Here is a 123,531-nt window from a genome sequence, read left to right as displayed (position 1 = left end):
CAGGAGCTGAGATCCCACATGCCTCACAGCCAAAAACCAAAACATAAAACAGAAGCAATACTGTAACAAATTCAATAAAGACTTTAAAAATGGTCCACATCCAAAAAAAAAAAAAAAAAAAAGAAATGGGTGAATGTGCTTATATGAGGCAGGAGTCTTTTGTCTTCCTGATTCATGGAAGTGGGTGGAGATTTCCCAGGATGCAATTCGTGCCTCTATTCTGACAGTCTGTGGTGCAGGGGGAGGGTGATATTATTATTACAATGATATGGTAAAGAGCTGTAAAGTGATATTTGTCCCAATTTTGAAGTTCAGTCAGATTATTCTGGATTCTCATCATTAATGTTTCCTGGGTCTGAGTCCCTACTAACGACTCCATGACCAGCACAGATCACAGGGCGACAGATGATATGTGACAGTCTCCAGAGCAAGTGAACCATACACAGCGTTCGACCTCTGCCAGGCCTTGGGAGAAAAAAAGGACATTCACGTGGGTGCGGAGCAACGCCCCACCAACCTGCCTCAGGGGACTCCGGGTTGGACAGATCGCAATACCCCGCCCCCTTGTCCTGAGTGACAACCTGCGAGAGGAAGCCTGACCCGGCAAAACCACGCTTAGGCGCTGGGATTGAACCTACACTCGCCTGGCACAATGTGGGGAAGAAGAGGGGCTACGGGTGCAGAGCTGCGGGGAGAGGCTCCAGGGTGGAAATTCCTATGAGAAGTAACGGGACAGGACGCCCGGGGTCCTGGCTTTGGGGGCCAACCCCCTTCCCACAGCTGGAGGGGACTGAGGTCCGAGCGGTACCCCAAACCCACAAGTATCCACTGATTCCAACGGTGACCATGAAGAGGCCAGTTCAAAAGATGTCCAGTTCCGACCAGCCCCTCTCTGCGTCTCGGCACCCCAGGGCACCACACTCACCATTTCGAGGTTTCCTGGGTCAGAGTCCCTTCTAACGACTCCAATGACTAGTGCGTATATGTGAGGGTCTCCAGAGCCTAGGAAGCTTACACAGCGTGCTACCTTATGTGTGGTGGGAGAAAGGACTTCTAAGCTGGTCTGAGGGTCGCCCCACCCACCTGCCTGAGAGGCCTCCTGGTTGGACAGATTCCAATACTGAATTAAGGATATGCAGATTACGACCTGCTGAATAAGGTGGCACACCCCGTTATTGACCTTAAAAATAAAATGGTCATTTATTTTACCAGTAAAAATGGGTTTATGGGGAAATAGAAAAGGACTGCAGCTCCTGAGTTGCAAGCAAGCTACAACAGAAGCCATAGTCAAGACCAACAAACAAAGCAGAGGAACATTATTTCACTGAGAAAAAGAAGGAAGTTGGGAAGGGTTATTTTAATGGAAACTCCATTGGAGAAAAACAAGAGTTCAGGGTGATGACAGTTGCTCACTGGGTGAGTAGTTGAAGGGGTCGATTTATTGTAGGAGATATAATGTGCATTCTTTTTCTATGTGGCCTATAATGGGTCATTCTTTTGTGATGCAGATTCTATTGCTGGGGTGTGTAATTAAACTGACAATTCCTCCTGTAACTGAGGTGGAGAAGATCTGGGTTAGAGCTCCCCTGATTAACAGATTGAAGAATAAAAACCACATGATCATCTCAATAGATGTAGGAAAAGATTTTGAAAACATTCAACATCCGTCTATGATAAAAACTTTTCAAAATGGGTGTGCACAGGGAACGTACATCAACATAATACAGACCATACATGACAAACTCACAGCTAATATACTCAATGGTGAAAAGCTGAAAGCATATCCTCTAAGACAAGGAAAAATACAAGGATGCCCACTCTCATCACATTTATTCAAAATAGCATTGGGAGTTGTAGCCACAGCAATCAGACACAAAAAAGAAATAAAAAGAATCCAAACAGAAAAGGAAGAAGTAAAAATGTTGCTGCTTTCAGATGACATGATACTATACATACCAAATCTAAAGATGCCACCTAAACACTACCAGAGCTCAACAATGAATTCAGTAAAGTTGCAGTATAAAAAAATAATACACAGAAATCTGTTGCATTTCTATACAGTAAAAACAAACTATCAGAAAGAGAAATGTAGGAAACAATCCAATTTACCATCCCATGAAAAAGAATAAAATACCTAGGAATAAACCTATGTTGTAGGTAAGAAGACCTGTACTTGGAAAACTGTAATACACTGATGAAAGAAACTGAAGACAACACAAACAGATGTTAAGATATACTGTGTTCATGGACTGGAAGAATTAATACTGTTAAAATGACCATAACACACAAGGCAATCTACAGATTCAATGCAATTCCTTTCAAAATATCAATGACATTTATCACAGAACAGGAACAAATAATACTAAAATTTGTTTGGAAACTCTGAATAGCTGAAACAATCTTGAGAAACAAGAGCAGAGCTGGAGGAATCATGCTTCATGACTTCAGACCAAACTACAAATGTACTGTAATCAAACATTATAGCATTGGCACCAAAACATCCACAAAGATCAATGGAAGAGAATAAGAGTCCAGAAAAAAATCCACCCAATTATGGTCAGTTAATCTACAAAAAGGAACAAGAATATACAATGGAGAAAAGAAACTCCCTTCAATAAGTGGTGCCGGGAAAACTGGACAGCTACATGTAAAACAATGAAATTAGAACATTCTCTAACACCATGTACAAAAATAAACTGGATTAAAGATCTAAATATAGTGCTTCCCTGGTTGCACAGTGGTTAAGAATCTGCCCACCAATGCAGGGGACACGGGATCAAGCCCTGGTCCCGGAAGATCCCACATGCCATGGAGCAACTACACTACTGAGCCTGCGCTCTAGATCCCGCCAGCCACAACTACTGAGCCCGTATGTCACAACTACTGAATCCCGTGTGCCTAGAGCCCATGCTCCACAAAAGAAGCCACTGCAATGAAAAGCCTGTGCACTACAACGAAGAGTAGCCCCCACTTACCGCGACTAGAGAAAGCTGGCACGCAGCAACGAAGACCCAAAAGCAGCCAAGAATAAAATTAATTAATTAATTATAAAAATAAATAAATATAAGACAAGAAACCAGAAATCTTCTAGAGGAAAAGACAGGCAGACTTGCACCTAAATCATAGCAATATTTTTTTGGATATGTCTTTGAAATCAAAGGAAATAAAAGCAAAAATAAACAAATTGAACCAAATTAAACTTAAAAGCTGTGACACAGCAAAGGAAACCATGGACAAAACACAAAGAACACCTACTGAATAGGAGAAAATATTTCCAAATCGTGTGACTGATAAGGCGTTAATAATATCCAAAACACGTAAAAAGTTCACACGACTGGACAATCGATTTAAAACTAGACAAAAGACCTGAATAGACATTTTTCCAAAGAGGGCATTCAGATGGCCAACAGGCACATGAGAAGTTGCTCAATGTCATTAATCATCAGAGAAATGCAAATTAAAACCACAATTAGATGTCACCTCACATCTGTCAGGATGGTTATCACCAAAAAGAAAACAAATAACAAGTGTTGGTGAGGAAGTGGAGAAAGTGAACCCTCCTACACTGTTGGTGGAAATGTAAAGTGTTGCAGGCACTCTGAAAAACAGTATGGAGAGTTCTCAGAAAACTAAGAATAGAACTGCCATATGACCCAGCAATTCCACTCCTGGGTATGTATATCCAGAAAAAACTGGAAACACTAATTCAAAAACATACATGCACCCGAATGTTCACAGCAGCATTATTTACAACTGCCAAGATATGGAAGCAACCTAAGTGTCCATTAACAGGAGAATGGACAAAGAAGATGGGGTATATATATGCAATGAAATACTACTCAGCCATAAAAAAGAATGTATTTTGTGATTTGAAACAACATAGATGGACTTAGAGGGTATTAAGCTAAGTGAAATAAGTCACACAGAGAAAGACAAATACTGTATGATATCACTTGTATGTGGAATCTAAAAAAAAAAAAAAAAAACCAAGAGGATATAACAAAAAAGACAAAGACTCATAGATACAGAAAGCAAACTAGTGCATACTTGTAGGGACAGGGTAAGGGGGAGAGGCAAGACAGGGGTAGGGAATTAAGAGGTACAAACTATTATGTATAAGATAAATAAGCTACAAGCATATATTGTCCAACATAGGGAATATATTCAGTATTTTATGACTATAAAATTGTGAATCACTATGTTGTACACCTGTAACTTACATAATACTATATATCAACTATACTTCAGTAAAATAAACTTCAAGTAAATAAATAAAAATAATGTCAAACACCACCCAGTTCTACAAAAAGTAAGCCATTAGTTGATACAGTTGCTGACTTCCCACACACTATGAAATGAATTCAGGGATGAGATCAGGAATGAGGCACCCTGTGCTCTGGGAAAAGTGGAAAAACAGGACTTTAGATAGTTAGATATTGTCAGTAAAATCTTTATGAACCCCAATTTTGCATTTTCCTATACTTAGAAAAGCGCTAAAATCATCAATGAAGATACCTCTTCCTCATGACTAAAAGTAACCTTCTATTACAAAAATGTGTGCTTGAGTGCACATACCCCTTCTCTAAATCACTGGTATATGGAACTTCAAACTTACTGTTTGGAGCAGTTCCTCAAAGCTACCTGAGAAGCTGTCTCCTGCTACAGTCCTCAGTAAGTCCATAAATAAAACAAAGTCACAGATCTCACATCATGTGTTTTTCTTTCAGTTAACACGTGTAATCTCCAATCTGTCGTGGATCTAAGAAGAGATATTGCTCTTCTGGTTGTTCAGTTTTTTTCCAGTTGTGAGGATAAGAATAATCACTCAGAGCTGTTTACATACTGGAAGAAAAACCATCCATTCGGGATTTTTTTTTCTATTTTTCCTTTCTAAGACTATACCACTTTCAATTATTGATTCTACTGCTAGTGCCCATGGAGTTGGTTTCAGAGTTTTTCTTTTGTGACCAATGTGCCTAAATACATCATACTGGGATTTCTACTTTTGAATTTCTTATCCTCATCTTCTAAAAATTTCCTATGCTGAATACCTGTCCAATACCTAAAAGGTATTTTCCATGGGTTATCTTCCATTTTATCATTGCCCTTTGAAGACAGGATTAACACCCAACCTAAAATAAATATGATCGTATGTTAAGACTGTTGTTGACACATGCATTAAGTTAATAGAAGTAGTATTATTCCACAAAAATACTTTTGAAGGAGAGTAGGGCAAGGTTAAGTGGGTTAAGCTGGCTTGTCAAAAGTTAATGTGTTGCTCCTTTAAGGTGTATAGGAGTAGAGCCTACAGGTTTTAAAGGTTTGACCCTCTTACACACTGGCACAGAAAAAGGAACATGAGTAAACCTTCCTAACTTGTTTATCCATTGTGGGCCAGGAAGGGTGACTAGGTATGTAAATCCAATTAAAAGTCAAATATCAAACTCCCATGTAATTCTTTTTGGCTGCACCATTGTAAATATCATGGTGAATCAGGAAAACATACTCACTAGCACTGTGAACAGCATCAAGTGCTTCCCACACAAATTAGACATTATAAAGGTATAATCTAGAGAACAGTGGAATCAGAAAATACTCCCAATCGTAAAACTCTGAAATACTTTCTCGGTGGAGACATGAAGCCTTCCAGAAAAAAATCAAGACTCTCATGGATCTTCATGTGGGACACCAGGGGAAAATCACTTCTATGAAAATGAAAATCAAAAAGTTGATGGTGGTTTGGGGGATGCTCTTGACTACAAGGGCACTGAATCTGGAAAATAAGCTGGAAGATGGTGTCCTTGAAGCTTCTATGTATCTGTCTGTCTCCCAGTGTGGTGGCTCCAAAATCAGAAGAATGCCTTCTCTGCATCTGCTTTAAAATCACACACAGATGAGCTGTTGGTAAATTCTAACAAGGAACCACAAAGAGGATCGATTCTGGAAAATCTAGGCCCTAACGTTACTCACAGGCAAGGTATCTCCAACTCTAGATTTTTCTTGTCCTATCGCAAGTCTCTCTTCTTAATTCAAATTCTATTCAACAAATACCAGTCAGAAGGAAAGACAAAAAGCAAACAGGAAAATCATAATTTACATAAAAGTGTAGTCTTTGACAACCTTGCCATGCATTAAAATTTATTCCAAGTGTTTAATAGAATGGAAAACTGAAAAAAGCTCCTGTATCCACAAGCCCCCCAAAAGAACATTTCTCAGTATTTATTTATTTATTTATTTATTTATTTTGGCTGCGTTGGGTCTTCGTGGCTGCGCGCGGGCTTTCTCTAGTTGCGGCGAGTGGGGGCTACTCTTCGTTGCAGTGCGCAGCCTTCTTATTTTGGTGGCTTCTCTTGCTGTAGGGCCCAGGCTCTAGGTGTGCAGGCTTCAGTAGTTGTGGCACGTGGGCTCAGTAGTTGTGCTCGTGGGCTCTAGAGCACAGGCTCAGTAGTCATGGTGCACGGGCTTCGTTGCCCCGCGGCATGTGGGATTTTCCTGGACCAGGACTTGAACCCATGTCCCCTGCATTGGCAGATGGATTCTTAACCACTGTGCCACCACGGAAGCCTGTGAAATAAAAATTCTTAAAAACTGGAATGTAACACTGGATTTTTTTCCCCCCCTGAAATTTACCCTTCTTGCCTCTTTGAAAATATTTTATACGGTCTTTCAAGCTCTATTAATTAAGTACATTTTACACTATTGAAAAAAGAAATTTAAATAAGTGAGTAAATCTTTTGAAGGGCACTAACCCAGAGATGGGCAGTGGTCACAGGTTAGCTCGTCCAGAAAAGTTTGAAAAAAAAAACCCTCCACAAAATGATTTCCCATAGGATGTCTCTTCCAAGAAAAAAAAATTGGGAGGAGAAGGGATTTCATACACCTATTTCCAAGTGGTTATTCTCGGCTTTCCCCTCGTGTAAAACATCCACAGACCGCCCCCCTCCCCAGTGCAATCCACGACTCTGCGCAAATAGGATAAACAATTAAAATACTGGGTGTGTTTAAATACACCACGGGAGAAGAATAGTTAATAGATGATGTGAATCGGAGAGGGGAAACTGACTTTGGGAAGGCGGGGAGCGCTCTGGAAATTTCATGAGTTCTTGCCAGCCCTACTAAGAGCTATTCTGCAGGTCGGTTCCATGCCTGGCCACACAGCCTTACACCAAGCCCTTGATCCCTGGAGGACATAAGACCCTCTTCTTCCAGGCAGGACTGGCCTGGGCCATCCTCTTGTCACAGGCAATCCCAGGCCAGGGAAAAGTTCTGTCTAGGCGCAATTGGAGAAAAAAAGGACATCCACGCCTGTGCAGAGCATCGCCCCACCCACCTGCCCCAGCGGCCTCCCGCTTGGACAGATTCCCAATACCCCGCCCCCAAGTACCTGAGTGACAACCTGCGAGAGGAATCCTGACTCAGCAGAATCACTTAGCGCCGCTGGGATTGAATCTGTCCCCGCCTGGCACTTAAGGTTTGAAAGAGAACTTTTCCCTGGCCTGGGATTGCCCGGCATGGAACTGTGCTTCTTGTTAAGAAAGGCAGACACTTAGATGTGAACTCACCGTTTGTAATAAAGAGGCTGGCTCCAGTTTCATCTTTGCGCCTTGACAACGCTGAACTTTCCACCCATCCCTCCCCATCTCCACTCATTAGGTACTTAAGCTAAAGAATCCTAGAGCACTTGGCTTTGGTAGGAGGTCTGAATCACTCAGTCCTAGCTGGGTGCCAGGACGAATCTCAGTCAAACCACAAGCTGTGAGGTGTGTGCATTAACTTCTCAGCTGTACATTTTACACTGGAAGGAAATTTATTTTAGATCAGTGTTCCCTGTGTGCCTAGAAAACCTCGAAATGTCAGCATTCAAGGCAATTGTATTCCTATTTCCACTGATAGAAGAAAAACTGTAAGTTGTACTGAAAATTGGAAAATACCTTAAAAGTCTTCCTGCCTCCCCTCAGGTTTATTGAAGTATAACTAACTAATAAAACTGCATTTAAAGATTAAAACATGATGATCTGATACACTTATACTCTATTGTATAATTGAAATTGATGAAGAGTGGATCTTTTTTTTTAAGGGAACCCTAAAAAATGCATTTTAATGGGGAATGGCAGAAATCACAATAGACTATTATCATCATTGTGGAAGTATTAATCGCACACTTTAAATATATTCATGTTCAATGTCTCTCTGTTTATTCGTTGTTTCTCCCATTCCACAGTGCATAGGTTGTTTTCTGTAGATCTGTGGAAAATGGGCCAGGGGTGGAAGGTCCATACAGGCTAGACAGAGTGAAGAGCCCATGACTGTTCAGCACAGAAGGAAACTGGAAAAGTGTGTTAGTACCTCGCAGTCTGGCTGGACTTAGGGGAATAACAGGGCTGAGGGTACTCCAAAAGTGGATACTGGAGACCAAGGCACTCAGAGTCGAGAAGGGTGTCTGTGAAAATAATCCTAGCGTAATAATCAGTGGGCTTGGATCACTGCCTGTGATCATGATGGTTGGTACTAGTTCTAACCCTTTGGGTTTCTTGGACCTTGATGAATTACTTGTTTTGTCTTTATCTGGCAAAGCTGAATCCTGGTCTTGAGGCTCCATGTCTGCGTCCATGTCTGGGTCCATCTCTGGGTTGGAACTCAGCGGTAGTGAAGGTGTTCTAGGAGGTTCCTGAAAAGGGCAAATGGACGAAATAGGAGGTGTGGTGGTAAAAGTGGCAGTTGCACTGGATGCAGAAGTTGGTGCTTCTAGCGAAGGCAGTTTGGGGGAAGACAAAGTCTCCAGCGCTTGGGCAGTTTCTTTGGAAGATGGAGAAATACTTGGGTCAGTTGAACTGGTGGCAGCGAGAAGTTCAACTGGTGGCTTTTTAGAAGGTGTTACAAATTTGGTAACAGATGGTGTTGGCTCCTGAGGGGATTTTTTTCTCTGCCAATTTCTCAGCTGGATTCTCAACCTTTATAGATTTGAAAAGCTTCCTATTGGAGGAGTTCAAAGATCTGAGGGTAAATGGAGAATATAAGCCAGAGTGTCTGTAGTCACTGCAGCTAGGGGTCTTGGCACCAGGCTGCGGTGGCTTCTTTTTCCCTCCATTCTCTTCATCTATGGAGCTCTCGCTGCTGACTTCACTGATGCATAAAGCTTCAGTCTCCCTCAAGCCTGCCCGCTGGCATAGGAACCGTATTCAAAATCTCTGGGTGCGAGACAAACTTGTACACAAACTTCTGACCCCTCACGTTTTCAATGATATTCTTCATATAATAGTATCTGAGGGGTCGGCTGTGTTTGTCATAATTCATGTTAGGCTTGTTCTTTTGAATCCCTCGGAGACGAGCCACCTCTTCTGCCTGCAAATGCTTGAACTCCCTGTCATTAGAGGTCCAGCAGATCATGTGATCGTTCTGAGGCTCCTTTAGGAGCTGAAGGAGGAACTGCCACAGGGTGATGGCATTGTTAACAGCAATGAAGGAGGCCACTTGCGAGGCTGCCTCAGGGTCTCTGCCTCAAACATGATGCCTCTCTCCACCGGCCACCTCCTCACGCTGGAAACTCGAGGACAGCACCGCGGCCACTGTGACCCCTGTGGCGGAGCTGGAGAAGGTGGCGGCAGCCAAGCCATTCGTTGCAGCAGCCAGGCCTGCCAGTCGCTCCATGCCTGCTAAGAGAGTGGATCTTAAGCATTCCGACCACACAAACAAAAATAAAGATAGTTAGGACTTCCCTGGTGGTCCAGTGGTAAAACTCCGCACTCCCAACGCAGGGGCCCGGCTTCCGTCCCTGGTCAGGGAAATAGATACCACATGCCGCAACTAAGAGTTTGCATGCTGGAACTAAAAGAGCCCGCATGCTGCAAGGAAGATGGAAGATCCCGCATGCTGCAACTAAGACCCAGCACAGCGAAATAAAAAAAACAAAATGATAACTAAGTGAAGTGATGGATATTAATTAACCTGGAAATTCTTATACTCCCAGGAGACTTAATTGCAAAACTCTTACATTGCAAAACACTTCATGCATTGACTTATTTGAACAACTTTATTGAAATGTATGGCACATACTGTGGAAGGCACCCATTAAGTATACATTTTCATGCTTTTAGTATATTTGTAGATACATGCATTTATCACTACAGTCAATTTTTGAAGATTTTCTCACTTCAAAAAGAAACTCTTCTACTCTTTAGCTGTCACCGCTAATCTTCCCATCTTCCTCCTCCAATCCCCGGCCTTAGAAAACCACTAATCTGCTTTCTTTTTCTCCATCCTGGTCTTTCATATGAAAAGAATTCTATAGTATATGGTCTTTTGATTGACTCAGCATGATTTTTTTCAAGGGAAAATTATAAATCAATATTTCCTTCATTTTACATCAGAATAACATTTTATTGATTGGGTAAAACACATTGTTTACCTATTCATCTATTAATGGAACTTTAGATGTTTCTACCTTTTGGCTACTATGAATCACATTACTCTAAAATTCATGTATAAGTTTTGGCCAAATAAGTATTTTCATATTCTTGGGCATATACCGAGGAGTGGGATTGATGGGCCATATGATAACTCTAGGTTTAATATTTGAGGAACTCCCAGAACTTTTTCCAGAGTGGCTTTGCTATTTTGTCTTCATTCCAACCTGTATGAGAGTTCAAATTTCTCCATCTATCCTGGATAAAACTTATTACCTCACTTTTTGATTTTAGCCATCCTAGTTTTTGTGACATGGAATCTCATTGTGGTTTTGATTTGCATCTCCTTGATGACTAATAATGGCCAGAATCTTTTCATATGCCCTTGATCATTTGTATATTTTACTTGGAAAAATGTGACTTCAGATGCTTGTCACATTTAATATTGAGTTAATTGACTTTTTATAACTAACTTATAAGAAGTCTCTAGATATTTTCAATATAAGTTCTGTTTTAAATATATGATTTGCAAAATTTTCTTCCGTTCTAAGGGTTGTATTCACTGTCTTGCCTTAAAAGTTTAATTTTTATAATATACACATACCATAAAATTTACATTTTCATCATTTTAAGTGTATAGTTCAGTAGTACAAAATACATTGACATTGGGAAACCAATCTGCAGAACTATTTTCATCTTTCAAAACCAAACTCTATACCCATGTTGACATAAACAAATAGGATGCCAATTATTTTTCCAGCAAAATATGTGTTTATCCAGGATTAGCAAAGAATTGTAATTTGGGGTCAGCAACCTTGGCATGCAAGTTCCCCTGCAGCAAGGAGAGTATTCTTTTAAAGAAGGGAAAAGGAAGTTGGGAGGTCTATAGTAAGCAAAGAGTTTTGCACAGCAAAGAAACCATAAACAAAACAAAAAGACAATCCACAGAATGGGAGGAAATATTTGCAAATGATGTGACTGAAAAGGAATTAATCTCCAAAAGCTACAAAGAGCTCATGCAGCTCAATATTAAAAAAACAAACAACCCAATCAAAAAATGGGCAGAAGACCTAGATAGACAATTCTCCAAAGAAGACATACAGATGGCCAAGAGACATGTGAAAAAATGCTTAACATTGCTAATTATTAGAGAAATGAAAATCAAAACTACAGTGAGATATCACCTCACACCAGTCAGAATGGCCACCATCAGAAAGTCTACAGACAATAAATGATGGATGACAGATGAATGGATAAAAAGAAGTGGTACATATGTACAATGGAATATTACTCAGCCATTAAAAAGAATGAAATAATGCCATTTGTAGCAACATGGATGGACCTAGATGTCATACTGAGTGAACTAAGTCAGAGAAAGACAAATATCGTATGATATCACTTATATGTGGAATCTAAAAAAAAAAAAAGATACAATAAACTTATTTACAAAACAGAAACAGAATCACAAACTTAGAGAACAAACTTATGGTTACCAGAGGGGCAAGGGGGAGGGATACTTAGGGAGTTTGGGATTTACATGTACACTACTATATTTAGAATAGATAACCAGGGACTTCCCTGGTGGTCCAGTGGCTAAGACTCCACACTCCCAGTGCAAGAAGCCTGGGTTTGATCCCTGGTCAGGGAACTAGATCCCACATGCTGCAACTAAGAGTTCCCACGCCGCACCTAAAAGTTCTGCACACCAGAACTGAAGATCCCGCATGCCACAACTAAGACCGGGCATAGACAAATAAATAAATAAATATTTGAAAAATAAATAAATAAAATGGATTAACAACAAGGACCTACTGTATAGCACAGGGAACTCTGCTCAATATTATGTAACAACCTAAATGGGAAAAGAATTTGAAAAAAAAAATAAATAAAATAAATAATTCACAAGGTGCTTTAAGCTCTCCCTTTTGAGAGTATTCCATCATTAGAGAAAAAAACAAACAAAAAAACAATAAATGATGGAGAGGGTGGGGAGAAAAGGGGTTGTTGGTGGGAATGTAAATTGCTGTAACAGTATGTATGGAGGTTCCTTAAAAAACTAAAAACATAGCTACAATATGGTCCAGCAATCACACTCCTGGGCATATATCCAGAGAAAACCATGGTTTGAAAGGATACATGCACCCCAATGGTCACTGAAGTGCTGTTTACAATAGCCATGACATGGAAGCAACCTAAAAGCCCATCGACTGGTGAATGGATACAGAAGATGTGGTACATATATACAATGGAGAAAACCATTCTACTTTTTGTCTCTAGGAATTTAGCTACTGTAGGTACCTCATACCCATGGAATCATACAGTGTTTGACCTTTTTTGTCAGGCTAATTTCAGCTAGCATAATGTCCTAAGGTTCATCTATGTTGTAGCAAGAGTAAAATTTGCTTTCTTTTTAAAGCTAAATAATACTCTGATGTATGTATGCACCGTGTTTTTTTTGTCTATTCAACTGTTGATGGACACTTGAGTTGCTTCCACCTATGGCTACTATGAATAATGTGAAATGAACATATATATCTGTTTTGACATATCTGTTCGAGTCACTGCTTTCAATTCTACTTCAGAAGTCGGATTGCTAGATCAGATAGTGACTCAGTTTGCAATTTTTTGAGGAATTGCCTTTTTCTTTTCATACCATCAATACAATTTTATATTCCAAGCAATATCACACAAGAATTCCAAAGGATATTTCCACTTTCTTGATAGTTTCCTTTGAAGCACAAAATTATTAATTGTCCAAATTACCTAAAAGAATGAAATTAGAACACTCCCTAGCACCATACATAAAAATAAACTCAGAATGGATTAAAGACCTAAAGGTAAGGCCGGATACTATAAAACTCATAGGCAGAACACTTTTTGACACAAATCCCAGCAAGATCTCTTTTGATCCACCTCCTAGAGTAATGAAAATAAAAACAAAAATAAACAAATGGGATCTAGTTAAACTTAAAAGTTTTGCACAGCAAAGGAAACCATAAACAAACACAAAATATAACCCTCAGAATGGGAGAAAAGATTAGCAAATGAAGCAACCGACAAGGGATTAATCTCCCAAATATACAAACAGCACATACAGCTCAATATCAAAAAAACAAACAACTCAATCAAAAAATGGGAGGAAGATCTAAATAGACATTTCTCCAAAGAAGACATACAGTTGGCCAAAAAGCACATGAAAAGATGCTCAACATCACTAATTATTAGAGAAATGCAAATTAAAACTACGAGGAGGTATCACCTCACATGGGTCAGAATGCCCATCATCAAAAAATCTACAAACAGTAAATGCTGGAGAGGGTGTGGAGAGAAGGGAACACCCCCTACACTGTTGGTGAGAATGTAAATTGATACAGCCACTATGGAGAACAGTATGGAAGTTCCTTAAAAATCTAAAAACAGAACTACCATATGACCCAGCGATTCCACTCCTAGGCATATATCCAGAGAAAACCATAATTTGAAAGGATACATGCACCCCAATGTTCATTGCAGCATTATTTACATTTATAATAGCCAGGACTTGGAAGAAACCTAAATGTCCATCAACAGAGGAATGGATAAAGAAGATATGGTACATAAATACAGTGGAATATTACTCAGCCATACAAAAGAACAAAATGATGCCATTTGCAGCGACATGGATGGACTTGGAGATTGTTGTGCTTAGTGCTGTGGGTCAGACAGAGAAGGTTGGATGTCATGTGATGTTGCTTATATATGGAGTTTAGAAAGGGGGTGCAAATGAACTTGTTTGTAGGGCAGAGGTAGAGTCGAGGGTGTAGAAAGCAAACTTATGGTTACCAGGGGATAAATAGGGAGGGATAAATTGAGAGGTTGGGATTGACGTGTACACACTACTATATGTAGAACGGATAACTGATGGGGGCCTGCTGTGTAGCGCAGGGAACTCTACTCAGTCCTCTGTCATGGCCTATATAGGAGGGGAATCTAAGAAAAGAGCTGGTGTATGTATATGTGTGGCTGATTCACCTTGCTGTGCACCTGAGGCTACTACAGCATTGTGGATCAGCTATAGTCCAATAAAAATTAGTAATTAATTAATTTATTTATAAAATTTCCTACCAGTGTAAAACGTACACCTGAGAAGTTAATGAACACATATCATAGCCTGTGGTTTAACTGAGATTTGTCCTGGCACCCAGCTAGGCTGACTGATTCAAATTTCCTACCAGAGCCAAGTGCTCTGGGATTCTTTAGCTTAAGTACCTAATAAGTGGGAATGGGGCAGGGATTGGTGGAAGGCTCAGCGCTGTCAAGGACGAAAGATGAAAATGGAGTCAACCCCTTTATTATAGATGGTGAATTCACATTTAAGTGTCTGCGTTTCTTAACAAGAAGCACAGTTCCGTGCCTGGCCACACAGACTTACACCAAGCCCTTGACCCCTGGAGGACATAAGACCCTCTTGTTCCAGGCAGGACTGACCTGGGCCATCCTCTTATCTGTACTTGCTGCATCTTGAAACAGAATCAGGAATCCCAGTGCAGGAGGAGCTGCGGAAGACAACTGAGACAATCCCAGGCCAGGAAATGTTGTTTTACCAAGCAAACGTGCCAGGCGGGGACAGGTCCCATCCCACCTCCCACAGGTGGGAGGCATTAGGGGGCGGGGTATTGAGATCTGTCCAACCAGGCGGCCGCTGAGGCAGGTGGGCGGAGCGGTCCCCCACTCAGGCGTGGACTTCCTTACCTTCTACAGCGGAGGGATCGCGCGTCTGTTCCGGGTTCACTAACCTGTTAACTTTCACGTACCTTCTCTTGCCCTGTGTTCTGCACTAGTCCTTGGAGTCGTTAGGAGGGACTCAGACAGACCCAGGAAACCTCGAAATGGTGAGTGTGCTGAGCCGGACTGTGGACGCTGCGAAGGGACTGGTCGCAACCGGCCGAAACCGGCCATCTTTTTTGACCCGGTCACTTCGCGGTCAACTCCGGAGTCTGCGGATACGCGGGGGTCTGGGGCGCTGCTCGGACCTCAGTCCCCTCCGGGTCTCAGTGGCGGGGTTGGCCCGGCAGCTCGGACCCCGGGCGTCCTGTTCGGTCACTTCGCTGCAGGAACTTTGGCCCCGGAGCCTCACCCGGCTGCTCTGCAGCCCCTCTTCTCCCCCCAGATTGTGTGGTGACCTCAGGCACGGCCTTCAGGTGACAACTGGGACTCGTTCTCCAGGGTTCGGTCGTGGGATTAGCTGTGGTCTGAGGGGTCTCAGCCTTTCCTTTCTGCCCCAGGGGGCACCCGTTTTGATAGGGATAGAATAGGATAGTTACACTGGTAGTTGTAGAAGTCCCAGTAGGGGATTGTAAATAGCGAGGGAAACCTAGGGAACTTTGGGAGACCACTGTAACTTATTGATCGCTCAAGAAAGCTATCGAAAATGTTGTGGAACCAATCAGGCCTCCTTAAGTATAAAGCCATAAATAAAAGCATGAGATATGCCCCAGATCATTAAGTGAAAGAAAAAATGAGACCTGCATTCTGCTGGTCGAGTTCAGCAAGGTAATGATCCTTAACACCAAGGACAGGAATTTTAAGAGAAATGTGACATTCCAAAGTAGGAGACCCTCATTATATGGAGACTTGAGATGAAACAACATACTTTAGTGTATGTTACCACCTTTCTCCTGATTTGAATAAGCTCTACGACAGTCCTAGTTTGACCTCATAGGGTCAGACACTCTCCTATGCCATAGGAAGGAGGAGCTAGTGACCTAAGCCTGACATCTACTCGAAGAATGAGGAAGAAGGCAGTCTTTTTCCCCTTCCCCACTTTCCTTTGACTATAAAAATATAGCCCACTTAATCCTCAGGGCAGAGCCCCCCTGCCTGCTTGCGTCTCTTGCAAGCGTCCTATATTAATAAATCTACATCTTGCCTATCTCTTCGCCTCTTGCTGAATTCCTTCTGCACTGTGACACAAAGAACCCGAGCCTCAGTAAGTCCAACACCAGGTGAGTGATTCTAATTAAAAGACCATAGGTTCAAGTCCCAATCTGGGTTTAGGCAGGGTTCGAGTCCCGGCACGTGGGTTCAAGTCCCATCTGACTTACACGGTTTCATTTTTTTCTCTGAGTTTTCCAAATGTTTGGGAAGCAGAATTTCAAAGACCTTAGCCCCCCAGAGGAGCTCTTTGTAGGGCTGGCAATAAATCATTAAATTTCCAGATCGCTTCCCTCATTCCCAAAGTCGGTTTCGCCTCTCCGATTCAAATTACCTATCACCTATTCGTCTCCGCAGTGCATTTCAAACAAATATTTTAATTGTTTATCCTAGTTCCGTAGTGAGGTGGATGGTATTATTTTGGGGGCGGGGGGTGGTCTGTGGATATTTTACAAGAGCAGAAGCCGACAATGACCACTTGGAAGTGGGTTGTATGAAGTCCTTTCTTCTGATTTTTTACTGGAAACAGATATCCTATAGGAAGTCCTTTCGTGGAGGTTTTTTTTGAACTTTTATGGACGATCTACCCTGCCCATCCCTAGGTTAGTCCCCTTCAAAAGATTTACTCGCTTATTTAAGTTTCTTTCTTCAATAGTGTAAAATAGAGCTTCAAAGTCCATATAAAATATTTCCAAAGAGGTAAGAGAGGTGAATTTCAGGGGGAAAAAAATTCCAGTATTACATTCCATTTGTTAAGAATTTTTTGCTTTTATTCAATCCCTGAGGAAGTGTGGTTAAATTTTTGTGGCCTCTCCTTTACTTTTGGTGGATTTCAAATAAAGTTCCAAGATTTAGACTTGCAGAGGAGAAGTATTCAAGCGTGATTAATTATGTAGTAAATGAAATTGCCTTGGAAGTAATTGACTGACATTTTTTTCTGAAAAGGAATAGATATTTGGGGTTTCCTGGTGAACTAGTAGAAGTGGCTTATAATTTTCTTCTCTCATTTCCACATAAACACTGGATTTGAGTGATTTTGCTGAATTGTTCAAACAGGGTTTGTGTATTTAAAGTATCAGTGGTGGTGGAGAGCACCTGTAGTTGGGAGCAGAGCCTGAGGTCAGTGTCTTCAGGCCAAGGCCCCGTTTGAGCCTGCGAGGGGAAGTACTTGAAGGCCCTCCTATACTTGGAATCATATAGTATATAGCTCTGCCAGATTGGCTTCTTTCCGGTAGCAATATACTTTTGAGCTTTGCTTCATGTGTTTTCATAGCTTGATACTTTATTCCTTTTTATTAGTGAACACTGTTTCATCATATGGATATACCACTGATTATTTGACTCTTGCAAGATATCTTGCTTACCTGTTGACTCATGCCAGTTATGAATAAAGCTCCTACAGGTATTTGTGTATGAGTTTTGTGTGAATATAAGAGTTGATCTCATTTGGACAAATAACAAGGAGTGTGATTGCTGGGTCTTAATATACATACTAAGAGTATATTTTGTTTTGAAAGAGAGCTCCTGTCTTCCTTTGTAGGGGTACCAAGTTCCATTCCCCCCAGCAATGAATGAGGATTACCTTCACATCTATTTGGTGTTTTGCATTTTAGTTATTAAATAGGTGTGTAGTGATAGCTCGTTTTATTTGCAATTTCCTACTGACATTTGACATTGAGCATGTTTTCATATTTCCTGTTTCCCTTCTATATATCTTTTTTTGGGAGCTGTTTGTTCAGATCTTTTGCCCATTTTCAATTGGATTATTTATCTTCTTACTGTTGAGTTTTAATAGTTCCTGGATATTTTGAATACCAGTTATTTATCACATAAGTGTTTTGCAAATATTAGTATTTTTTCATATCCTGTGACTCAGCTTTTCATTCCCTTAACACTGCCTTTCTGAGAGGAGACGTTTTTTATTTTAATGAAGTGAAATTATCCTTTTTTTCTTTTACAGACCTTGTGTTTGTTGTTATATTTGAAAATTCATCACCAAACCCAAAGTGACCTAGATTTCCTTCCATGATATTTTGGAGGAGTTTATTACTTTTGCATTTTACATTTAGATCTGTGATGTGTTTTGAGGCTTTTTTTGTAAAACGTGTAAGTCCTATGTTTACATTTGCTTTGTTTGTGTGTGTGTTTGTTTGTGAATATCCATTATTTACAGCACTATTTGTTTAAAAGATTTTCCTTTCATTTGAATTGCCTTTCCTTCTTTGTCCAAGTTCAGTGTGGGTCTACAGGAAAACAGTTGATTATCTTTCAATCTTGAGATATGTCTTCTATTTTTTTAATAAATTTATTTATGTTATTTATTTGGCTGCTTTGGGTTTTCGTTGCTGCGCGTGGGCTTCTCCCTAGTTGTGGCGAGCGGGGGCTACTCTTCGTTGCGGTGCGTGGTCTTCTCATTGCGGTGACTTCTCTTGTTGTGGAGCACGGGCTCTAGATGTGCAGGTTTCAGTAGTTGTGGCATGTTGGCTCAGTAGTTGTGGCTCACAGGCTCTAGAGCGCAGGCTCAGTAGTTGTGGCACACGGGCTTAGCTGCTCCACGAAATGTGGGATCTTCCCAGACCTGGGCTCAAACCCGTGTCCCCTGCATTGGCAGGTACCTTCTTAACCACTGCGCCACCAGGGAAGCCCAGGATATGCCCTCTTAATTCCAAGAGTTATCTGTTGTTGGAGAATCTTTAAGATGTTTCACAGAGATAATTATGTCCTAGAGACCAAATATTTGAATTTACCTACAGGATACATGAATATATTCTTTTTCAGGAAGTAGAAGTTCCCTCTATTACTTGTTTGTGATTAAAAATGGATGCTGTATTTTACCAAATCCTTTGAAATTTTCATTTCCCCCTTTGTTCTTTTCTGATATTTCCTTTTACCCTCTGTCTTCCCTTATAGGCATATTGATTAGATGTTTATCAGTGTTATTAATCTTGTCAAAGAACTAGCTTAAAAGTTTTTTTCTCCTTCAATTACCCACAATTACATTAATTTCCTTTCTGATTTTTATAACTTTATTTTGTGATTATATCGTCTTCTCTTTATTGTTTCTTTTTTTTGTGGTACGCGGGCCTCTCACTGTTGTGGCCTCTCACTGTTGTGGCCTCTCCCATTGTGGAGCACAGGCTCTGGACGTACAGGCTCAGTGGCCACGGCTCACGGGCCCAGCCACTCCACGGCATGTGGGATCTTCCCGGACCGGGGCACGAACCCATGTCCCCTGCATCGGCAGGCGGACTCTCAACCACTGCGCCACCAGGGAAGCCCTCTTTATTGTTTCTTAAGGTAGATGCTTGTGTTGTTGTTTACAGACCTTTGTTTTTTCCCAGTTGATGATGACATAAATTTCTCGGTAGGCACTGCTTTTGCTACATGCCACAATTTAGCTCAAAACAAATCTTAATTTCTCTTGAGACTTCTTCTTTGATCCCATGTATTACTTAGAAATATGTTGTTGAACCTCTGTGTGTTAGGGGTTTTTCCAAATCTCTTGCTTGTATTGATTGCTAGATGAATGCCTTTGAGTTCTAGGAGCATGGTTTGTATGATTTTTCTTCTTTCAGATTTGTTAAGGTATGCTTTATGTCCCAGAAAGTGTTCGGTCTGGTTGAATGTTTCATATGAATTTTAGAAGAATGTGTATTCAGCTCTTGTTGCATGAAGTGTTCTTTAGATTACAATTACATTTAGTTATTTCATAGTATTCCTCAAAGCAAGTCTGTCCTTCCTGATTTTCTGCCTGCTGTTATATACAGCTTATGATAAGGGGGTGTTGATGTATGACTATAATAATGGATTTATGTATTCCTCCCTTCATTCTTCATGTCTTGCCTTATGTATTTTGCCGCTTTGTTGCTATGTATGTACACATGAAGGATTGTTATGGCCTCTTGCAGAATGGACCTTTTTGTCATTATGTAAAGTCCTTTCTACCCCTGAGATTCCCTTGGTCTGAAATCTGCATTCTCTAAAGTTCATATATGAGTGCCAGCATTCTTTTGGTTAGTTTTGGCATGGTGTATTTATCTCCATTGCTTTATTTCTCATCTGCCAGTGCCTTCATATTTAAAATGAGTTTTTGGTAGACTACATATAATTGTAATTTTAAAAATCACATATTATGATATCAGAAAGGGAAAGTAAAAAAAAACAGTATGCACCGAAAAAAATAAAATACTTTGGAACAAACCTGACCAAGGAGGTGAAAGAGATATGTTGAGCACCATAAAACATTGATAAAGGAAATTGAACTGAATCAAAAAATGGAAAGCTGGGCTTCCCTGGTGGCACAATGGTTAAGAATCCGTCTGCCGATATGGGTTCGAGCCCTGGTCTGGGAAGATCCCACATGCCGTGGAGCAACTTAGTCCATGTGCCACAACTACTAAGCCTGCACTCTAGAGCCTGCACGCCTAGAGCCCGTGCTCCACAACAAGAGAAGCAACTGCACTGAGAAGCCTGCACACCACAAGAAAGAGTAGCCCCCACTCGACACAACTAAAGAAAGCTCGCGTGCAGCAGTGAAGACCCAATACAGCCAAAAATAAATAAATAAGTTTATTTTTAAAAAAATGGAAAGCTAACCCATACTCTTGGATTGGAGGAATTATTTTTGTTAAAATGGCCATAGTACCCAAAGTAATCTACAGATTTAATGTGATCCCTATCAAATTACTCATAACATTTTTCACAGAACTAGAACAAATAATCCTAAAAGATATATGGAACTGTAAAAGACCCAGAATTGCCAAAGCAGTTCTGAGGAAAAAAGAAAAAAGCTAAAGGCATAACCCTCCCAGATTTCAGACAATAATACAAAGTTAAAGTTGTCAAAACAGTGTGATACTGCCACAAAACCAGAAATATAGACTCAATGGAACAGAATAGAGAGGCCAGAAATAGACCCACACACCAATGGTCAATTAATCTTTGACAAAAGAGACAAGAATATACAATGGGGAAAAGACGGTCTCTTCAGCAAGTGGTGTTGGGAAAGTTGGACTGCCTCATGTAAATCAATGAAGTTAGAACACACCCTCACACCATATACAAAAATATACTCGAAATGGCTTAAAGACTTAAATGTAAGACATGACATCATAAAATTCATAGAAGAGAACATAGACAAAACATTCTCTGATATAAATTATACCAATGTTTTCTCAGGTTGGTCTCTCAAGACAATAGAAATATAAGTAAAAATAAACAAATGGGTCCCAAACAACGTATAAGCTTTTGTACAGCAAAGGAAACCATAAACAAAATGAAAACACAACCTACGTACTAGGAGAAAATATTTGTCAATGATGCCACCAACAGGGGCTTAATTTCTAAAATATACAAATAGCACATACTATCCAATAACAAAAACCAGACAACCCAATAAAAAATGGGCAGAAGACCTAAATAGACATATCTCCAAAGAAGACATAGATATGGCCAATAGGCACATGAAAAGATGTTCAACATTGCTAACTGTTAGAGAAATGCAAATAAAAACTGCAGTGAGGTGCCCACCTCACATTGGTCAGAATGGCCATCATTAAAAGCCTGCAAATAACAAATGCTAGAGAGGGTGTGGAGAAAACGGAACCCTTTTGTACTGTTGGAAGCAATGTAGATTGGTGCATCTACTTTGGAAAACAGTATGGAGGTTCCCCAAACACTAGAGTTGCCATATCATCCAGAAATCCCAGTCCTGGGTATATATCCAGAGAAAACTCTAATTCGAAATGATACAGGCACCCAAATGTTCATAGCAGCACTATTTACAGCAACCAAGACATGGAAACAACCTACATGTCCATTGGCAGATGAATGGATAAAGATGTAGTATATATATTCAGTGGAATACTATTCAGCCATTAAAGGTGAAATAATGCCATTTGCAGCAACATGGATAGATGTACAGATTATCATACTACATGAAGTAAGTCAGATGGAGAAAGAGAAATACCATATGATATCACTTATATGTGATATCTAAAATATGTCACAAATGAACTTATTTTCAAAACAAAAACAGACAGACATCAAAATGAAAGTTATGGTTACCAAAGGGGAAAGGGGGTGGGGGGGAGATAAATTAGGAGTTTGGAATTAGCAGAAACAAGCTATTATATATAAAATAGATAAACAACAAGGTCCTATTGTATAGCACAAGGTACTGTAAAATCCTGTAGAAAACCTTAATGGAAAAGAATATGAAAAAGAATATATATATATGAATATATATATATATATATATATATATATATATATATATATATATCTGAATCACTTTTCTGTACACCAGAACCTAACACAACTTTGTAAATCATCTATACTTCAATAAAAGTGAATAAGTAAATCTCATATTACTGTAATTTTCTTTCATTTGTATTGAGACCATTGAAATGGTTGATTGAAATGGTGACTAATATGGTTGGATTAATATCTAACACTTTTTACTCTTTCTATTTGTTGCCCTTATTTTTTCATTTGTCTTTTCTCTTTTTTCTACCTTCTCTGGATTTAACTGAGCATTTTGTCTGATTCTTCCTTTTTTCCATTCTTAACCTATACCTTTGTAAAGAACTTTTTTAGTGGTTGCCCTTGAGTTTTCAGTATACATTTAGAACTAACCCACATCAGTCTGCAACGTAAAGCAGTACCTCTTCAGTGGTTGTTCAGGTACCTCATACCACACTACTCCCATTTCCCCTCCTCTGTCCCTATTGATATGGCTGTCATTTATTTCACTTATCCACAAGGTTATCATTATCAATGTCATTCTTGCTAATATGATTTTAGACAAAGTATCATCTATTATAAAAGAAATATAAAAGATGTTTACCTTTATTTATTCCTCTTTTAATTCCCCTACATAATTTACGTTCTTTCTGATGAATTTTAATGTCTTTCAAAGTTGGCATACTAATGACAAGTTCCATCAATTTTTGTCTCAAAATGGCCTTCTATTTTTTAAGGATAATTGTGCTTCCTAACAGAGTTCTAGGACACTTTTTTTTTTTTTAATTTCAAAACTTTAAATGTTTCAATCCACTTAGTTCTTTCATATATACGTATGTATATAATTATTATTATTGTTTTTTTTTCCTGAAAAGAAGTCCAGTTTGATTCTAATCTTTATTTCTCTGTACCTAAAGTATACCTCTGGCTTCTTACAATATATATTCTCTTTGCCTTTGTTTTTCTCTCTACTTTAAATATAATATACTTTGGTCTCCATTTTAGGTGTTTTCATTTTTATTGTTCACTGAGCCTCATGGATCTATTGGTGTTGTCTATCATTAATATTAGGAACATCTCAGTGGTCGTTACTTATTTCTGTCTCTCTTTTCCTTCAATTATTTTCATTATATGTATCTTAAATCTTCTGTTAAAGAAGGTCCTGCCAGAGTTCATGGATACTGTGTTCTATCTTTTTTGATCCTTTTTGTCTTTGTGTTAGACTACAGTGAAACAGGTTTTTTGGGTACTGGCCTTAAGAACAGAATCTTTGGGGCATATTTAAAAAATGTCTTTCTGGGCTTCCCTGGTGGCACAGTGGTTGAGAGTCCGCCTGCGGATGCAGGGGATGCGGGTTTGTGCCCTGGTCTGGGAGGATCCCTCATGCTGCGGAGCGGCTGGGCCCGTGAGCCATGGCTGCTGAGCCTGCGCGTCCGGAGCCTGTGCTCCGCAACAGGAGAGGCCACAACAGTGAGAGGCCCGCATACTGCAAAAAAAAAAAAAAAAAAAAAAAAGTCTTTCTTTTGTCTTTCCCAGTTTTAGGGCACCAGTTTACCCTTTGAAGTCAGTGCTCTCATGGCTCTGGGAGGACTTGTTTATTTCAAGCTTTTTCATTCTCTTCTTGTGAGATGGAGAATCACAACTTCTAATTTCATAAATCCCAGACTAGATTTTCACTTAGCAGTTGCAATACTGGCTGCTTGGAAAACTCCTGTTCCTGAAATAGCAGGATGGAGACTTTATGTTCTTTTGGAGGAAGCCAATGATGAAACCCTTACATAATTTATAATCATGGGAAAATTCACCATCAGTGTTATGGACTTTGGTGAGCTCCCTTGTAAACTGTAGCTCTTAACATGTTCCTTGAGGGCAGTAAGACCCAGAGTATACTGTTATGGTGTGAAGAGAAAGAGTTTTTTGGGCATGTAATTGCACTGTGTGTTCTAGAATTTGGCTGGAAGCGCCTTGAGGCACCTGAGTATAGGGATTTTGTGATCTAACATATTAATGCTTCTTCCCCATGTCCGAGCTCTAAATTTGAAGTAACTTTCTACCTGCATCAAATTATATGTAGAGAGGAAGGAAAAACAGAGTCTATGCTAATCATTATACAACTTAAAAGCAGTGCATCTGCAGAAGAATATTTATATTCAGGCAACTGTGTGTGATTGTGATTTCTTCTAAAGGCCTGGAGGACTTTGGGACAGTGTGGCCAGCTGGGCTTTGTTAAAAGTTTGATTTCTACAGCTCACCTGGCCTCTGATGATAGGTGATAGGACTAGAAAAAAGCTTCCAGTTCTTCACTGTATGCCTATTTATTAAAACCTCATGCAATCTTGATCCTCTGCCTCATGGAGTACTGTAACTTGTGGATCATAAGAAGAAGATGAAAGAATTTTTTCAGCAGAAATCGTTCTTAAAATGACGTTTCTTTCATTTGTAAAGTATTTCTCATTCTCTGGGCTCTGCCATTATTGTGATATAAGCGATACTGTGACCACAGAAGTTATGTGTAAATAATTTCCATTTGTTCATGATGCTGTTAAATTATTGAGGAAGTATGGAGAATAAGTTTATCATGATCAAGTCATAGAATAACTCTTTGTAAACAACAGAATTGTATGTAACCTTCCTATAAATCGAGTGTGGGTGTCTAGTTCTGTCAGTCTCATGCATCTCAGTGTGCTCCTATTTTGGGTGTTTTAGGACTCATTGGCCTTTGAGGATGTGGCTGTGAATTTCACCCTGGAGGAGTGGGTTTTACTGGATTCCTCACAGAGGAAACTCTACAGAGATGTGATGTGGGAAAACTTCCAGAACCTGGTCTCAGTAGGTAAGAATGAAAAATTCCCTCCCTTTGTCAATTAGAGAACAAGTGTTTCTTACCTGTCAATATTGTTCAAAGTTGTGGAATGTGGAAAGGGAAAACTTTGATAAAGAAACTAGGGGAGGTGGGGATCAAAGGGAAATCCCCAGCGGTGCAGTGGTTAGGACTTGGCACTTTCACCACTGCTGTGGCCTCAGTTCAGTCTCTAGTCAGGAAACTAAGATCCTGTAGGCCATACTGCACAGCACCCACCCCCCCAAAATAAAGAGAAGAAGAAAGAAAGGAAACTAGACATAGTCAGAGCTTATCATGGGCCTAAAGTCCAATAATTTTTCTGTCATTTCTAGTACTTTGGGATCATTTTTCTGGTTCTGCATTTCAGAAACAAAACAGGAAGATCATGACATTGAAGATCAGTACAAAAACCAGGGGAGAAAATTAAGGTGAGTCACACCCGCAATTCAAAGCATTGTCTTGTGAGAATCATGGTATATTCTGAAAATTTTAAAGAAGTCAACAAAAACAAATAGCCCAGTCTTCAAATTTAGTTATTCTATTCTCAGAAAATGTCTCCGAAAAAGTATTTTCTTAAATGTGATATAAATGTTCTGTGTTTCCAATATAGTTCACGTGCAGTCAATAAACCCTATATTTGAATATCACTTTTTAATAGAAGAGGTGAAGTCCTGTTGCAGAGCATTCAGTTTATTCAACTTCTAACAATTCACACAAGATAGAAAACCTCACTGTTCCTATAAATCGTAATAAATACAATAAATAAATGATTTCTTAATAAAGAAATCATTAATAATCTTCTCATTGTTTACAGAAGTTCTATGGTAGAGAGACTCTCTGAAAGTAAAGGCAGTAGTTTCTGTGGAGAAAACTTCACCCTTATTCCAACTCTCAATCTGAAGAAGAAAACTCCTGGTTTAAAACCATGGGAATGCAGTGCATGTGCAAAGGTCTTCATGCATCATTCATCCTTTAATAGACACATGAAATGTCACATTGAAAACAAACGAAGAGAGTATCAAAAGTACCATGAGAAGGTATATAAATGTAAAGAATGTGGGAAAGCATTCATTTCTCCTAGTTCTCTTAGAATACATGAAAGGAGTCACACTGGAGAGAAGCCCTATGAATGTGAACAATGTGGAAAAGTCTTTCGATATCAAAAATCCTTCCGACTACATAAAAGAACTCACACAGGAGAGAAACCCTATGAATGTAAGGAATGTGGGAAAGCCTTCATGTGGGAAACAACTTTTCGAAAACACATGGTAACTCACGCTGGGGATTTACCTTATAAATGTCAGAAATGTGAGAAAGCATTCATTTATCCCAGTTGTCTTCGAATGCATGAAAGCAGTCACAATGGAGAGAAACCCTATCAATGTAAACAATGTGGAAAAGCCTTTAAAAGTCCTGAAACTATTCAAATCCATGAAAGAATTCACAGGGGAGAGAAACTCTATGAATGTAAGCAGTGTGGTAAAGCCTTCAATCATTTCAGTTCCTTACAGCTACACAAAAGACATCACACAGGAGAGACACCATATGTGTGTAAAACATGTTCTAAAGTATTGAATACTGCCCGGTCTCTTCGAAATCATGAAAGAATCCACACTGGAGAAAAACCCTATGAATGTAAGGAATGTGGGAAAGCCTTCACATGGAAAATAACCCTTCAGAAACACATGATAACACACACTGGGGATGGACCTTATAAATGTAAAGAATGTGAGAGAGTATTCATTAATCCCAGTTCTCTTAAAACACATGAAAGGAGTCACACTGGAGAGAAACCATATCAATGTGAACAATGTGGTAAAAGTTATAGATATCTAGCAGTTTTGAAAATACATCGAAGGACCCATACTTGAGAAAAACCCTATGAATGTAAAAATGAAGGGAAAACCTTCACTTCTGCATATGTTCAAGTGCATGAAAGAATTCACACTGGACAGAAACCCTATCAATGACAGGAATGTGGGAAATCCTTCATTTGCCTCTCAGTCGTTCAAAGACCTGAGACTGCACACTGGACAGAAATCATATAAAATATGACGAATGTGGGAATAGCTTTTCTGATCTTTGTAGTTTATGAAACCATAAAAGGGTTTACTAGATAAAACCTTATTTGTAAACAGCCTGGGTTGTTGGTCGATATCATTACATGTAAAAACTCCCATGGAAAAGAAGTATAAATGTAAGTAACATAAGATAACTTGATGGAAAGTAATCTATGCCTAATGTTCCAAAAGACCTTCAATATGAAAGAGTTTTTAAAAATTTTATTTATTATTATTTTTTTTTGGCCAGGCTGTGCAGCATGTGGGGCATCTTAGTTCCCCAATCAGGGATCAAACCTGTGCCCCATGCAATGGAAGTGCGGAGTCTTAACCACTGGACTGCCAGTGAAGTCCAGAAAGAGTTGTTTTAAAAGTTTATAGGACTTTCCTGGTGGTGCAGTGGTTAAGAATCTGCCTGCCAATACAGGGTACATGGGTTCGAGCCCTAGTCCTGGAAGATCCCACATGCCACAGAGCAACTAAGCCCACGTGCCACAACTACTGAAGCCTATGCGCCTAGGGCCCATTCTCCACAGCAAGGGAAGCCGCCACAATGAGAAGCCCGTGCACCGCAACGAAAAGCAGCCCCCGCTCACCACAACTAGAGAAAGCCCATGTACAGCAGCAAAGACCCAATGCAGCCAAACAAACAAACAAACAAAAATTTATAAATATGTTGTGTTTACTCAGGATCTTTCTTCAAGTGTGTCCTTCAATGGTGGATTTCTACTAATTTCACAAACGAATATTAATGTGAATTCATTCTGTAATTCGTCTTTCAACAATAGTACATAACGTTTAAACGTAGTGATTTTTCCTTTACTTGGATAGTTACTTTGTTCTATTTACTTCTGAAGCCTGTTGGATTCATGGATGAATTTAAGTGTATTTCTAGTATGCAGTGAGACTTAAATTTTTATAATGTTCTATTCATCCTCTGTTAACGGGCCATTGAAAAATGGCAGTTAGGTATTTGTTGGGATTTCCTAGTAGTTTTGTGTGGCAGTTCCTAGGTATATAATATATTGTATATATTGTATCCTTTTTACTGAGAAAGATCCTTTCTGGTGGTGGTGTGTATAGGAGCCTTTTCCCATTTTGCATTCTATTAAACACTTGGAATAAATTTTATGTATGACTAATATGTCAAAGAGTATACTGTTATGTAAATTATGATTTTTCCTATTTGCTTTTTGTGTTTCCTTCTGACTGGTATTTGTTGAATAGACTGTGAGACTTGTGATAATACAGAAAATCTGGAGTTGGAGATATCTTGCCTATGAGTTATATTAGGACCTAGACTTTCCAGAATCTATCCCTTTTGTGGTTCCACGTTAGCATTCACCAACAGCTCACCTGTGTGCGATTTTAAAGCAGATGTGGAGAAGACATTCTTCAGATAGTGGATTCCCCACACTGGGAGAGAGGCAGATACGTAGGAGCTTCAAGGACACCATCTCCCAGCTTATTTTCCAGATTCTGTGTCCTTGTAGTCAAGAGTGTCCTCAACACCATCAAAAAATGCTTGATTTCCATTTTTATAGACATGTAGGTTCCCCTGATATCTTCACAGCTTACACATCAAAGATCCATCAGAGTTTGAATTTTTTCTGTAAGGCCTCTTGTGTCCACTTTGAAAGTTATTTCAGTATTTTATGGTTGGTAATAGTCTCTGATTACACTCCTCTCTGGATTATAGCTTTATAGTGTCTAATATGTGTAGGAAACACTTTATGTTGTTAATAATACTAGTAATACTAGTATGTGTTCCTGACTCACAACAACATTCACAAAGGTGCCACCAAAACGAATGAAATGGGAGTTTGTTTCTCTACTGCATTGCACAGGGACATTGGTGGCCCATTGTTTCCATGTGAGAATAAGCACCTCCTTCTGTCAAGATGGCTATGGGTGTTTCCTGTTACTTGTAGCTGAATATAATCCCCCAACATGTTTTTTATTGTCTTTTATTTTACATGATTGAAACTGTTTGAATTTTTTGTGAAACAGTAGTTTTTGTAGTCTTTTCAAATATTTTACCAACTCTTTTTGAAGCTTTCATTAGCTAACAAATGTTACTTTTCATTTCCTCAAAGAATATATTAAAGTATCCTTTTTATGTATGAATATTCAGAAAAGCCTTGTAGCTTTCTTCATTTAATCATTATGCAATGTGAGTAAGTTTTTAAAAAATATTACGTTGGCCAAAAGGTTTGTTCGTTTTTTTCTGTAAGATGGTCTAGCAGAGCTTCCCTGGTGGCACAGTGGGTAAGAATCTGCCTGCCAATGCAGGGGACAAGGGTTCAATCCCTGGTCTGGGAAGATCCCACATGCTGTGGAGCAACTAAGTCCATGTGCCACAACTACTGAGCTTGTGCTCTAGAGCCTGCAAGCCACAACTACTGAGCCCACATGCCTAGAGCTTGTGGTCTGCAACAAAAGAAGCCACTGCAATGAGAAGACCACGCACCACAACGAAGAGTAACCCCTGCTGGCTGCAACTAGAGAAAGCCTGCATGCAGCAACAAATACCTAATGCAGCCAAAAATAAATAAATTAAAAAAAATTTTTTTTAATTAAAAAACATGGTCTAGTAGCACTAAGTTGTCTTTAACTTCATTTGAAACAATTTTGTTAGATTGTATTGTGGCAGTTCTCATATCAGTAAGCATTTTAAAAAAATCAAAATTGGTGAATTTTTGTGTAGCCATTTTAATATTGGTGATGTAAGGGAAAAAGTAACATTTTCGGCATATTATGCTTTGTTATTTCAAGAAAGGCAAAAACGCAACTGAAAAGCAAAAAAAAATTGTGCAGTTTATGGAGAAGGTGCTGTGACTGACCAAACGTGTCAAAATTCATTTACCAAGTTTCATGCTAGAGATTTCTTGCTGGATGATGCTCCACATTGGGGTAGACCAGTTGAAGTTGATAGTGATCAAATGGAGACATTAATTGAGAGCAATCAACATTATACCATGTGGGAGATAGCCTACATACTCAAGATATCCAAATCAAGTGCTGAAAATCATTTGCACCAACTTGGTTATGTCAATCACTTTGATGTTTGAGTTCCACATAAGTTAAGCAAAAAAACCCTTCTTGATCGTACTTCTGCGTGCGATTCTCTACTGAAATGTAATGAAAACGTTCCGTTTTTAAAACAAATTGGGACGGGTGATGAAAAGTGGATACTGTACAATAATGTGGAACAGAAAAAATCGTGGGGCAAGTGAAACAAGCCACCACAAACCACACCAAAGGCTGGTCTTCATCCAAAAAAGGTGATGTTGTGTATATGGGGGGATTGGAAGGGAGTCCTCTATTATGAGCTCCTTCTGGAAAACCAAACGATCAATTCCAACAAGTACTTCTCACAGTTAGACCAACTGAAAGCAGCACTCAACATAAAGCATCCGGAATTAGTCAACAGAAAATGCGTAATCTTCCATCAGGATGACGCAAGACCACATATTTCTTTGATGACCAGGCAAAAACTGTTACAGCTTGGCTGGGAAGTTCTGATTCATCTGCCGTATTCACCAGACGTTGCACCTTCGGATTTCCATTTATTTTGGTCTTTACAAAATTCTCTTACTGGAAAAAATTTCAATTCCCTGGAAGACTGTAAAAGGCACCTTGAACAGTTCTTTACTTAAAAAGATAAAAAGCTTTGGAAAGATGGAATTATGAAGTTGCCAGAAAAATGGCAGAAGGTAATGGAACAAAATGGTGAATATGCTGTTCAATAAAGTTTTTGGTGAAAATGAAAAATGTGTCTTTCATTTTTACTTAAAAACCGAAGGAACTTTTTGGCCAACCCAATATTTATTTATTTATTTTGCTGTGCTGGGTCTTAGTTGTGGCATGCAGGATCTTCGATCTTCATTGAGGCATGCTGGATCTTTGGTTGCAGTATGCGAACTCGTAGTTGCCACATCTCATAGTTCCCTGACCAGACAGAGAGAATGGACTTGAGGACACGGGGAGGGGGAAGGGTAAGCTGAGATGAAGTGAGAGAGTGACATTGACATATATACAGTACCAAATATAAAATAAATAGCTAGTGGGAAGCAGCCGCATAGTACAGAGAGGTCAGCTTGGTGCTCTGTGACCACTTAGAGGCATGGGATACAAAGGGAGACACAAGAGGGAGGGGATATGGAGATATATGTATATGTATAGCTGATTCACATTGTTATATAGCAGCAACTAACACAAAATGTAAAGCAATTATACCTCAATAAATATGTTAATTAAAAAAAAAACCTGAGAAACACTTTGACCCATATCATTACATGTGAAAACTCCCATGGAAAAGAAGTATAAATAGTAGTAACATGAGATAAGTAGATAGAAAGTACTCCGTGCCTAATGTTCCAGAAAACCTTCAATATGAAAGAGTTGTTTTAAAAGTTTATAAATATTTTGTTTTTACTAAGGGTATTTCTTCATGTGTATCCTTGAATGATGGATTTATACTAATTTCAGAAATGAATATTAATGTGAGTTAATTCCATAAGTTGTCTTTCAACAATAATCATAAGTTTCAAAGGTACTTATTTTTCCTTTAATCAGACAATGATTTTTTTCTCTTTACATTTGAAGCCTGTTGGATCCATGGGTGAATTTACGTGTATTTCTAATATGCAATTAGGCTTAAATTTTTATAATGTTCTATTCATTCTCTGTTAATGGGACATTGAAAAATGGCAGTTTGGTATTTGTTGGAATTTTCCTAGTAGTATTGTGTGGCAGTTCCTGGATATTCATAATCCATTATATATGTTTCACCCTTTTTAGAAATATTTATTTATTTATTTTTGGCTGCGTTGGGTCTTTGTTGCTGCACGTGGGCTTTCTCTAGTTGTGGCGAGTGGGGGCTACTCTTCATTGAGGTGTGCAGGCTTCTCGTTGCAGTGGCTTCTCTTTGTTGCAGAGCATGGGCTCTAGGCACGTGGGCTTCCGTAGTTGTGGCTCGCAGGCTCTAGAGCGCAGGCTCAGTAGTTGTGGCACACGGGCTTAGTTGCTCTGCGGCTTGTGGGATCTTTCCAGACCAGGGCTCAAACCTGTGCTCCCTGCTTTGGCAGGCGGATTCTTAACCGCTGCACCAGCTGCACCACCAGGGAAATCCCTATTTCACCCTTTTTACTGAGAAAGATCCTTTTTTGTGGTGGTGCGTATAGGAGCCTTTTTCCATTCCATTCTATTGAACACTTGGAATAAATTTTATGTATGGCTAGGATGTCAAAGAGCATACTGTTATGTAAATTATGATTTTTCCTATTTGCTTTTTGTGTTTTCTTCTCACTCGTATTAGTTGAATAGACTATGAGGCTTGTGATAATACAAAAAATCTGGAGTTGGAGATATCTTGCCTGTGAGTAATATTAAGACCTAGACTTTCCAGAATCCATCCTTTTTTGGTTCCATATCAGCATTCACCAATAATTCACCTGTGTGATTTTAAAGCAGGTGCAAAGAAGACATTCTTTAGATATTGGAGTCCCCAGACTGGGAGAGAGACAGACACATAGGAGCTTCAATGACACCATCTTCCAGCTTATTTTCCAGATTTTGTGTCTTTATAGTCAAGAGTATTGTCAACACCACCAACAAGTGTTTGATTACCATTTTTATAGATGTGTAGTTTCCCCTGATGTCTTCACACCTTCCACATAAAAGATCCATCAGAGTTTGAATTTTTTCTGTAAGTCTTCTTATATCCACCATGAAAGTATTTCAGTGTTTTATGGTTGGGAATATTCTCTGATTCCACTCTTCTCTGAATTATATCTTTATAATGTCTAATTTGTGTTGAAAACAGTTTATGCTGTTAACAGTGCTAGTGAGTATGTGTTCCTGACTCACCACGGCATTCACAATGGTGCCGCCAGAAAGAATGACATGGGAGTTTGTTTCTCTGCTTCATTGTGCAGTGGCTTCCTTGACTCATTGTTTCCATGTGAGAATAAGCACCTTCCTTCTGTCAGGATGGCTATGCATGTTTCGTATTACTTTTAGCTCAATATAATCCCTCAATGTGTTTATTTTATTGTATGTGATTAAAACTATTCTTTTCAGAATGATTATAGACAAACAACAAGGTCCCAGTGTATAGCACAGGGAACTGTATTCAGTATCCTTTAATAAACTATAATGGAAAAAATACTAAAAGGAATATCTATGTGTATAACTGAATCACTTTGCTGTACAGCAGAAGTTAACACAAAATTGTAAAGCAACTATACTTCAATCAAAAAAAATGATTACAAACCCTATACGACTGTGGTGTATAATAGTAACAGTGTGCTTGAGAGGACTTCTTACAGCATTTTCACTTGTGTTAGAGGATTTGATTTTTATACAAGATAGCAAGACATTTTTCTTTATTGAATGCTTTCAGGCAGTTTATTTTATCGTTGGTGTTCATAATCATTTTCCTGAAGGCAAAAACAGTGTTGTGGAGATAAACTTAATTAGTAAGAAGCTTCGTTCAATTATATTAGTAAGAAGAGGGTACTATTGGTCATTTTTATGGTTTTGCATTTTATCTTTTATCATTGTTAGAGATAGGGTTATAAAATACATAAATTCACTTCTTAGTATACTAGGTAATATTTTTGAAATCATTTTAGTGACTTAACTGAGGTCTATAAATTTAGGTAAATTGTGAGGCAATACAAAGCTGGCAAGGGAGAAAGATAGGACTACTTTGCCAGTGATCCCTTTCTGAAACACTATACTCTTTTTTTTTTTATGTTTATCTTATTGAAGTATAGTTGATTTACAATGTTGTGTTAATTTCTGCTGTGCAGCAGGGTGGTTCAGTTATACATATACACATTCTTTTTCATATTGTTTTCCATTATTGTTTATCACAGATATTGAATATAGTTCCCTTTGCTATACAGTAAGACCTTGTTGTTTATTCTATGTATAATAGTTGGCCTCCGCTAATCCCAATCTCCCAATCCATCCCTCCTCCCACCCCCTCTCCCCCTTGGCAACCACAAGTCTGTTCTCTATGTCTGTAAGTCTATTTCTGTTTCCTAAATACATTCAGTTGTGTCATTTTTTTTACACCTTCTCCATTCCTTTAATGTGCATAGAGTAACCAGTGTATATAAATAGGCATAGCACCTTGGCCCCTATTCCTGTTTTTTTTTTTAATTTTTAAAAAATTTTATTGAAGAATAGTTTATTTACAATGTTTTGTTAATTTCTGCCATATAGCAAAGTGACACAGTTATATATATGTATATATTCTTTTCCATATTGTTTTCCATTATGGTTTATCACAGGATATTGAATATAGTTCCCTGTGCTATACAGTAGGACCATTTTTTTATCCATCCTATATATATAATATTTTGTAGATATGTTGATTTGTGTGATATTTTAGATTTCACATATAAGTGATATCATATAGTATTTGTCTCTCTCTTTCTGACTTACTCCACTTAGTGTGATAATCTCTAGGTCCATCCATGTTGCTGAAAATGGCATTATTTCCTTCTTTTTTCTGGCTGAGTAGTATTCCCTTGTTTATATGTACCACATTTTCTTTGTCCATTCATCTGTCGATGGACATTTAGGTTGTTTCCATGTCTTGGCTATTGTAAATAGCACTGCTCTGAATATAGAGATGCATGTATCTATTGAATTATAGTTTTGTCTGGATATACGCCCAGGAGTGGAATTGCTGGATCATATGGCAACTTTATTTTTAGTTTTTTGAGGAACCTCCATACTGTGTTCCAAAGTGGATGCACCAATTTACATTCCTGCCAACAATGTAGGAAGGTTCCCTTTTCTCCACACCTTCTCCAGCATTTGTTATTTGTAGACTTTTTAATGATGGACAGTCTGACTGCTGTGAGGTGGTACCTTATTGCAGTTTTGATTTGCATTTCCCTGATAATTAGCAATTTTTTTTTCTGTTTCTTCCTGATTAAATCTTGGGTGTTTGTACATTTCTAAGAATTTCTTCATTTCTTCCAGGTTGTCCATTTTATGGGCATGTAATTGTTCATACTAGTATCTTATGTTATTTTGTATTTCTGTGGTATTGGTTGTAACTTTTCTTTTTTCCATTCTGATTTTATTGATTTTGGCCCTCTTTTTTTCTTGATGAGTCTGGCTAAAGGTTTATTGAAGAACCAGCTCTTAGTTTCATTGATCTTTTCTGTTTTTTTAGTCCCTATTTCACTTATTTCTGCTCTGATTTTTTTTTTTTTTTGGCTGCATTGGGTCTTCGTTGCTGTGAGCAGGCCTTCCATAGTTGTGGCAAGCAGGAGCTACTCTTTTTTTTTTTTTTTTTTGTGGTACGCGGGCCTCTCACTGTTGTGACCTCTCCCGTTGCAGAGCACAGGCTCCGGACACGCAGGCTCAGCGGCCATGGCTCATGGGCCTAGCCGCTTCACGGCATGTGGGATCTTCCCAGACCGGGGCACAAACCCATGTCCCCTGCATCGGCAGGCGGACTCTCAACCACTGCGCCACCAGGGAAGCCCGAAGGGGTTACTCTTCATTGCTGTGCGCAGACTTATTGTGGTGGCTTCTCTTGTCATGGAGCATGGGCTCTAGGCACGCGGGCTTCAGTAGTTGTGGCACGCGGGCTCAGTAGTTGTCGCTCGTGGGCTCTAGAGTGCAGGCTCAGTAGTTGTGGTGCACAGGCTTAGTTACTCTGCCACATGTGGGATCTTCCCGGACCAGGGCTGGAACCTGTGTCCCCTGCATTGGCAGGCAGATTCTTAACCACTGCACCACCAGGGAAGCCCCTGTAGTTCTTAACAGAACAAAAACTGATCTTCCCTGAACCAGAAGTATTCTGCCACTAGACTGCGTTTGGACTTCAACTACAATTCTTCCCTTAGGTTTCCAACGTGCCCATTTGGATTGTTTTTTTTTTTTTTGGCTGCGCCACATGGCTTGTGGGAACTTAGTTCCCTGACCAGTGTTTGAACCTGGGCCCTCAACAGTGAAAGCGCAGAGTCCTAATCACTGGACTTCCAGGGAATTCCCTCGATTGCATATTTTTTATTTAGCCAATCCTCCATAACATGAGCCACTTTCTTAAAGAGGAAAAAAAAGGAAAAGGAAAATTAATATATGTGTATAAACACATACACTTACATGCATCATGATGGTTCTGTTTATGTGAAGGATCATGACTAACATTGTATTTTAATTTTTATCTATTAGAAATCAAATTGTGCCTTATAATTGAGGAGTCATTTTTTCTGTGTAATCTCCTAAACAGTAAATTTCGTGAAGTATTCAGTATCGTTTTGGAAATCATAAAAAACAAAATTTCTCAATTTTGATCACATATAAAATGACAAGTGATTTTAGAGCTATCACTTTCATTCTCTATTGACTGGAATGGGCTTCATACTAAATGTATTAGGATGTCCTTACAGTGTGAGGAGGTCTTCAGACTCACTCCTCAATAAAACTGGTGAAAATTATTTTAATAACAAATATTTCAAGCTGCCAGAAATAGTCTTAAAGGCAAACAACAGATGAAGAACATTTGTTCAAGTAAATCTAGGAAGAGTCAATAACCATGTAGTATCTTTGTAAGGTGGCATATTGTAACTAGATTTATCACAGTGATCATTTTGAAATGTATAGAAATATTGAATCACAGTGTTGTGTAAGAGGAACTAACATAGTGTTGTAGGTCAATTATATTTCAAAAGCAAACAAACTCATAGGAATAGAGAGCAGATTTGTGGTTACCAGAGGTGGGGGAGGGGAATTCAATAAATGCAGTCAAAAGGTCAAAACTTCCAGTTCAAAGATAAATAAGTACTAAGGATGTAATGTACAACATGGCAAATATAATTTGCACTGCTGTATGTGGTATATGAAAGTAGCTGAGAGAATAAATTCTAAGAGTTCTCACCACAAGGAAAAACTTTATTTTCTATTTCTTATTTTTGTATCTATAGGAGATGATGGATGCTCATTAAATTTAGTGTGATAAGTTTGCATTGCATTGATGTATGTGGGTCAAATTATTATGTGGTACACCTTCAGTGATGTATGCAATTATATCTCAATAAAACTTGAAGAAGAGAAAAACTCATAAAGATTTGTATGAAATATGAGTCTGTGTTATTTGAACCAAGAGCACTCCCTGTGAATGAAAAATTAATCCGTCAATCTAAGAAAGAATTGGAAAATTTTATTTGAGCCAAATTTGAGGATTGTAACCTGGGAAGAGCATCTCAGAAAGCTCTGAGAACTGTTTCGCTCGTTAGAAGTCACGGCACAGGCCGGAGGGCTGTGAGGATGCACGGTGCCCAGACCAAGTATCTGAAAGACCTGGTTGAAGAGGAAGCCGAGGAGGCTGGGGTGGCCCTGAAAAGCACCCAGACCACACTGCAAGCAGGTCTGGCTGCAGATGCCTGAGCGGCCCCGATCTCCACCCAAATCTACAAGAAACACCTGGAACGCAGGCCCGGGCCATGCCCACCAGAGCTGGGCCTGGCCCTGGGCCATCTGGCTTGCTGCTGCCTGCACCACCGGGCCAAGAGGAGACCGCCCCCACCCCCCCTCCCACGAACCAGGTGTACCAGAGGCTGGAGAAGCTGCAGGCAGCAGTGGCAGGGCCGTCTCTGGAGCCAGAGGCCGCCAGCCGCCAACCCTTTTCCCGCAAGAGAACTCCTACGTGTCCACCACCAGCAGTGCCCTGAGCGGTGCCCGCCCATGGCAGCCCCTGGCAGCGCCCTCGGAAGGCCTGGCCCAGGCTCCAGAGAGGCCGCAGAAAGGTGCCAGCCAGCCCGTGGATAGAGACAAGAGCATGTCCGGCCTATCTGCTGCCCTGCATTGCTGACCCCAAGCTGCCCCCTGGGCCCAGCCCAGCCAGGCAGCTCTGGCCCAGGGGCCGCCGTTTGTGCACCAGCACCCCTCAGGCAGGCTGGCTGCACTCAAGGGGGTACCACCCGAGAGTCGAGCTGGGGGAGCGGCCCGGGGCTCCAGCCCACAGCTATGGAAGGATCACTCCTGGACGGCTCGATGTCGTCACAGCCCCCGCAGAACGTCATCACGCCAGCACAACAGAAGATGCTGCAGAAGCTGGCCTTGCACGAGGATGGGGTCCTAGACAGCCTGCAGCTGCTGTCGTCCAGCTCCTTCCCAGACTTGGGCCTGGAACAACAGAACAGGCAGGGCCCCAAAGAGAGTGATGAGTTTCAGAGCTGAACTGTCCATCTGGTCAGATCCCTAAACCCGGAGGTCAAAATTCTCATGGTTGGAAGTTCTCACAGCTCGCGAACCCTCTGCAGTCTGTGGGCAGGGGGGTGGGGGCTCCGTCCTCACGGAGGAGGGCAGGTGGTGGCCTTGCTGCTCTTGGGGTGTGGGCACAGGCAGGGCTCAGAGCCCTCCGGGCTGACTGCTGCTGGCTGTCAGTAGGGCAGGACTTCTCAACAGCCTGCCTTGAGGCCAGCATTCGCGGGAGAGGAAAGCTGATGTCGTTGGAGGGGCCGGTGGCGGGGAGGAGGGCAGGTCTGAAGGCTGCTGGCTACACAGGCCAAGGAGGAGAGGTGAGTGGTCCAGTGGGACTAGCGGGGTGCCAGTTCCCCTGAGAGCTGGGCGGGGCCTCTGCAGCCCAGGCCTACAGCAGCAGCCCTTAGCCCTTCTTTTCGGACTTTGCTGAAGCCCTGGGGAAAAGCAGCCACTCTGATGACAGAGCTGATAAGGCCAGGGGCCCTCCCAGCTGCTTGTAATTGGGAAAAGGAAAAGTGAGGTGTGGCTGTCCCGTGGTTCGGTCCACTAACTAGAAGTGGGAGTTCTGAGAGGCCCCAGGGAGTGCAGTAGCGCCTCCCATCAGGCCAGTGTCCGCAGGCTTCCCCAGGGAGCCGGGAACTAGCCTAACAGGCCACCCCTTGGTGCTGCACCAAGCTAGGTTGGGCTCCAGAGGCCACAGGCTCAGCCTCAGGCCCGGGCACTGCTTGTGACAGAGGGGTCTCACTACCCCAGGTTTGGCTAGGCCCAAGCTTTGTTACCCAGACAGTGAGAAGTCCCAAGAAGGCGGGAAGTAGGGAGCAAGGCAGAGAGGAAGGAAAATGAAAATGGGACTCACATTTTTAGAAGCAAGTCACGGTTCGTGTAACTGAATGTCTTTGAAAGTAGCCCAGAGCTGTAACACAGGCTGTGTCTGCAATCATGAGTCACACTACATGCCCCACGAAGGTAGGCATTGGTGAAGTCCAAGCTGTGCTGGAGTAGTAAAAGCTTACACTTCGGGAAAAAAAAAAAAAAAGAAATCAAGGCACAGTTATATAAGGTTTTTGAGGTAGAGGGCTGTACATCAAATGACATATTATTGACAGTTTACATAATCCAGATCTAAGCAGGATCATGGTGGGTCATGTGACCCCTTACAAGATCAAGAAGAAATGTTATCTTTTAAGGAGTTGTCTTGTTGATGCTAGAAAAATGTTACTCTTTATGGTTGAGCAGACATTCCTGCTGATGGGGGAGGTCCAGCTGATGCATAATGCAGATACACAATGCACAGTGGGAGGAGAGAGGAAGCCAAGGGCAGAGAAGAATTTGTTTAAATTTTTCTTGACTTGCCATAAAACACGCATTTTATTTCACTCCCTCTCTAGCTCCTCTCAGCTTAGGTTGCTGAAGATTCCACTTTAGACTACTGTGACCTAGAAAACATGGCGCAATGTTACCGCAGCTCCCACTCAAGAGGACTGTTTTCCTAGAAAGAACAGACTTCAACTTTTCAAACCGGCCCCCACTGCCTGTTGCTGGGGGTTAATACTTGCTGGATGACTCTTCTTACAAACTTGGGACACGATTCTTTTATTCCCTACACATGGAACAGAGGTGATGCCTTTGTGTGCACTGACAGTACAGGGTGTTGATTGCCCTTTTCCCAGCAGGTGAGGTGGTTGTATCATAAGTCATTCCTGAGGTGCCTGAAGATACAACCAAGAGGACCACTGGCTGCTGTCTCCCCTCCATTGAGCACTCAGCTCTTAGGATGGGATTGTCGTTCAGAGAGGCTTCCTATTACCCCCAAACAGCTCCAGGAGTGGCACAGAGGTTTTTTCCTGAGTACGGGGTGGTGGGGTGTAGGTGGGTGGGTGGGAAGTGAGCTCTGACTACCTTTCCAAAGAATTAAAGTGCCTGGCAAAAGATTATGAAAAGTGGAAGTCAAAGGACCCTAGCAAAAAAGTGGAAAATGAGGTGAAAATCAGTTAGGAGTAGATTCTGTATTTAATGAAAGTAGCCTACCTGTACACTGCCTAGTTTTCTGAGTAGAGTTGGGAACTTAGAGTGCTGAGAGGAGGATTCCAAGGGTTAAACAAATATCACGTACTGATTTTGGGAGATATTTCTACAAAGGAACCATAATTGCATTGAATAAATTGGAGAGTAAATTATGCCCTTTCCTGCTCTCCTCCCCCTCTCTGCTCCGTGTCGGTGAAAACAGTCAAGCCATCAGCCACAGATTGATTTAATTTCACACTGGGTGAGGTCTGTGAAAGAGCAAGAGAGCCTCACCAATGGTCCTGTCATCCCAGGATATAGCGGGTTTACCCAAAGCTGCCCCCAATCTGAGGACCTGTGTTAGAGGTTTCACTATGTCTGGGGTGTGGTGAGAAAAACCACTTTTCAAAAAACTGCTTTTGTCTTTCCTAGTAACTGCCTAGGCATTTTACAGTATGATAACCCTGCTCACACCCAGAATCTGGACACTTAGATAAAGACTTGAGTTTAGGATTCCATTCTTAGTTCCTGCTAAGGTTTTCTCAGGACATTTATTAAAATAACCACTTAGGGGAACTTCCCTGGCGGTCCAGTGGCTGAGACTCCGTGCTTCCAATGCAGGGGGCGCAGGTTCCATTCCTGGTTGTGAAAGTAAGATCCCACGTGCTGCCAGGCGTGGCCAAAAACAAGCAAACAAAAACAAACAATAAAACCACTTAGAGTTATGCTTGTGAAAAGTTAGTGACCTTTGCACTGTGGATGAAGACTGTTATCTGCCATATCAGTAAACAAAGGATGTTGGGGCCACCTAGCCGGCAAGTGCTGCTGCCACCCCCAAGGGTGCTCCCTGAGGGGATTCAGGATGGAGAAGAGCAGGATACTGGTCCTAGATAGTAAGGACCATCAAGGATAGTAAGTTAAGGTGCATATCAAAGGAACGATTTCAGTGAGCCCAGATTATTGCATCTTCCTGTACATGGGAAAGTGCTAAATTCGTTAACCTGAGATATCTGGTTTTCTTTAATTAACCAGACTACCTGATTTTCATGTTCCAACTACCTGGTTTTTATTGTAAAAATTCCTATGTATTCTGTCTCCTCCCTAATCTCTTCAGAGCAGTCCCTCAGAGTTATCTGAGAGGCTGTCTCCAGGGCTTGAGTCCTCAGAAGTTCTGCCAAATAAAACATATTTCTCGGGCTTCCCTGGTGGCGCAGTGGTTAAGAATCCGCCTGCCAATGCAGGGGACATAGGTTCGAACACTGGTCTGGGAAGATCCCACATGCCACGGAGCAACTAAGCCCGTTCGCCACAACTACCGAGCCTGCGCTCTAGAGCCCGCAAGCCACAACTACTGAAGCCCATGCGCCTAGAGCCCATGCTCCACAACAAGAGAAGCCACCACAATGAGAAGCCCACGTAGAGTAACCCCCACTCGCCACAACTAGAGAAAGCCTGTGTGCAGCAACGAAGACCCAACGCAGCCAAAAATATAATTAATTAAAAAAACATACTTGTCAACTTTTAGGTTGTGCACTGTTTTTTTACTTGACAGCGCCATCCGTCTTATAATTGGTAGGTGCCTACTCTCTCTCCTGCTGGCTCCTGACCTGGGACTGAGGACTGCCCTTTTCCCAGGGTCATTGTAACCGCCCCCCTCAGCCCCCAACTTCTGGGATGTGTAAGTAATAGATCTCCTGGCTGTACTTGCTTTCTCTGGGTTTATTGAAACTGCACCTTCAATCAAAACAACCCATGGGTTTCACTTACCCAAAGTGGGAACTCATTTGCTGAGGGAGATACCTGCCCACCCCATGTGGATGGTTATGAGAATTTATAAAAGAGAACCTCACTAAAATGGAGTTGGGAGCCTATGATGGGGACCTGTAGCCCAGTACCTCTCCACATCAGTTGTAGGAGGAATTGTCATTTACACACCTCAACAGTAGAATCTTCATCAGGAAAGAATCATCCTTTATAGGTCACAAAGAGAAGAATGTACATTGCATTTCCTACAAAAAATTGAGTTGCCCAGCAGCTCAGCCAATGAGAAACTGTCATCACCCTGAACTCTCACTTTTCTCCAGTGGACTTTCCATCAAAGCAACTTCTCCCGACTTCCCTGGTGGTCCAGTGGTTAAGACTCTGTGCTTCCAATGCAGGGGGTGCAGGTTTGATCCCTGGTCAGGGAACTGGGATCCTGCATGCTGTGCGGCACAGCCAAAAAAAAAAAAAAAAGCTCCTCCCACCTTCCTCCTTTATCTCAATAAAACAACATTCCTCTCCTTTCTTTGTTGGTCTTGACTATGGCTTTTGTTATAGCTTGCTTGTCCAGAGTCACAATCCTTTGCTGTTTCTGCATAAACTCATTTTTACTGGTAAAATAACTTCTATTTTTAAGGTCAAGAACAGGATGTGCCCGTTATTCAGCAGGTCATAATCTGCATATTCTTAATTCAATACACCAGCTCTGGCTTCTCAGTACAGTGGGAACGGGCTGCATTAAAATAATCCAGGCAGTCACTGAACAAATAAATAGGCACATAACCATAATAATCCCCAGAAGGAATGGGTCCAGAACCCAGAGTTGCTGCAATATATTACCTAAAATGTCTAGTTTACAACAAAATATGAGACATGCAAAGAAATAGGAAGGTAGGAACCAGATGGTGGGAATAAAGAGCAATTGAAAAATGACCCAACTCTTACAAGGAGACCCCAGTAAAACCAGGTGATGTCTCAGCAAAAAACAGGGAGGCCAGAGGCAGGGGGAAACATTCAAAGCGCACTAGGAAAAAAACCTGTCAACCAACAATCCTATATTCACCAAAACTGCCTTCTGAAAAAAATGAAGGCTGCCCTTCATTTTTCAGATCAACAAAAGCTCAAAGAATATATTGACTGTCAATTGCCCCACAGGAATTACTGGAGGAGTTCAGGCTGTAAGCAAGGGACTCCAGAAGGTAATTCATATCAACATAAAGAAACAAAAACACTCATACAGGTAATTCTGTATTTAGAAAAGGCAGAATCAATACATATTTTCTCTTTTCTTCTTTCAACTGATGTCAAAGGAACTGTATAAATCTTATGTATGTAATGTAGTAACACACAGTCTAGTAACTGTAACAGTCTAATGCGCAACATAGAGAGAATATCTGTGTAGTGAGTGCATTTGCCATTAAAGAGCACAAAGGTGGGAGTAAAGCTGTACTGGGCTAAGGAGATGACTACAGATGGTAGATAACTGTAAGATAATACTTTGGGGGTTATTTCATAAGTTGAAGTAATCTGCATAACAATAGTAACACAAAAATGGCAAAAGGGAATAGAGCTTTATATGAGTAACGTTTCCATGTATCACTGGAATTAAGCTAGTAAAAATCTGAGTCTCATTTTAGTAATTTAATACATCTATGTTAAAACGGCAACCTCTGAAATGTTTTTAAATATATAATGGAGAAGTCATTTGAAAATGAAAGTGTTACACTTGAAAATATTCACTTAATGCAAAAGAAACTTGTAAAGGAGGACTAAGAACTAAAAACAACATGGGAATTGTAGAAAACAAAAAGTAAAATGGCAGGTATAATTGCAACTATGTCAAAAATACTAAATGTGAATGGATTACATGATCCAAACAGGAGGAAGAGATTGTCGCCCCAGATTAAACAAACAAACGATGATCTAAATTTATATTCTGTGTAGAGGTGATCTCAGAGAGACAACAGCAAGTGGTCTTGAAGCTAGGTTTTAGTTCCCTGCCCAGGAATTGAACCTGGGTAGCCTGGATGAAAACCCAGGAATCCTAGCTGGTAGACCACCAGGCTAGAAGCAAAGTTCCCCTGGCTCTTGCCCCATTTGAAAAATGGATTTCTCAAAGAGGCAAAAACTGTAAAAACAGGTACAGAGTTTATTATCAGAGACACAGCATATCATGTGGGAGAGCACACAGAGAAACAGTTTGTTTAAGACAGAAGCAAGGCAGAAATACACACCTGGAGAGAAGGGCTGTGGGGTCCTCCCTAATGAGGAGCACAGTAAAGAGGTGGTTACATCATTTATACAGGGCAGTTCTTCTGGATCTTTGTTTACGTTTGGCCAGCTATCTCATTTGTTTTCCACACTTGACCTGTCCTAGAGCTCTCCCCAATATGCGTGCGCAACTTTTTGCCAAGAGGACTTCAGGAGTATGTCCACACTTTTTGTGGGGTGGTGCCCCCTCCCTTTTTGACCTTCAAGGAGCCTTCCTGCACATGTGCAGATAGGGAGGTTTCCTTGACCTCAGGATTGATAGATGTGGTCCTCTTATCTCATTACTCCAGCAGAGCTCAGCTCCTGCCATTAACTTTGTCCTTGGTGTGTCTAAGGAAAACAAAGCTCCAATCTACTCTGCTTGACACACTCCCAGCTGCTCAGCCCAGGGACCCAACTACCTTCTACCTGAGAGGAAGCACACGTTAGATGCAAAGACACCAACAGATTGAAAGTAAAAGCGTATGATAGGTACACCAACATGAAAACTGGAGAGATTATATAAATACCAGGCAAAATAGACTAGAAAACAAAACATATTAGTAGAGAATTAGCAGATGCAAACTATTATATATAGAATGGATAAACAATAAGGTCCTACTGTATAGCACAGGGAACTAGATTCAATATCATGTGATAAATCATAAAGGAAAAGAATATAAAAAAGAATGTATATGTATAACTGAATCACTTTGCTGTACAGCAGAAACTAACACAACAGTGTAAATCAGCTATATTTCAATAATAAGTTTAAAAACTACATATTAGTAAAAAGAAAAAAGCAACAGAAAAAGAAAAAAACCCCAGAAAATCAGAATAGAACTATAAAAAGTGAAGTGGTTGAGTTAGTAAACAAAATCCACCCGTAAAATAAACCTAGACTCTACCTTTGCGTAGATGGCTTCTACACAAAGTTCTCCAAAAATTTTAAAGAAGATTTGTTACTGAATTAGACTGGAGACTCCCCTCCTGGCCCCTAGCTGAACCAAAGACCCCCTGGCTGGGTCAGGGAGTTCTTTCCTGCTCAGGTTTGAGCTGCCAATAAGGAAACTGAGTTTGGCGCAAGGACGACAGGCTTTTCTTCAATGGCCAGAGAAAGAGAAGGGGAGCTAATGCTCTAAAGACACCTTCTCTCTGATTACAAGCAGGGATGAGCTTTTTATAGAAAATGGTGAAGGAGGTTACAGGGGACGAGTGTCTTTTGTCATCCTGACTCGTGGAAATGGATGGAGGTTTCCTGGAATGCAATTCAGTTCTCTTTTCTGCTGCTGTGTGGTGGCCCTTCTGGGTCTGGGTCAGAAGCAGGTAGAACCAATATGGCAGGGGGGTGAGGGGTGGAGATTTTATTATTACGATGAGATGGTAATCGGCTGTAGAGTGACATTTGTCCCACTTTTGAAGTTCAGTCAGATTATCCTGGATTCTTATGGTTAAGCCCTCTTTTTGCTGTCATGTAAACACAACTAGTAGATACAGTTAGTTCTGGTTTTCTGCAAGTTTGCCAGGAGGGAGGTTTTTATTAGAATGGGAGGGTGGGGCGGTTGGCTTCCTTGCCTCCTTGCCTAAGACAGGTATACTTGTTTATAGAGACAATTTAGGCATGGTGGGTTAGGGACCGTCGGGTTTCTCCCTTGGGTGACAGGTTTATTACTGATTTTCACAAAGTCTTGTAAATAATAGAATGAAGACAATACTTCACACTCATTTTGTGAGGCCAGAACTACTCTAATACCAAAGCCATCACGTGAAGTACCAAAAAAAAAAAAAAAAAAAGACACACCTATTTCTTTTGTGAATATGGATGGAAAAACACCGAACAAATACTAGCAAACTCAATACAGCCACAGATAAAAAGAATTATACATCATGACCAAGTGGGATTTGTTCCTGGGATGAAAGTTTGGATTAACATCTCAAAATCATTAATGTAATGAGTGAGGTCAATAGATGCAAGGTCTTCTAAATAGATTCAAAGAAATAATTGACAAAAGAAATAATACCCCTTCATGATTAAAACACTCACCAAAAATAGGAGGGCTTCCCTGGTGGCCCAGTGGTTAAGAATCTGCCTGCCAACGCAGGGGACACATGTTCGAGCCCTGGTCCGGGAAGATCCCACATGCTGCAGAGCAGCTAAGCCCGTGCACCACAACTACTGAACCTGTGCTCTAGAGCCTGTGAGCCACAACTACTGAGCCCACATACCATAACTACTGAAGCCCGGGTGCCTAGAGCCCGTGCTCCACAACAAGAGAAGCCACGGCAATGAGAAGCCTGTGCACCGCAACGAAGAGTAGCCCTTGCTCACGGCAACTGGAGAAAGCCCTCGCACAGCAATGAAGACCCAACGCGGCCAAAAATAAAAAAATAAAATAAAATAGAAGGAAATGTCCTAACCTCATATTGAGCATCTATGGAAAACCCACAGCTAATATTATATTTAATGGTGAAACAGTGAATGCTTACCCCCAGCCATAACTAACAAAAGATGTCTACTCTTGTCACTTCTGTTTGACAGTTTATTGGAGATTTTAGCCAAGAACTCATTAGGCAAGAAAAGGATTAAAATGCGTGCATATTGGTTAGAAAGATGTAAAACTGTCTCTACTTCCAGTCAGGTATCTTATATATAATAAACTCTAGGGTCTGCTAAAAAAAACTATAGGAACTAGTAATTGAATTTAACAAGGTTGTATGATACAAGATCAAAATAAAAACAACTGCATTTTTATACAGTTGCAATGAACATTCTGATAATGAAATTCAGAAAAGAAATGTATTTACAATAGAATCAAAGGCAATAAAACAGAATAAATATAACAAAGGAAGTATAAAACAAATACTCTGAAAACTACAAACATGTTTGAAAGAAATTAATTAATGTATAAACAAATGGGAAAACATCCCAGTTTCATGGATCAGAAGACTTAACATTGTTGAAATGGCCCTTCTCTGCAAAATGATCTAAGATTCAATAATCATAATCTGAACAGTAATTTGATTGGCAATCTCTTTCATAAATTTATTGGGAATTGTAAGGAAACCAGAATAACCACACCATTCTTGAAAAAGAAAAAAAAATTGTAGGATTAACATTTCTTGATTTCAAAACTTTGTACTAAACAAAGGTAATCAAGATGTGGTAGTAACAGAAGGATAGACAATTTTGTTAGTCAATGATACCTCAAGAAAGCTGTGGGGGAAGAGTTTCCAGATGAATCCCAAGTTTACAGGATGATTTATTGTTTTTCTTGTAACAGAAATAATAGGAATCAATTGCCTTAGGGATGTCATAGTCGTTTACATTTCAAAGTTCACTAGGGTTTGAAGCAAAAACTGATGTAAAATAAATTTCCTTTCAGTGTAAATGCAGACATGAGAACTTAATGAGCACCTCTCACACCCTATGGTTAGACTGAGCAGAGTCCTTGCACCCACCTAGGACTGCGGGCTTCAAATTTCTCACCAGGGCCAAGTGTTCTGGGATTCTTTACCTTAAGTACCAAAAGAGTGGGGGTGGAAAAGGGATGAGGGAAATCTCAGTGCTCGCTAAGGTCAAAGACTAAAATGGACCAGCCTCTGTTACAGACGGTGAGGTCACACTTAAGTGTATTTCTTATGAAAAGAACTGTGTCAGGAACGAGTGAGATGTGACCAAAGGACCCCCATCTTTCTTCCCGCGTTGGAATTTTGCTGAGCTCTCTAAATAAAATGGCTGAATAATTGCTGAGTTGCCAAATAATGATGATGATAACTGGACTTATTCTGGACTAAAGAAAACATACCTTTCCCTAGAAACGGATGAGATGTGTTCCGTAACCCAATGGTATGTATAGACGAATTTTACCCTCCAATCCAAATTCTTGGTAAAGAAGTTTTTAAGCCTGAATGAACAACCCCCTTTTTCCTAGAAAAACTTTTACCCATTTTCCTCGGGTCGGACACCATTCTGGGTCTCTCCAGAATCTGTGACCCCTTGAATTGCAATTCTAAGATCCCTCAATAGACTGCCATTTTGCCTCTTTATAATTGGTGGTCCTTATGGTTGACATTCTAAACAAGGGTCATAGTTCCATGAGTGGTTCGCCGCAGCCTTACGCCAAGCTCTTGACCTGCAGAGGACAGATGGCCCATTTGTTACAAGCAGACCTGGCCTGGGCCATCCTCTTGCTCTGTATTTCTCCAACCTGAGACTGAATCGGGAATTCCCGGCGCACATCTGAGCCCACACTTTCACAAAAAGCTGGGTGAAAACACCATAGGCAGCCTCAGGCCAGGAAAACTTTCTGTTTAAATGCAAATGGAGCTGGCTGGTGAGGTTACCACCTAGAGAAGATGTTTGGGCGGAGCCCAGCCCTCCTGCTCTGCAGTCACTCAGGCACGAAGTGGCGGGACTTTCGAACTGTCCAATCAGGGGGGCCGCTGGTGGAGGTGGGCGGGGCGACGCACAGCACCCGCAAGAAAGTCGCCACGGACTCCGAGGTCCCAGGGACGATATCTGGCGTTCCCCGCCCTTAATGGTCCCAGTCGTTTCTGCAGTGGTCGTGGGAGGCGTAGGAGGGACTCGAGGAGACCCGGAAAAGCTGGATATGGTGAGTGTGCCTCCCCGGCGTGTGGAGACGGAGCGGAGAAATTGGTAGGAACCGGCGGGAACAGGCCGAGGCGGTACCCGGGCCTCCCTGCGTTCAACTCCGGAGTCTGCGAACCCGTGTCCACTTGGACAGCCACTGGGACCTCATTCCCTCCGGCTCGCAGCGTGGGGGCGGGGCCTGCAGTCGGGACCCCGGGCGTCCTGTCCCGTCACTGCGCGCCACGACTTCGGCCCCGCCTCCTAGCCTCTCTGGGCAGCTCCGCGCCCGCAGCCCGCGTCTTCCCCAGGGTGTGCAGTGACCACGAGGAGGATCATCAGGGAACAATACTGACTCGGTCCCCGGGGTACCTGTGTATGAGGAGCTGTGTGGTCCCTCCTTTCTCCCCAGGGCGGGACCCGTTTTCTCCTGAGTTTTCCAAATGGTTGGGGAGCAGGGTCTCAAATCCACGACCCTGTCCCTCTAGCCTAGCTCTTCCTAGAGTGGCAATAAATGCCTCAATTTCCAGATTCCTTCCCGAATTCTAAAACTCCAGCTTCTCCTCTTCGATTCACAGCATCATTATCAACTATTTGTCTTTCGTGGTGCATTTCAAGCAGACCCAATTTTTTTTTGTTTTAATTTTTTTCCCCACAGAGTCATGGATGACTCCTTTTTATAGATTTATATTCGTTGTGGATATTTGACATGAGAGGACAGCCATGAATAACTACGTGGAACTACTGTTTGAATCCTCATGCCTCTCCCTCAGGATCTTTTCTGGGCACAGACATCCTATCCGAAATCCTGCCAGTGGTGGTCCTCTTTGGAAGATTTCCTGGTTGATCTGTCAGCCTTGCCCCTCTCTGGCTTTGTCATAGGACATTTTTCTTCATCCTTTTAACATTCGTCTGTCTGTGTCTTTAGGTTTAAAGTGGATTTCTTGTGGACAACATACGATTAAGTGTGATTTTAAACATCTGTCATTACTGTATTTGTCTTTCAGTTGTATTGGGACCTTGATTAAAGTGGTGGCTAATACAGTTGGATTAATACCTACCACACCTTTTATTGTTTTTATTTGTTACCCTTGTACTTTGTTTCTTTTTGTCTTCCCACTTTTTCTGCCGTCTCTGGCTTTAACTGAGCATTTTACCTGATTGTTTTTCTTAATCCTCTGTTAGTATATCAATTACACATATTTTTTCACTTTTTTAGTGCTTGCCCTTGAGTTTTCAGTATACATTTACAACTAAGCCACATTTGTCAAGTGCCACGATACCACTTCATTGGGCATGCAAGTACCTCATATGAAGTTATTCCCATTTCCCCCATCTCTGGTCCCTTGTCACATGGCTCTCATTTATTTCACTTATCCATAAGTTTATAATTGCCAAATACATTCTTGTTCATATTTGAAACAAAGTGGTTATCTGCCATATTAATTATAAGAATTACAGTAGATATTTTACCTTCATATATTGTTTTTCTAATCCTGCATCTTCATCATTTACATTCTTTCTGATGAGTTTCTGAATGTTTCTTTCAAAGTAGGTCTATTAAGACAAAGTCTCAATTTTTTTCTGAGAAAGTCTTTATTCCTCCTTTATTCTTGGAAGATAATTTCGCTTGACACAAAATTCTAGGAGAGTTGTTTTTTGTTTCAAAACGTTAAATAGTTCACTCTTGTTTCTTGCGTGGTTTCTGAAAAGAAGTCTGATTTAATTCTAATCTTTGTTTCTGTATAACTAAGGTGTTTTCCCCTCTGGCTTCTTTCCATATGTATTCACGTTGTCTTTGGTTTTTGTGTAGTTTGAATACGGGCTACTTGGTTGTGCATTTTTATTGTTTATGTGTTTAGTGTCCTCTGAGCTTCCTGGATCTACAGTGTGTCGTGTATCATTAACTTTAGGAAAATCTCAATGATTGTTACTACACTAATTTCTTCTGTTCTTTTCTGTCTTTTCCTTTCGTAATCCCATGATGGTTATAAATCTTCTATTTGACAGTTTATGTTAGGGTTCATAGATATTGTTCTGTCTTTTTTGTGTTTCCATTAAACTCTGCTGAAATAGAATTTTTTGACAGGCCATGGTAAGAACAGAATATTTGGGGAATATTAATAATGTTGTATTTATTTTCTCTTTCCCAGTTTTAAAGATCATGGGTTGCCCTGTGACCTAAATGCTGTGAAGAATCTAAGAAGAGAAGTTTATTTCAAGTTATTTTGCTTTTTTCTTGCGAGGTTGGCAATGATAGCTTCTAAGTTATTAAATGCCAGAGCCGGAAGTAGAAGCTTCTGACTCCAATTTTTTTTTAAAGAAGATGTTGGGGGTAGGAGTTTATTAATTAATTAATTAATTTTTGTCTGTGTTGGGTCTTCATTTCTGTGCGAGGGCTTTCTCTAGTTGTGGCAAGCGGGGGCCACTCTTCATCGCGGTGCACGGGCCTCTCACTGTCGCGGCCTCTCTTGTTGCGGAGCACAGGCTCCAGACGCGCAGGCTCAGTAGTTGTGGCTCACGGCCCTAGTTGCTCCGCGGCATGTGGAATCCTCCCAGACCAGGGCTCGAACCCGTGTCCCCTGCATTAGCAGGCAGATTCTCAACCACTGTGCCACCAAGGAAGCCCTGACTCCAATTTTTTGACAGTTGGCTGTGGACAGCTTTAGAGCCTCATCCCTCCTTCTTCCCCTTGTGACCCACATGTATCCAAGGCAGTGAGAAAGGCTTTGCTCCTACCTTTGGCTTAGGAAAAGATTGAATCCACACATGCTCTGCCCTTGTGTATAAACTCTCACTGTATCCCACCACAAAACCAAAATAAAAAAGTCCACACACGTTTCCTTGCTCTCTCAAGCTATTTCACGCCTGCTTGAGAGGCCTGCCTTACACTCGCCAGAGACCTCAATTATGGAGGAATATACCCTTTTATAGCCTACTGGCAGTGTGTGCTGTCTTCAGCTAAGGGATTCTTATGCTTAGGGGTTAAACTGCATGTTCCTTTTCTTCCTAGAGGAGCTTGACAATGGCAGAGGAAGGAAGGACACCTCTACAGTGGCTGGTCACAGAGGACTTCCTTCTGATTAGAGGATGGTGATTTTATGTTCTTTGGGAGGAAAACACTGTGAACAGATTTATTTATTTTATAATCATGGGAATATCCACCATGAAAACATCATGGACTTCAGTGAGCTCCCTTACAATCTGCAGCTCTTAAATTTTTTTTTTCAATTTATAAATTCCTTATACTATACGCAAATCCTTGTTGTTTATCTATTTAATATGTAGGAAACTGCATGTGTTAATCCCATACTCCCCATTTATCCCTTTTCCCCCCTTCCCTTTTGGTAACCATAAGTTTGCTTTCTATGTCTGTGAGCCTGTCTGTTTTGTAAATAAGTTCATTTGTACTCTTTTTTAGATTCCACATATAGGAGATATTATATATTTGTCTATCAATGTCTGATTTACTTAGTCTAATAATCCCTAGGTCCATCCATGTTGCTGCAAATGGCATTATTTCCTTCTTTTTTATGGCCGAGTAATAATACATTGCATATATAAAACACATCTTTGGAATCCGTTCATTTGTTGATGGACACATAGGTTGTTTCCATGTCTTGGCTATTGTAAATTGTGCCGCTGTGAACATTGGGATGCATGTATCTTTTCAAATTAGAGCTTTCCTGTTTTCTTGATAAAAGCCCAGGAGTGGGATTGCTGGATCATATGGTAACTCTTTTTAGTTTTTTAAGGAACCTGCATAGTGTACCAATTTACATTCCTACCAACAATGTAGGAGGGTTCCCTTTTCTCCACATCTTTTCCAGCATTTATTATTTGTAGACTGATGATGCCCATTCTGACTGGTGTGAGGTGTTACCTCAATGTAGTTTTGATTTGTGATGTTGAGCATCTTTTCATGTGCCTATTGGTCATCTGTATGTCTTCTTTGGAGGAATGTCTATTTAGGTCCCTTTTAAAAAAATAATTAATTAATTAATTAATTAATTTATGGCTGCGTTGGGTCTTTGTTGCTGTGCGTGGGCTTTTTTCTAGTTGCGGTGAGCAGCGGCTACTCTTCATTGCAGTGCGCGGGCTTATTGCGGTGGCTTCTCTTTGTTGCAGAGCACGGGCTCTACGTGCACGGGCTTCAGTAGTTGTGGCACACGGGCTCAGTAATTGTGGCTTGCCGGCTCTAGAGCGCAGGCTCAGTAGTTGTGGCCCACAGACTTAATTGCTCCATGGCATGTGGGATCTTCCTGGACCAGGGCTCGAACCTGTGTCCCCTGCATTGTCAGGCAGATTCTTAACCACTGCGCCACCAGGGAAGCCCTGTTTGTATATTTTAGAAATTAAGCCCTTGTCACTCACATCCTTTGCAGATATTTTCTCCCAGTCCATAGGTTGTCATCTTGTTTTGTGTATGGTTTCCTTTGCTGTGCAAAAGCTCATAAGTTTGATTAGGTCCCATTTGTTTATTTTTGCTTTTATTTCTATTGCCTCGGTAGGTTGACCTGAGAAAACACTGCTACAATTTATGCAAAAGAATGTTTTGCCTATATTTTCTTCTAGGGGTTTTACGGTATTAGGTGTTATATTTAAGTCTTTAAGCCATTTTGAGTTTATTTTTGTGTATAGTGTGTGGGAATGTTCTAACTTCATTGATTTACGTGCGGCTGTCCTGTTTTCCCAACACCACTTGCTGAGGAGAATATCTTTTCTCCATTGTTTATTCTTGCCTCCTTTGTCAAAGATTAATTGATCATAGGTGTGTGGGTTTATTTCTGGGATCTCTATTCTGTTGCACTGATCTCTATGTCTGTTTTTGTTCAGTACCACACTGTTTTAATTACTGTAGCTTTGTAATATTGTCCGAAGGCTGGGAGGGTTATTCCTCCAACTTTGTTCTTTTTCCTCAGAATTGCTTTGACAATTCTGGGTCTTTTACGGTTCCATATAAATTTTAGGATTATTTGTTCTAGTTCTTTGAAAAATGTCATGAGTAATTTGATGGGGATTGCATTAAATCTGTAGATTGCTTTGGGTAGTGTGGCCATTTTAACAATATAATTCTTTCAATCCTAGAACACAGAATATCTTTCCATTTCCTTGAATCATCTTTGGTTTCCTTTATCAATATTTTATAGTTCTCAGCATACAAGTCTTTCACCTCCTTGGTTAGGCATATTGCTAGGTATTTCATTTTTTGATGTGATTTTATTTTATTTATTTTTTAAATTAATTAATTAATTTTTGGCTGCATTGGGTCTTTGTTGCTGTGCACGGGCTTTCTCTAGTTGCGGTGAGCAGGGGCTACTCTTCGTTGCAGTGCATGGACTTCTCATTGCGGTGGCTTCTCTTGTTGCGGAGCACAGGCTCTAGGCAAGCGGGCTTCAGTATTTGTGGCAAGCGGGCTTCAGTAGTTGTGGCTTGTAGGCTCTAGAGTGCAGGCTTAGTAGTTCTGGTGCACGGACTTAGTTGCTCTGTGGCATGTGAGGTCTTCCCAGGCCAGGGATCGAACCCATGTCCCCTGCATTGGCAGGTGGATTCTTAACCACAGCACCACCAAGGAAGTCCTGATGTAATTTTTTTTTAATAAATTTATATATTTATTATTTATTTTTGGCTGCATTGGGTCTTCATTGATGCGCAGGCTTTCTCTAGTTGTGGCGAGTGAGGGCTGCTCTTCGTTGCAATGTGTGGGCTTCTCATTGCGGTGGCTTCTCTTGTTGTGGAGCCCAGGCTCTATGCACGTGGGCTTCAGTAGTTGTGGCATGTGGGCTCAGTAGTTGTGGCTTGCAGGCTCTAGAGTGCAGGCTCAGTAGTTGTGGCACACAGGCTTAGTTGCTCTGCAGCATGTGGGATCTTCCTGGACCAGAGTTTGAACATGTGTGCCCTGCGTTGACAGACGGATTCTTAACCACTGCACCACCAGGGAAGTCCCTGATGTGATTTTAAATGGGATTGTCTTTTTACTTTCTCTTTTTTATATTTCTTTCTTGGTGTAAAGAAATGCAACAGATTTCTGTATGTTTATCTCATATTCTGCTGCCTTGCTGAATTCATTTGTCAGTTCTAGTAGTTTTTGTGTGGAGTCTTTAGGGTTTTTATATAGAGTATCATGTCATCTTCATATAATGACAATTTTACCTTTTCCCTTCTGATTTGGATTTCATTTCTTTTTCTTCTGTGATTCCTGTGGCTAGGACTTCCAATACTCTGTTGAGTAGAAGTAGTGGAAGTGGGCATCCTTGTCTCATTCCAGAATTTACTGGGAATGCTTTCAGCTTTTCACCATTGAGTGTTATGTTGGCTGTGGGTTTGCCAAAAATGGCTTTTATTATGTTGAGATATGTCCTTTCTATAGCCACTTTGGTGAGAGTTTTTATCATGAATGTGTGTTAAATTTTATCAGATACTTTGTCTTCACCTGTTGAGATGATCATGTGGTTTTTGTCTTTTCTTTTGTTGATGTCATGTATCACATTGATTGATTTGTGTGTGTTGAACCATCCTTGTGAGCCTGGGATGAATCCAACTTGATCATGTTGTATCGTGCTTTTTGTGTATAGTTGGATTTGATTTGATCACATTTTGTTGAGAATTTTTTTTTTTTTTTTTTGTGGTATGCGGGCCTCTCACCGTTGTGGCCTCTCCCGTTGTGGAGCACAGGCTCCGGACGCGCAGGCTCAGCGGCCATGGCTAACGGGCCCAGCCACTCTGCAGCATGTGGGATCTTCCCGGACCAGGGCACCAACCCGTGTCCCCTGCATCGGCAGGCGGACTTTCAACCACTGCGCCACCAGGGAAGCCCTTTGTTGAGAATTTTTGCATCTGTATTCATCAAAGGTATTGGCCAGTAATTTTCTTGTTTATGTAGTGTCTTTGGTTTTGGCATCAGGGTGATGGTTGCTTCATAGAATGACTTTGGGAGTGTACCCGCCTCTTCAGTCTTTTGGAATAGTTTGATAAGGATCAGTATAAGTTCTTCTTTGTATGTTTGGTAGAATTCCCCAGGGAAGCTCTCTGGTCCTGGACTTCTGTTTGCAGGGAGTTTTTTGTTTTTGTTTTTATATTGCAGCTTCAATTTTTTAAACTTAAATTAATTTATTTATTTTTGGCCGCACCACATGGCTCGTGGGATCTTAGTTCCCCGACCAGAGGTTGAACCCAGGCCACAGCAGTGAAATTGTTGAGCCCTAGCCACTGGACCACCAGGGGAGTCGCACAGTTTCCATTTAACTCCTAGTGCTTGGTCTGTTCAAATTATCTCTTTCTTCTTGACTCAATTTGGGTAGGCTGTATATTTCTAGGAACTTGTACATTTCTTCTAGGTTGTCCATTTTGTGGGCATATACTTGTTTATAGTATTCTCTTATGATTTTTTTGTATTGCTGTGGTATTGGTTGTTGTTTTTCCCCTTTCATTTCTCATTTTGTTTCTTTGGGTCCTCTCTCTTTTCTTTTTGGTGAGCTTGGCTAGAGGTTTGTTGATTTTTTTTTTTTTTTATCTTTTCAAAAAACCAGGTCTCAGTTTTATTGATCTTTGCTATTTTTTTTTTAAATCTCTATTTACTTCCTCTCTGATCTTTATTATTTTCCTCTTTCTGTGACTTTAGGTTTTGTTTGTTCTTTTTCTAATCTTTGTAATGGTAGGTTAGGTTATTTATTTGGGATTTGTTGTTTTTATTTAAAGAAGCCCTGTATCACTATGAAATTCCCTCACAACTGCTTTTGCTGCATCTCATAGATTATGTATGGCTGTGTTTTCATTTTCATTTTTCTTGAGGTATTCTTTAATTTCCTCTTGGATTTCATTGTTGACCCATTGGTTTTTTTAGGGACATGTTTTTAGTCTCCATGTAATCATTTTTTTCTCATTTTTCTTTCTGTGCTTCATTTTTGGTTTCATGCTGTTGTGGTCAGAAAAGATGCTTGAAATAATTTCTGTCCTCTTAAATTTGTTGAGCCTTGTTTTTTGTTCTACTATGTGGTTTATCCTAGAGAATGTTCCATGTGCGCTTGAAAAGAATGTGTATTCTGGTTTCTTTGGATGTAGTGTCCTATATATAGCTATTAAGTCTAACTATTGTGTCATTCAGAATCTCTGTTGCCTTACTGATTTTCTGTCTGGAAGATCTGTCCATTGATGCCACTGGGGTGTTAAACTCTCCTACTATTACTGTATTCCCATCAATTTCTCCTTTTATGTCTGCTCATATTTGTTTTATGTATTTAGATGCTCCTACATTGGGTGCATGTATGTTAATGAGTGCAATATCCTCTTCTTGTATTGATCCTTTTATCATTATCTAGTGTCCTTCTTTGTCTTTCTTTATTGCCTTTGTTTTAAAGTCTATTTTGTCTGATATGAGTATTGCTACCCCTACTTTCTTGTAATTTCCATTTGTATGAAATATCTTTTTCCATTCCCTTACTTTCAATGTTTATGTTTCTTTTGCCGTAAATCGGGTCTCTTGTAGGCAGCATATTGAAGTTCTTGTTTTATTGTCCAATTTACCACTCTGTCTTTTGATCGGAGCATTTATTCCATTGACATATAAAGTAGTTATTGATAAGTATGTATTTATTGACATTTAACACCTTGTTTTCCAGTTGATTTTATATTTCTTTTTTTTTCTTTTTTGATTTTATGTTTCTTATTTGTTCCTTTCTTCTTTTTGTTTTTCCCTTTGTAGTTTGATGGTTTTCTTTGTATTATGCTTGAGTTTCTTTCATTTTGGGTTTTGTGAATCTATTGTATGTTTTTGGTTTGTGGTTAGCCTGATTTTCAAGTTTGTTAACCTTTATGTACTTGCTTTAGACTGGTAGTCATATAAGCTCAAACACATTGTAAAAGATCTACATTCTTACTCCCCTCCCACACGTTTTGTGATTTTGATGTCTTATTTTACATCTTCATGTTTATTACCCTTTTGCTGTTCCTTATAGTTATCATTGCTTTCACAGTATTCTTTTGATTCTTTTTTAATCTATGTACTGGTTTATTTAAGTGATCTTCAGTCCTCTTATATATTTACCTTTACTATTTTGATTTTCCCATTCATATAGATTCTTGCTTTTCCATTTAGAGGGGACCTTTCTATATTTCTCATAAGATAGGCTTAGTACTGCTGTATTCTTTTAGTTTTTGCTTTTCTGAGAAATTCTATATCTCTCCTTCTAGTTTAAATGATAATCTTGCTGGGTGGAGTATCCTAGGTTGCAGGTTTTTCCCTTTCAGGACTTTCAGTGTATCTTGCCACTCCTTCTGCCCTGCAAAGCTTCTGTAGAGAAATCAGCTGATAGCCTTATGTGGATTCCCTTGTGATTGACTCTTTGGTTTTCTCTTGTTGCCTTTAGAATCCTCTCTTTATCTTTACTTCTTCCCATTTTAATTATGATATATCTTAGAGCAGGTCTGTTTGGGTTCATCTTGTTTGGGACCCTCTGTGCTTCCTGTACCTGGATCTCTGTTTCCTTCTTTAGGTTTGGGGTGTTTTCAGCCATAATTTATTCAATACTTTTTCAATCCCCTTTTCTCTTTCTTCTCCTTCTTGGATTCTATTATGTGTAAATTGGCGTGCTTTATATTGTTCCATACATCTGATATGTTACTTTCATATTTTTCATTTGTTTTTCTGTCTGCTGTTCTGATTGGGTGATTTCCATTATTCTTTCTTCCAGGTCACTTGTTCATTGTTCTGCATTATTAAGTTTGCTATTTATTATGTTTAACTCAGTATTCATATTGGCAATGGAGTTGTCTAATGTTGATTGGCTCATCTTTATAGTTTCTAGCTCCTTGTTGCAGTGATCCACATTTTTATTGGTAGCCTTTCTTAATACCTTCAGCATTTTTATTACCTCCTTTTTGAACTTGGGGTTTGGTAGACTGGAGAGGTCTGTTTCATTGTTTGTTCTTTAAGGGGATTTCTCTTGTTCTTTTAATTGGGAGTAGTTCCTCTGCTATTGCATTTTTCTTATATTTCTCTGACTCTGTCAGTTTAGGAGAAACAGTTATCTACTGTGGTCTTGCAGTGCTGATGTTTTGTGGGAGTGTCACTGTGTAGACTGCTTGAGTCCAATATTCATGGTGCAAGGGCTGTTTTTAGTATGTATGCTTGCCATGTGTCTCATCAGGTTCTGCTGGCCCTTATTGGTGTGTTTGGCCTTGTGGTGACCAGAGACTGCACTGGATGTTTGGCTGGGCCTCCTCTTTGCTCTATGGTTGTCACAGGTCTGTTGGGGGCAGGGTCTGCTCTCTAGTTGTTGGAATAGAAGCTCCTAGATCCGGTTCTAAGCTGTGGTGTGAGGTAGGTGACACTGGAGGCCTCCCACTGGGAGAGGAACTGCTTCATCTTCATCCCCAGGAGATGTCTGTGGGGTGTGTGATTCTGTGATGCTACTTGCCACCTGGTGTGCGTACCCACAAAGATCACTGCTACTGGCACTGCTCTTGATGGCCACCTTCCCTTGGGGGCTCTGGTAATCAGGTTAGAGATTCCTTAGGCGTGTATGTGTGCCCACAGGGCCACCCGTGTTTCAACCCACAGAGTCATGTCCCCTTGAGCCAGCAGATAGTTGGCTCAGGTGGCTCTCAGGCAAGCACAAGCAGTCCCGGTCCCAAAATCTGTTGGAACAAGAACCCGCTGGAGCTGCATCCCAGCACCCGCAGTAGGACTGCCTGCAATTGGCTCAGATTTCAGCCCTGCCTCTGCTTGTGCAGGCCCACAAAGTTCAAAGAACCCACTGCAGCTAGATCCCTTCTATGAGCACGCTGACAATGAGGCTGCTATGGCAGACCTGTTCCCCTCCTGCCCGTGTTGACAATGGGGCTCCTATGGCAGACCCACTCTCCGTCCTCATGCCCCCAGTTGCATGCTCATGCCCCCAGTTGCCCCCAGTGGGCTGTGTCTGTGCAGGCAAACTGAGTCCTCTCCCTGGGTCTGTCCGTTGAAGCCACGTTTCTGCACCCAGTCATTGCACACACCAGCAGGCACATGTCTTGGGCTGAGAAGTGTGGGCACGTTACCAGGACCTTCAGTTCAGATCTCTCTCTTCCCTGCCAGGCTACAGGCCAGCTGCCACACTCTCCTTTTCAGCCTTTGAAGCTCCCTATCTATCCTGGTGGACCTCCCAGCTGGTGAAGAAGGTTCCCTGGCTTAGGGGACCTTTCCTTTTTTACAGCTCCCTCCCAGGGGCACAGGTCTCATCTCAGTTCCTCTTCTCTCTTCTCCCTTCATCCTACCCAGTTATGTGGGGATCTTTCTTGCAGCTTTGGTTATATGAGATCTTCTGCAAGCTTTAAATAGGTATTCTAAAAAATTTGTTCCACATGTAGATGTACTGGCGGGAGGAGGTGAGTTCCATGTCCCTCCACTCCTCCATCTTGTTCTCCTCTCCTTAAATTGTTTTTTAATGTCAGCAGGGATGAGGATCGACTGTCATGGTGTGCCACATGGGCTCTTCTGACATTATTATCTCAGTGTGTATGCCTGTGTGTTCCCAGAATTGGCAGGAAGCTGCCCTGAGGTGCAGGAGTGTAGGGATTTTGTGGTTTAAGTTGTCATGCCTTCTTTGTCATGTCCGAATTCTGTTCCAAATAACTTTCTAGTCCATTAAATTGGACAGAGAGACAAAGGAGGTACTGAATCTGTAATACATATGACACAGGGCAAAAGCAGTGCTTCTCCCCAAGAATATTTTCATTCAGCCAGTTGTATCTTGTCACTTTTAATGTTCTAGAGGACTGTAGGATCTGTAACTAGCTGGACCTTTTTAAATGTTACATGCCAGAGGCCTCCTGGACTCTCATGCCTGGTAATGGGAAGAGAAGAAAAAGCTTGTAGTTATTCACAGTGGTTTATGCATTGAAACCTCACACAGATTTGACCCCTTGTCTCTTGGAGTGCTGGAATTGGTGGGTAATAAGGAAGGAAATGAAATAATTTTTCTCATAAGGAATTGATGGTCTTAAAATGATAATATTGGTTTCATTTGTATAGCATTTCTGTCATTTCCCAGTATTCTCTGAGCCCTGCCATTAGAGAGAAATAAAATGTAATGTGATCACAGTAAAAATGTGTAAATAATTTTCATGTCTTTATGGTACTGATAAATTAATGAGGAAGAAGGTATGGACAGAGGGTGAGTAAATGTTTGTAAAGGACAGAATCATACATAACCTTCCCATAAATGGAATATAGGTGTCCAGTGCTGTCACTCATCCTACTGTACACATACTTGGGATGTTTTAGGACTCAGTGACCTGTGAGGATGTGGCTGTGAACTTCACCCTGGAGGAGTGGGCTCTACTGAATCCTACACAGAAGAAACTCTACAGAGATGTGATGCAGGAAACCTTTAGGAATCTGGCCTCAGTAGGTAAGGATGGGGACTTTCCATCAGTTACTCAGGTAGAGATCAAATGCTTCTTGCTCATTGATGTTCTAAGTTGTGTAATGTGAGAAGGGAGGATGTTGGTATATAAACCAGGCATGGTCACAGCTAACAATGTACATAGAGTCAAATAATATTTCTTTAATTTCCAATCTTTGGAATCATTTTACTGGGTCTGCATTTTAGGAACAAAATGGGATGATGATGACATTGAAGAGCAGTACAAAAACCAGGGGGGAAAACCAAGGTAAGTCACACTGACAATAGAAAGCTTTGACTCACGTGAGAATCCTGGTATATTATGAAATTTTAAAAATGTGCAAACGAAACAAATAGCCCTTTCTTCTAATTTAATTATTCTTAGAAAGTTTCTTTCAAAAATATTTTCTTAAATGTTATATAAATGTCCAGTATTTGCAAAATAATTCACTTGCAAGCAATATTAATAAACCCTGTATTTGAATATTACTTTTCAATAGAAAGGGTGCAGTCCGTTGCGGAGTATTCAGTATATTCAATTCCTAACAATTCACACAAATTAGAAAACCACACTATTCCTATCAATTGTAATAAATGCAATACATATAAAATGATTAATAAATCATTAATAATGTGCTTCTCACATTTTCAGAAATCATACGGTAGTGAGATTCTCTGAGCGTAAAGACCGTAATCCATGTGGAGGAAATTTCAGCCTTATTCCACCTCTTGATCAGAACAAGAAAACTCCTGGATTAAAACCATGTGAATGCAGTGTATGTGGACAAGTCTTCATGCATCATTCATCTCTTAATAGGCACATGAAATGTCACATTGAACACAGACCTCAAGATTTTAAAAAATATGATCAGGGACTGTATAATACATATAAATGTAAGGAATGTGGGAAAGTTTACAAATATTACAGTTCCTTACAGAGGCACAAAAGAACTCACACAGGAGAGAAACTGTATGAATTCCAGCAATGTGGTAAAAGTTTCAGTAATCATCAAGGTTTCCAAACACATGAAAGAATTCACTCTGGAGAGAAGGCCTATGAATGTAAGCAATGGGGTAAAGGTTTACGTTCTCAAAAAGGTTTCCAAAAACTTGGAAGAGATCACACTGGAGAAAAACCCTGTGAATGTAAGGCATGTGAGGAAGCATTGATTAACCCCAGTTCTCTTCAAATACATGAAAGGAGTCACAGTGGAGAGAAACCATATGTGTGTAAAACATGTTGTAAAGCATTTAGTATTCCCAGATACCTTCGAGAACATGAAAGAACCCATACTGGAGAAAAACCCTATGAATGTAAAGTATGTGGGAAATCCTTTGCTTCCACTTACGTTCAAGTGCATGAAAGAGCTCACACTGGACAGAAACCCTATCAATGTCAGGAATGTGGGAAAGCCTTCGTTTGTCCCTCAGGCATTCGAAGGCACATGAGACTGCACACTGGCGAGAAATATAAATGTGAAGAATGTGGGAAAGCATTCAATAATCCCAGTTCTCTTCACATACACAAAAGGACTCACACTGGAGAGAAACCATATATGTGTAAAACATGTTCTAAAGCATTTAGTATTCCCAGATATCTTCGAAAACATGAGAAAACCCATACTGGAGAAAAACCCTATGAATGTAAAATATGTGGGAAAACCTTCAGTTCCACCTATGTTCAAGTGCATGAAAGAATTCACACTGGAGAGAGACCCTATAAATGTAAGGAATGTGGGAAAGCCTACATATCTCTCTCAGGCATTCAAAGACACATGAGCCTGCACACTGGAGAGAAACCATATAAATGTGTAGAATGTGGGAAAGCATTTATTATTCCCAGTTTTCTTCAAACACATGAAAGGACTCACACTGGCGAGAAACCGTGTGTGTGTAAAATATGTTCTAAAGCATTTCGTTTTTCCAGTTCTCTTCAAAAACATGAAAGAACTCATACTAGAAAAACCCTATGACTGTAAAATATGTGGGAAAACTTCGCTTCCACTAATGTTCAAGTGCATGAAAGAACTCACCCTGGAGAGAAGCCTTATGAACGTAGGAATGTGGGAAAGCCTACATTTCTGTCTTAGGCATTCAGAGACGCATGCATACTACAGAGAAACCATGTAAATATGAAGAATATGGGAAAACCTTTTCTGATCTCTCTACTTTGCAAAAGCATGAAAGGGTTCACTAGATAAAAAATATAGTTTTTAAAGAGCCTAGGAAAGACTTCAGTGGGCCCACATACTTATATGTGAAAACTCCCATGAGAAACAAATATAAATGTCAGTAACATGAGGTAACTTGTTGGAAAGTAATCCAAGAATAATGTTTCAGAAAATTTTCAATATAAAAGACTTGTTATAAAAATTTATGAATATATGTGTTTACTAAGGATCTTTATGAACGTGCCTTTCTTGATGTTGGATTTGTACAAGTTACCCTCAGAAATGAATATTTAGGTGAGGTAATTCTGGAAGTCATCTTTTAATAATAATTCATAAGGTTACAAGGTAGTGATTTTTCCTTTAATCAGGTAATGATATTTTCTTTTTCCATTTTTAAGTCTGTTGGACCTATGGGTGATTAAAGTGTAGTTTGTTTTTTTTTTTAACATCTTTATTGGAGTATAATTGCTTTACAATGGTGTGTTAGTTTCCGCTTTATAACAAAGTGAATCAGCTATACGTATACATATACCCCATAAGGTGTAGTTCTAATAGGCAATTAGGCTTGGTATTTGTTGAGATTTTCCTACTGGCCTTGGGTGGCAGTTCTTGGATATCCTTAATCTGTTATATATACTGTACCTTTCTTACAGGAAGATCTTTTCTGGGTGGTGGTGAGTATAGGAGCCTTTTTCCATTTTCCATACTGTTAAACACTTGGAATAATTTTTTCTGTATGGCAAGGTTGTCAAAGGGTGTACATTCACGTAAATTATGTTTTTCCATTTGCTTCTTCATTCCTTCTGACTGGTATTTGGTGAATAGACTTTGAAGAAGAGAGACTTGTGATAGGATAAAAAAATCTAGAGTTGGAGATATCCTGCCTGTGAGTAATATTAGGACCTAGATTTTCCACAATCTATCCCCTTTGTGGTTCAATGTTAGAATTAACCAATAGCATCACCTGTGTACAATTTAAAGGCAGATGAGAAGAAGGCATACTTCAGATTTTGGAGCCACCACGCTGGGAGAGAGACAGATATCTAGGAGGTTTGAGGACACCACCTTTCATCCTATTTTCCAGATTCTGTGCCTTTGTATTCAAGAGTATCCTCAAAACCACCACCAACTGTTTGATTTCTATTATCAGAAGTGTAGTTTTCCTCTGATGTCTTCACAATTCTACATCAAAATCTGTTATAGTTTGAATTTTTCTGTGAAGCCTTCTGTGTCCACTTGGAAAATAATTCAGAATTTCATGGTTTGGAGTATTGTTTGATTACCCTCTTCTGTAGATTATAGCTTCATCATGTCTAACTTGTGTAGGAAACACCTTATGCTGTTAACATTGCTGGTGAGTATGTTTTCCTGATTCACCATGACATTCACAATGGTGCAGCGATGAACAATGACATGGGAGTTTGCTGCATTGTGCAGTGGCTGCCTTGACCCCACTCCTTCTATATGAGAATAAGCCCCTTCCTCATATCAAGAAAAATATGGGTGTTTTCTGTTACTTGTAGCTGAATATAATCCCTCTTTGTTTTCAGTTATGTTTGATTGTACATGATTAAAAGTATGTTCATTTTTTGGTGAAAGAAATGATTCTGTAGTTGTTTCGGATAGATATTTTATCAACTCTTTCCTAAGCTTTCGTATGCTAACAAATACTGTGGTTTATCTTTTCTCAGAATATATTTTAAAATACCCATTATAATTATGGATATTCAGATAAATTTGCATTTTTCTTCATTTAATCATTATATTTTTGCATTAGTATTATCATGTTCAAGTATTTTTTTCTCAGAAAAATTTTACTTTTTTGTAGTTAAAATTTTTGATTTGAAATTCATTTCTCATTCACTCTTAATACCAAAAATGTAAAAATTTTTCAGTGCCCTCTGCCACTGACCCATAGGATCACACCTGTAGTCAAAGAGGGGAGTAGAGGGGGCTTCCCTGGTGGCGCAATGGTTGAAAGTCCGCCTGCCAATGCAGGGGACACGGGTTCGTGCCCCGGTCCGGGAAGATCCCACATGCCATGGAGCGTCTGGGCCCGTGAGCCATGGCCGCTGAGCCTGCGTGTCCGGAACCTGTGCTCTGCAACGGGAGAGGCCACAGCAGTGAGAGGCCCACGTACCACCAAAAAAAAAAAAAAAAAAGGGGGGGGAGTATAATGAATTTTAATAAGAATGAACACAGACCGCAAAGGGCTGTGAAGTATAATAGCAACAGGATGCTGAAATGGACTTCTTATAGGATTTTGACTCTTGTTAGAGGATATGATTGCTATTTAACCAAGCAAGATGTTTTTCTGTATTGAATGGTGTGAGGAGGTAAACTTTTCTCTCATTGGTGATCATAATTGTTGTTTTCTAGAAGGTAAAAACGAGAATTAGAGTGAAAGTTTTTTCATAAGACATTCCAGTCAGTCACATTAGGAAGAAAAGGAAAGTACTGGTCATTTTTATGATTTGGAGTTTTATCTTTTACCATTTTTAGAGATAGTGTTACAAAATATCCATATAAATGTCTTTGTCCTTCATGGCCACTGAGTGCCTTGATGAAGGAGGTGTGTGACATTTTTCTTTTCAACAGGAAAAGACTTGGCCTTACAAAGAATACAGGCCAGCTCCTGGTCCTTTGGAACAGCTTTTGCATTTCCTACTTGTTATCTAAACACTGATGTATTTCCTGAGGTACCAAGCAGTACCTCAGTTATAATATATAAATTTACTGTTTAGTATACTATGTAATATTTTTAATATCTCCTTTATGACTCAAGTGAGGCCTATAAGTTTTGGTGATTTGTGTCATTTCATGTAATATCATAATTGAGTATAAAAGGAGATATGGGAAATTTTTAATGTTTTTTCCTTTAAGCAGGACGCCTCTCGTTTCGATGATCCACAAAGCCCACAGCACATTTTGCTATTCACAGGTTTCATTTCCATATGCTTAGACTTCCAGCACATTTTCTGGAAACCTAGAAAATAAAAGTAACAACTTCAATTTTTATTAAAGAGCAGAAGAAATTTAATATTTTCCATGGTGTTTAGTATTAAGTAAAAACCAGGAGAGAAATATACAAGGACAGTTGTATGCAGCATAAGGAGTAGTAAAAGGGAAGGTTGTAGTGATATACACCTATGATATACACCATGATTAAAACACTCAGAAAGAAATTTCTTACCCTCATAATGAACATCTGTGGAAAACCCAAAGCTAATATTTTTAAAGATGAAAGATAGGATGCTTTCATCTGAAGATATGGAACAAAACAAGGATATCTGGTCTTGTCACTTCTATTTGAGAATGTACTAGAGATTTTAGCCAAAACTATTATACAAGAAAAGGCAATAAAATGCTTAAAGATTGGTTAGGAAGATGAAAAACTATTTCCATTTCCAGATGAGATATCGTCTATTCAGAAAAGACTAAAGAATTTTTTTAAAGTATTAGAGCTCATTATTGAGTTCAGCAGAGTGATAATATACAAGATCAAAATATAATAATTATTTTTAGTGTATTTCTATACACTTGGAATGATATAATGAAGCTAAGACATGCACTTCTAATAAGATGAAAAGGAATAAAATAATTAGAAATAAATTTAGCAAAAGGAATACAAAATGAATACTCAGAAAACTACAAAGCATGGTCAACATAAATAAATGAATGTAAGATAAATGTGAAAACATCCTAATTTCTTGGATCAGAATATTTAACACTGTTGAAATGGCACTGTGTGGTTTCATTGGTATGAGGTACCTAGAGTTGTTGAATTCCTAGAGACAAAAAGTAGAATAGTTTTTGCCAGGGGCTGGGCAATGGGAGAATGAGGACTTGTTGTCTTACGGATGTAAAAAATTAATAAACAGAAACCTAAATTAAATAGGAGACCAGAAGGGAAGCTATCACACCCTATGAGGATAGCTGAGCCCAACAGAAAGAAGGAGGGCTTTCTCTTCTTGCCTCAAGATCTTGGCCAGTGAGAAACTGTCATAACTCAGCCAATGAAAAGCCACTGTACTTTGAACCCTCAGTTGCTCAGATCATTCTTTGTTTATGATAGCCCTCCCAACATCCTTTTCCCTTCTTTAAAAGAGTCGTCTCCTTGCTCCAGGGATCTCGCATGCCAAGGTTGCAGATCCCAAATTACAATTCTTTGCTCGTCCTGGATAAACCCATATTTTGCTGGAGAAATAACTGGCAGTCTATTTGTTTATCTCAACATGTTTGTGGAAGATGAAAATTGTCTGGAGATTGGTTTCACAATGGCAGTGTATTACATAGTACTGAACTATACACTTAAAAGTGGTGAACATGTACATTTTATGGTATGTGTATATTACTACAAATATAAGTAAAATTTTTAGGGCAAGAGAGTGAAAACACAACCCACAGAGTGGAAGAAAATTTTGCCAATCTTATATCTGAAAAGGAACTTGTAATGAAAATATCTAGACATAACAATTTATAAAAATCAAATAATTCAATTTAAATATGACAAAGGATCTGAATACACATTTTTCCAAGTAAACTACACAAATGTTCAAGGGCATATGAAAAGATTCTGGATATCATTAGTCATCAAGGACATGCAAATCAAAACCACAGTGAGATTCCACTTGACAACAATTAGGATGGCTAAAATTAAAAAGTGAGGCAATAAGTTTTATCGAGGATACATGGAGAAATTTGAACTCTCATATGGGGTGGAATGAAGATAAAATGGCGAAGCTGCTCTGGATAAAGGTCTGGGAGATCCTTAAATATTAAACCTAGAATTATCATATGACCCATCAATCCCACCTAGGTACATGCTCAAGAAAATGAAAACACATATTTGATCAAAACTTATATATGAATTTTGTAGTAATGTGATTCATAGTGACCAAAAGGGAGAAACATCCAAATGTCAATTAACAGGTGAATAGATAAACACAACATGTTTTATCCAATCAGTAGAATATTATTCTGACATAAAACGAAGGCAATATTCACACATAGTTGTCTCTTGAAGAAATTATGCTGAGTGAATGAAGTCCTTCAAAAGGCCATATATAATTCTTTTAATATGAAAGAGCAGAATATGGAAATAGAAAGTAGAGTAGTGGTTTTCTAGGCTGGGGGATTGGAATAGGAGGATAAGAAGATTAGCAGTGATAGCTAAAGGGCAGAAGAGTTTCTTTTTGAAGTAACAAAAATCCTCAAAAATTGTGATAATTGTGTGTATCTGCAAATATACGGAAACCATTAAAATGTACACTTAATAGATGCCTTCTAAAGTATGTGCATTATGTCTCCATAAAGCTGTTCAAAGAAATCAATGCATGAAGTATTTTGCAATGTAAAGCAGTTTGCATTTCAATCTCTTGGGAATATAAGACTTTCCAGGTTAAACACATCCATCACCTCAGTTAGTCACCTTTATTTTTGTTTGCATGGTGAGTATGCTTAAGATCCACTTTCTCAGCAAATATCTATTATACAATACAGTGTAAGTATCAGAATCATTATGTTTTAATCTTTAGATGCAATTTTATTAGTCAGTTATATTTCAATAAAGATGGGGGCAGGAAGAGTTTCTAGGTGCATTCCAATTTTAAGTACAATTTATAGTTTTTCTTCTGTCAGTGGAAATAGGAATACAATTGCCTTATATCTATATATTATAGCTGTTGACAGTTCAAGGTTTTCTAGGCACACAGGGAACACTGATCTAAAATAAATTTCCTTCCAGTGTAAAATGTACGCCTGAGAAGTTAATGCACACACCTCACAGCCTGTGGTTTGACTGAGATTTGTCCTGGCACCCAGCTGACTGATTCAGACCTCCTACCAGAGCCAAGTGCGCTGGGATTAGGTACCTTAAGTACTTAATGAGTGGGGATGGAAGGTTCAGCGCTGTCAAGGACCAAAGATGAAAATGGAGCCGGCCCTTTACTACAGATAATGAGTTCACATTTAAATGTCTGCGTTTCTTAACAAGAAGCACAGCTCCATGAATGGCCATACAGCCAGCCTTACACCAAGCCCTTGAGCCCTGGAGGACATAAAACCTTGTTCCAGGCAGGGCAGGCCTGAGCCATCCTCTTATCTGTACTAGCTCCGTCTTAAAATTGAGTCAGGAATCCCAGTGCACGAGGAGCTGCGAAAGACAGCAGAGACAATCCCGGGGCAGGAAAAATTTCTGTCACAAACCGAAAGTGCCAGGCCGGGACAGGTCCCATCCCAACCGCGGAAAGTGGTTCCGCTGACTCAGGCTTCCTCTCCCAGGCTGTCACTCAGGCATGAGGGGGTGGGGTACTGGGACCTGTCCAATCAGGAGGCCGGTGAGGCGGGTGGGCGGGGCGACGCGGCGCACCGGCGTGGACGTCGGTTCTTCCCACCGCGTTGGGCTGGCGTCTTACCTTTCAGGGTCTCTGGTAGAGCTTCCGTCTCTTCTGTTCCGCTCTGACCTGCTCTGGTGGTTGGAGTCGAGGGAAGGACGCAGGAAGACCTAGGAAACCTCGCAATGGTGAGTGTGCTGCCCCGGGGAGCGGAGACGGGGCGGAGGGAGTGGTCGGAAGCGTCCGGAACCGGCCTCTTCGCGGTCAACTCCGGAGTCTGCGGACACGAATCCACCGGGAGCGCCGCGCGGACCTCAGTCCCCTCCGATTTGCAACGTGGGGGCTGAGCCGGCAGCCGGGATCCGGTCCATGCGGGTGGCGTCTTCAGCCCGACCCCGGAGCCTCTCTGGGCAACTCTGCACCCGCAGCCCCGTGTCTCTTCCAGATTGTGCGTTGACCACGGGGAGGGTCATTAAGGGACCATTCTGTTTACTATAGTGGAGGGACCAACTATAATGTCCCTTGTCCTTTTAGTTTGAAAGGAGGTTTTCATTTTTTATGGATTACAAGTTTATATCCATTACCGTTTAAAGGATCAGATCTTGCAGTAGTTTCCTTTGTAGAAAACTCCTAAGGGAGGGAAGTATCTCAGGACTCCCTGCCCGCATATTCTCCTACACTCTTCCACTGTTAACTCCAGCCACCCTCAGATAACTAGTTTTGATTACTACTTCATCATCCTTTTAGCGTTTCTTTATACACAAACAATCCAGTGCGAATGCCTGTTTTCCTTACAGTTTTTGTTCTTGGAATGATTACTTGGGATCCGCGTATTTGATGTTTGACTACTGAAAGTTAAGCCTCACCCCTCCCTTTTCCCCTAGTGCTTCTTACCTGGACGGGCTGGTAAGAAAGCCTGGAGGCTCCTGCCCTGCGAGCTGCTGTTTGCTGGGGTCTCCTCCTGTGCGCTGTGCTGCCCTGTATTGCATTGTTGACCCCACCAAGCCTGGGTTGTATTTACTTAGAACTCCGAGTTGGCAGTTTCTGTTAATCCCTTGTACCTTGGGAGCAGGAATATGAGAATGGGTCCCTCCTTCCAGTGGTCCTGCGTTGATGTCTGAGCTGGAACCTATCTGTGTTTAGCGTGAAGGTGTGACTGAAGCTGGGTTTGCCCAGACATTAGTGTTGAGGGAAGGACTGGGGGAGTAGGAGGATGATTATACCCTGTGAATGAGGTGAGCCCAAAAGACAGTCACTACTTAGAGAGCAATTACTTCAAAGAAAGTGAAAGAAAAGAGACAGGGAAAAGCAGCTAGTAGGTGATGAGGTTCCAGAAGGCTCACCAAAACTTTTTAAATAACTTTTAAGAGAATGTTACCCCTTCATCTATTACAACAAGGCTCCTTACCCTCTGGGTTATGATGGACAACACCCACTGTCTCAGTTTGGCACAGCAAAGAGATTAGTTCAAACCCAACATAAGTGAGTTTCTTAAATTCTATAAAGCAATCAGTGTCATGAGGAGGCCTCTAACCCCGCTGTCAGTGATGGGAGGCTCTCTGGAGGAGGGCCTTAAGTTGTCCATAGGCTTCTGATGCAAGGCACTGCCCAGGTCCCATCTTAATATGCCATTAAAGCTGTAATTGTCTCCACGTACTGGGATCTCTTAAAAATAGAGGGCTCCACTGAGGTGCCTGTTATGGCTTTGGTACTGGAAAGAGCATCCCAGTCAGCTCAGACTGACTACTCACACCTACTTGTTATATAATGGAGCTAAACCTTGGCCCTCTGGCTTATGCCTCCCGGTGGAGAGATGACATTTCTTTCTACAGTCCTTTGAAACATGCTGTGGTGGTGGAGGAGCCATTGTCTCCAACACCTTGTTTCCCTGGGTAGTTGCTTGGGATTAACTGAATGCACAGGTCTGGGGAAGTGCATAGACTAAGGATGACAGTACACCCTGAGGTATTGTCAGGGTGTATTGGAACTCGGTGGAGAGTTGCTGCCCTTCATCCCTCAATTGGGACAGCCTTGGTAGATAAGCACACCCATGGTTCACCACACCTAAGGAAAAATCAGAAAGTCCTCAGGGGTGAGCTGTACAGATCTGTCATCGTCGTCTTCTTCTTTTGGTGTAGACTTCAGCGTTTTTAGATCGGTTTTAGGTTTAGAGAAGAATTGAACAGAAATTATAGAGAGTTCTCACATAACCCTTCTCCATCCGTAGAGTATTCACTGTTTTTTAAATCTTGTAGGACTGCTACATTTGTTAGAATTGCTGAACCAATACTGATGCATTAAAAGTGCACAGGTTGTATTAGTGTGGACCTTTTGTATTGTGTTATGTAATGTATGGATTTGACAAATACACAATATGTGTCCATCATTTATGCATATGTAGTGTAATTTTACTTACGTAAAAATACTCTGTGCTCAGCCTGTTGATTCATCTCTTTCTCTAATCCTCAATTCCTTTAAAACAAAAGCCAAAAATCTTCACAGCCAAAGATATTTTTATGGTCTCATGCTTTTGTTTTTTCCAGAACCTCGTATACTTGGCACCGTACAGTATATAACCTTGTTAGATTGGCTTCTTTCACTTAGCAATATACTTTTAAGCTTCCTCCATGTATTTTCAAAGCTTGATACCTCATTTCTTTTTATCACCAAAGAGTATTTCATTGCACTGATCATTTATTTATTAGACTCTTGAAGTATATCTTGCTTAACTCTAACTCTTGCCAATTATGAATAAAACCTCTACAGATTTTTGTATACAGGTTTTCTGTGAACATAAGATTTCAATTCATTTGGACAAATAGCAAGGAGTGTAATTGCTGAATCTTACTATACATAATAAGAGTATATTTTTTGAAAGAAAGCTCCTGTCTTTCATTGTTAGGGTACCAATTTCCTTCCACCTCAGCAATGACTGAGGATTATCTTCCCATCTTCACCAATATTTGCCGTTCTGAGTATTTTGAATTATAACCATTTATATGTGTGTCGTGATACCTCGTTGTTGTTTACTCAATTTCCCATTGACATTTGATGTGGAGTATGTTTTCATGTAGCATATTTCTTTTTGGTGTATCTTCTTTGGGGAGCTGTTTGTTCAGAAATTTTGCCCATTTTTAATTAGGTTGTTTTTCTTCTTACTGTTGAGCTTTAAGAGTTCTTTGCATCTGTTGGATGCCAGTCATTTATCAGATAAATGTTTTGCAAAGATTTTCTCCTACTCTCTGACTTGTCTTTTCATTTTCTTAACACTTTTCTTTCTCAGAGCAGGAACGTTTTCATTTCAGTGAAGTGAAATTATACCTTTTTCTTTTACAGACCTTGCATTTGGTGTTATATTTCAAAATTCATCACTAAGCCCAGAGTCACCTACATTTCCTTCTGTATTATTTTCTAGGAGTTTATTACTTTTGCATTTCACATTGAGATCTATGATGTGTTTTGAGTTATTTTTTGTGAAATGTGTAAGGCCTGTGTCTACATTCATTGTTGTATGTCTGTGTGTGTGCATGTGTTTTACGTGGATATCCGTTATTTCCAGTGCTATTTGTTTAAAAGATTCCCTTTTCATTTGAATTTCCTTGCCATCTTTCTCCAAGTTCAGTTGAATGCATTTGTGTGGGTCTATAGGAAAGCAACTGATTAACCCTCAGTCTCAGTCTCTTATTGATTCCAGGAGCTATCTCTTTCATTGTTTATTCTTTCAGATGTTTCACAGGGATAATCATGTTATACAAACAAATGTTATAGATTTAGCTACAGGATTCATGAAGATGTTCATTCTCAGGAGGTGAAAGTTCCCTCTGTTAGCAGTTTGTTTTCATAAATGGATGTTGGATTTTATCAAATTCTTTTTCATTTTCATTTCACCCTCTGTCCCTTTCTGATATTTGTACTTTTTCTCTTCCCTATTTTCTTAGTTATCTTGACTAGATATTTATTAATGTCATTAATCTTGGTAAAGAACTAGAGTTAGGGACTTCCCTGGTTGTCCAGTGGTTAAGGCTTCTCGCTCCCAATGCACGACGCCTGGGTTCCATCCCTGGTCAGGGAACTAGATCCCACATGCATGCTGCAGCTAAGAGTCCGTATGCTGCAATGAAGACCCCATGAACCGCAACTAAGACTGGGTGCAGCCAAATAAATAAATAAATATTTTTTTTAAAAAAAGAACAAGAGTTAAAAATTTTTTTTCTCCATCGATATCCCACAGTTACCTTTTTTCTAATTTTTATTATTTCTTTTATTCTGTTTACTTTGTGTTTCATATGCTCTTCTTTTTATCGTTTCCTAAGGTACATGCTTTTACGTTATTGTTTACACATCTTGGTGTTTTTCCAGTGTATTTGTTTTATGGCATAAATTTCCCTCTAGGCACTTCTTCTGCTGTATCCCACATCCTTTGACACATTATGTTTTCATTTCATTTAGTTCAAAATAAATTTTATATTTCTTGAGACTTCTTTGATCTTCTGTATTATTTCTAAGGGTGTTGTTGAATCTCCAGGCATTGAGAGGTTCTCCAACTCTTGCTGTTATTGATATCTAGATTAATTGCCTTTGAGGTCTAAGAGCATAGTTTGTATGATTTTTCTTCTTTCAGATTTGTTAAGGTATGTTACATATCCCCGAATGTGTTCTGTCTTAGTGAATGTTCCATGTAAAGTTGAGAAGAATGTGTATTCTGCCCTTGTTGCATAAAGCATTCCATAGGTTACAGTTAAGTTGAGTTGTTTCATGGTGCTTGTTCAGTTCAACTCTGTCCTTCCTGATTTTCTGCCTGCTGAAATTTATAGCTTGTGATAAGGGGGTGTTCATGTACAATTATAATAATGGATTCATGTATTCTTCCCTGCATTCTTCACGTCTTTCCTTAAGTACTTTGCCCTTTTGTTGCTATGTATGTACACATGAAGGATTGTTATACCTTCTTGGAGAATGGACCTTTTTGTCCCTATGTAAAGCCCCTTTTTATCGCTGAGTTTTCCTTGGGCTGAAATCTCCATTATCTGAAATTCATATACCAATGCCAGCCTTTTTTTTAAATTAGTTTTGGCATAGTGCATTTTTCTCCATCCCTTTACCTTTCATCTACCTGTGTCTCCATATTTAAAATGGGTTTTTTGCAGACAACATATAATTACAGTTTTTAAAATCTGATATTACTGTATTTGTCTTTCACTTGTATTGAGACCATTGATGATTGAAATGGTGATTAATACAGTTGGATTAATATCTACCGTACATTCTCCTGTTTCTATTTGTTGCCTTTGTTCTTTCTTTCATTTGCCTTCCCCCTTTTTTCTACCTTCTCTGGCTTTAACTGAGCATTTTACCTGATTGTTCATTTTAATCCTCTCTTAGCCTATCAGTTACACATTTAAAAAAAATATTTTTGGTGGTTGCCCTTGAGTTTTCAGTATATATTTAGAATTAGCCTACATCTTCTGTCAAGTAATACTATCTCTTCATTGGTTGTACAGGTATCTCATACCACACTATTCTCAATTCCCTCCTGTCTTACCTTACTTATCCACAAGGCTTTCATTACCAGTGTCATTGTTGTTAATATTATTTTACACAAAGTCTTATCTGTTATATATGATAATATTAACGATGTTTATTTATTTCCCTCCTAATCCACCTTCATCATTTGTATTCTTTCTTATGAATTTTGAACACTTGTTTCAAAGTAGATGTAGTAATGACAAATTCCCTCAATTTTTGTCTCAGAAAGTCCTCAGTTCTTCCTTGTTTTTTAAGGATAATTATCCTTGATGTAGTATTCTTAGAGTGGTTTTAATTTCAGAACTTTAAGCATTTCAATCCACTCTGTTCTTGCTTGTTTGTTTTCTGAAAAGGTGTCCAGTTTAATTCTAATTTCTCTATACCTGAGGTCTGTTTCCCCCTCTGGCTTCTTAAAATATGTTCTTTTTGCATTTGATTTTTCTCTAGTTAGAGTATATACTTTAGTCTTCTTTTTAGGTGTTTTCATGTTTAGTGTTCACTGAGATTCATGGATCTACAGTTGTTGTCTATCATTAATTTTAGAAAAATCTCAGTGATTGTTACTTACATCTTCTGTTTCTTTCTGTCTCTCTTTTCCTTCAGTTATTTTCATTATATGTGTTTTTAATCTTCTGTTAGAAAAAGTTATGCTAGGATTTATGGATAGTGTGTTCTATCTGTTTTGTTCCTTTTGTCTTTGCATTACACTCTGGTGAAACATTTTTTTTCAGTACAGCGCTTAAGAACAGAATATTTGTGGCATATTTTCAAACGTCTTTATTTTCTCTTTCCCAGTTCCAGAGACACCAGTTTGTCTTTTGAAGGCATTTGTCTCATGGCTCTAGGAAGACTTTCAAATGTTTTCATTCTCTTCTAGTAAGATTGAAAGTCACAACTTTTAGGTTCATAAATTCCAGAACGTAAGTTGGCCAGGCAGCAGCTAGCGTGGCTGCTCAGGAAACATTAGGTCCTGCAACTGCAGAATGGAGACCTTATGTTGTTTTGGAGGAAACCACCGATGAAACCTTTACATATTTTATAATCATGGACAAATTCACCATCAACCCATAGGAACTTAAGTGAACTCACTCGCAATCTGTAGCTCTTAACCTTTTCCTCAAGGGAACAGGGTTTGATCAGAAGGAGCTATTCTGGCTATTATCTCCGTATGTATTCTACAGTTTGGCTGGAACAATCCCTGAGGCACATGAGTGGAGGGATTTTGTGGTCTAAGTTGTTATTCCTTTTTCCTCAGGTCTGAGCTCTAAGTTTAGAATAACTTTCTAGCTGCATGAAATTATACATAGAGAGAAGGGAAGAACACAGTCTGTGATCATTATTACACAACTTAAAAGCAGTGCTTCCCCACAAGAAGATTTACATTCAGTCAGGTGCATCTAATTACTTCTAAAGGGCTGGAAGACTTTGGAACAGTGGGGCCAGCTGGGCTTTGGTAAAAGTTTGATTTCTACAGGCCCCCTGGACTCTCATGTTTGGTGATAGGACTAGGAGGAAAAGCTTCCAGTTCTCCTCAGGAGACTCATTCATTGAAAACTCATGCAGATTTGACCCTCTACCTCATGGAGTGCTATAAATGGTGGATAATAAGGGAGAAGATGAGTATGAGATTAGATCACTCCCTAACACCATACACAAAAATAAGCTCAACATGGATTAAAGACCTAAATTTAAGGCCAGAAACTATCAAACTCTTAGAGGAAAACATAGGCAGAACACTCTATGACATAAATCACAGCAAGATCCTTTTTGACCCACCTCCTAGAGAAATGGAAATAAAAACAAAAATAAACAAATGGGACCTAATGAAACTTCAAAGCTTTTGTACAGCAAAGGAAACCATAAACAAGAACAAAAGACAACCCTCAGAATGGGAGAAAATATTTGCAAATGAAGCAACTGACAAAGGATTAATCTCCAAAATTTATAAGCAGCTCATGCAGCTCAATAACAAAAAAACAAACAACCCAATCCAAAAATGGGCAGAAGACCTATATAGACATTTCTCCAAAGAAGATATACAGACTGCCAACAAACACATGAAAGAATGCTCAACATCATTATTCATTAGAGAAATGCAACTCAAAACTACAATGAGATATCATCTCACACCAGTCAGAATGGCCATCATCAAAAAATCTAGAAACAATAAATGCTGGAGAGGGTGTGGAGAAAAGGGAACCCTCTTGCACTGCTGGTGAGAATGTGAATTGGTACAGCCACTATGGAGAGCAGTATGGAGGTTCCTTAAAAAACTACAAATAGAGCTACCATACGACCCAGCAATCCCACTACTGGGCATATACCCTGAGAAAACCATAATTCAAAAAGAGTCATGTACCAAAATGCTCCTTGCAGCTCTATTTACAATAGCCTGGAGATGGAAACAACCTAAGTGTCCATCATCAGATGAATGGATAAAGAAGATGTGGCATATATATACAATGGAATATTACTCAGCCATAAAAAGAAACGAAATTGAGCTATTTGTAATGATGTGGATAGACCTAGAGTCTGTCATACAGAGTGAAGTAAGTCAGAAAGAGAAAGACAAATACCGTATGCTAACACATATATATGGAATTTAAGGAAAAAATATGTCATGAAGAACCTAGGGGTAAGACAGGAATAAAGACACAGACCTACTAGAGAAAGGACTTGAGGATATGGGGAGGGGGAAGGGTAAGCTGTGACAAAGCAAGAGAGAGGCATGGACATATATACACTACTAAATGTAAGGTAGATAGCTAGTGGGAAGCAGCCGCATAGCACAGGGAGATCAGCTCGGTGCTTTGTGACTGCCTGGAGGGGTGGGATAAGGAGGGTGGGAGGGAAGGAGACACAAGAGGGAAGAGATATGGGAGCATATATATATATATATATAACTGATTCACTTTGTTATAAAGCAGAAACTAACACACCATTGTAAAGCAATTATACTCTAATAAAGATGTAAAAAAAAATAAGGGAGAAGATGAAAGAATTTTGTCACACGAAATCAATGTCTTTAAAATGATATTTGTTTCACTTGTATAGCATTTCTGTTGTTTCCCAGCAATCTCTGGGCTCTACCATTAATGAGGTATAAGTTATCATGTGATCACAGAAATAATGTGTAAATAATTTCCGTATGTTCATGATGCCATTAAATTTATGAGGAAGCATGGAGAGAATAAGTTTTTCTCATGATCAAGTCATAGAATAACTCTTTGGAAACAACAGGTTCATAAGTAACCTTACTATAAATGGAATATAGATGCCTAGTGCTGTCAGTCTCATGCATCTTACTGTACACATATTTTGGGTGTTTTAGGACTCATTGGCTATTGAGGATGTGGTTGTGAACTTCACCCTGGAGGAGTGGGCTTTGCTGGATCCTTCACAAAAGAAACTCTACAGAGATGTGATGCAGGAAATCTTCTGGAACCTGGCCTCAGTAGGTAAGGATGGTGACGTTCTTTCACCTAGTCAGTTAGAGAACAAATGCTTTGTGCTACTTGACATTGTTCTAAGATGTGGAATTGGGGAAGGGAGGATATTGGGATATCAGCTGGGCTTGGTCACCCTAAACAATGGATATAGAATCAAATAATTCTTATTAATTTCTAATATTTTGGAATAATTTTTCTGGGTCTGCCTTTTAGGAAAAACATGGGAATATCATGACATTGGAGATCAGTACAAAAACCAGGGGGGAAACCTAAGGTAAGTCACACTCGCAATACAAAGCATTGTCTCAAGTGAGAATCCTGGTAAATTATGAAAATTTTAAAACAAGCAAACAAAACAAATAGCCCCTTCTTCAAATTTAGTTCTTCTTAGAAAATTTCTACCAAAAACATTTTCTTAAATGTGACATAAATGTTAGGTGTTTGCAAAATAGATCACTTGCAAATATTATAAATAAACCCTATATTTGAATATCACTTTTAATAGTAGGAAGGGTGAAGTCCCATTGCAGTACATTCAGTATATTCAATTTCTAACAATTCACACAAGGTGGAAAACCTATACTATTCCTATAAATCATAATAAATACAAGAAATATAAGATCAATAAAGAAATCATTAGAAATGTGCTTTTCATTTTTCCCAGAAGTCCTATGGTAGAGAGACTCTTTGAACGTAAAGACAATAGTTCCTGTGGAGAACACTTCAGCCTTATTCCATCTCTCAGTCTGAAGAAGAAAACTACTGGACTAAAACCATGTGAGTGCAGTGCATGTGGAAAAGTCTTCATGGATCGTTCATCCCTTACTAGACACATGAAATGTCACATTGAACGTGAACCGGGAAAGTTTCAAAAATACGGTGACAAGCTATATAAATGTAAGCACTGTGGTAAAGCCTTTAATCATTTCACTTCCTTCCTAATGCACAAAAGAAGTCACACTGGAGAGAAACTGTATGAATGTAAAATATGTTCTAAAGCATTGAGTACTCTCAGTTGTCTTCGAAAACATGAAAGAACTCATACTGGAGAAAAACCCTATAAGTGTAAGGCATGTGGGAAAGCCTTCACATGGCTCATAACCTTTCAAAAACACATGATAACACACAGTGGAGATGGACCTTATAAATGTAAAGAATGTGAGAAGGTATTTGTTAATCCCAGTTCTCTTAAAATACATGAAAGGAGTCATACTGGGGAGAAACCCTATCAATGTAAACAATGTGGCAAAGCCTTCAGTTATTACTGTTCCTTACGAGTACATGGAAGAACTCACACTGGAGAGAAACCCTATGAATGTAAACAGTGTGGAAAAGCCTTTAGTTGTCATGAAAGCATTCAAACACATGAAAGAATTCACACAGGAGAGAAACCGTATCAATGTAAACACTGTGAGAAAGCCTACAGATACCACAGTTCTCTTCGAACCCATGAAAGGAGTCACACTGGAGAGAAACCTTACCAGTGTAAACAGTGTGGAAAAGCCTTTCGATGTAAACAAACCTTTCGAGCACATGAAAGGAGTCACGGAGGAGAGAAACCCTATGAATGTAAGCAGTGTGGTAAAGGCTTCAGTTATTTCAGTTCCTTCCGAATACACAAATGGCATCACACTGGAGAGAAACCGTATGTGTGTAAAACATGTTCTAAAGCATTGAGTAGTGCCACTTCTCTTCGAAATCATGCAAGAACCCACACTGGTGAAAAGCCCTATGAGTGTAAGGAATGTGGGAAAGCCTACACCTGGCACAAAACCTTCCAATATCACATGATAACACATACTAGAGATGGACCTTATAAATGTGAAGAGTGTGAGAAAGTATTCCTTAATCCTAGTTCTCTAAAAATACATGAGAAGAGTCACACTGGGGAGAAACCCTATCAATGTAAACAATGTGGTAAAAGTTTTAGTTCTCAAAAAGGTTTCCAAATGCATGAAAGAACCCATACTGGAGAAAAACCCTATAAGTGTAAAATATGTGGGAAAACCTATACATGGTACAAAACCTTCCAATATCACATGATAACACACACTAGAGATGGACCTTATAAATGTAAAGAATGTGAGAAAGTGTTCATTAATCCCAGTTCTCTTAAAATCCATGAATGGAGTCACACTGGAGAGAAACCCTATCAATGTAAACAATGTGGTTTAAGTTTTAGTTCTCAAAAAGGTTTACAAAATCATGAAAGAAATCACACTGGAGAAAAACCCTATGAATGTAAGGAATATGGGAAAGCATTGTTTGTTACCAGTTCTTCTCAAAGACATGAAAAGACTCACACTAGAGAGAAACGGTATGTGTGTAAAACATGTTCTAAAGCATTTAGTACTCACAGTTCTCTTCAAAATCATGCAAGAACCCACATTGGAGAAAACCCTTATGAATGTAAAATATGTGGGAAAACGTTCAGTTCCACCTATGTTCAAGTGCATGAAAGAACTCACACTGGAGAGAAACCCTATCAATGTCAGGAATGTGGGAAAGCCTACATTTCTCTGTCAAGCATTCGACGGCACATGAGACTGCACACTGGAGAGAAACCATATAAATGTGAAGAATGTGGGAAAGCCTTCCTTTATCACAGTAATTTACGAAGGCATGAAAAGGTTCACTAGATAAAACATCTTGTTTGTAAACAGCTTGGGAAACACTTCAGTTGGCCCACATCCTTAGACGTGAAAACTCCTATGAAGAGGTATAAATGTAACATGAGATAACTTGATGGAAAGTAATCCATGCCTAATGTTCCAGAAAACCTTCAGTATGAAAGAGTTGTTTTAAAAGTTTTTAAATATGCTGTGTTTAGCAAGGATCTTTCTTAAAGTGTATCCTTGGACATAGGATCTCTACGAATTTCAAAAATAAATATTAATGTGAGTTCTGTAAGTTGTCTTTCAACAGTAGTACATAAGGTTCAAAGGTAGTGATTTTGAGTTTAATCAGATGGTTTTTTTCTCTTTCTGTTTTGAAGTCTGTTGGATCCATGGATGAATTAAAATGTATTTCTAATATGCAGGTAGGCTTAAATTTTTATAATATTCTGTTCATTCTCTGTTAAAGGGTCATTGAAAATGGCAGTTTGGTATTTGTTGGGATTTTTCTACTGGCCTTGGGTCGCAGTTCCTGTATACCCCTAATCTATTATATATATTGCACCTTTTTTACTGAGAAAGATCCTTTTTGGGGGGTGGTGGGTATAGGAGCCTTTTTCAGTTTCCCATTCTATTAAAGGCTTGGAATAAATTTTTATGTATGGGAAGGTTGTCAAAGAGTATACTTTTACGTAAATTATGATTTTCCTCTTTGCTTTTCGTCTTTCCTTCTGACTGGTAGTTGGTGAATAGAATTTGAATTAAGAAGAGAGACTTATGGGACTTCCCTGGTGGTCCAGTGGTTAAGACTCTGTGCTCCCAATGAAGAGGGCCCAGGTTCAATCCCTGGTCAGGGAACTAGGTCCCGTGTGCTGCAACTAAGACCCAGCACAGCCAAATGAATAAATAAATACTGAAAATAAGGGGAGGGGGCTTCCCTAGTGGCACAGTGGTTGAGAATCCGCCTGCCAATGCAGGGGACATGGGTTCAATCCCTGGTCCAGGAAGATCCCATATGCTGTGTAGCAACTAAGCCTGTGTGCTACTAAGCCTGCATGCTAGAGCCCATGAGTCACAACTACTGGGCCCATGTGCTGCAACTACTGAAGCCCGCACACCTAGAGCCCATGCTCTGCAACAAGAGAAGCCACCACAATGAGAAGCCCGCGCACCACAACGAAGAGTAGCCCCTGCTTGCTGCAACTAGAGAAAGCCTGTGCGCAGCAACGAAGACCCAACCAAGCCAAAAATAAACAAATAAAACTAAAATTAAATTTAAAAAAAAGAAGAGAGACTTGTGATAGGACAAAAAATCTATAGAGTTGGAGCTAACATTGCCTGTGAGTAATGTTAGGAGCTAGATTTACCAGAATTCATCTCCTTTGTGACTCTGTGTTAGAAGTCCTCAGTTGCATTACCTGAGTTGGATTGAAAGGCAGATGCAAAGAGGGTATTATTCAGATTTTGGAGCCACCACACTGGGAAAGAGACAGATGAATAGGAGGTTTGAGGACAATGTCTTGCAGCTTATTTCCCAGATTCTGTGTCCCTGTAGTTAAGAGTATCTCCAACACCACCAACAAATATTTGATTTCCATTTTATTAGACGTCTAGTTTTCCCCTGATGTCTTGACTAGTTCCACATCAAAATCCATCAGAGTTTGAATTTTTCTGTAAGGCCTCATGTCCACTTGGAAAGTAATTCATGTTTCATCATTGGGAGTATTGTCTGATTACCACCTTCTGTAGCTTATATCTTTATAATGTCTAATTTGTATAGGAAACACCTTATGCCATTAATAGTGTCAGTGAGTATGTTTTCCTGATTCACCATGACATTCAGAAGGGTGCAGCCAAAGAGGTCAACATGGGGGTTTGTTTCTCTGCTGCACTGGGTAGTGTCTGCCTTGACCCATTGTTTCCATGTGAGAATAAGCTCCTTCCTCATATCAGGAATACTGTGGTTCTGAAACCTAATGGTGTATCCCAAGTGGGATCTACCTGGAGACATCCTCGTTTGTATAAATCACATCATTTCCTCCCATCACCATCTGTAGACTATTTCCAGCTCTCAAGCCTACTCTGTGCCTGCTTATGTGGAAACATCTTTAGAAATCCATGTATATCCCACTCTGGAAAATTTCCTGAGGCAACGCCAGTGACTGTGAGTTGAGAGGGTAATAGAAACAGTTGGCAGAACCTATGTTATGGGCACATTCCATCGGCCACAGTAATCCTGGCTGTCTCATATTTGTAAAATATGTTTGCTTGCTTGTTCACACAGTACTTCAGTTTTTACTGAGTTTGAATGGGGAATCATACACTCTGGAATTTGTCTACGTAACGGTTACTCCATTATTGTCTCCCTCCCCACACCCATTTACCATAAAGGCTTTAGCAGCCTCTGTTTATGCATCCAGGTGTCTCTAAACCACCCATGGTGGACACAAGTTATCCAAGGCATTCTTGTACCAGAAACTATTCTCAGCTGTTAACTGCACACAATTAGAACAGCTCTGCTGGCAGCTGACAGAGTTGTTCTGTAAATGGAGGCCCTCCCATGGCCAGAGTTGAGCCTCCACAGCCAATTTCCCGTTTTGCCTTGGGTCATGAATGTAGGACCCCTCAGTTTTGCAAACCAGAGTCTTCCTCGTTAAAAAGACATTGGTACTTGCAGCATAAAGCAAAAATTGGCCCCTCTGTCACATCCCACTTGCTGAAGGAACTGTGTTCCCCCCCAGTTAATGTCTTTTGTTCTAGAGTAGGTCACTTCTTTCTGGACACATGGCCACTGAGGAGTCACTTGGGATCCCAGGAGAGACCAGGGAGTCCACATACTTTATATACAGTGTGCTGCCACCACACCTGATGGGGTCCACTGCAGAGATGCTGTGTTCTGTACCTAAATCAAACAGGCCATCTGAGATGAGAGATTGGACCCAAGCATTAGATGGATTAGTCAAATTCCAGGCAATCGTGCTAGCAATAGAGAATTCCCCAGCCAAGAATGGAACTCATCTGTACATTGTTACAGATCCTTTGGCCACTGCCAATGATCTAGGTGCCTCAAGCACCAATCACAGCTCCTTATCCAAAGTTACCCCCTTTGGCATTAAGAAGTCTGAGAGTAATGCCTCACAATATCCAAGTCCAAATCAATGACAGTCCTTACTCTGTGCATATATTAAACCTCAGTCTGCAGAGGCTGTGTTCAGAGCGATAAATTGACTTCTGGGCACACTCTCACCTGGGATCTGATGGTATTAACCTTGGTCCTGTGAGTCCCCACAATCCGTAACCACTTAGAGGCCTCTAACCTCAATGTTAGGCAATATTCATGGGACATCCCTTCTCTGCCATGGCTGCCTTAGTGACTGACCAAGGCATCTGATGTGAACAAACACACCATTGGTAGTAAACTCAATAGACATAGTTTCCTGACCAAGGAAGGGGTCCCTACAGCTGATGGCAAACAGACTTTGTAGGGCCCTTCACCCCCTCTACTGGCTACTTGCTATGCTCTAAACTTGGTAGATACTTATATACAAAAAGTACTTATCCTATCACACATAACCCTTCTGAAACCAAAATGCAATCACTCACCGACACACAGTAGAAATTATTGATATCCACTCAATTCTGAAAAACCAGGCTGTTGAAAAAGGCGTTCACTGGCAGTCTCAGGACCCCAGTCTACAACCCTCATAGGATGTTCTAATGGCTTACTTAAAGCTTGCTTTCTTCTATACATACGTCTTCCTGCTGTTCAGGGCATTATTCAGATTTAATCCACAGTCTTTGAGGCCAGTTACTTTGTTCTGGTCATCAGGCTTACTGTTATCTTACGAGTAGAGCCTTTCTATACTGGACATTCTGTCAGTGACATTTCTGGTCACTCCTACAGGTCTTTGGTTTATTGTCATAGTAGATCCTGGCCACCACATGTATATCCCACTCCAGTTCTTCCTCCTAACATCATCCATAGACTGGGTAACCTACATGTCAGTATTTCATTTGGGGCACCCTCCTTCAAACCCCTCTGGCCCATCCAACACAAATGTGCTCTTTTCCTACAGTTTACAATCACAGACTCATCGTCGTTGGAGCCCCTGGCACTGACCTGGGCACACATAACGTCATTCAACAAACATATCATTAATGCCAATCAAGAAATGTCAAAAACTTTCAAAATACATGTAGTAGTCAGCTAATGCCTCAGGTGTTTTCCATGAAGAACAACTCTCTAGTGGACATGGTAGCTGATGACCACCTGGCTTTGCACTATTTATGAGCCAGGGAGGGAGAGTTCTGTTCCCCTAGGAGGGCTGCTTGCTGCATGTGGGTGGAATACACTGGCAAAGTGCCACCAGTAACACAAATGAGACAGCAAATTAAAATAAACAACAACAACGTTATTGAAATATTTGAACAGAATTCCAGAACCATACTGACACACTTTCCTGGATCCCTCAAAATACCCGGGGATGACAGGATTCCAATGTTGTTTCGAAGCTTCATCATCTTAATTATGTCGCTTGTGTCACATGGCTTTTCAATTAATATTCAAATTCATTTCAATGAGATGTGGCAGCATTCAGTCTGTAAACTTAAGGAGTGAAAGAACTGACCTCATTTTTGATATCTGACTCTTAAGGCTTCGGGTATCTGCTCACCTGTCTGGCCTACAGTGCATAACTAAGTTAGGAAGGGTGACACCTGCTCCTTTTCTTTTTGTGTCAGCAGGTGGGAGGGTCAAAACTTGAAAACCTGCAGCCTCCACTTATACACACATTAAATAGCCAAGCCATTCTTTACACAAGGCACCTGAAGTAGCTTACCCTTGCCCGACTCTCCTTAGAAAGTACCTTTGAGTAATAAGCATCTTTCTATTTTTTTAAATAAATTTATTTATTTTTGGCTGCATTGGGTCTTCATTGCGGCGCACAGGCTTTCTCTAGTTGCAGCAAACGGGGCTAGTCTTCTTTGAGGTGAGCGGGCTGCTCCTTGCAGTGGCTTCTCTTGTTGCGGAGCACGGGCTCTAGGTGTGCGGGCTTCAGTAGTTGTGGCATGCAGGCTCAGTAGTTGTGGCTCATAGGCTCTAGAGTGCAGTCTCAGCTGTTGTAGCACATGGGCTTAGTTGCTCCGTGACATGTGGGATCTTCCTGGACCAGGGCTTGAACCCATGTCCCCTGCATTGGCAGGCGGATTCTTAACCACTGCACCACCAGGGAAGTCCAACATCTTTCTTTTGATGCACTTGAGAACATCAGTGTTCACATCTGATCCCATTTTGGGTAAGGTGTTAATTCTGTCCCCAAAGGGCAATGATAAAACAGAAGGTAACGCATGGAAAATGTCTTTAGGGTGACAAACATGTATTCAGGGTAAGCTATTTTAGAACATGAGGAAAGAAATTCAAATACAGAGATCCAAATATGATCACAGAAGAAAGACTTTGAAACCACCTACATGGTCACTAGCAGAGGAATGAATAAGTGAAATGATAAACAGTCTTATAAAGGAAAAATACAGAACAGCACAACTGAATGGATGGTTTCTGCTCGGATATGTAAAGAGTTCTGAGAGAGCATTGTTATCTTCACAACAAGAAAGAAAAACTAAACAACCTGAAAGGCAACACCTGTTCTTAGATTCATGAAAGATTTGAGTACATGGCAATCAATGCTCCCCAAATCAGAGACAGATAAATAGAACTGTCAGTTACCTGGAGGTGAAGCAACTGGAGCTAGTAACCTCTAGGAACATTTAAACTGGTAACTTGAATTTGCTGGAGACACAGATTGGACTACCTTGAGATTTAAAACATTTAGGGAGTCCAGTCTGAGGGAACCCCCCAAATTTATGAATTTTTCCTACAGGAGCCCAACCAGGTTCTCCTCATGAATGATGGAAAAACACTGCCTCATGCTTCATGCACGAATCAGGAAAACAATTTTGATAAGCATACAAAGCATTCTGTTCCCTGTAACTCAGGCTCTCAAAGAAAATTAACTTGCCAAAACCTTATCTGAAATGGGGCAGAGCAGTCAGACAGCTCCCTGACCCTTCAGGTTTTCTCTGTGTCAAAAGGGAAGGAATGAATACTAAGAACCTGTTCCGAGCCTCATAGTCCAGGGATTCTGTCCTGCCAAAACATTACAGGTTCAATCATAAGAGAACATTTTCCCACACCAGTACCTTCCTACCATATCAACAGGGCTCAGTATAAAAGGAGTGGATTAAAACAGAGTTTTAAGACACAGACTATTTAACATTGAGTTTCTAGGGATACCCAAACACAGCAGGGGAGATGAATACAAGGAGACTTTTATGCAGCATAAGTTATAGTAAAAGGGAAACTTATAAACACTTATATTAAGAAAGAAAGCTATCAAATTAACAACGTAAATTTACACCTCAAAAACTAGAAAAAGAACAAGCTAAACCTAAAGTATAAAATGAGTACTTTTCAAACTACAAAACATGATGAAAAGAAATTAAGACAAGTGTAAATAGGAAACATTCCAATTTCATGGTTCAGAAGAGTTAACACTGCTGAACTGGCACTACTTCACAAAATGATCTGAAGATTCCATGTAATAACCTATTATAATGCCAGCTATAATCTTTGTAAGAAAGATTGGCAAGTTGTTTCATAATTTTATATGAGTGGGGAAGACGCAGGGATGGATGGAAGGCTCAATCCTGTCAAAGGACAAATATTAAAATGGAGCCAGACTATTACAGATGGCGGGGTCACCTTAAGTGTCTTTGTTTCTAAACAAGGGTCACAATTTAGAATGGTCTGACAGACTTAAGCCAAGACCCTGACCCATATAGGACGTAAGACCCTATTGTTTCAGTGTCGCCTGATATGGGCCATCTTCCAGTGCTGTACTTACTTTATTCATTTGGGAATTTAATCAGCATTTCCCTGTACCCCCGCGTTCATAAAGAACTGGGCGAAAACAACACAGGCCGCCCGAAGCCGGAAAGAAGTTCCGTTTAAATGCAAACATCCTTTGCCGGATCAGGTCGCCGCCCACCCGCAGAGTCTGGTTCCGCAGACATGCATCTTCCTGCCCCGCTGTCACTCAAGCGTGGGGGGCGAGGCCTCTCAAACTGTCCAATCAAGAACCCCGCTGGGGAAAGTGGGTGGGGACATGCACTGCATTGGCGCAGACATCCCTAACTCGCCCCTAATCGTCTCTGTGGCTTTGCCGCAGTGTCCCTCACGCTGTGCTTTGCAGCGGTCGTGGGAGTCATAGGAGGGACTCAGGGAAACCTAGAAATGGTAAGTGCGCTGCCCAGCGATGTGGAGATGCGGTGCAGGGTCTGGTCGGAACCGGCCCTGGCAGGACCCGGGTCTGACCGCGGTCAACTCTGGGGTATGCGGACCCGAGCCGCGTGTGTCTCCGCTCGGACCTCAGTCCCCTCGGTCTGGCAGCGTGGGGGCGGGGCCGGCAGCCGGAACCCCGGGCGTCCTGTCCCGTCACTGCGCGCGGCGACTTGGGCCCTGACCCCGGAGCCTCTCTGGGCAGCTCTGCGCCCGCAGTTTGTCGTCTCCCCGAGACTGTGCGGTGACCACAGGGAGGGTCATCAGGGAACAGTTGTGATTGGGTCTCCGGGGATCGTGCGTGGGAGGAGCTGTGCTCTATGGAGTCCACAGTCTCTCCTTTCACGTCAGCGGGACTCGTTTTCTTCTGAGTTTTACGAGTGTTGTGGTTTTTAGAGCAGGGTTTCAAATTCACAGCTCTTGTTTCCCCAGCCTAGCTCTGGCAATAAATACCTCCTCCCATTCCCAAAGCCAGCTTCGCTTTTCCGATTCACAGCATCACTATCAACTATTTGTCCTCTGTGGTGCATTTCAAAGCGACCGAATATTTTAACTGTTTATCCTTTTCCCACAGAGCCATGGATGGCCCTTAAAGATTTATTTTTTTTATCTGTGGATGTTTTACATGTGAAGAAAGACGAATAACCACACGGAACCATGTTCATTGTATGAAAACCTTGTGCCTCTCCCCCAGAATCCTTACAGGACACATACATCCTATGGGAAGGCTTTTGGGTGGAGTTTATTTTTGTGGAAACTGTCAGCACTGCCTCTCCCTGGGTTTGTAACTTTAAAGAGATTTACTCACTTAGTCTGCATTTTTCAATAAAGGAAAAACGTATTTAATCAATAGAGCTATAAGGACAGTATAAAATAGTTCCAAACAGGCAAGAAAGAGGTGACTCTGAGAGAAGATAAAATATTCTTGTATTACATTACATTTGTTAAGAGTTTTGGTTCCACTCTTTCTTTCCCTGAACGTGTGTAGTAAGTTTCTGAGGTCTGTGTTTACTTTTGGATATTTTCAAATGAAATTGCAGGGCTTAGACCAAAAGTGTTCAAGTATAGTTAATTACTTACAAATGAATTTCTTGCCATGGAAATAATAATTAACTGACATCTTTTATTCTGGATGGAATAGATATTTGGGGTTTTCTGCTTGAACTACTAAAGTGCCTTTTCTTTCCTCCTTCCCACATAAACACTGGATTTAAATTATTCTGCTGTATTGTTCAAAAACTGGCTTTGTGTCATTTAAAATCTCAGGGATCCAAAGCAAGTCCAGGGAGAGTAGAGGCCTGTGGTCAGTGAGCCTCACTAAGGCCCCCTTGAGGTTGGAAAGGGAAGTACTGCGAAATCTAGTTGGTTCTTCCTGGGAAGCCTTACCCTTTCAGGTGTCCTCCCTGTTCACATCCACCACAGAAGGAAACTTTATAGTGAGAGAAGATGCAGAGCTTTGGAAAGCTGGCGGTGCACCTGCACGTGGGGGTGGGGATGATGCCTTTTTTAGGTTGTAGTTGTAGTTCCGTAGGCCTAGCCACTTTTAGACAGAGTGTTTGAGTTTTGCATCCACAGTGTACGTGCAGTTAGTGTAATTTGTACACACTGAGAGTCTGTGAAGATCAGGTGTTCTGTCTCATGGACAGAAGGTTTATGAATTGGGGAGTTCCTTTGGGTCAGAGCCTTAAACTGAATCAGCCTGAGAGTTTCCTGACTTGTGACGAGAAGCCTGGAGGAGGGAGTGCTTCCATGCTTACAGGAGAGGGGAGGACATGTAGAGCTCCCAGAGATGATTCGTGTGGCTGCTAACCTGTCCCTACCCTCCTTCACCAGGGACTGACCCACTCTAGGGGTTCCATCTCAACCTGGAGTGTTTAGACACCAAGTCTGGAATATGTTCAACTTTATGAAAATGGGGTTTTCTTCTGAATTTGAGGGAAGCAGCCTGCTTATCTGTTTTGATTTCAGTATTTGGATTCTTTTATCCAAAATACTGCAGCCCTTTAACTCTAGTTTGCACCAGCACTTGGGATTTTAAAATGTAAGTTGATCGAGAGATACGATGTAAGGCAAGAAAATTGTGGAGCCAAATAGGATTTTTATTCCATTTAGGCAAGAGAACCTCAAGATGTGAGATGGGCATATTTAAGTTCTCAGGTGCTTTTTTCATTTTTAGATCAGTGTATGTGCCTGTCCCTAGAGAAATTTGACATTTAAAAGCTATTATACTATTCCTAAGGTAAATGAGTTCCTATTTTAATGAATGTGAGGAAAAAAACAATTGAATTTCTATTTTCATCGATATGAGGAAAATCCTCAAAGCCTCTGTAAATATTTGAAATTCTTAGTTTACTTCAGCTCTTACTTTGCAAGTCCTAGTGTATTAGAGTATGCCATTCGTCCCTGAAAACATCACCAGTGTGAAATATAGTGGAAGGACAAACTGTAAGGCCCCTAGTCCTTTTTGTTAGAAAGGGATTTGTAAATTATTTACAGTCTGCAGTCTTATACACCTTACTGTTTAAAGGATTAAGTCTTGGTGTGGTTTCCTATGTAGAAAAGTTAAAATTAAATTAATTTTTAAATGTAAAAGTTAATATAAAATAATTATTAAGCATAGCAAAATATGGCGTATAAAATTTTTTCTCCTTCTTTTAAATAAATAATTCATGGGAAGGTTAAAAAAATCCCTAAGATAGGAAACTAACTTAAGGCAACTCCCTGCCCACACATCCCACTCCACTTCTGTGCAAAGAACCAGTTTTGATTACTTCCATCGTCCTGCTATTGTTTCTTTATATAAAACCAAGTCATGTGAATGCACATTTTTCTTCTGTTTGTTCTTGGGTGGGGTGGTGGGGATCCACATATTTGATGTTTGACTACTGAAAACTTAAGCCTCACCCCTCCCTTTTCCCCTAGCGCTTCTTACCTGGGCAGGCTGATAAGAAAGCCTGGAAGCTCCTGCTCCATGAGCTGCTATTTGTTGGGGTCTCCTCCTGTGCGCTCTCCTGCCCCGTGTGGCACTGTTGATCCCAGCAACGCTGGGTTCTATATACAGAGGATTCTGAATTGGCAGTTTCTGTAATTCTTTGTCCTTTGGGAGCAGGAGTATGGGAATGGGGCCCTCCTTACAGTGTTTCTGGGTGGATGTCTTGGGTGTAACCCATCTATGTGTTTGGAGTGAAGATGTGTCTGAGGCTGGTGTCTCCCCAACTTTAGGAGGGGTTTAGTGTTACCAAGTTCAAGCTCATACTGCTCACTGTGTCACCCAAAAACTGGGTTCACCTCTTGGTGGGTGTTGAGCCAATAGACACAACCAAGCCAAAGATCGGGAGAAGGAAGGATTTATTATTACTTGCAGCAAGTAAGGAGAACACTGGGGATATTTCCCAAAGCATTGTCACCCTGAACAACAAAATTGGGGAAGTTTAAAGCTAAGGGTACATGCATATTCATGAAGGGGATTTAGCAGAGGAGAATTCAGCATAAAATTGGGGCAAAGGTCGACAGAGTCCAAGCTTTGGTTTATGAAGTCAGGAGGGTCAACATCATCATTCTGTCCTCCACCCGGGTGGGGGCCTTCGTTCCTGCAGAACTCAAAGATATATTATTTTGTATATATATCTATATCCCTTGAGGAGGAACTAGGACTCTGCTGTATCACTGCACTATTGTTTGACTACTTTTTCTCTGTTCTTTCATTCCTTTGTTCCTTAAGCTCATTGATTACTGAGACCTGTTCAAGGGCAAGCATTGTGGCCAGGCTTAGATCACAAAATGGCTTAGGCCAGAAATGGCTTCTCTTATGTCAAGAAAGCCAGGGTTCTTTTTTCCTGAGGTTCCCCTAACTTACCTGCTTACAGCTGCATGACAGGCCAATAAAATGAGACATGAGGTGTTGGGGCAAGAAGTAGTGACTTTATTCTGAAAGTCAGCAAACCGAGAAGGTGGACTAACTTCCTAAAGAACCATCTTAATTCAGAAAAGAATTTAGGTTTCTTTTATGCTAGGAGGAGAAGTGAGAGGGCAGTTTTTCATCTTCTTGTGGCATTTTCCCAGGAGGCAGGAGGTCCCAGCTCCTAAGTCACCCTTATCTGTAGATACCATCTAGCCCTGGAAAACAGCTAGTCAAAAGTGCTGTTATTCTTAGGAATTAGGGTTTGGTTAATGATTATCATGCTATAGGGGATGAAGTTTAGGAGGACAAAGTAAAATACTTTAGTGCATTCTGTGAAGTTAGTACAGCTTAATCAGGTCAGTTAATAAAATATAGAAGGCCTGAGAATTCTCTGGTGGTCCAGTGGTTAGGACTTGGTGCTTTCACTGCTGTGGCCCAGGTTCAGCCCCTGGTCGGGAAGCTAAGATACCGCAAGCTGACTGGCTTGGCAAAGGGTGGGGGGGAGTATATATATATATATATATATATATATATACACACACACATACACACGCACACATACACACGTGTGTGTGTGTAAAAGGACTTTTGTAACAAGGCAAGAGAGCAAATAGCCCCTGTTACATTAGGGTGTTATGAATACTATTATACTCCGTGAATGAGGTGAGCCTAGGGATTACTTCTTAAAGAGCAGTTATTTCAAAGAGAAAGAAAGAGAAGAGAAGGAAGGGAGCCAGTAGTTGGTGGACTGAGTATACTCTCCAAATACCAGAGGGCTCATCGGCAGCACCTCTGCTGCAGCTGCTTCTCCCTCTACTGCAACAAAGATCCTGACCCTCTGAGTTATTAGGGACGACACCATAACCTCACTGTGACACAGCAAAGGAATTAGCTTTAACTGATTTAAGCTTGGGTTACTTAAACTATATGTCATGGAGGAAGAGACATGATACATCTTCACCTGGTTATCCTCAGGGAACCTCAGCATCCTTGCCATTTCACAGTCTCTGCAGGTAGGATCTGCACTGCGTGCACTTTGCTCCAGGAACACAGGTATGACATCACACTAATGACGTCCTCCTCTGAGGATATTCGTTTCACACTCATTCAGAACTAGTATTGGAATGGGAGCTCATACGAGATGGATGGGCCATTGACCCATGCATAAGATAAGACCCTCATGCCTTGGTCAAGTTCCTGAAAATTCTTTGATAATCAGATGGCTGCTCCCTCTCTGACACTGTGAAGAAATGGTTACATAGTCTTTTTCAGTACCCACAAGATCTGCTGGGTCCTTTTGGTGTTGGGAGGCAACGTTTTCCTTGTTTACTAATTTTACTTGAGCCCATATTTGCTATTGCTTGGAAATTTGCCCACCTTGAGGTCACCCCTACCACAGAAGGCTCTAGACTGTGTTTAAATTGCCGTACAACAGCCATACATAACACTAACTTGTGTTAGAGTCCTCTTAGCCTCCTTCACTGTAGAGTTTTCAGTGACCTTTCATACCTCCTAGAGTTACCCACGATGGCCTTAAATTGTCCATAGGCTTCTGTTGCAAGAAACTGCCCTGTGCCTCACACTGTTCGCCATTAGAGCTGCAGTGACTGTCACACACTAAGCTCTCTTGAAAATAAAGGGTCTCGGGGCTTCCCTGGTGGCGCAGTGGTTAAGAATCTGCCTGCCAATGCAAGGGACACAGGTTCAAGCCCTGGCCTGGGAAGATCCCACATGCCGCAGAGTAACTAAGCCCGTGTGCCACAACTACTGAGCGTGCGCTCTAGAGCCCGCGAGCCACAACTACTGAAGCCCGTGCGCCTAGAGCCCGTGCTCCCAACAAGAGAAGCCAGCGCAATGAGAAGCCCGTGCACCACAACGAAGAGTAGCCCCCGCTCGCTGCAACCAGAGAAAGCCTGCGCACAGCAATGAAGACCCAACGCAGCCAAAAAGAAAAAAAAAAAAGAAAAGAAAGGGTCTCATAAGCACTGAGCTTGTGACCCTCTGCTGAGCTGCCCATTGTGCCTTTGACCCTAGAACTAGCACCCCATCGGGTTGGCATGCCTACCAGCACCACTGTGTGCAATGATGGAGCAAAACCTGTCCTGGTTTATGCCTCCTGCAGGAGGGTGGCCTGTTCTCTCTTCAGTCCATTAAAGGATGCTGTGGTCTTGGAAGAGGTCACTACTCCCCCAGATGGAGACTTCCCTCGGGAGTTTCTTGGGATTAACTGAATGCATAGCTCTGGGGTGTGCATAGACATTAAGGATGACAATATGCATTTGTGCATGATGAGCTCAGTGGAGAGTTGCTGCTCTTCATCCCTTGTGATATCCCTGATAAATGACCAAACCACACAACTAACCAAACATCAGAGAGTCATCTTGATACTGGCCAAAAATTGGCCCCATCTGCATGTATTCACAGCCTTTTGGACGATGTCCAAGAATTGCCCCTTTGTATTAAAAGAAATGTTGGGATCTCTTGATTTAGAGATACCCAAAATAGAATTCAGGGTTATTCTCATCTGTACATATACTAGGTCCACAATATAGGGACTCACCAGGACATTCTTATCCATGTTGGAGTCCCAGACATGACTGGTAGTAACCGTGGCACTTCTCAGAAAATACAGTGCTGCTCTCCAACATGACATTCAGTTGAAGTTTCACTTCCGTTAACAGGTCTCAGGCTCATGGAGCACCATACTGGCTTATTGAAGTAAGTTCAAATCAGTTGTATGAAAGGTGTCCCGTTTTGGTCATCAGTCATCAGGGGTGAATTGCAATGAGTCTGTCTTCGACTTTTTTTTTTTTTCTAATTCACTTCAGTTTTCTTTTGGAGCAATTTTAGGCTTACAGAAAAAGAAAAATAGAGAGTACAGAGAGTTCCCACATAACCACTCTGCATCCACACAGTTTACACTATTTTTAAATCTTGTGTGTGGAACATTTAAAATTGTTCAGTGAATGTTGATACATTAAAGTATACAGTTTACAGTAGCATTGACTCCTTGTGTTAAAAGATCTATAGATCCTGGCAAATGTTTAATGACATATATCCTTCATTTCATTTCTGTATCCTATAGCGTAGTTTCATTTCCCTAAAAATCCTATATGGCCAACCTATTCATTCATTCTTCCCTTGAACCCTCAAATCCTTCACAATCAGAGATTATTTTCTTGGCTCATAGTTTTGTCTTTTCCAGATTGTCACATACTTGGAATCATACAGTGTGTATCTTTGTGAGATTAGCTTCTTTCACTTAGCAGTATACTTTTTTTTTTTTTTAATTCGGCTGCACAGCATGGGGAATCATACTTCCCCGACCAGGGATCGAACCCATGCCCCCTGCATTGGGAGCATGGAGTCTTAACCACTGGACCACCAGGGAAGTCCCTTTTGGGTTCCTCCATGTGTTTTCATGGCTTGATACCTTATTTCCTTTGGTATCCTTCAACCTTGCTCTGCTCTTATTAATTTCAAGAGTAATCTCTGTTGTAGATTCTTTCAGATCTTTTACATAGACAATCATGTCATATAGAACAGACAGTTTTATTTCTTGCTTCCCAATCTGTATATCTTTTATTTCCTTTTCTTTTCTTACTGCATTGACTAGGGCTTCTAGTACAATATGTTTTATTTTTTTCTTTGTGTGTGTGTGTGTGTGTGTGTGTTGTTTGTAGTACAGTGTTGAATAGGAGTGGTGAGAGGGATCTTCTTGCTCTGTTCCATTCCTGTCTTACCAGTAAAGCATCTAGTTTCCCACCACTAAGTATGATGTTAGCTCCAGGTGTCATGTAAATGTTCTTTCTCAAAAAGAGAGAGTTCCCCTCTATTATTAGTTTGTCATCATAAATGGATATTGGATGGTGTCAAGTCCTTTTTCATGTTCATTTCCCCCTTCTTTCATTTCTGTTATGAGTAATTTCTGTCTTCCCTCCTTTCTCTGTTATGTTGACTAGATACTTATCACTTTTATTAAATTGATCTCATCAAAGGACGGCTTTTGGTGTTGAAAAGAGAAGAGTGTTTTTTTCCAATATATTTTAAATAATTTCAGATTTTTTGCTCCTTTAAATATTTCCACATTCTTTGATCTTCCAATCAAGCTTATCCTCAAAAGCACCACCAACTGTTTAATTTCTGTTTCCTGAGAGGTTTAGTTTTCCACTAATGGCTTCACAAGATCCACATCAAAACTCCACCAGCTTTCCATTTTCCATTACCACCAGTTCTTCATCTTTGCCATTATTTGGTGTTCTGAAGGCTTGTAATTTTAGCCATTGTAGGAAGTGTCGGGTGATATCTCATTCTTTTATTTTCAGTTTCCTGGTAATATATTAAGAATTTTTTCATGTGCTCATTTACCATCTGTACGTCGTCAATAAAATGTGTGTTCAGATCTTTTGCTCATTTTTAAGGTTGTTTTCTTTTTGTTCAGTTTTAAGAGTCCTTTGGATGTTTTGGATACCAGCGCTTTATCATATAGATGATTTCCAAGGATTTTCTGCAGGTCTGTGGCTTGTGTTTTCATTCTCTTAGCACTGTGTTTCACTGAGCAGGAGTTTCTTGTTTTAATGAAGTCAAAGTTATTTTTATCTTTTGGATCTTGCATTTGCTTTTGTATCTAAAAATTAATCACCAAAACCAAGGTCACCTAGATTTTCTCATATGTTATCTTTTTGGAATGTTGTAGCTTTACATTTTATACTAACTACTCTGACCCATTTTGGGTTAATTTTTATGAAAGGTTTGTGTTGTTTTTTTTTTAATTATTTATTATTATTATTATTATTTTTTATTTATTTGCGGTACGCGGGTCTCTCACTGTTGTGGCCTCTCCCATTGCGGAGCACAGGCTCCGGACGCGCAGGCTCAGCGGCCATGGCTCATGGTCCCAGCCGCTCCGCGGCATGTGGGATCTTCCCGGACCGGGGCACGAACCCGTGTCCCCTGCATCGGCAGGCGGACTCTCAACCACTGCGCCACCAGGGAAGCCCAATTTTTATGAAAGGTTTTAAATCTCTGTCTAGATTCATTTCTTCATTCTGCATGTGGATATCCAATTTTTCCAGCATTATTTGTTGAAAAGACTAAATTTTTTCTAAATTAAATATTGCCTTTGGTCCTTCATCAAAGTTGAGTTCAGTATTATGTGTGGATCTGTAGGAAAGCACTTGACTTGTGCATGTTAATGTTTTAATCTTCAACCTTCCTCTACTCTCTTAGTAGTTCAAGGTCTTTTTTTTTTTTTTTTTTTTTTTTGCTCTTGGAATTCTTTGAGGTTTTCTCCAAAGACAGTCTTGTCATATGCCAGCCAAGGCAGTTTTATTTCTTCTCATTTTTTATCCTTTTTATTTACTTTTCCTGTCTGATTGCATTAGCTAAAAATTCCAGTATAAGATTGATAAAGGAATGGTGAGAGGGGACATCCTTGCCTTCTTCTTGATGTTACCGGAAAGCATCTAGGTCTTTCTGTATAGTCCATTTATATTAAACAAGAGGCCAGTTGATGTAGAAGTAGATGTGGGCAGAGGGGAAGCATTCTCTAGGACACTGATTTGATCTCAATCTTTTAGTGATCCTGTATCTCTGGGTTTGACTTTCTGTGATACAATGAGAAAGACGTTTGGTCTTTGTCCCGCATTCCTAGCAAAAACTTTTGAAGTCCTTGGAATGACTTGAGTAATAAGGGTGATAGAGTGTCTTTTGTTTTAAGTAAATTATGAAACCTGATGGTGTGTCAAGGAAATCTATGATTTGTAGACGGCTGGGTAGAAACGTTGGTAACCAAAGCACGCCATTTGTGTCTGGCATCTGAAGTAGAGGCATTGTCTAGTACTGAGCGCTTAAATCTATAGAGTGTAACATATGTGATTTAGTGTTAGAATTGAACTGTTGGACATCTATTTGGTGACAGAGAGTTGGAGAAGTGGCATTGGGACACCACATATTTGTTGTTAGGAAGGGAAAAAAACACTTTTATCCTCAGAGGTGCCCCCACCTTTGAGAGCAGAAAATGCTAAAAGAGACTCACGTTGGCTATTTCCCTACAGCCACAGGTCAGTTAGGCTCTAGCAAAATCCCAGTTAGTTGCGCGCTTGTGAAATAGATTGTTTTCAGGACAGGCTTGTTAAAAAGAAGAAACTATTCTGGGTATATTTTTATTTATTTATTTATTTTTATTTGTTTATTTTTACAGTTGATTTACAGTATTATATTAGTTTCAGGTGTACAGCACAGTGATTCAGTATTTTTATAAAAATATGGAACACTTCATTAATTTGCATGTCATCCTGCTGATCTTCTCTGTATTGTTCCAGTTTTATTTAAAAATTTTTATTGGAGTACAGTTGATTTACAATGTTGTTTTAGTTTCAGGTGTCTGGGTATACTTTTTTGTTTCTATTTCTAATTTGGAGACAGCAGTTTACCCTGTGACCTCAGTTCTCTGGTGGAAGAGTTGTTGCTTTTAAGTTTCTTGGCTTTTTTTCTTCTGAGGACTAGAAGGTACCAGAAGCTGACTTCCAAGCTCCTTAGATACCAGACCATAGATAAGAAGTCTCTGACTCCTTTTTTTGATGTTTGACTGCTAACAGCTTTAAACCTTACTTCCTCTTTCTTTCATCTACTTGTGCCCACATCTGTACATGGTGATAAGAAAGCCTCAGTCTCCCTTCCTTTGATTCTGGCAAGTGATTGAATCCACAGAAGGCCTTGCTCGTGTACTTGAATTCTCACCCTATACCATCCCCTAAGCTCAATAAAAAACCCAGGCCAGGCTCCTTTCCTTCTTTCCTTGATGTCTCAAGGCATTTTTCACCTTCTTCAGAGGCTTCCTTTCCTTTTCTCAAACACTTCCATTATAGAAGTAAGAAACCCTTTTCGTGCTCTTTACGTGTGTATGTGTTATCATCAGTGCAGACATCTGAACTAAATCTCGGGCGAGGCTTCATCTGTCTTTGCAGGAGACCATAACAGTTACAGAATAGGTAACATGCTGCACTTTTTGCAGTACTCTTTGTTTTACTGTTTTATTGATAAAACCTTCAGATCTGTTGATATTAGTGTATGCCACCCTTGTATATTTCTCCAAGTGCAACTATGCAATAAATTCTGTGGACATTGTTGGGAATTGCTGGGCTGTAAATAGTGATCAAGTTCATATTCACAGGAAATAGCAATGGAGTATATCACTTGGCCATTCCATTCCTCCATTTGTGCATAATTTAATGATTTTTCCCCCAATGGTCTTCAACACTTGGGATTTTCTTTTTCTTCTTCTTCTTTTTTTTTTTCTTGGCTGCTTTGGGTCTTCGTTGCTGCGCGCGGGCTTTCTGTAGTTGTGGCAAGTGGGGGCTACTCTTCGTTGCAGTGCGCAGGCTTCTCATTGCAGTGGCTTCTCTTGTGGAGCATGGGCTCTAGGGCACGCAGGCTTCAGTAGTTGTGGCATGCAGACTCAGTAGTTGTGGAGCACAGGCTTAGTTGCTCCGTGGCATGTGGGATCTTCCCAGACCAGGGATTGAACCTGTTCCCCTGCACTGGCAGGCAGATTCTTAACCACTGCACCACCAGGGAAGTCCCAACACTTGAGATTATTAAATTGACTAAGTTTTGTTCTAATCACTGTGAAATGGGATTTACTGGACATATTAGTGTCCTATTACCCAGTTGCCAAGGTGATAGACATTTTTTCATATATTATCCTTTTCATATCTGTTAAATATGTTTTGCTTCTTTTTCCATTTTAAAATTGTCTCTGTTCATTTTAACTCTACAAAGTAGCCCTTTTCTATTTTTATATCTGTGTGCATTGCAGATATTTTCCTTTTTATGTAATTTTTTTTTTTTTTTTTTTTTTTTTTTTTTTTTTTTGCGGTACACGGGCCTCTCACTGTTGTGGCCTCTCCCGTTGTGGAGCACAGGCTCCGGATGCACAGGCTCAGCGGCCATGGCTCACGGGCCCAGCGGCTCCACGACATGTGGGATATTTCTGGACCAGGGCACGAACCCGTGTCCCCTGCATCAACAGGCGGACTCTCAACCACTGCACCACCAGGGAAGCCCTATGTATCTTTTAACTACCTTAATTTTAATACATTTGAATTTGTCTTTGTCTTTATAGATCATTCTTTTGCTTATATGAGATACTCTTTCTATTCTTCTATCAATAAAACATTTACCTGTGACTTTTAAAAGTGGCCTAGTTTTATCTTTCACATTTAAATCTACAATGAGGAGGCCATTGTCTATGGAATGAAGGGAAATATGCTGCATTTTTCCAACTGGATAATAGTTTGTCCCTTATGTAGTCAAGTGTTCATGATATTTGCCACTACTCTCCTATTCTGTCCTTGAACAACTTTCCATATTAAATGCTGGTCTATGGAAGACACTTTTCCTTTCCTTTGTTCTGTTTGTTTTTCTTTCTGCTAATACCTGTATCCTCTGAATTACCATAGAGGTGTGTTAGGTAGACTGCCATGTTTTTCCATAGAAGACTTTGTCCATTTTTGGACATTCCTTGTTTGTATTAGGTTTGGAGGAGTAGCTTTTATCGAGTCCTAAAAACTGTTTTAGGTATTTGCAAAACTTAATAAATGTATCATTTGGGAGAGATGACATCTGGGCGACGCTGAATTCTTTCTAAGAACACATGCCATCATTTTACTTACTTCAGTCTACTTTAACATTACCCAATAATTTAAAAAAATTTTTTTACATGAGGATCATTAAATATTTTGTATTAGTCTTGTTTAGTATTGAATTAAATTTGGTGTAGAGGAAACCAGAAGGAAGCTCTCAAATGTTGTCTCTTGGTGTTACCACGTAGGATGGGCTCAGTTCTCCAAGTAACAGATTAGAGACTCAGTGACCATAGTTGTTTAGGGAGGTGGGTGCTGATCAGGTAGGCACCTTCTGCTGAACATGACACAAAATTACCACTCTCCAAAGGAAAACAGGAGTTTACCATATACACTTTAGGCTCACTGAGGCACTTTTATCTGTAAGGTTGGTCAGCTTACTCCCAAAAATCACAGATCCCAGATACTAGTGAAAGATGAAATTTGTGGGCAAGCATTTCTAAGGCTAAGCATTCTTGGGCCTGCTAATGTTCACTGTCTTTTGCACACTAGGTAGTTGGATTTTGTTATGAGCAAGTGCTGTTGTTCCAGTGAAGAAAGAGTAATTAGGGCTGCCCTAGGCTGCTCCTCTTACTCCCTGGACCCACAACAAGAGAGATGTTCCTTCATTGATGTTGCTCTACCAAACAAGCTAATTCTAGCATCAGAATTGATGGATGGGAGCCTTTTTTCTGTTCCCTTCACATGGACGTCAACGGGTAATTGGTCTCTTTCAGGGACCAGCATTTAGGAAATTATGCCACTGGGGAATTCCTATACCTAGGATGGGCTGTCATGCTGCTGTGCCCCACCTGGGAGCTCAGAAATGAGAGAAAGTGGGAGGACAGCCTCTAGAGTGGCTGGTCAGGTATCACTTGCTGATATAAGAGAAAAGGGTTTTGTGTTTTTTTTTGAGAAAGCACTGTTGAACTCTTTATGTATTTTTATAATTTGTGCAAATTCACCATGAAACCATTGAAGCTTTAATGAAGCCCTTGCAAACTTTGTCTTAACCTGTTCCCCAAGGTCATCAAGGCCCAGATTATAGTTGTATGATTCTGCCAAAATGAGGTCTTCTGTGATCTTATCATCTCAGTATGGGTGTTCTAAAAATTGTTCAGAAGCCATCCCAAGGCACATGAATGTAGGGATTTTGTGGAGGTGTGAGTTGTCCTGTTTTCCTCCTCATGTCTCGGCTCTGACTCTGAATAACTTCCTAGCCCCATGAAATGAGACAGAGAAAGGAAAGCAAAACTGAGTATGTGATAAATATTATATAAATTTTAATTTATACTCCTCCACAAGAATATTTTCATTCACCCACCTGGATCTGACTACTTCTGTTAGCCTGGAGTACTTCAGGACAATATGACTAGCTGGATCTTGTTACAGGTTGGATTTCCACAGGACTTTTGGCCTCGTGTCTGATGATGAGAATAGAAAGAAAACCTTCCAGTTCTTCACTGTGTTGTTATTTGTTAAAACCTCATGCAGATGGGAACCTGTGCTCGTATAGTGCTGCACGATATGGTGGGTACTAAAGAGGGAATGAGAAAGTTTTTATCAGAATGAACCAGTGTGCTTAAAATGGATTATTTCTTTCATCTGTATAGCAAGTTTCTCTTATTTCTCCAAGGTGCTCTATGTCTTGACAGAGAGGAATAAAGACTTGAAGTGATCACAGTACAAATGTAGCAGTAAATTCCTTGTGTTCATGATGCTCTTGAATTCATGAGGGAGTGTCACCATAGAGTAAGAGTTCTAATGACAAAGTTATAGAATAAATGTTTGGAGACCGCAGAGTCATATGTGAACTTCCTATGAATTGAGTATAGATTGCTGGTGCTCTTCATTCTGTCCATTCTCTCACATACGTATTTGGGATGTTTTAGGATTCAGTGACCTTTGAGGATGTGAGTGTGAAGTTCACCACAGAGGAGTGGGCTCTGCTGGATCTATCCCAGAAGAAACTCTACAGAGATGTGATGCAGGAAACCTTTAAGAACTTGACCTCAATAGGTAAGGATGATGACATTCTTACTTAATTACTTAGTCAATTAGAGAACCAGTGTTGCTTGCTTTTCAACATTTTCAAGAGGTGAAACGTGGAAAGGGACTACATTAGTAAATAAACCAGGCATGGTCATAGTTCATCATGGACCTGTCATGTAACAACGTTTCTCTGATATTTTATAACTTATAATGATTTTTGTTGTTGTTGGTCTGCATTTTAGGAGAAAAATGGGAAGACTCTGATACTGAAGATCAGTATGAACATCATGGGACAAATCTAAGGTGAGTTATACTCACACGAGAAAGCAATGTCCCATGACAGAATGTTAGTATGCCATGATATTTTTTGTTTTATTCAAGTACAGTTGATTTACAATGTTGTGTTAGTTTCAGGTGTACAGCAAAGTGATTCAGTTATACGTATATATATATCCATTCTCTTTCCAATTCTTTTCCATTATAGGGTATTCCAAGATATTGAATATAGTTCCCTGTGCTATACAGCAAGTCTTTGTTGTTTATCTGTTTTATATAGAGTAGTGTGTATCTGTTAATCTCAAATTCCCAATTTATCCCTCCCCCACCCTTTCCCCTTTGGTAACCATAGTTTGTTTTCTATGTCTGTGAGTCTATTTCTGTTTTATAAATAAGTTCATTTGTATCATTTTTTTGGATTCCACGTGTAAGTGATACCACATTTTCTTTATCCATTCATCCGTGATGGACATTTAGGTTACTTCCATGTCTTGGGTGTTGTAAATAGTGCTGCTATGAATACTGGGTGCATGTTTCTTTTCGAATTAGAGTTTTTGTCTTTTCCAGATATATGCCCAGGAGTGGGATTGCTGGATCATATGGTAATTCTATTCTTACTTTTTTATGGAACCTCCATACTGTTCTCCAGAGTGGCTGCACCAATTAACATTCCTACCAGCAGTGTAGGAGGGTTCCCTTTTCTCCACACCCCCTCCAGCATTTGTAGACTTTTTAATATGGCCATTCTGGCCGGTGTGAGGTGATACCTCGTAGTTTTGATTTGCATTTCTCTGATAATTAGTGGTGTGGAGCATCTTCTCATGTGCCTGTTGGCCATCTGTGTGTCTTCTTTGGAGAAATGTCTGTTTCAGTCTTCTGCCCATTTTTTGATTGGGTCCTTTGGTGTTTTGATATTGAGCTGTATGAGCTATTTGTATATTTTGGAAATTAATCCCTTGTCAGTTGCATCGTTTGCAGATACTCTCTCCTATTCAGTAGGTTGTCTTTTCATTTTGTTTATGGTTTCCTTTGCTGTGCAAAAGCTTTTAAATTTCATTAGATTCCATTTGTTTATTTTTGCTTTTGTTTCCATTACTCTAGGAGACAGATCCAAAAAAAATATTGCTGCGATTTATGTCAAAGAGTGTTCTGCCTATGTTTTTCTCTAGGAGTTTTATAGTATCCAGTCTTACATTTAGGTCTTTAATCCATTTTGAGTTTATTTTTGTATATGGTGTTAGAGAATGTTCTAGTTTCATTCTTTTACATGTGGCTTTCCACTTTTCCCAGCACCACATGTTGAAGACACTGTCTTTTCTCAATTGTATATTCTTGCCTTTTTTGTCATAGATTAATTGACCATAAGTGCATGAGTTTATTTCTGGGCTTTCTATCCTTTTCCATTGATCTATGGTCTGCTTTTGTGCTAGCACCATACTGTTTTGATTACTGTGGCTTTGTAGTATAGTCTGAAGTCAGGGAGCCTGATTCCTCTAGCTTCTTTCTTCTCTCTCAAGATTGTTTATGCCATGACATTGTAAAACAAAGAAATAAAATAAATCATTCCAGCCTTAAAATTAATGAATCTTAGAATTTTTGCATCAAACCTTTTTTCTCAAATGTGTCCTAAATGTTGAGTGTTTGAAAAATAGTACACTTGGGATCAGTATTCAGAATCACCATTTATGAATATTACTGTTTTGATAATTGCTATGATTATCTTGCAGAACTTTAGTAAATTCACTTTCAATCAGAATGTGCAGAAAATGTGCACTTTCCTTTAAAATGGTAAAATTTTCATTGTCATAACTATTACTAAATATAATTAATAAACAATTCATTAATAATATCCTTCTTATTTTTTACAGCAGTCATATGGTAGAGAGACTCTGTAAAAATAATGAAGGTAGTCAGTATGGGGAAACATTTAGCCAAATTTCAAATCATAATCAGAAAAAGAAAACTGGAATAAAACTATGTGAATTCAGTGTATGTGGACGAATCTTCATGCGTCATTCATCCTTTAATAGGCACATGACATCTCGCACTACACCCAAACCACGTGAGTATCAGGAATATGAGGAGAAGCCATATAAATGCAAGGAATGTGGGAAAGCCTTCAAGCATCGTCAGTCCAGACATACCCATGAGAAGATTCACACTGGGGAGAAACCCTATGATTGTAAGAAATGTGGGAAGGCCTTCAAGCTTCGCCAGTCTATTCAAAGGCATGAAAGGATTCACACTGGAGAGAAACCCTATGAGTGTAAAAGATGTGGAAAAGCCTTCAGATATCACCACAACTTTCAAAAACATGAACGAACTCATACTGGAGAGAAACCCTATAGATGTAAGCACTGTGGTAAAGCTCTCAGTTCTCTCAGATACTGTCGAATTCATGAAATAACGCACACTGGAGAGAAACCTTATAAATGTAAGCAATGTGGTAAAGCTTTCAATTGTCCCAGTTACTTTATAAAACATGAGAGAACTCATAGTGGGTTGAAACCATATGAATGCAAGCAGTGTGGTAAAACCTTCAGTTGTGCCAGTTACATTCGAAGACATGAAAGGACACATACTGGAGAAAAGCCCTATGAATGTAAAAAATGTGGTAAAACCTTTAGTTGTTCAAGTTCCTTTCGAAAACATGAGAGAACTCATACTGGAGAGAAACCCTATGAATGTAAGCAATGTGGTAAAGCCTTCAGTTATTCCAGATCCTTTCGAAGTCATGAAAGGAGACACAGTGGAGAAAAGCCCTATACGTGTAAAAATTGTGGTAAAGCTTTCAGTTGTCCAAATTCCTGTCGAAAACATGAGAGGAGTCATTCTGGACAGAAACCCTATGTATGTAAGGAATGTGGGAAAACCTTCAGTTATCTTGCCAAATTTCAAAGACACATGATGAAGCATACTGGAGATGGACCTTATAAATGTAAAGACTGTGGGAAAGTCTTTGATTGTCCCAATTACTTTCGTTGTCATGAAAGGACTCACAGTGGAGAAAAGCCATATAAGTGTAAGGAATGTGGTAAGGCCTTCAGTTTTCTATGTTGTCGTCAAATACATGAAAAAAGTCATACTGGGGAGAGGCCCTATGAATGTAAGCAATGTGGTAAAGCCTTCACTTATCTCAGTTCCATTCGAAAACACGAAAGAACTCATACTGGAGAGAAACCCTATGAATGTAAGGAATGTGGAAAGGCCTTTATTTATCCCTCAAATGTTCAAAGACACATGATAATGCATACTGGTGATGGACCTTGCAAATGTAAGGATTGTGGGAAAGCCTTTGATTGTCCCAGTTCTTTACAAGCACATAAAAACACTCACACTGGAGAGAAACCCTATCAATGTAAAACTTGTAGTAAAGCCTTCAGTTGTCCCAGTTCTTTTCAAAGCCATGAAAAAACTCATAATGGAGAATAGCACTATGAATGTAAGGAATGTGTGAAAGCCTTTATTTTTCCCAGTTCATTCCAAATACATAAAAGAGCTCACACTGGAGAGAAACCGTATTTTTGCAAACAGTATGGCAAAGCTTTCAGCACTCTCTGTTATATTCAGATACATGAAAGAACTCGTACTAGACAGAAACTGAATGTAAGGAATGTGGGGAAGCCTTCATGAATCACACGTTTCCAAGGACACATGAGAGTGCACACTGGAGAGAAACAGTATATATGTAAGGAATGTGGGAAAGCCTTCAGTCCCATTTCCTTGGAAAGCCACGAAAGAACTTGCACTGGAGAGAATTGTATTGAATGTAAACTATGTAGGAAAACCTTCACTTGCCCCACATCCTTACAAAACTACGTGAAAATGTACATGCGGGGCTTCCCTGGTGGCGCAGTGGTTGAGAGTCCGCCTGCCTATGCAGGGGACACAGGTTCATGCCCCGGTGCGGGAAGATCCCACATGCCGCGGAGCAGCTGGGCCTGTGAGCCATGGCCACTGAGCCTGCGCATCTGGAGCCTGTGCTCCTCAACGGGAGAGGCCACAACAGTGAGAGGCCCGCGTACCACCAAAAAAAAAAAAAATGTACACGTGTTAGAAACTTTGTAACTGAAAAATTAGGGAAACTTTTCAATTTTAACAAATATTTTCAAAGTCATATGAAAACTGCACTGAAGAGAAATTATCTCCATGTAAGTACTATGGGTACGCTGTCTGAAAATTCACAACATGAAAGAAATGTTATAAATTTTCTTTGTAATTGACTCATTCTTAAAGTGATTCTCTCTAGTATGGATTTCTAATTAGTTTTCAAAGTACACATTGAAGTGAGATAATTTTGTAGATACTCATTAAGCAAGAGTTCCTTAAAAATTAATAGGTAGTCTTTTCTTTTAGTTATTTAGTAATTTTTTGTGTGTCTATTTTGAAGTCTATTGGAACCATGAATTGAAGTTTATTTCTAGTATGCAAGTAGGTTTAATTTTTACCTAATTTTGTAAGTTATATGTAAGGAAAAGAACATTGAAAAATGCCGGTTTGGTTTTTTTTTCCTGCTGGCTTCCTGTGGCAAGTACTGGATATGCCTTATTCATTTTATATATATATATATATATATATATATATATATATATATATATTCCACCTTATTTAGCAGAAAACTAACTTTTTATTGCTTAAAGATCCTTATTCTATTTTCCATGGAATATATAATTGCTATATACTTGTAAGTATGCAAAGTTTATCATAGTGCAGTCTCTTGTGAATTATTCATCTTTTGTCCTTTACACTTTGTCATTTCTTTTGGTTGGGATTTGGACTATGGAATTTACATTAAGAAGAGAGACGGGGCTTCCCTGGTGGCACAGTGGTTGAGAGTCCACCTGCCGATGCAGGGGACACGGGTTCGTGCCCAGGTCTGGGAGGATCTCACATGTCGCGGAGCGGCTGGGCCCGTGAGCCATGGCCGCTGAGCCTGCGCGTCCAGAGTCTGTGCTCCACAACGGGAGAGGCCACAACAATGAGAGGCCCGCATACTGAAAAAAAAAAAAAAAAGAAGAGAGACGTGTGAAAGGACAAAAAAATTTAGATTTGGCAATGTCCCTGATCCTGTTATATTAATGTGAGTAACATGAACTACATTTTCTAGAATGTGTTGCCTTATGATCCCATGTGAGAAGTCACCAAAGCCTAACTTACATGAAACTTGGAATGCAGAGATGAAGTATGATTTAGTCAGGTTTTGAAGTCACCTGTATGGAAGGAGACAGAAGCATAGGGCCTTTGTAGACACTTGCTTCCAGCCCGTTTTCCACATTATTTTCCCTATCAGTCAAGTATATCCTCAAAACCACCGTAGACTGCTTGACTTCCACTTGATCTGAGATGTAGGCTTCTACAGTTGTCCCCAAATTCAACATTAAAGATCCAATACAGTTTGAATTTTCCTGCAAGCTCTCATGTGTCCACCTTGTAAGAAATTTAGACTGTCATGGTTAAGAATATTCTCTGAAGCACTGAGTGCCCTGTTCTCTAGATCTTATTTGTATAAGGTCTAATTTGTAAGCACCTTGTTCTGTTTATACTGCTCCTGACTATGTGCTCCCCATTCCACTATGACAGTTACAGTGGTACAGTCCAAAAGAACTACATGAGAGTTTGTTCCTCTACTGCACTGTGCAGTGACTGCTCTGATGCAGTCCTTCTGTGTAGCATCAGCACCTTCCTCATATCCGGCAGGTTCTGTGTGTTTCCTGTTATTCATAGCTGAGTGTAATCCCTAATATGTCTTCAGTCATGTTTTATTGTATTTAATTTAAAGTGTGGGGCTTCCCTGGTGGCACAGTGGTTGGGAGTCTGCCTGCTGATGCGGGGGACGCGGGTTCGTGCCCTGGTCCATGGGGATCCCATGTACCACGGGGTGGCTGGGCCCGTGGGCCATGGCTGCTGGGCCTGCGCATCCGGAGCCTGTGTTCTGCGGCGGGAGAGGCCACAACAGTGAGAGGCCTGCATACTGAAAAAAAAAAAAAAAAAAAAAAGTGTACATTTTCATGTCAGGACTCAGCCCACCCACCAGCAGTGTTGCCAGTCATCTCCACAATTTAAAATCTCATGGGTGCAAATTAGACACTGATGTCAAGGAGAAAGGGTTCAGTTAAGAAGGTGGAACCACCATGGGAGGAATCAATGAGGTCTAGGGGAGTATGATTCCACAACTGGAGAAATTATAAAAATATCTAGCAAAATCGATTTTATTTTTTTTTTATTTATTTAATTTATTTACTTTTGGCTGTGTTGGGTCTTGGTTGCTGCACACGGGCTTTCCCTAGTTGCGGCAAGTGGGGCTACTCTTGGTTGAGGTGCACAGGCTTCTCGTTGTGGTGGCTTCTCTTGTGGAGCACGGGCTCTAGGCGCACGGGCTTCAGTAGTTGTGGCACGCAGGTTCAGTAGTTATGGCTCACGGGCTCTAGAGCGCAGGCTCAGTAGTTGTGGTGCACAGGCTTAGTTGCTCCGCAGCATGTGGGATCTTCTCAGACCAGGGCTTGAACCCATGTCCCCTGCATTGGCAGGGGATTCGTAACCACTGCCCCACCAGGGAAGCCCCCAAAATAGACTTTAAAGCAAAAAATATATAATTAGAGATAATGAGGAAAATTATATCATGCCTAAGGAGTCAAAGTTTATAGTTTGCATCTAAAATAGTACATAGAAATGTTTCTATTTGCCATTAATGCCTATGTTAACAAGAGATCGCAAATCAATAACCTAACCTTTTACCTTCTTGACCTGAAACAAATAGACTACAAGATACTACTCTAGCCAAGGTGAGTTTATTCAGGATCAGCGGAGCACTGCAACTCGTGGTCTGCAACATGGTGAGTCACATTGCAGGTTCCTGCACAGCAAGGGAAGGTGAACACTTGTGTAGAGCAGAAAAGAAAGTTGGAAGGGCTGTAATAAACAGAGCATCAGTGACTTTTCATTGGCTGAGTCCTTGCCAGGAAAGAAGAGGTATCTTTCTTCTTTCCTGTTGGGGTCTACTGTCATTGCAGGATGTGAGAGCTCCCCCTTGTGGTCTTCCCACTCTATTTGAGGTTTCTGTGTATTCATTTTTTCCATTTTCCCCTTTTGATGAAAATCTTTCTCTGAAAGCATCGTTGATCAAGAGTCAGGTTTTCTATATAGTTTCAGCAGCTTTTTTCCCTCAATGTCAGGGTTTCCTGGGTTTAGTATCTCATGTCAAAGGGAAAGTGACCAGATACTAAGGTCACATTTGAGTAACAAGAAAGGGTAAGAGAGAGAACCTTCAGGCATTTTTTATCTAGTCCATATGTTATTAAGATAATAAGCATTGGCTATCATCTGAAGAGTTATGTCATCATCAAGGGTTTGGCAACAAACTTCCAGCAGACTTGGTCCTGATATCTTGGGAAAGCTGTCTCATCAAATCTTGTCTGCTTCAATTCTGGGAGATCTTTACTTGCAGGTCACCAGATGATGTGCAGCTCCAGTCAGGGTTTGATGTTTTCTTTAGGTGTGTCATAGATGTGTCACGTGAATCCAAGAGTCCATTCCTTGGAATCTGATGGCACAAGGGTTGGTCAGCAGTACTTGATAGGGGTATTTCCAATGAGCTTGAAGAGAGTTCTTCTGGAGGTGTATTTTTGAATAAATGAAATCTCCAGGTTGCAAGATGTGATACTTAAAGGTCTTTGTTTCCCAAGGGTACACTGTGAAAAGACTCTTCTACCAAAACATGATTACTTTTCATAGAAAAAATTAGGCCTTTGCAATGTTGGAGCATCTCCCCTTTTATGAGTTGTGGGTCAAAAGAAGCAGTAGGTCAAGTGCGTTGGGTGTTCTGTGACTGTCTCAAAGGGTGAGAGTTTATGAGTTCCAAAAGGGGTGGGTCTGAGATTTAGAAGAACTAACGGCAGTGCGTTTGGTCAAGGTATTTGTAGGACCTCAACAAATTCTGCCAATTGAGTCTTAATACCATTAGTGTGTTTGACTAAACCAGACGATTGAAGGTGGTAAGCACAGTGACAGTGTTGCCTGTCAAACAGCAGAGACTTGTCAAAGCACCTAACCAGTAAAGTGGGTTCTTCAATCACTGTGAAATTTGAGGAGTTCCCCTGGTAGGGATAATCTTTTCCAAAAGGATTTTAGCCACAGTAGAGGCAGTAGCATGTCTGTAAGGGAAGGCTTCAGTCCAGTATGAAAACATAACAGACCATGTCTTAAACATATTTATATCCATTAGACAGGAAGTTGCATGAAATCTATTTGCTGGCCTCAAATGGTTCATTAGGCAGTTTTATTTATTTTTATTTTTTAATAAATTTATTTATTTATTTATTTTTGGCTGCATTGGGTCTTCGTTGCTGCACGTGGGCTTTCTCTAGTTGTGGTGAGCCGGGGCTACTATTCATTGCAGTGCACGGGCTTCTCATTGCAGTGGCTTCTCTTGTTGCGGAGCACGGGCTCTAGGCACGTGGGCTTCAGTAGTTGTGGCACTCGGGCTCAGTACTTGTGGCTCGTGGGCTCTAGAGCACAGGCTCAGTAGTTGTGGCAAATGGGCTTAGTTGCTCCGCAGCATGTGGGATCTTCCCGGACCAGGGCTTGAACCCGTGTCCCCTGCATTGGCAGGTGAATTCTTAACCACTGCGCCACCAGGGAAATCCCTATTATGCAATTTTAAATGTTTATTGGCGAAACAGACAGGCTTCACTGGGCTATGCTTTGGACAAGTGGGACAAGTGAGGTAGGCACTTTTTGTGGACTTGTTAATGCGTCCCCACCAATGTTGAGTGATGAAGGATATCATTTGGTCAGTTGACCAATGGTTTAATGCATGGATAGTGGTAAGGAGTGGGAATTTTAGAATCTCTGGTAGGAATGGATTGGTATTTGGTCCAAACAAGAGCTTTCTCTTTTTATCAAACCAAAAGTTGTTGAATTTCCAATCTTGTTTTTCCTTTTCTGAGACCAATTGTTGGGCTTGTCTAGCCAGTTTTTCTAAATTATTTGGGCAAATATCCCTTTGGTCTATGACAGACATTTGGCTGCTCTAGATCCCTTTAAGGGCAGCATTCCTTGCAGAAATATCAGCAAGGTGATTTTCCCTAGCTTCAGAGAGTCAAATTTAAAATGCCTTTGGGGAATTCCCTGGCGTGTTTAGGACTCCACGCTTCCACTGCTGGGGGGCATGGGTTCAATCTCTGTTCAGGGAACTAAGATCCTACAAGCCGTGCATCACAGCCAAGAAAAAAAAAAAACCCTCAGAATCTTAATAGCTAATGCGGAAGGGGAATTATTGCATTCAGTAATTCCTGAACATAGAGGCCATTTTTAACTTTATTTCCATCGGAAGTAAGGAAGACACGTTGCTTCCACAGCATTGCAAAATCACGAGCTACTGTGAAAGCGTATCTATTATCAGTACCAACACTGGCAGTTTTGTCCTTGGCTAATGTACAAGCCTGTGTAAGAGCACGTAATTCATTCAGCCTGTTGGGTCAAAGCAGCCATAGGTAAAGATGCTGCCTCAACAACATCAAAAGGAGTTGTAATAGCATACCCAGCACAGTATTTGTCATTGTCACCTTTTCAATAAGAACCATCAGTGAAGGCTTCCCTGGTGGCGCAGTGGTTGAGAGTCCGCCTGCCGATGCAGGGGACACGGGTTCATGCCCTGGTCCGGGAAGATCCCACATGCCGCGGAGCGGCTGGGCCGGTGAGCCTTGGCCACTGGGCCTGCACGTCCAGAGCCTGTGCTCCGCAACGGGAGAGGCCACAACAGTGAGAGGCCAGCTTACCGCAAAAAAAAAAAAAAAAAAAGAGCCATCAGTGAACCATGAGAAGTCAACATTACCCAATGGAATTTCCTGCACATCATTACAAGTCAGGAGGTGGTCCGTCAGTGTTAAAACAGTTGTGAGTACTTCATCAGTGATGGAAGGGAGAAGAGTAGCAGAGTTAAAAGTTATTACAGTGTAAAAGAGTTATGTGAGGGGCAGTTAACAAGGGACTTCAGAGGAAGTGAGGCGGCTGCCTGAGAAATGTTGAGTGTGATGAAAATTTAGGAGAGCTTCAAATGCATGAGGTACAAAAATGGCTAAAGGGGATCCCACAATGATTTTATGCATGGCCATAACCAAAAGGGCAGTGGCCATAATGGCTCTAAGCTGAGGCAGGGGTGTGTCCCCATGCCACAGGGTCCAGTTGGCTGGCTATAAAACCCTATGCTATGGGTGGGTGGTGGTACATGTTTTTGGGTGAGTTCCCCAAGGGCATTCCATTCCTTTTCATATACCAAAAGGATGAAGGGAATCTGATAATTGGAATGCCAAGGGTAGGTGTGTTCATTAAACACCTCTATTCTTTGCAATTCTTTTCTTTTTTGTTCTTTTTAGCTGTGCCACATGGCATGTGGGATCTTAGTTTCCCAACCAGGGATTGAACCTCTGCCCCCTGCATTGGAAGCACAGAGTCTTAACCACTGGACCGCCAGGGAAGTCCCCATCAAACCCTTCTTTAAGGCCTTGAAAGCTTTGTTGTCCGGTTCTTCCCATAAAATTGGGTCAGGGTTGTTACTGTTGAGTAAAACATACAGAGATTTAGCCATAAGAGAGAAATTTGGAATCCAGTTTTGGCAGTGACCCACTAGCCTGAGAAAACCTCACCATTGGTGCTTACTTTGGGAACCATGAAACTTAGGAAACTATGAAGTCTATCTGGATCTATGTGTCACCCATGTTCTGATATCAGGTGCCCTAAATATTGAACCTGGGTTCGGGCAAACTGCAATTTTTCTTTGGCGACCTTATGTTCCTTTAAGGCTAAAAGCTTTAGGAGGTGGCTGCTATCTTCCTGTGAGGAGGCCTGAGAAGGAGAGCAAAGAGGCAAGTCATTCACATACTGCCTCTAGTGAAGGATTCTCTAAGGGCACTAACTGGAGTGCCACTTGTAATTGAAGAGAGTCTTTAGCCTTTTGTGGCAGGGTACCCATACAAGGTGGCAAACTTGCAAATAACAAAAAAAATGAGCTCAAGTAAAATTTATAAACACGGAATATGTTGCCTCCAGAACATCAAAAGAACCATGTAGATGTTGTAGGTGCTGTGGGGAACGATAGCCGTTTCTTCATGGTGTCAGGGAGGGAGCTGGCCTCAGCTTATCAAATAATTTCCAGAAATTTAACAGAGTTATCAGGGACTCACATTATATGCATGGCCTTGTCCCATCTGCTTTCTGTGAGCTTCTTTTTTCAATATTTGTGTGTCCTTAATGTCCTTAGAGGAGACGTCATTAATATAATGTTCTGCCTGTGTTCTTGGAGAAACCAGCATGCTGTTCAGATCTTGGCTGCAATGATTGTGTGGGAGGGCAAAGCTGTTAATGATCCATGAGGATAACCCAGTGAAGGTGTATCACACATCCCTTCAGCGGTGAAGGCCAAGTGCAGCTGAGAGGCTATTGAACTAGGCACTGAACACAACAGACTTAGCCGAATCTGTGATATCAGAATATTTATCAATTGCTTATTAGATGGAGTCGGTAATTTCTATAATGTTGGAGACTAGGAATAGGGTTCTGTTTGGTACGACCACAGCCTTGAGGTTGCCTTAATTCACTGTAAGGTGTCATTCTTTCCTGGTTTAATGGGATAAACTGGGCTGTTAGAAGGAGGATGGAGAATAATTTAACCCTTCACTAACTAGGTTTTATATACAGTTTTCAGTCCATCAAGGCCCTGTGTAATTTATGTTGGGCCATATTAACTAACTTATTTGGGGAGTAAGGTCTGTGAGGTCCAATTTTTCTTCTTTTTTTGTTTTGGCCGTGCCACGCAGCATGCAGAACTTCCCCACCCAGGGATCCAACCCATGCACTGGAAGTGCAGAGTCTTAACCACTGGAGCACCAGGGAAATCCAAGGCAATTTTTAAGTGGCAAAAACTTTAATTTTAATCTATGAATCATTGGTTCAGAGCTTCCCAGCTCGTTATGGGATATTTTAGGACAATGGGTGTTGTGACCATGGAGAATTTAGGCACAACCGTGGTTCTGATGGTTAAGGAGAAACATTGTCCTATTTGTCCTCTATATTCATTAGTGCTCCTAAGATTATCAGAGGTATCTTGCTTAAATTTAGTGAGAACTCAGGTAGATCTGTACTTTGAGACCTAGTATTTATTAACTGCTTGAAGGTATCTGAATTAGTACTTTATATCAGAGAGCAAAATTAATTCTGAACCTATGTTGTAGAGGCCCAAAAGCTAAGCAATGTACTTTCATCTGTTTTGTTGTATAAATTATTTTAGTATATTTTGGATTTCCAGTTGCATCAAATTGTGGACCTTTGTTTTAGTATTGTATCTATTATTTCCTTCCTCCTGATCTACTCTGTTTCGTGTCCTTCTTCACTGGATATACTTTGGGGAAGGGGTGTCTCTCTACCCTTGTATTTATAATATTTTTTCCTCTCAAGAGCCTCAAAACAGTGCCATCAAGGTTAGGAGTCTTCCCCATGACAACTGGTTGCATTATAGGGTTTAAGGAACCCAGGCTTAAGTCAGTTTTGAATTAATCCCTTGGCTGTGCCACAAGGATGCCATGGGTGTGCAGCAACAGAAGTCTTTAAGGGTCCTGGTGAGCCTTCTGGTATTAGGAATGTGAGCTCAGCCTGCAACCTAGTGGCTGCCTTTCCCCCTCTCCTCTTTTCTTTTCTTTCTTTTTTTTATTTTTTTATTTTTATTTTTGGCTGCGTTGGGTCTTCGTTGCTGTGCGTGGGCTTTCTCCAGTTGCGGTGAGAGGGGGCTGCTCTTCCTTGCAGTGCACAGGCTTCTCATTGCAGTGGCTTCTCTTGTTGTGGAGCATGGGCTCTAGGTGCGTGGGCTTCAGTACTTGTGGCACACAGGCTCAGTAGTTGTGGCTCACGGGCTCTAGGAAGCAGGCTCAATAGTTTTGTTGCACGGGCTTAGTTGCTCCGTCGCACGTGAGATCTTCCCGGACCAAGGCTCGAACCCATGTCCCCTGTGTTGGCAGGTGGATTCTTAACCACTGTGCCACCAGGGAAGCCCTCCTTTTCTTCTTAAGTGACTGCTTTTTCAGGACTACCCCCTCACACAATGAGGCTACCTCTTTCACAGGGTGTAGTCCCTTTCTCCCAACCCCATCCCCATGGCATTTTGGGGTCAACCCAGCCTCTGTCACAGTTTCTCTATAACACACAGATAAATCCTGGCACAGACATCAACCCAGGACTACTTTAAGGAGAGCCCCAATCCCACACCCCTGCTCCCAAAGGCTTAGAAATTCTTGAAACTTTCAATTCTGGTCAGCCAACCATAGAACAGAGGCCTGGTGGGGTCAACAGTGCAAGGGCAGCACAGCTCACGGCACAAGCTCCCCAGCGCCCAGCAGCCCACAGCGCTGGCAACCATCAGGCAGCAGAGCAGGTGAGCAAGAGAAGACAGACCCACAGGTGGCGGTCATGTGTGGATATGCTGCTCACGATGACAGTTATTATTGTCACCTGCAGAGATGTGGTTTCCTTGTTGAGGCTGATGCCAAAGTGCCCCCCCCCACACACACACACCAAGAAGGTAGGAAAAAGCTTCTGACTCAGGTCTTGGGGGAGGAGGGAGGGCTCCTCTCAAGCAGCTCTGAAATGGCTTCAGAAAGCAAGGTGAGGAGCCTGGCCTGGGTGTTCATTGTGGTTGGGCATGGGGCTAGGGCGAGAGTCCCTGCACACTGGCAGGGCTTATGGTTGGAATCTCTTGCCTGCTCTAGAGGAGAGACCACCCAGGCTTCCTCTTCAGCTTGTCCAAGTAGGGGCACAAGGGGAAGAGGGTGGGGTAAGCCTTAAGGGGTGAGCAATCAAACATCTAAAAATGTGGAGTCTTGACTGCTCACTGCACGGACAAACCTGGGTAAGATAAATATGCATTCGCAATTGCTTGGTTTAAAAGAAACACAGGATGCTCAAGAAATTTTCAAAACTGTATTTCGCGGTGACAGGAGGAAGAGCACTGGAGGGGACCAGGATATGTGGGTTAAGGTCTTAAGTTAGACTTTACTATCTTACAGATTTAATTAAACTCTGTATGTAAAACAGAAATTTATATAGACTATATTTTACTATTTACTAATCTTTTTCTTTTAAAGGTTTTTTTTTTGTTTTTTTAATTTGGCTTCATTGGGTCTTTGTTGCTGCGCATGGGCTTTCTCTAGTTGTGGCAAGTAGGGGCTACTCTTCGTTGCGTTGCGCGGGCTTCTCATTGCGGTGGCTTTTCTTGTTGCGGAGCATGGGCTCTAGGTGCATGGGCTTCAGTAGTTGTGGCACGTGGGCTCAGTAGTTGTGGCTCGCGGGCTCTAGAGTGCAGGCTCAGTAGTTGTGGCGCACAGGCTTAGTTGCTCCGTGGCATATGGGATCTTCCCGGACCAGGGCTGGAACCCATGTCCCCTGCATTGGCGGGCGGACTCTTAACCACTGCGCCACCAGGGAAGCCCCCGTGACTTTCTTAACGTATACAAGTTACACTCTGAGTGCAGCTACACTGGATGCAAAACTCCAACCTTTTTCTACAAGAAGGCCCAAGGGAACTACAGCTAAAACCTCAGAAGGGGCACCTCCTCCCTTTCCATTCCTCTCTCACCCCCTAGCCCCCATCCCCGCAAGTGCATGTGCATCCCCAGTTTCCAGGGCTCTGTAGCTTCTCTCAGCCTAAAGGCTCCTTCCAGGGTGGGTGTGAGCAGGTAGAACACCTGCAGGGAGAGGCTCCCTGGGAGGAACCAACTAGGCCTTCAAGCAGTTCCCTTCGCATGCTCAAGGGGGCCTTAGCTTGAAGTCACTGGCCTCAGGGCCTCTACTCCCACTGGAGTTGCTAGGACCACCACTGCTATTTTAAATACACAAACCAAGTGAACAATCCAGCAAATTCACTCAAACCCACTGTTTATGTGGAAAAGAGAAAAGAAAATTATAGGAATTTTGCTAGCTCAACAGGAAAACCCACAAGTATCTGTTGAATATTACATTCCATAAAAAGAAAAAAGTTAATTATTATTTCCATGGCAAAAAAAATTGTTTTGAATATAATCATACTTGAACACTTCTGGAGTGCAAGTCTAAGCCCTGGAAATCGATTTGAACTCACCTGAAATAAAAGAACACACCTCATGACTATTACTGCACACGATCTGGAAATGAAAAACAATTTTTAATACATAGCGTATTATATTGGAATATTTTTATTTCTTTCTGATATTTATCTCTTTATTGTATCTTAGATATAATTTCATACTGTGCTTCAAGTTTTATTGATTAAATAAAATGTATTAATTGAACACAGACTAACATCAAGTGAATACATCTTTTAAAGGTATTCCTTTGGGTTTGAGTAAAGGTCATCTGCACAACTGTATCTCATCATGCACTTTCCTATGAGTAGAGTGATATCTGTGCAAGTCCAATATGATTTCCTGGTTGAAACACCAAAAATAACTATGGATGTTTAGAGGGCAATTATCCAAGGAATAATTGAGGTGAGCTGCAGACAGAGGGTATCATTTTGAGTAATATCTGAATGTGGTGGCAAAGGAGGTATATTTCCTCAGAGCAGGAAATATTCTATGCCTTCTTTTTTTTTTTTTTAACTTTATTCTATAAATTTATTTATTTATTTATGGCTGTGTTGGGTCTTCGTTGCTGTGCGCAGGCTTTCTCTAGTTGTGGCGAGGCGGGGGCTACTCTTTGTTGTGGTGTGCGAGCTTCTCACTGCAGTGGCTTCTCTTGTTGCGGAGCACAGGCTCTAGACGCACGGTCTTCAGTAGTTGGCTTCTCTTGTTGCGGAGCACAGGCTCTAGAGCGCAGGCTCGGTAGTTGTGGCACACGGGCTTAGTTGCTCTGCGGCATGTAGGATCTTCCTGGACCAGAGCTTAAACCTATGTCCCCTGCATTGGCAGGCGGATTCTTAACCACTGCTCCATCAGGGAAGTCCCTATGCCTTCTTACAAGAGGAGCAGCTAGGAGGTTTATGCACAAAGCCCTGAAAGCTCATTTTTTCTGTTTTCAGGGATCATTTCCATGTTTACACTTTCAGCAGATGTTAGGGAAGATGGGGTAAAAGGTGACAGTTTGGGTTTCATTAAACAGCAAAATAAGTCCAAACTTGCTCCCCTCTTTTTTTTCAGTACTAATTTATGCTTTCTTAGCAGTGTTGACATGTGACTTTACAATTATTAGTATCTCGTTTGATCTCCTGTCCCCATCATTCCTGCCACATACAAATGAAGAAAGTTAAGCATTCGGTCTTACCTCAATTCCCATAGCTGATAACAGTGGAATCTCTCAGTTTTGAAGGCATAATGTGTGCCACTCTTCTGGGCAATGTCAAAAATTGCAAACTCAGAAGGACACTATAAGATTTGTATAATTACGTACTTTTACAAATGCAGAATCAGAGTTTCCAGCAGGGAACATAAGACAACATGGTGTTCCATATATATGACATTGTGGAAGAGACAAAGGTATAAGAAGCTAAAACAGATCAGTGATTAAGGGTAGGGAGTGTTCACTACAACCAGGCACCACTAGAGTGTTCCTTTGAGATGATGAAGTATACTCTATCTTGATGGTAGTATAACTATACATTTGTAAAATTTCACAACTACACTCCAAATAGTATGTGTATATACTAAAAAGTAATAGAAAGCAACAAAGTTGCTTTCACATGCTAGGAGAATGTTAAACTTTCCCAAACCTTGATTTTTACACGTGTAACCCTTCTTTCCACCTTCTGTGATCCTTCATAAGAAGAAATGGAAGGACTAGAATGGAGGAATGTCATGGGTCACAACAGGACTTTCTTGGTACCAAGTCTGACTTAGGAAAGAGGTACCTTCTAGGGCTACACCTGCTCTCGTTGCCATTCACATAACTGGTGAGAAAGTGATAGGGCTCTTGGAGTCCACTTTTGTGTTGACTCCAAGTTTTTTGGGTCATATCTTGGCAATGCTGTGGTCTGACACAAAGGTGCATGTCACAGACCTCCCCAATGGGATACAGCTGGGTGTATCCTAATCTAATCCTTGCACATCAACATCACGTGTTCCCAGAGAAGGTCTTGAGACCATTTCCAACTTATAAATTTCCCATCTCTAGTGTACTCTGTGACCGCTTGTTAGGAAACATGTTTAAATCAAACACTATCCCACTCTGGAAATTTTCTGTTGTGACCTCAGGTAACTGTGAGATGAAGCAGTGATGGAACCCAGAACCCATGTCATGAGTGCGAGGCTCAGGCCCCTCAGACATTTATTACCCGCTGTCTCATAAAGGTCAGCTGTGTACCAACAAGCACAGTTTCACAATACTTTCAAAACCACCAATAATGTCGAAAAGAGACACCCTGCCTTGTCCTAGCTATAGAGTCCCTCTGACAGACCCCACTGTTACCAAATCATCCTCCTTTTGTTCTAAAACCCTGCACGCTATGATTTCGGTGGCACATGTGCCTACCACCGGGAGGTCCCTCACCTCGGCAACCGCTTCCAGAGTTTGGTGCTCCCCTAACGAGGCTGGTGACAACTCTTTCCTGGTGCTGGAAAATCTCTGCAGATCTCCTGCCCCGTGGCCTGTGGGAAATGGTGATCTCAGCCAGACCCTCCGCCGCTGGGGCCCCTTTGCTTCCCAAAACTCTAGAATGCAACGCGCGACACCGTCTCCAAATAAGACGCGCGAAACGCCCGGGGTCCCTGAAGTGCGCAGGCGCAGGAGGTGGTGTCTCCTCCTTAATCGGAGGACAAGCTCCAGGTTTCTCAAGAGGCAGAAATGGGCGGAACCATGTCCCCACCTGCTCTTGCAACAGCTTTCAGTGCTTTCCAGGGTCCCAGAAAGTACTCTTTCTGTGGCTGGGAAACCTGGGGTCCGAGGTCTGGAGGCCGCCTCTCTCCCTGTCAGTGGAAGTCCAAGTAGGGGACAGCGATCAAGGGCTCGGTGTGGACAGACTGTGAGGCGGACTGGAGCGACCTCAGTGCGCAGGTGAGACGTGGGGGGTGATGGATACCATACGGAGGAGACCTCCCAGAGGACATGGAGGCCAAGTGAGGACACAGAAACCTTTGTCGCCCTCACTGAGCTTCCAATGGGAAAATAAAGTGAGGAAGGGTCACATCGTGAGGGGTGCTTTTCTGAAAGTGATTATAGCAGCGTGAGTGGTTGGAACAGGATAACTCCTGGCATTGCAGACCCTGACCCTCACCTCTTCACGCTCCTGAGAATTTTTTCTTATATAAAATGGCGTAGGACTTCCCTGGTGGCACAGTGGTTAAGAATCCACCTGCCAACGCAGGGGACACGGGTTCCAGCCCTGGTCTGTGAAGATCCCACATGCCACAGAGCAAGTAAGCCCCTGCCCCACAACTACTGAGCCTGCGCTCTAGAGCCTGCGAGCCACAACTACTGAAGCCCGTGCGCCTAGAGTCCGTGATCCGCAACAAGAGAAGCCACTGCAGTGAGAAACCCGCGCACTGCAACAAAGAGTAACCCCTGCTCGCCACAACTAGAGAAAGCCCGCGAGCAGCAATGAAGACCCAACGCAGCCAAAATTAAATAAATAAAAATTTTAAAAAATTTTAAAAAGCTAAAAAAAGTAAAGTGTAGTATATTACACTTTGTAATGTAGTATATTACCTGTAAAATATAGTGTATTACCTGTACATAGCATAGGTAGTATGTAGCATAGCATTATATGTAATTAGCTTATACTATATGAAAATAGAATATATTATATATAATTAGCATATACATAATTACTTTACAGTGTATAGTATTGTACTTTTACAGAATAATACAGTTGACCCTCGCAAAACATGAGTTTGAACTGCGAGGGTCCACTTACATGCGGATTTTTTCAACATATATAGAGTCGGTCCTCTCTAGTCCTGTGTTTAGCGTTGGAGAATTTAGCCAAACTCATACTGAAATTTCCATTGGACGTTGGATGAATCTGTGGATGCAGAACCTGGGCATATAGAGGGCCTACTATGGGACTTGAGCAACGGTGGATTGTGGTATAGTCAGTGTCTCCTGGAACCAATCCCCCCTGGTTACCTAGGGGTGACTGTATTACAGTCTTATCAGTCTGTAGTATAGTATAATTTCCATGTCTGTCCACAAAAGCAATCAAATAAGTCACTCACATCCTCCCGTGAGAACACAGGGCACCTCACCCTCTTGACAGTGCAAAGTCTGCCTCCCTCACCCAGGTTGTTCTCTGGGTTCCTGAGTGCAACTGAGGTGTCAGTATGTGTTTCAGAAATTTGAACTAATTTACCAGCCTGAGGATTGCAATGAAGCACTGAAGTTTGATTTTTAGTAAGTGCAGAGATACGTGACCTTTGTGTTTGTGTGATTATGAGGCAAGATCATCCCAGAGTGCTTTATCCCGAAGAGATGCCCTTGGATAAGGAGTTGTTGTTGATGACAAATTGAAATTATAATGGAGTAATCACAATTCAGGCATACTAAAACGGAGTCAGATGGCCACTGCGGATTTAATCTCAGACATCTCTTTACCACTGAGAACTTGAACTTTCTTTGAACTGAACCAGACCCAGGGACCACCAGCCATATCCAGAACAACACCTGCCAGCTA

At 40.7% G+C, this 123,531-nt stretch overlaps 5 protein-coding genes and 2 pseudogenes across 5 annotated transcripts; 5 read left to right on the top strand and 2 right to left on the bottom strand.

Annotated features, from left to right (window-relative positions):
• Nucleotides 1-8,194: 8,194 nt before the first annotated feature.
• On the bottom strand, nucleotides 8,195-9,648 carry LOC132421593 (ETS domain-containing protein Elk-4 pseudogene; annotated as a pseudogene).
• Nucleotides 9,649-15,149: 5,501 nt separating this feature from the next.
• Nucleotides 15,150-31,922, top strand: LOC132422869 (zinc finger protein 709-like). Its single transcript, XM_060007959.1, has 4 exons — nucleotides 15,150-15,274; nucleotides 25,266-25,392; nucleotides 25,769-25,829; nucleotides 26,216-31,922. Exons 1-4 carry the CDS (start codon nucleotides 15,272-15,274, stop codon nucleotides 27,270-27,272), a joined length of 1,248 nt encoding a protein of 415 aa, XP_059863942.1. The 5' UTR covers nucleotides 15,150-15,271; the 3' UTR covers nucleotides 27,273-31,922.
• IRAK1 (interleukin 1 receptor associated kinase 1) lies at nucleotides 28,420-38,675 on the top strand. The gene is given in 5 exon segments (XM_060006469.1): nucleotides 28,420-28,430; nucleotides 37,733-38,024; nucleotides 38,027-38,117; nucleotides 38,120-38,299; nucleotides 38,302-38,675. Coding segments are annotated over 5 exon segments (948 nt in total).
• Nucleotides 38,676-38,941: 266 nt separating this feature from the next.
• Nucleotides 38,942-63,882, top strand: LOC132421671 (zinc finger protein 791-like). The gene is given in 9 exon segments (XM_060006468.2): nucleotides 38,942-39,016; nucleotides 43,574-43,704; nucleotides 49,150-49,327; nucleotides 61,565-61,691; nucleotides 61,893-61,953; nucleotides 62,338-63,642; nucleotides 63,644-63,678; nucleotides 63,681-63,743; nucleotides 63,746-63,882. Coding segments are annotated over 9 exon segments (2,112 nt in total).
• A 6,362-nt stretch (nucleotides 63,883-70,244) lies between these two features.
• On the top strand, nucleotides 70,245-82,484 carry LOC132422866 (zinc finger protein 709-like). The gene is made up of 4 exons (XM_060007955.1): nucleotides 70,245-70,379; nucleotides 79,049-79,175; nucleotides 79,380-79,440; nucleotides 79,831-82,484. The coding sequence occupies exons 1-4, from the start codon at nucleotides 70,377-70,379 to the stop codon at nucleotides 81,803-81,805; spliced, it is 2,166 nt and encodes a 721-aa protein (XP_059863938.1). The 5' UTR covers nucleotides 70,245-70,376; the 3' UTR covers nucleotides 81,806-82,484.
• Nucleotides 82,485-99,278: 16,794 nt separating this feature from the next.
• On the bottom strand, nucleotides 99,279-99,372 carry LOC132423752 (U6 spliceosomal RNA; annotated as a pseudogene).
• A 3,678-nt stretch (nucleotides 99,373-103,050) lies between these two features.
• On the top strand, nucleotides 103,051-108,033 carry LOC132422867 (zinc finger protein 709-like). Its single transcript, XM_060007956.2, has 4 exons — nucleotides 103,051-103,172; nucleotides 103,535-103,661; nucleotides 103,877-103,937; nucleotides 105,941-108,033. Exons 1-4 carry the CDS (start codon nucleotides 103,131-103,133, stop codon nucleotides 107,340-107,342), a joined length of 1,632 nt encoding a protein of 543 aa, XP_059863939.1. The 5' UTR covers nucleotides 103,051-103,130; the 3' UTR covers nucleotides 107,343-108,033.
• The last annotated feature ends 15,498 nt before the right edge of the window (nucleotides 108,034-123,531 follow it).

This window comes from Delphinus delphis, chromosome 3 (assembly GCF_949987515.2).
Source record: "Delphinus delphis chromosome 3, mDelDel1.2, whole genome shotgun sequence".
Taxonomy (NCBI): Eukaryota; Metazoa; Chordata; class Mammalia; order Artiodactyla; family Delphinidae; genus Delphinus; species Delphinus delphis.
Note: the sequence above shows the minus strand (reverse complement) of the source record. Positions and strands in the feature narration are given on the sequence as shown.

Excerpts from the sequence above, each read along its gene's own strand:
- LOC132422869 (XM_060007959.1), top strand. Across the intron at positions 25,393-25,768 it reads CCAGAACCTGGTCTCAGTAG|AAACAAAACAGGAAGATCAT; the intron begins GTAAGAATGAAA and ends TCTGCATTTCAG. Across the intron at positions 25,830-26,215 it reads AACCAGGGGAGAAAATTAAG|AAGTTCTATGGTAGAGAGAC; the intron begins GTGAGTCACACC and ends CATTGTTTACAG.
- LOC132422866 (XM_060007955.1), top strand. Across the intron at positions 79,176-79,379 it reads CTGGAACCTGGCCTCAGTAG|GAAAAACATGGGAATATCAT; the intron begins GTAAGGATGGTG and ends TCTGCCTTTTAG. Across the intron at positions 79,441-79,830 it reads AACCAGGGGGGAAACCTAAG|AAGTCCTATGGTAGAGAGAC; the intron begins GTAAGTCACACT and ends CATTTTTCCCAG.
- LOC132422867 (XM_060007956.2), top strand. The coding sequence starts at position 103,131 with ATGCAGATGGGAACCTGTGCTCGTATAGTGCTGCACGATATG. Across the intron at positions 103,173-103,534 it reads GTATAGTGCTGCACGATATG|GATTCAGTGACCTTTGAGGA; the intron begins GTGGGTACTAAA and ends GGGATGTTTTAG. Across the intron at positions 103,938-105,940 it reads CATCATGGGACAAATCTAAG|GCACATGACATCTCGCACTA; the intron begins GTGAGTTATACT and ends ATCCTTTAATAG.